At 44.4% G+C, this 144,179-nt stretch overlaps 3 protein-coding genes and 1 pseudogene across 4 annotated transcripts; 2 read left to right on the top strand and 2 right to left on the bottom strand.

Annotated features, from left to right (window-relative positions):
• The first annotated feature begins 19,177 nt into the window (after window positions 1-19,177).
• MYL7 (myosin light chain 7) lies at window positions 19,178-26,315 on the top strand. Of its 2 annotated transcripts, none has more exons than XM_069960602.1 (7): window positions 19,178-19,261; window positions 20,733-20,843; window positions 21,276-21,351; window positions 22,043-22,147; window positions 23,140-23,218; window positions 23,425-23,473; window positions 26,168-26,315. In XM_069960602.1, the coding sequence occupies exons 1-7, from the start codon at window positions 19,259-19,261 to the stop codon at window positions 26,270-26,272; spliced, it is 528 nt and encodes a 175-aa protein (XP_069816703.1). In that variant the 5' UTR covers window positions 19,178-19,258; the 3' UTR covers window positions 26,273-26,315. The 2 variants fall into 2 exon arrangements, with proteins under 2 accessions (XP_069816703.1, XP_069816775.1); XM_069960674.1 differs by lacking the exon at window positions 19,178-19,261 and adding an exon at window positions 19,832-19,908.
• Window positions 26,316-32,696: 6,381 nt separating this feature from the next.
• Window positions 32,697-53,006, top strand: POLD2 (DNA polymerase delta 2, accessory subunit). The gene is made up of 11 exons (XM_069944267.1): window positions 32,697-32,796; window positions 33,543-33,771; window positions 35,805-35,926; window positions 43,642-43,765; window positions 45,200-45,314; window positions 46,371-46,569; window positions 47,949-48,029; window positions 49,126-49,283; window positions 49,522-49,649; window positions 51,989-52,090; window positions 52,260-53,006. Exons 2-11 carry the CDS (start codon window positions 33,552-33,554, stop codon window positions 52,400-52,402), a joined length of 1,392 nt encoding a protein of 463 aa, XP_069800368.1. The 5' UTR covers window positions 32,697-32,796; window positions 33,543-33,551; the 3' UTR covers window positions 52,403-53,006.
• Window positions 53,007-53,376: 370 nt separating this feature from the next.
• On the bottom strand, window positions 53,377-90,137 carry AEBP1 (AE binding protein 1). Its single transcript, XM_069944184.1, has 22 exons — window positions 89,803-90,137; window positions 83,587-83,908; window positions 81,551-82,273; window positions 79,439-79,501; window positions 77,966-78,025; window positions 77,724-77,807; window positions 66,454-66,528; window positions 65,211-65,282; window positions 64,962-65,015; window positions 64,770-64,835; window positions 64,051-64,160; window positions 63,678-63,817; window positions 62,523-62,607; window positions 61,648-61,792; window positions 59,885-59,973; window positions 59,668-59,791; window positions 59,129-59,325; window positions 56,393-56,572; window positions 55,922-56,309; window positions 55,696-55,835; window positions 54,596-54,695; window positions 53,377-54,438 (listed from the first exon to the last, which is right to left on the bottom strand). Exons 2-22 carry the CDS (start codon window positions 83,864-83,866, stop codon window positions 53,894-53,896), a joined length of 3,720 nt encoding a protein of 1,239 aa, XP_069800285.1. The 5' UTR covers window positions 83,867-83,908; window positions 89,803-90,137; the 3' UTR covers window positions 53,377-53,893.
• LOC138781877 (U2 spliceosomal RNA) lies at window positions 72,590-72,769 on the bottom strand (annotated as a pseudogene).
• Window positions 90,138-144,179: the final 54,042 nt, after the last annotated feature.

A 144,179-nucleotide genomic window follows, 5' to 3' on the forward strand; every position in this document is an offset into this window, starting at 1 on the left:
AGGAAAACATATAGCCAGGTTTTCTTGATGAGACAACTCCTTTAACTGAGCATTAACCAATCCGTATGGTCCTACATGGGTTGGACTGTGTTGATCCAAAGGAAGGCAAAAACCCTTATGAGGCAGTTGCCAATTGCCCCATTGCAGGGTGAGAAACTCCTTCCTGACTCCACTATGGCAATCAGTGTCCTATCACATGTAATCTAGTGCCCATAACTTAACTTAAAGGAGAAGTCCAGTGAAAATTTTTATTAAAGTATTGTATTGCCCCCCAAAAGTTATACAAATCATCAATATACACTTATTACAGGAAATAAATATAAAGTGCTTTTTTCCCTGCACTTACTACTGCATCAAGGCTTCACTTCCTGGATAACATGGTGATGTCACTTCCTGGATAACATGGTGATGTCACTTTCTGGATAAAATGGTGATGTCACTTCCTGGATAACATGGTGATGTCACTTCCTGGATAAAATGGTGATGTCACTTCCTGGATAAAATGGTGATGTCACTTCCTGGATAACATGGTGATGTCACCACCCGACTCCCAGAACTGTGCGGGCTGTGGCTGCTGGAGAGGATGATGGCAGGGGGACACTGAGGGACACAGGGCACTAAAGAGACACTGAGCATCCCTCTGCCATCATCCTCTCCAGCAGCCACAGCCCGCAAAGCTCTGGGAGTCGGGTCGTGACATCACCATGTTATCCAGGAAGTGACATCACCATGTTATCCAGGAAGTGAAGCCTTGATGCATTACTAAGTGCAGGGGAAAAAAGCACTTTATAAACATCTCCTGTAATAAGTGTATATTGATGATTTGTAAAACTTTTGGGGGGCAATACAATACTTTAATAAAAAATTTTGCCGGACTTTAACCCCTTAAGGTCAAAGCCTATTTTCGTTTTTGCGCTTTTGCTTATTCCATTTTAAGTTTAAAAGTCCATAGCGCTTGCATTTTTTCACCTAGAGACGTATATGAGCGCTTATTTTTTGCGAAACCAATTGTACTTTGCAATGACAGGCATTATTTTTCCATAACATATGCTGCAAAACCGGAAAAAAATCATTTGCGCTGTCAAATTGAAAAAAAAAACGAATTTGTTTTGATTTCGGGGAGTTTTGCATTTACGCCGTCCGTCCTATGGTAAAACTGACTTGTTATGCATGTTCCTCAAGTCGTTACGATTACTATGATATATAACATGTATAACTTATATTGTATCTGATGGCCTGTAAAAAATTCAAACCATTGTTAACAAATATACGTTCCTTAAAATCGCTCCATTCCCAGGCTTATAGCGCTTTTATCCTTTGGTCTATGGGGCTGTGTGAGGTGTCAGTTTTTTCGCCATGATGTGTTCTTTCTATCGGTACCTTGATTGCGCATATACGACTTTTTGATCGTTTTTTATTAAATTTTTTCTGGATTTGATGCGACCAAAAATGCGCAATTTTGCACTTTGGAATTTTTTTGCGCTGACGCCGTTTACCGTGCGAGATCAGGAATGTGATTAATTAATAGTTCGGGCGATTACGTGTGCGGCGATACTAAATATGTTTATTTATTTATTTATTAATTTATATTTATAAAATGGGAAAAGGGGGGTGATTTGGACTTTTATTAGGGGAGGGGATTTTTTATTAATAAAAACACTTTTTAACTTTTTTTTTTTTACTGTAACTAGAAGCCCCCCTGGGGGACTTGTATATAGACAGCACTGATCTCTCATAGAGATCAATGCTGTGTATATACACAGCAAAGATCGATTAGATCGGTCATAGATTACTATGGCCTGCTGCAGGCCATAGCAATCTATTGCCGAGCCGGGATCAGCGTCATTCCGACGCTGAGGCCCGGCACGGGCAGAAGAACGGATTTCCCCCCCGCGATCGCATCGCGGGGGGGAGATCCGTCCCACTAGACACCAGGGACGTGAGGTCTGAAGCCTCTAAGTGCAGCTGTCAGGTTTGACAGCTGCACTTAGAGGCTTAATTAGTTGGCGCAGCAACGGGATCCTAAGGGGTTAAAGTAATATTAAATTTTTTAAAGAAAAGCATCCAGTCCTCCCTTGAACTTATTTAATGATTTAGCCATGACAACATCATGTGGCAGAGTGTTCTGACAGTCTCACTGCACTTACAGTAAAGAATCCGCGTCTGTGATGATGGTGAAACTTTCTTATTATCTTTTTTCTAAACTAAAAAACCCCAAGCTTAATAACCTGTCTTGGTACTGTAACCCACCCATTCCCCTAATGACTTTGTCTGCCCTCCTCTGCACCCGCTCCAGTTCAGCTGTGTCCTTCTTATATACCAGTGCCTAAAGCTGTACATAGTATTCCATATGAAGTCTGACCAGTGTTTTATAAAGAGACAAAACTATGCATCTTTGCCTCTTTTGATGCATCCCAGGATTTTATTAGCCTTGGCAGCTGCTGCCTGGCACCAATCACTCAAGTTGAGTTTACTGTCCAAAAATACCCCAAGGTCCCTTTCACAAGCAGTGTTACCCAATGTTTTATTATTTAGCACATAACTGTACTTATTATTTCTACAGCCCAAGTGCATAACCTTACTGACCTTATTTATCCACATTAAACTTAATTTGTCATTTCTCCGCCCAAGCCTCCAGCTTCTTCAAATCCCTCCGTAATATTATATTATCCTCCTCTGTGGTGATTACTTTTCTCAGTTTAGTGTCATCTGCAAAAATGGAGATTCTACTCTGTAGCCCCTCTACAAGGTCATTAGAGGACAACTCTGGCGGGACCCCCCCCCCCCCAAAAAAAAAAACACAGACACCATACTCACCATCCCTCCGGTGGCAGTCGCCACTCCATTCGTCCGCTGTCCAGCGATGTCTCTGACTTCCGGGTCCTGGGAAAGGAAAAGGCTGCCAGTGCGCTTGCGCACCGGCAGCCTTTTCATTGGCTGGAGCGCATCACATGGCTTTCAGCAACCTCAGCCAATCAGGGCTGAGCAAGCTGGAAGCCATGTGATGCGCTCCAGCCAATGAAAAGACTGCTGGTGCGCATGTGCACCAGCAGCCTTTTCCGTCCCATTCACTCTCTATGAAGACGCCGAGGAGGAAGAAGACCCGGACCGCCCCCCGACTCTGACGTCGTCGTCACCAGATGCCGCCCGGGAGAAGAGGACCGTGACGATCGTAATAGGTAATGTATACATTCTTTAACTTCCGGGCGGGGGGGTCGGGGGTCTGAAAGTGGGGGAAGGGGGCCAGACCGGGTATTTAACCACATTACAAAGTTATATAACTTTGTAATGTGTGTTAAATAAGCTAAAAAAAAATTTCGTCGGAGTTGTCCTTTAATAAACATTTTTTTAAAAAAGTGGACCCAACACTGACCCCTAGTGCCCCACTAGTGACTGTAACCCAATCTGAGTATGTTCCATCAATAACCACTGTTTCCAATCACTGAGCCAGTTACTTAATAATTTACATATATTTTCCCATAGTCCCAGCATCCTTCTTTTATAGACAAATCTTTTATGCGGCACAGTATCAAATTCCTGTGAAAAGTTAATATAAACAACATCCACAGACTCCCCCAGGTCCAGTCTATAACAGACCTCCTCACAGTAGCTGATCAGACTAGTCTGGCAGGACCGATTACCCATAAACCCATGCTGGTCCTGTGCTAAGATTATTTTCATTAGGATATTCCAGTATAGCATCTCTTGTAAAACTCTGAAATACTTTACCCACTAGAGATGTTAGACTTACAGGCCTATAGTTTCCAGGATCACTTTTTGGCCCCTTCTTGAATATTGGTACCACATTAGCTATGCACCAGTCTTGTGGACCAATCCCTGATAATATATAATCTTTAAATATTAGGAATAAAGGTTTGTCTAACACAGTACTAACGGTAATTCCTGCTAAACTCTGGGATAGATGTTTTCTGGGCCCGGGTGAGTTATGGATTTTAATGTTTTTAAGGTATTGCCCCACTTCTTGTTGTGTTAGGCAGATTTATGGGGGGAGTTACATTATTCCTACTCATGTCATCTGTTAAAGGATTCTCCTTAGTGAATGGACAAGAGAAGAAGGCATTTAGTAGATTGGCCTTTTCCTCACCCCCCTCCACCATTTTACGCAGATTATTTTTGAGGGGACCAACATTTTCAGTTTTAAGTTTTTTACTATTTTCCTGTCCCAAAAAACCCCCAAAAAGACACAATGGCAAAACCAGGTCAGTTTATATATGTGCATATCCATTCTGAATATGACTGTGTACAAAGAATGACTTACCTAGCACAGTGATGGAGTTTGGCCTTACAGGCCAATATATCCATTATATATATATATTTTTTTATTTTTTTTTTAATTCTTTATTTTCAACCAAGCATGGAACAAGGCACAACAGTGTCCAGCCACATATGCCGGAGAAGAAAAACATCAACAGCAAATAAACATCATCATGGGTTTGCATGGAGCCACAATTCGGCTCCTTGACACATTTAACCATACAGTAAACTAAGAAAAAAAAAATCCCAACCATACGCGGGAGGACACCCCGCCTGTCCAGCTCGAACTTTTCACTTTACCCAACATAAACCAACACATTAACACAAGACTAACACAGGACTACAGTATGACAAGAGGTACACGGGGGAACGAGTAAACATAAAAGACCATGTAACAAGAGAAGGAGGGAGGGGGGGAAGAGGGGAGAAGAAAAGATGGGGGCCAGTGTGCACCAGCGGATGTATGAATACTCGGCATCATCGTACCTCAGGCGCGGGCCCCGTCCGGGAGGCATCAGCAGTACGCAGGAGGTCCCCGTAGGCATCAGTCTCCTGGAAAGTAGTTCAAGGAGCCCATGTGGAGTGGAATTTCTTATTAGTGGAATGTATTTCTGCAGTGAGATCTTCCATCCACATCAAGTCATTCAATTTGGTGACCCAGAGCGAAAGAGGGGGGGGGGGGAGCGCTGTTTCCAACAGAGTGGAATACATTTGCATTTGCATTTTTCTGTGTTTTTGTGTGTTTGCAATTTCAGCCATGGCAACGTGCTCCTGCCTAGTGTGAATAGTGTTCTAGGAGAGCTGACCAATTTTTCTTTTCTGAGAGTGGAATACATGCCCTGGCCGCCATTACCAGATAACTCAGCAAAGAATGTTTGTATGCCTCTTGAGAGATTTCGCTGTGATGGAGTAAAAACAGGGTCGGGCCCAACGGGTGGACAGGTCGGTCACCTTCCTGATGGTTTCAATTACGGCTGAACAGAAGCCAAGCAATCGTGGGCAGTCCCAAAACACATGCAGGAATGTCCCCTCAGCTTCCTCGCATCTCCAACAGACAGGGTCAACCTGGGGGATAAGGGAGTGCAGTGTGGACGGTACTCTGTACCAGCGCGAGAGGAGTTTGTAGTTAGCTTCCTGAAATTTGGAGCTGATGGAGGACTTGTGCATCAAGTAGAAAATTTTTGATCTCTGGGCCTCCGTTAGGGTAAGTCCCAGATCGGCTTCCCATTTAAGGAGGAAGGGCGGTGTGGTCTCCTCCGGGGCTGCCTGGAGTAGCTGGTACACAATGGAAAGAGTGTGCCTGAGCGGCTCTTGGGTGTTGCAAAGCCGCTCAAAGTCCGTGAGCGCTCGGGTGAATTGGGTTGCCGGGGGCAGAGATGACAAATAGTGTCGCAGTTGCATTACCCTCCACTGTCCCAGGGCACACGGTTCCCTCAATGCCAGAAGGGCTTCCGCAGAGAACCATTCTTTATTCTGTATATAGAATTTGGCTCTATGGGTTCCGGCTGCTATCCAGTCTCAGAATTCCAGTCTCAGAGGAGCGGAGTCGATTGACCATCTCCGTGGGTAAGGAGATGTTCAAGGCCTCTGATTTAGTTAGGTTTATTTTGAAATTAGAAAGTCTGGCATAAGTGGCGAATTCACTCATTAAATTTGGCAATGCGATGAGGGGGTTGGTAATGAAGAACAACAGATCATCGGCATAGGCCGCTATTTTATACTGTGTCTTCCGTATCGTCGTCCCAGTGATGTTCTGGTTTGCCCTGACATGGCACAAGAATGGCTCCAAGGTTAAAATAAAAAAAGAGGAGACAGGGGGCACCCCTGGCGAGTGCCGTTCCGAATCGGAAAGCTATCCGAGAGGATGCCATTCGCCTTAAGTTGTGCGCTTGGTGAGGCGTATAAGGACATGACCCAAGCCAGGAAAGAGGGGCCCAGACCAATAAATTTCAGTGTTTCCACCATGAAGGACCAATTAACCCTATCAAAAGCCTTCTCTGCGTCTGTCGAGAGCAGCATAACCGGGGAGTTAGACAGATTGGCTTTATGAATTAGGTTAATGGCCTTCATGGTGTTGTCGCGTGCCTCTCTACCAGGCATTAAGCCCGCTTGGTCTGGATGAATGATAAGTTCTAGGAGGGCCACCAGTCGTGAGGCTAGTATCTTGGCAAACAGTTTAAGGTCGACATTTAGTAAAGATATTGGTCTATAATTAGAGCAAAGGGCACTATCCTTCCCTGGCTTGGGTATGACCGCTACATGGGCGCGTGTGGAGCCACTCGGCAAGGAGGCCCCCCGTGAGATGGAATTGTAAGCGGCCAGGAAGTGTGGGGACAGGTCTTCTTGGAACGTCTTATAGTATGCCAGGCCAAACCCGTCCGGACCCGGGGATTTACCGGTTTGTGTAGATTTGATCGCCAGTGCCAGCTCTCCGGCTGAAATTGGTGCTTCCAGTGCCTCCATATCCTCAGCCGACAGCGTGGGCATACCCGATTGTGCAATGTAGCGACGGATTTTGTCACAGAATGTTGCATCTAGCGTCGCAGATTTGTCTTTGTCCACAGCGTATAGGGTGGCATAAAACTGTTTAAAAGCCGCCGCGTTTGCCCCTGGTGTGTTAGCTCGCAAAGTCGGGCCCGTTTGGACGAACGGAATGTAGGACTGTTGTTGCTGTGTCCGGAGCGCCCTAGCCAGTGAGCGTCCGCATTTATTACCGTGTTCGTAGAAGTGGCGCCTACACTTGGCCAGTTTAGACCTTGCGTTCTTAGTATGGTGCGCTCTCAGAAGGTCGCGGGTTTGCAATAAGGTCACCCTTGTATCCTCCGTAGGAGTGCGTTTATGCAAAGTTTCCAGCTCCTTCACCCTTCCCAAGAGCTGCAAGGTCTTAGCGGCATGGTCCTTTTTGAGTCTAGAGCCATGTTTAATTAAAATGCCTCTGGCTACGCATTTGTGAGCCTCCCACAAGATCCCTGGAGAGATGTCATCCGAAGCGTTCGTCTTAAAATATTCGGCTAGGGATTTCTTAAGATCTTCCTGGGCTACGACGTCAGAGAGGAGCGAGGCATTCAGCCTCCACTGCCATTGACGCGGGACGGGTTGGGGGAGGGAAAGTCTTACAGTGGCCATTGCATGGTCAGAAAAGGTGATTGACCCTACTCTCGCTTCTGTAAGGAGGAGCAGGTCCCTATGATGGAGAAAGCAGTAGTCTAGCCGGAAGTACATGTCCCTGACCGGGGAATAAAAGGTGAAGTCTTTGTCACGGGGGTGTAGTATTCTCCATGTGTCTATGTACTGATGGTCACGCAACGACGCATTGACCCTCTTCACCACCGCCGCAGGCAGGTGAGAATGACCCGTGGAAGTGTCTGTCTTCGGATCCAAAGCTACATTAAAGTCGCCCCCCATGACAGTCACCCCCTCTGAGAAGTCCATCACCAGCTCCAGAAAGCGTTTTAAGGTTGCATCCTGGCCTGTATTGGGCAAGTATATTGACACTAAAGTGTATATGGATGAGGCGATTTTACCTTTCACCATCAGGAGCCTGCCCTCTCCATCACAGCGAGAATCAAGGAACTCCCAGGGGAGGGAGCGGGACACCAGAATGCTCACGCCCCGTGGCCAGTTCACTTCCTCTGGCACACTTGCCCCAGGGAAGGGATTGAGCGAGGGGGAGGTGGGGGGAGGAGGAAAAAAGCGAAGGAGGGGGGGAAGAAAAGGTGAAAAGTAGAGAAGACACACAAACAGACAACAAATGGACGAACACCAACACCAATTAACGAAACAATGGACACAGATGCAACAAACACATAAGAAATTAGCACCAAGGTGCACGTGGGTCAGAACGGCCCACCTAATAAAAAAAGAAGGAAGTAGAAAACCATGGAGGAGAGGAGCTCCCCACAGCAGCACCAATCTAAGTCAACGGAGACGACTATGGCCAGAACCCATAATGTAAGGGAGAAGGGGAGGGGAGGGTGAGGGAGGACCCGATGGGGTGTAGGGGGGAAGGGAGGAGGGTGGAGGGATGGGGAGTTGGGGGAGGGGATAGGTGTAGGGGGGGCGTCAAAGACTCTCATAGCATGCATGAAAAGTAAAACTGTCGCAACACTAGGCTCTGAAATGACGAACTCATTAAAGTAAAATGACCATGCTTTCTGTAGCCCCGCGTCTCCAGTCCACCCTCTCTGAATTAATGCAATGCTAACCATAACTAATAACGGAGGATCGCTACAGGAGAGGTTGTGGTATAGGTCCCTGAAGGGGGTAAGCGCTCAACTGAGCTTGCATAGTCTCAGAGGCCTGGATATCCGGGACAGTTCAGCTAACCGGTAGTGTTGGTCATCTTGCTGAGTTCCATTGGGCCTCCATCGGGAAGGGTAGAGACAGGTCCGCTCGTGGCAGGTCAGGCTCACTCAGTGCAACCCCCTCAATTGGAGCTCTGCGGGGGGGGCCTCCTCCTCCGCGACGTTACTGGAGATAGATCCTGGCGTCCCAATGCCAACCAGTCAGGAAGAGTGATCGGCGGGACGTTCAGAAAGATGAAGAGCTCGGGCAGGTCGTCCGGATAACGGAGCAGGAACGTGGAGGAGTCTTTTCTGACAATGACGTGGAAGGGGTGGCCCCATCTGTACGAGGCACCCACCTCCTTAATTTTTGCAAGTAGCGGCTGAAGCAACCTCCGCATATAAAGGGTCCGCGCTGAAACATCAGGGTATAGGCAGGGGTGATTCTAGCCTCTCTGCTGCCCGAGGCGAACTATAGGATGACGCCCCCCCCCATCCCCCCCCCCCCCCGTTGTCCACCCTACACATATAAATAGGCTTTCATGTCAAGACACAGTCATTTTATTTCTTGTGTTATGGCAAGGGTTATTAAATAAAGAAGTTTAAGGGTATAAACCCACACACCGTATATGCAGCGTATTTACTGCTGCGATACGCAGCAAACTCGCAGCAAACTCGCAGCAAAATCGCAGCAGATTAGATCTAAATAACTGAACACAGCATCAAATCTGTACCAACAAATCTGCTGCGTATTTGTTGCATATCTGCTGCATATACGGTGTGTGGGTTTATACCCTAAAGAATAATACTGACTGTACTCTCTCAGGAACAGAGATCTGCGGGGCAAAGACTCTGGGATAGTTCTGAATACTTTCTTGACATCGACAGGCACAATCAAGGTTTCCGGCCAAACTCTCACAACACTGAAACAGACAAAGAAGACACATAAGTAGACTGAGTACACCATGCAGATTCTTTTAGGCACTAACTTCCAATTCCAAAGGGATTCTCTTGTCCTTTTTAGGAGGTTTTATCATTGTAAGCATATTACAAAGTGCCCTTCTTCTTGCATCCCCAACAATCAACTCCTATTCTGACCTCATAGCGGCAGCTACAACTCCTATCCTGACCTCATAGCTGCAGCTACAACTCCTATCCTGACCTCATAGCGGCAGCTACAACTCCCACCCTGACCTCATAGCGGCAGCTACAACTCCCACCCTGACCTCATAGCGGCAGCTACAACTCCTATCCTGACCTCATAGCGGCAGCTACAACTCCCACCCTGACCTCATAGCGGCAGCTACAACTCCTATCCTGACCTCATAGCTGCAGCTACAACTCCTATCCTGACCTCATAGCTGCAGCTACAACTCCTATTCTGACCTCATAGCTGCAGCTACAACTCCTATCCTGACCTCATAGCTGCAGCTACAACTCCTATCCTGACCTCATAGCGGCAGCTACAACTCCCACCCTGACCTCATAGCGGCAGCTACAACTCCTATCCTGACCTCATAGCGGCAGCTACAACTCCTATCCTGACCTCATAGCTGCAGCTACAACTCCCACCCTGACCTCATAGCGGCAGCTACAACTCCTATCCTGACCTCATAGCGGCAGCTACAACTCCCACCCTGACCTCATAGCGGCAGCTACAACTCCTATTCTGACCTCATAGCGGCAGCTACAACTCCTATCCTGACCTCATAGCTGCAGCTACAACTCCTATCCTGACCTCATAGCTGCAGCTACAACTCCTATCCTGACCTCATAGCTGCAGCTACAACTCCCACCCTGACCTCATAGCGGCAGCTACAACTCCCACCCTGACCTCATAGCGGCAGCTACAACTCCTATCCTGACCTCATAGCGGCAGCTACAACTCCTATCCTGACCTCATAGCGGCAGCTACAACTCCTATCCTGACCTCATAGCGGCAGCTACAACTCCTATCCTGACCTCATAGCGGCAGCTACAACTCCCACCCTGACCTCATAGCTGCAGCTACAACTCCCACCCTGACCTCATAGCGGCAGCTACAACTCCTATCCTGACCTCATAGCGGCAGCTACAACTCCTATTCTGACCTCATAGCTGCAGCTACAACTCCTATTCTGACCTCATAGCGGCAGCTACAACTCCTATCCTGACCTCATAGCTGCAGCTACAACTCCTATCCTGACCTCATAGCTGCAGCTACAACTCCTATCCTGACCTCATAGCTGCAGCTACAACTCCTATCCTGACCTCATAGCTGCAGCTACAACTCCCACCCTGACCTCATAGCTGCAGCTACAACTCCCACCCTGACCTCATAGCTGCAGCTACAACTCCCACCCTGACCTCATAGCAGCAGCTACAACTCCTATTCTGACCTCATAGCGGCAGCTACAACTCCTATTCTGACCTCATAGCGGCAGCTACAACTCCTATCCTGACCTCATAGCTGCAGCTACAACTCCTATCCTGACCTCATAGCGGCAGCTACAACTCCTATCCTGACCTCATAGCGGCAGCTACAACTCCTATCCTGACCTCATAGCGGCAGCTACAACTCCTATCCTGACCTCATAGCTGCAGCTAAAACTCCTATCCTGACCTCATAGCGGCAGCTACAACTCCCACCCTGACCTCATAGCGGCAGCTACAACTCCTATCCTGACCTCATAGCGGCAGCTACAACTCCTATCCTGACCTCATAGCGGCAGCTACAACTCCTATCCTGACCTCATAGCGGCAGCTACAACTCCTATCCTGACCTCATAGCGACAGCTACAACTCCTATCCTGACCTCATAGCGGCAGCTACAACTCCTATCCTGACAGCTGGAACTACAACTCCCATCTTTACCTCATGGCTGGAACTAGGGCTGGGCAATATGGGCAAAACATAAAATCTTGATTTCTTTTGATTTTTTTCTCGATACTAGATTTAAATCTTGATTTTAAAAAAAAATTTATTCTTTGCTAATTCTGATGGGTGTAGTAGTAGAGGCATAGTGGCTAAGGGGTGTAGTAACAGTAGAAGCATAGAAGATGAGAGGTATAGTAGTAGATAAGGGGAGTAGCAGTTTTGGGAGTAGTAGTAGTATCAGAAGTGGAGGTAATAGTAGGAATGGTAATGGGAGTAGTATTGGGGTAGTAGTATAGTAGTATTGGGGTAGTAGTATAGTAGTATTGGGGTAGTAGTAGAGTAGTATTGGGGTAGTAGTAGAGCAGTATTGGGGGTAGTAGTAGAGCAGTATAAGAGTAGTATTGGGGGCAGTAGGAAAGCAGCATTGTGGGTAGTAGTGGGGTAGTATTGGGGGTAGTAGTAGAGCAGTATAAGAGTAGTATTGGGGGCAGTAGGAGAGCGGTATTGGGGGCAGTAGTGGGGTAGTATTGGGGGTAGTAGTACAGCAGTATTGGGGGTAGTAGTAAAGCAGTATAAGAGTAGTATTGGGGGCAGTAGGAGAGCAGTATTGGGGGTAGTAGTGGGGTAGTATTGGGGGTAGTAGTAGAGCAGTATTGGGGGTAGTAGTAGAGCAGTATAAGAGTAGTATTGGGGGCAGTAGGAGAGCAGTATTGGGGGTAGTAGTGGGGTAGTATTGGGGGTAGTAGTAGAGCAGTATTGGGGGTAGTAGTAGAGCAGTATAAGAGTAGTATTGGGGGTAGTAGTAGAGCAGTATTGGGGGTAGTAGTGGGGTAGTATTGGGGGTAGTAGTAGAGCAGTATTGGGGGTAGTAGTAGAGCAGTATAAGAGTAGTATTGGGGGTAGTAGTAGAGCAGTATTGGGGGTAGTAGTGGGGTAGTATTGGGGGTAGTAGTAGAGCAGTATTGGGGGTAGTAGTAGAGCAGTATAAGAGTAGTATTGGGGGCAGTAGGAGAGCAGTATTGGGGGTAGTAGTGGGGGCAGTAGGAGAGCAGTATTGGGGGGTATTAGTGGGGTAGTATTGGGGGCAGTAGGAGAGCAGTATTGGGGGGTATTAGTGGGGTAGTATTGGGGGCAGTAGGAGAGCAGTATTAGGGGTAGTATTAGGGGGAGGAGTAGTAGAGCAGTATTGGGGGTATTAGTAGTAGTATTGGGGGTAGTAGTACATCATGGAGACAACCCCCCCCCCCCCATAAATGTTATCCCCTGTAAGGTCCCCACCATTAATAGATCCCCCAACCCCATTAATTCCAGAATTCCAGAAAACTAATTAAAATAAAAAAATGGATCCCCTATATACTCACCTAGTGATCTGGCAGGCTTGTGTACAGCTCCTCTTCTCTCCGCTGCAGACGTGTGACGTCACCAACGCGCGGGTGGCCGGAAACAGCTTGGCGGTGATTGACAAGGCAGACAGCCAATGGGCTGTCTGCTATTAGTACGCCTGGGCTGTCGGCATCTCCCTCCTTCTCCTCCGGCCTGACGCTGCATGCACTGAAGGAGGCTGGGGGCGGGGACAGAGCAAGACATCCTCCTCCCGGCTCCGGCCTGTTACTGGGTGAGTGGCTGGGGGGGACGGAGCAGGGGTGGAGCACAGGCGGACTTTATTCTCCTTCGGGCTCCGGACACAGGGTAGGCGGCCGCTGCAGCCTGCAGCCCTTAACCTTGCGTCCGGAATACCGGCCGGGGGGGGGGATGCGGCGGCGGCGGATGCGGCGGCGGCACAACCAGGATCACTGCAGCGGCTGTGTGTGCCCTGCTGTGTCAGTGTCAGTGTGCCGCCCCCATGATTACAGCTGGTGGCGCCGCCTGAGGCAGACATCTCAAGTCGCCTCATTATTGCGGCGCCCCTGGGTATAGGTGAACCTCTGTCCCCTCGAAGTCAATCTGTGCAGAGTCTCTTACAGCTTGCAAAATTCGTTCTTTATCTGTATAGTAATGGAGACGACACAGGACGTCCCTGGGGGGAGCATTTGCACTCTGGAACAGTCTGGACACCCTATGCACTCTGTCTATCTTAAAGGTGGCCTCCGCCGGTCTGTTTGTAAGCAAATTGAATAGAGCAGTCACTCTCACAGCAAGATTATCAGCAGCAGTCAGCTCGGGCAGTCCCTTTATGCGAATATTGTTTCTCCTGCCCCTGTTCTCCTGGTCATCAAGGTGCAGAGCAACCATTTGCAAATGGCGGCGATTCACAGTAGCTTCCTGTTCTAGAAGTGCCACTCTGGATTCTAGAGCTGAAGTGGCCGTTTCTGTAACAGATGTTCTAGAGGCAAGCTGTTCTACCTCTCCCCTCACAGAGTCTATTGCTTGCTGCTGTACAGCTTCAATGCGGTGCACTATGGTGAGGATATCCTCCTTAGTGGGCAATGCCTGAAGGAGCTCTCTCAGGCCATGTAATTCCCCCTGCACTGAATGTGAGGCTACTGCCCCTTGGGGATCAGTCTGGGCATCATGTGTTGCAGCTATGCAGTGGGCCGGGGTGACCAGGTCCCCTGAGCAAGATGGAGGGGGTGAGGGCGCATGGCGTGTGGTGCCCAAAATGGCGGCCGTACCGGACGGCCGGCTCTGCATGTCTAAGAGTCCCGTCTGTGCCGCCGATGAGACCGTGGCCTCAGAACTCCCAGCCTAGGAAAGCGGCAGCGAGGGGGCAGAGTCCCGGTGCGGGGACACCGGCACATAGCGCTCACCCGTCCGGTCGTCTTGATTAGGTGGGGAGGAGGAGCGCGCGCCTTGTCCCTGCTGTTTTGGCGCCATTACAGATGCCAGGCCGTGCTGTGCCCCGGGACTGGAGGAGCGGCGGAAGTGGATCAGGCTGCTCCTGAGGGTCTGTGAGCGCAGCTTCTTGCCGGGCGGCTTGAGAGGAGGACGCTTGCGGGATTCGGGCATCCCAGGGAGAGGTATGGGGTCAGGAGAGGTGCCGGTTCGTGCCGCTATGGACGGAGCTCCTCAGGAGTGCTTCTTCACGCCGCCATAGCTAAGCCACGCCCCCCATTATATATATTTTTATGTATATGTTGTAGAACAGTTATATATTGTTCGTCTTATGAATAACTAGATTCTCTTGCAGTCTTTAGAGTGTAATTCTCCATTTGTTTTATGTATGCCATGCTTTGCTGTAATTCACCTATTGTTATACAGACCATTAGATGTATTCTGTGTTCTTAATAAAAAAATAAATACGTCATTGTACATATATTTGATCTGTATATGTAATTCAGGTATTCATTTATTGGCTGTACTTGCTAAGGCCTATATAGTGTCATCCGGCATTGTGTTGATCCATGATGCCATCTCTTCCTGTGAAAATACTGTAAAGGATACTGATACGGTGTCATTGACCTGTGCAAGTGCATAGAAGAATAAACTGTGTGGTTACTATCCAGCCTGGTTCTGTGGTTTTTACTGCGACATTGTGTTATTTTATACTGACCAGTGTTGACTGTCATGCCGTTATGGGAGTTGTAGTTTTGCAGCATCTGGAGAGTCACAGGTTGGACAATGCTGGTATAAGGCTTCGTGTTGTTGATACACCCGCTTTAGTGATCAATGTTAGAAATTAGATGTAACATTTCTCGTGGCATAACATGGTCATGGCTGGCAATCTGCCTGACCAATCAGGTTCCCGATGGGTCTCTGCCCTTGACTGTTCCTTTCTAACCTTGCACACAGCCTCCTGGCATTATATGACACATAGGGGGTACAGTATAATTAATTATACTGGGTACAGTATGTATTATAATTAATTACAGCGGGTACAGTTTGTACTATACTTAATTACAAGTGATTCAGTATGTACTATACTTAATTACAAGGGGTACACTATGTATTATACTTAATTACAAGTGATTCAGTATGTACTATACTTAATTACAAGGGGTAAAGTATGTGTTATCATTACAGGGGGTACAGTATGTACTATACTTAATTACAAGGGGTACAGTATGTATTATCATTACAGTGGGTACAGTATGTACTATACTTAATTACAAGGGGTAGAGTATGTATTATAGTTAATTACAGGGGGTACAGTATGTATTATAATTAATTACAAGGGGTACAGTATGTATTATAATTATTTACAGGGGGTACAGTGTGTAATATAATTAATTGCAGGGGTTACTGTATTATGCTTAATTACAAAGGGTACAGTATGTATTATAATTAATTACAGGGGGTACAGTATGTGTTATAATTACAGGGGGTACAGTATGTGTTATAATTACAGGGGGTACAGTATGTATTATACTTAATTACAAGGGGTACAATATGTATTATAATTATTTGCAGGGGGTACTGTATTATGCTTAATTACAAAGGGCACAATATGTACTATAAGTAATTACAGGGGGTACAGTATGTGTTATAATTAGAGGGGTTACAGTGTGTATTATAATTAATTACAGGGGGTACAGTATGTATTATACTTAATTACAAGGGGTACAGTATGTATTATAATTAATTGCAGGGGGTACAGTATGTATTATACCTAATTACAAGGGGTACAGTATGTATTATGCTTAATTACAAGGGGTACAATATGTATTATGCTTAATTACAAGGGGTACAGTATGTATTATAATCAATTTTAGCAAGTACAGTGTGTCATAATGAATTTCAAAGGGGTAGTGGGGGTTTCATTTTGGTGGAGTGCAGTAAGTTTTCTAGTTTTCCCATGTTGAATTTTGACAATTTTTTCCCTCCAAGAACAGTCAAAATGAGGATTCCAATAATGAGCACACACAACATGAAGGCTGCGGAAGGTCTCACAGCTCCTTACCACATCGCACGTCACTCACCATGATTTCTTTCATTTAATGTTTTCCGGTCTGCAAATCCATTGGTACATTCCAGTCTACAAGAAGCAATGTTAATGGTATTTAAATAGAAGAACTAATAATAGCTGACAGTAGTAGTGTGCCAGCCTTATAGCTGAGCCTGTGTGTCTGACAATGGTCTGTACAGCCAGTATAAAATGTACATGATCAGGCTTACTTCTATGTGGAGGGAATGACTGCTACGGCTTATTTCTCAGAGAACAAAGGGTCTGGGCAGTGAAAATCTGTCATGCCCATCATCAGATCATGTTGGTGGAGAGTCAGGAGGTCCCCATACACTTTATTTGGTGGCTTCAGCCAAAGTACAACAGGAGACCCCATTTGAAGGTGACTTTGGAACCAATCACTTGCCCCTAGGGTCTGTTTGTTATGGGATGAATTACAAATAACCTACTAGATATGATGGATGATGTCTCCTGTGGGTACAATGATAACAATAAAGATTATAATGTAATTTAAAGGGGTTATCCAGTGCTACAAAAACATGGCCACTTTTCCCCCTACTGTTGCTCAGGTGCGGTTTGCAATTAAGCTCCATTTACTTCAATAGAACTGAGTTTTAAAACTCCACCCAAACTGGAGACAACAGTAGGGGGAAAGTGGCCATGTTTTTGTAGCGCTGGATAACCCCTTTAAAGCACACATACCCAATGCTGACCATACACACTAGAGTAAAGTTTTTGAAATCCACCCGTTTTGATGGAACCAACCAAGCATCTAATGTGTATGCGGCTTCCCAACTCTACCTTGATGTCAGACATTTGGATTTCAACATATTTTGATTCTTTTGATCTTGGGGGGATATGCCCCCGCCAGAGATGTTTGCTATCCTTTCAACCTTATTCAGAGAACATAAACATGCAGGATCTGTATATGTATAAGGGGGGTGGGGGAGACAGCGATGTAAAATATATAGCCAGCTTTAGTTCAATACTACTACTCATTCTGCACCTCCACCACGTTGTCTCCTCTTACCAAGGGGTACTCCCATTTTCCCCAAATATTTTTTAGTTTCAACTGGTTTCAGAAAGTTGTACAGATTTGTAATTTACTTCTATTTAAAAATCTTAAGTCTTCCAGTACTTATCAGCTATTGTATGTCCTGCAGGAAGCGTTATATTCTTTCCAGTCGGACACAGTTCTCTCTGCTGCCACCTGTGACCATGACAGGAACTTGAGATCTAAAGGTATTAGCATACAGTAATATAATTGGTGCCATGTAGTGTACCTAGTCTTAGCTACATGATAGATTGCATTTCTATAAGGTGTTGGGGATATTAGATATGTAAGGGTTAGGGTCCTATTACACTGAGCGATTTTCAACGGTTAACGACTAACGATAAACGATCGCAAACAAGATTGTTTATCGTTAACCTGAAATTGTTCATTACACTACACAGAATGATGGTCGATAGTTACGATTGTTACTGTGATCGTTTATTCCTTCTGATCCCAGCAAAACAATGAACAATGTGCAATTACACTGAATGATTAGTGAACAAATGCGGAACTTGAGCGAACAAATGTGGAATTACAGCAAACGATTAACGATAATTTTAGGTTCAGATCTAAATCAATGACCAACGGCATACATGTAACGCTGGGAGTCGTGGATCCTCTGTACATCCGTGTACATCCGTGAAAAACACAGATCTCATTGATTTCTATGGGGAATCCTTTCCGTGCATTCGTTCCGAGTAATGACATGTCCTATTTTTTAACGGAACGGATCACTGATCCGTGAAATCACGGAACATCTGAATAGCCCCTTAGAAAGCCATGGGCTGTAAAATTGTCCGTGCGCACGGATCCGTGTGCACGGACAACTTCCTGGAACGTGTGAATGCAGCCTAAGGGGCCGCTGGTTTTCACCAGAGCCCGCCGCAAGGCGGGATGGGCTTGCTGCAGCAGGCGACCCCAAGGTTTGGTTTGCTAGTGACGGCAGGCGTGGTGTAGCAGGAGTAGTAGGCAGGTGACTGTGCAGACAGTGGTCTTAGGCGTAACCGCAGGTGGCAGGGACAATGGACAGGAACCACAGACAAGGGCAACAGACAGGAACAAGGGACAAGGGCAGCGGACAGGAACAACAGGGAGCTGGGCCAAAACGCTATGGGAAGCATATGGAGGCTCCAACACGAGGGACAGGGCATGCTGGGATTTATAGGGAGTGATTATGTACAACTACCAATTAGGGGCGGACTGGCCCTTTAAATCTGTGACAGCCGGCGCGTGCGCCCTAGGAGGCGGGGACGCGCGCCGGCCGGGACAGACGGAGACAGGAGCGGGGCGAGGTAAGGCGCCCCCGGGGGCCGAACTAGCCGCAGCACCGGGTCCCTGCACACGGACACCGGTGGCTGCCTGGCACAGAGGGACGTTGCAGCCCTGACAACACAAACGATTTTTCGATTGTTGCCTGCAATTACACAGAGCGATTATTGTTTAAATTTGAACGATATAGCGATTTTTTTGCACGATAATCGTCCCGTGTAATAGGGCCCTTACTGTATATGCCCAGAGGATACATTATTAGTAATACATTAATATTTGACATTGAAGTGTTAAAGCCCGGGACAGTTGGTCTGAATGCAGATTTATTAGTTATGAGATATGGATATAATATAACCTGAGAGATTCTGAGTGGGATGAAAATATAAGATTAAACATAAAAGAATAATGTTTCTGAAGAGAACTGGTATGAGGGGGAGGAAAAGCAGATTGGCCATAATATCTCAGTATAAGGTATCCAGGGGGTTTCTATGCAGGACAGGCTGATATCAGCCGCAGGGACTGGAATTTGGACACTTAAGCCCTTATCTCTTGCCGCTCGGCAGGGCCATCTTTGGTTCTCTGCCTCTGGCGTAGACCTATTTTAACTGTAGTTCAGATAAAGAGCAGTATAAAAAGTGGGGTCTGTGAGGAGAGGGGCACTGGACAAAGAAGACAGAAGATATGGTAAGTGATATATGGGTTATTATATATATATATATATATATATATATATATATATATATATATTACATACAATAACCCATATATTCTATATTCTTACTATATTATCATTGACACATTATGTACTAACCCCGTTCAGTGATTTCTGCTAAGCTGTCTTCGGTTTACAAAACTTGTCCCTTGAAATTTTGGAGGAAATATTCCTATCATTTGTTACTAAATTTGGTTGTGATGTTCAGAAATGTGTTTGTACATGTTCACACAATTCATTTGGGGGTCTTCTGGAAATCAATACAACTGGATGCAAATGTAAATGAAGAACATGAGACTGTGTCATAAGGTTCCTCCTCATTTGTGTACTTTTACTGTATCTTATATTTTATGCAATCTGGCACGTGCGCAGTCATACTATGAGATTTATCAAACATGGTGTAAAGTAGAATTGGCTCAGTTGCCCCTAGCAACCAATCAGATTCCACCTTTCATTTTCTAAAGAACTAATAAGGAATAAAAGGTGGAATCGGACTGGTTGCTAGCGGCAACTGAGCCAATTCTACTTTACACCATGTTTGATAAATCTCCCCCATGAAGCATGAACAAAGTCTAGAGATGAATTTAACAAATACTAGAAAGTTGACCTATAGCACTGGGTAACTGTACTGCATGGGAAGTCTTAAAGGGGTTATACAGTGATAGAAAAACATGGCCACTTTCTTCCAGAGACAACACTACTCTTACCTCCAGTTAAGGTGCGGTTTGCAGTTAAGCTCCATTCACTTCAATTAAACCGAGTTGCAAAACCCTTGACCCAAACTGGAGACAAGAGTGGTGCTGTCTCCTGAAGAAAGTGGCCATGTTTTTATAACACTGGATAACCCCTTTAAAGGAGATCTGTCCCATATGAGATAGATGTCTCAAAAACACACTTCTAGCAACTCATTCTAAACTTTAAATTAGTGAGTATAAGGAATTATGTTCTGAGTAGTGTTGAGCAAAGTGTCAAAATGTTCCGATTTAGCAACGTTATCGGAACCTGAACGCTTGACGTTTGATTCCCAGTGGCTGCAGAAGTTGGATGCCATCCTAGGGTGCCCTGGAAAACATGTATCCATATTTTCCTGGCAGTCCATGACAGGAACTGTCCAGAGCAGGAGAGGTTTTCTATGGGGATTTGCTACTGCTCTGGACAGACATGGACAGAGGTGGCAGCAGAGAGCATTGTGTCAGACTGGAAAGAAAACACCACTTCCTGCGGGACATACAGCAGCTGATAAGTACTGGTAGACTTGAGATGTTTAAAGAGAAGTAAATTATATAAGTTTCTGGCTCAGGTGTATTTGATTTTTTTTCCAGAGTACCCCTTTAAGTCTGTAGCAACATTGTGCATTTATCTTTTACTTCATTTTATACCTCTTTTCTGTTTAATTTAACCTTTCTTTTCATATTTTTCCTCTTTCCATGTATTATTTTGCAGGCCAGCAGAAAAGCAGTGACACGTGGCAAGGCCGCAGCTAAGCGTGCCCAGAGAGGCTCCTCCAATGTCTTCTCCATGTTTGAGCAGTCACAGATCCAGGAATTTAAGGAGGTGAAAAAAATTCCTAAATCAGACCTAAAGCTTCATGGAATTTCTCTTAACACCTACAGGTTCAAATCAAATTGCTAACAAATCAGGACAATGTCATATGATGTGATGGACTGCATTAGGTTGTTGTGAAACTGTAAATTTCCAGGTGACAGTTTCACTTTAAATAGGCCCAGTTGTTTATGGTACTTCCAAAATCAAGACTAGAATGCACCATCACAGTGAAGGTCCTATTACATGGACAAATTAGAACTCAAACATGCTCATGTCACCCATGTAATATAGATCAGCAGTCCAACAAGCAAACGGTCGATCGCTCAATTCCGATTTGACAGATTAAAGCAAAGGGCCACACCAACAATCTAGGGCCACATTACATTATGCACCATATGAGAATACAACAGGCCACGTTATGTTTTTTTTTTCTATTGCTAGGCCTTTAGCTGTATAGACCAGAACCGTGACGGTATTATCAGCAAGTCTGACCTCAAAGAGACCTACATGCAGCTGGGTGAGTACAGGAATGCCTTGTTCCTATATAGTACACACTAATTGATATCACCCTCACACATCAGATTGTAGATTCACACATTGGTGGCGCAATAATATCCAATCCCCCAATTGCTAAAGTGGAACTTAGTCCTGTCAGGCCTATTCAGCTTCATTGGAGGCCTTTGCATACTAAGTAATCCGGGCGGATAATTCCGTTGCTCGCCTTCCTGCACTCCAACTTGAATTTTTGCCAGCCCCATAGACTCCATTCTATGGTCAGGCAGATTCTGCTGTGCACCCGAAGAATGAACCTGTTCATTCTTTGGGCGGATGGTGGAATCTGCCATTGCATAGAATGGAGTCCATGGCATGGGTGGAGATGTGCGCAGGCGCGAGAAGCGGGATACTCTTATTGTCAGCCTATTGTAGTCAAGCAGTGATCTACAGAAAAACAAGAAGGTGGCAGGAGATGATCTGGCATAGTGTGGCCTTACACCTTCCTCTTCTGTAAAGTTGTATATGGAGGTATATTTGTGTGTTTGAAACTTGGATGAGAACCAATATGGTGGCCATTCCAGCTCCTCTATACATTTGAGTGCAAATGGTTTCCATCTTTTCTTACCATTTGTTGTGTGGACATTCACATATGCGGGAAAAGTAATAAACAAAACTGATCCTCCATATATTGCCGTATATTATATTGACTGTAGGTAAAATGAATGTGAACGATGATGAGCTGGAACAAATGCTGAAGGAAGGAAAAGGGCCCATCAACTTCACCGTCTTCTTGACGCTGTTTGGAGAGAAGCTTAATGGTGAGCCCATTAATAAAGTTCATGACATTCCTAATCTTTACAATTAAGGTGGTCCTACGCATCTAATGTATATGCGGGTGTCCCAACCCTTCCCCCCAGACACCTGTAGTTCGGGAGGGTTGGAGCACCAGCTCACACCACCCATGTAAGGAGCATCGGTGTTGAGCGATCGCTGGATCTTTTGTGCGATTCTTTGGTTCCATCATTTGTTGGCTATATATCTTCTATTACACTGGGAGATGTGGGGCTGAGTAAAAACTTATTTTGTAGCAGGTCAGAACAATGTAATTAGCAGATGAGTAAGCATTTGCTCGTTCATCATCCAAAAGCCCTATTACATAGGATGATGTTAGCATGTTCAACCAATAAATTGCTCCATGTAATAGACCTGTTAGTCTACCACTAGATGCAGCAGTCACATCAAACCAGGTCTACTTATCTCTTCATTTCAACATACCTTTGATAATACACACCAGCTTAAATAGTGAACAGGGGGGGGAGAGAAACCTTGAAGGACAGCTCACACAGGCCAGAAAAAGAAAGGAGAGTTCGTGAAAGTCACTGTGTCTGGGAGAATCCTCTAGGTTGTGTACAAATATAAAGAGAAAAAATACTGCATAAACCATAAGGTGTAGGTCTATACCACCTTGCTGTGGGTGCTGGTGAAGACCAGCGGCCCCTTAGACTCTGCTCCTTGGTGCGCCTTATGTCATCGCTAGTGATGGTATAGCGGATCCACACCTCCAGTCATTACAGTGTCCACAGCCTTTAATGTGGTTTTCCCATTTTAGACACTCACAGAATATAAAAAGTGAATACCATAAATGCTATACATCCAAAATTTAGGACCAAACCAATAAGCAAACCTTTGTTCTGTTCGAAAAGACAGCAGCATTCAGAGAATGGGGAAGTGGATGGGGTCGGCTATTATAACAATTTTTCTTAATTTTCTTCTTCCTTTAAATGACTTTCTCCATCTGTTTTCCTCCCAGGGACGGACCCGGAGGACTCTATACTCGCTGCCTTCAAACTTCTGGATCCTAATGGAACAGGAAATGTCAACAAAGATGAGTATGTGACTCTGCTTGTGTTGGGAATATGAAGGCTTCTGGGTCACACATACCGTGCCAGAGACTTTTTTAGTCGGCTGACCTTTCCCGGCAGCTATTGTGCAGCTATTGGCAGCTTTAGACAAGAGACCTTCTTACATAAAGTATTTCTTCATCTAATGTTTAGTGAACAAATATTCTAACTCAGAATTATTTTCCAATCTTCAGGTTAAAGCATCTACTGATGACACAAGCGGATAAATTCACAGCAGAAGAGGTGAGATCAATATTAACCTTCATACAGTGCCAGTATTTGTAGTATATCGCATATAGTGGTCCATAAATACCCATATTACCCAATAGTCTGATGGCTACTTGTAACAATCTGTATTTGAGGTGTCAGGATGGTATCTTTGCGGAGCGTCATGCGTCCCTCTGCTCATGCTGTGCGGCCGAGAAGGTGCTGATTTTCTTATCCTGTTTCTGTGTTTTGTTTGCAGTGTGTGAACACTGGTTTATATGCTCACCTTTGTTGGGAGACACACCCGACTTCACCTGCTGAATTCTGTCTGACCATGTCATGGTTAATCTGTGTTTGGGTTCTGCTGTGACTGACAGGTCTTCCTGCCAGTGGATCTGTCTTGTTCTCAGGTGTCTGTGCTTGGAGATCAGGGGGATGGTCCAATTACATTCTGGACCAGAATCCTGGCCTCCTATATAACTAACCCAGTCTGTGCTCTCATTGCCGGATATTGAGCTTGTCTCTGCCTGGTTCTGTGTTTCTATTCTTGCTCTGTTGATTCTGACCCTGCTTTGCCTTTCTGACCATTCTTGTTTGCTGCCTGCCCCTGACCATACTGCCTGTATATTGACTTTGCCTTCGGATTGTGATTTTGTACTTTTGCTGCCCGTTTGTTGTGACCCGGACTGTTTACCATTCGTTATTGTGTTTTGTCTGTCTGTCTTGTCCTTGTGTCCCACCTAGCCAGTGCAGGGACTGACGCCCAGTTGCTCGCCGCCATTTTAGGGTGGATTGTGGCAAATAGGTAGAGGACAGTGGGCGGGGCTGAGCTTAGGGCTCACTGTTTGTCTTGTCCTGCTGTCTGGTTCCTAACATGAGGTCTATTTTTTTAAAAATATATTTTTAACCCTTTAAGGACCAGGCACAAAATGACCCAGTGGACCGCGCAAATTTTCATTTTTGTGTTTTCTTTTTTCCCTCCTCCCCTTCTAAGAGTTTTAGCACTTTCAGTTTTCTATCTACAGGGTCATGTAATGGCTTATTTGTTACAGGAGTAGTTGTACTATGTAATGGTGTCTTTCATTTTACCATAACATGTATGATGGAACCCCAAAATTATTATTTATGAAGATATAAATTGGTGAAATCGTAAAAAAGAATGCAATATGGTAACGTTTGGGGGGTTCCTGTGTCTATGTAATGCACTATACGGTAAAAGCAACATAATACTATTATTCTATAGGTCAGTCTGAACACAACCATATGCAGGTTTACACAGATTCTCTAATGTTATATATATATATTTTTTAATGAAAACCTTCTTTTTTGCAATCAATTTTTAATAAAATGGGCCTATTGTGACTCTTATAACGGTTTTAGTTTTTCACCTACGGGGCTGTATGAGATGTAATTTTTTCCGCCATGATCTCTAGTTTTTATTAATACCATATTTGTGAAGATCGGACATTTTGATCACTTTTTTATAAATTTTTTTATATATAATGTAACAAAAAATCGGTAATCCTGGCACTTTTTCCCTCTTTTCATGTACGGCGTTCGCCGTGCGGGATGACGATTGTTATATTTTACACGCTACGGTATATTATATGTTTATTTATTTATTTTTATACGTTTTATTTAAATAATGGGAAAGGGGGGTGATTTAAATTTTTATTGGGGGAGGGGCTTTGGGGTATTTATAAAGATATTTTTACATTTTAAGTCCCCTTGGGGGACTTTTACATACAATTGTTAGATTATGCACACTGATCACTGTTATGCCATAGGCATAGCAATGATCAGTGTGATTGGCGATCTGCTGATTAAGCCTGCCTGTGGCAGACTTTATCAGCAGAGCGCCATCGGACCGTACAGAGGAAGGTAGGAGACCTCCCGCGGTCCGTTAAAACAATCGGGACCCCCGCAGTGTGAGTGGGTCCCAATCGGTAAGTGACAGGGGCAGTCCCGCAGCGTTTAAGGGGTTAATGACACGCTGCAGCCTGTCATTAACGGTGAGGGCCAGACTGCTCACTGCAGCCGACCCACACCTGCTATGAAGCGTGCTCCGCTCCAGAGCGCGCTTCATAGGAAAGGACGTACCAATACGCCCAGGGTCGTCTGGGGACAGACTTCCAGGGCATACCGGTATGTCCTTGGTCATCCAGGGGACCAGGCCAATTTCCATTTTTGCACTTTGGGTTTTTTCTTTCTTGTGCTTAAAAGGCTATAGCTCTTGCATTTTTTACACCTAGAGACACACAGAGGCCCTTATTTTTTGCACCACTAATTGTAATTTGCAATGACAGGCTTAATTTTTGCATAAAGTACACTGCAAAACCAGAAAAAAATTAAAGCGACTCTGTACCCACAATCTGACCCCCCCAAACCGCTTGTACCTTCGGATAGCTGCTTTTAATCCAAGATCTGTCCTGGGGTCCATTCGGCAGGTGATGCAGTTATTGTTATAAGTCAACTTTTAAACTTGCAGCCCTGTGTCAAACTGGTGTGGCCTAGAGTGTGTGTGCCCAAGCCTTGCACCGCCTCTCTGTCCCTCCTCCCCACCCTCCTCATTAGGAATTCCCTGGGCTGGATTTTTCCTATTCATCACCTGTGTGAACATTGCACATGTGTTGGACCTGAAATCCAATTTACATTTGGATTATTTGCTTTCTCCTGTATAGGATATATATGGCTTACATAAATGTCTCTGTATTTCTTGCTGTTTTCCAGGTGGAACAAATGTTTGCTGTGACCCCAATCGATGTGGCTGGGAACATTGACTACAAGTCTCTGTGTTACATCATCACACATGGAGACGAGAAGGAAGAGTCCTGAGCCTATAATGTTTTCATATGTGAATTAAATGCTCTATTTTCTATGGTAGACTTCTTATTTATTGGCTTAGCTTGTTGGTTTCTGTGCTATATTACAATACGTGAAGCATCAGATCTGTCTCTGAAATAATGCGCCCCCTGTCAATCATAGATGCCGACCAGCATCCGCACTTATTTTTTGCATTGCGATGACACACACACATACATATAAATAGCTGGAATCTGGATATATGTAGTGGTCCAAGATTAAAGATTTCACAATGTGATCTTCTTGGATGTATCTATGACCTATCTAAAGATCTAGACTGGATTCACCTTAATGGTGTGTTCACACCTACAGGATCTGCAGCTGATTTTCTGCAGCAGATTTAATTTAAATAACTGAACACAGCATCAAATCTGCTGCAGATCTGCTGCAGATCCTGTAGGTGTGAACGCACCCTTAGGGTAAATTCACATGGGCGGATCCACCGGGAGTCTCACGTGTGGATCCGGATTGTGTATTGCGGATTAGCTGCGGATTTCGTGCGTTAGACTCCCGGCGGATCCGCCCGTGTGAATTTACCCTAAAAGGGAACTATTAGCAGGTTAGACAAATCTAGCTTCCTAGTGGGCACAGGGCACTGAAGATGAAGGTATGTCTGTTACCTTCATCCTCAGCTGTTTCCATGCTGAAAGTTGTGCACGGTAAGCTGTTAGGAGCACTGGCGCTGTGGCTACCATCCCTTCAAGCACTAATCCGGTGTAACAGGCCAGAGTATACCCCCAGCACAGACTATCCCCGGGGTTAAAATGGCCTAGGCTAGATTATACCCAGGATATATTTTGGCCTAGGCTGTTTTATACCCCGGGGTATATTTGGGCCAATTTATACCCCCTCAGGCCATTTTATACCCCCATGAAATCAACAGCAGTGAGTCATAGACACAAGAATTACTTAATTTTTCAACATTTTATTGGGGATTCAGCTTTATCTGCTGAATTAAGTGAGAAGCTACTGATGGAAATCTTAAAAATCTAAACACATAGGAGAAGATTTATCAAACATGGTGTAAAGTGAAACTGGCTCAGTTGCCCCTAGCAACCAATCAGATTCCACTTTTCATTTTTCACAGACTCTTTGGAAATTGAAAGGTGGAATCTGACCAGTTTCACTTTTCCATATGTTTTTTTTTGGCTAATAAGGAGATTTTGTGCACTTCATAAGTATCTGTCCAAGACTTATTAAGGGTTTAGCGCTATTTTACATCAGTTTTCAATGCCTGCACCTTTTTTCAGTGTATGCAAGGGGGAGGGGGGGGGGGGTTGTTCTATTAACTAGTTTTCATTAGATTTGTGAAGTGCACATTTTAATTTTTATGCACATAATCCTACCCTAGCATAGCTTTTGCAGCCAAGCTGTTTTAGACTGGGTCCACACTGTGTTATTGCAGACCATTTTTTTTCACATTAGTTTTTTGCAAAATGGATGAGAAAAAAGGAAGCGTTTGTGTGCCTCCATTTTGATCAGTTTTTCCATTCCATAATAAAAAAAATGGATAAAAATGCATCCATTTTTTTAGCGTACACAAATACTGTGGTTGACTGCATTTTTGTGTACACTAAAAAAAGATGCGTTTTGATCAGTTTTTCAATCCATTTTTTTTTTTTTTGCAAAAATGGATGGAAAAAAAAAACGGACTGCAAAAAACACATAAATTGTCAAGGCACTTGCGTCTAATCATGATTTTTGCGCAATAACCGTAAAATTTTGCACAGCCCATAAAAACCTCCACCTACTTAAAGGGGTTGTCCGGCGCTGCAGAGGGCGGCCGGCACTTGGGAAGATCCGCCGGCCGCCCGAAGAAGACGTCACTGCTGAGGATCGGAGACCGTGGTCGGCACGTGACAGGTGAGTATAGCGCACCACACTTCCGGGTACACGGGTGGGGGTGGTGGGACACGGGGAAGGGGGCCATTCACAGACATAACATACATTACAAAGTTGTTCAACTTTGTAATGTGTGTTATTCTGTGAATAATTTTTTAGCGCCGGACAACCCCTTTAAATAGTGCATATGATGCAGTGATGGGACAGCGCCACCTACTGTCAGTTCAATGTAAGCTCTGTACTGTATTTTTCAACAAGAGGAAGCAGCTGTGTCCGAGTATGATAAAAAAAAAAAAAAAAAAAGATCTGTGCACTTTTTAACAAATTAGAGATAAAGTGAGAAAACCAGTGAAGTAACAACATTATGGCCGGGAGGGATATAGTCTGGCCTAGGCTATTTTACGCTCCCTGGTATAGAATATATCCCCTGGGGTATACTGTAGCCTGGGTCAGAACTGAGAAAACCAGTGTTATGATAACTTGGAGGGATATAGTCTGGCCTAGTTTTATACCCCCAAATATAGAGTATATCCCTGTGGTATATTGTGGCCTGGGCTAGACTGTCCCCAGGTTTATAGTATGGCCTAGGCTATATTACACCCCTGGGTATGAAAATATATCGCCTGGGGTGTACTGTGGCCTGGGCCAGGGGTGAGAAAACCAGTGAAGTAATAACATTATGGCCCAGAGAGATATAGCGTGGCCTAGGCTGTTTTACATCCCCAGGTGTAGGGTTTATCCCCCGGGGTGTACTGTGGCCTGGTTCGACATTAGATGGATATATTCTGGCCTGAATGGGTATACTCTGGTCTAGGCTATGTTACACCCCGGGGTATAGTTTGGTCTAGGCTATTTTACACACCGAGTATAGTTTGGCCTAGGCTATTTTATACCTCGGGGTATACTCTGGGCCTAGGCTATTTTATACCCCGGGGTATACTCTGGCCTAGGCCATTTTATACCCTGGGGTATATTCTGGCCTGGAGGGGCATAGTTTGGCCTAGGCTATTTTACACCCGGGGTATATTCTGGCCAAGGCTATTTTATACCCAGGGGTATACTCTGGCCTAGGCTATTTTATACCCAGGGGTATACTCTGGCCCAGGCCATTTTATACCCGGGTATAATCTGGACGGGGGTTAATATGGCCTGTTACACCGGCACGCCCCCTCCAGTTATAATTATTAGAGGGGCGGGCTTGCCGGGGGCCATAGTCCCACCCTCCGTGTGGCCCACCCCCCTCATGAATATCAATGGAGGGTCTGGCTTGGGGGGAGCAGGCGGGGCTACACCTGCTGATAGTTCCCCTTTAAAACACTTGTAAGAGATCAAGCTTTTACTTTGGGTCTTGTTCACATCCCTATTAAGATTTCTGTTGTTCATAGGAAAAGAACAATGGAAATGGACAGCGTTGAAAGATCCCATGAATGGACATTGCCCAAAAGCATAGACTATATTAGGGTGGCATAGATCTTACAAGACAAAGTACAGCTGTTTGGTCTAAGATTTTTTCCAAAATAGGACAGAGGCTCCTAATGGTATCTCTGATGCAGATGTGAACAAGGACAAACTACAAAATGACTGTACTCAGAATGAGCCAAAACATAAAAAAGCCAACCACATCCAAGCTAAATGAAGTCCACATCTTTATTAGCATCCCAGTACAAAGCATATGCAATGTGTCAACTTTCAGCTGCGGAATCCTGCCTGTCTCAGTGTCCCATAACCCGTCTATGGGAGAGCGCACGCTCCTCCACAGCCTCCACTCGCCGCTCAAAGAACTGACATGTCACTTCTTTGAGCGGAGAGCGGTGGCTGCGGAGGAGTGCGCGCCCTCTCATTCACTCACAGCGGGACACTGAGATCCGCCGCGGAATTCCGCCGTATTTGATGAGTGTGAACATACCCTTAGTGAGGCTTACATAAGTCTTGGTGGAGAGAAGACTCAAGATAAGACGTTCCCTGCTGTACTTCAGCTGGCCCCTGGTCCCCATTTTAGTCGGTGTCCAGTGTAGTTTAGTCTGGAGTGTGGTAGGGGACAGACGCACATCAGAGACGCAGACACCAGTTTCTTGAAAGCAGCACTTCTACTCACTATCCAATGTTAAGTCACTCAGGAGAGGACAAGTCAGAGATCACCCCAACCCACGCCGTGAACATTTCTGAAAGAGCAGGACAGTATCCTGATAACAAGAGGAGGTGATCCAGATAGAGCAAAGTTTCTAGAAGCCTACGTACTCTATCTGGCAGCGCGGGTGTAACCAGGAAATCCTGACCACTCTGCTCAACTCAGGTAACAAGGTCTAGGGCTTGTTTCACCCTGATAGCACGGGTCACCCAACACTGTAGGGCAACAGGTGGTATAACGACAGCTAAGGTCGAAACAGAGGCACAAGTATACTTCTACTTTCAAGTCTTCAGTATTCTTCTTCTAAAATTCCAGCAGAGCGCACTTCTACATTAGGTTGGGACTCTTAGCACAATCTCCTCTTCACTGTTCTGAAATCTCAGTACAAATTCCTCTCCACTGTTCTGAACCTACAGTACAAACTCCTCTGTACAACTCTAGAGGCTCTCAGCACAGATTCTGTTCTGTCACGTCTACAGTCTGCTATCAGCTATTGTACAAAGTATCCTCACAGTAAAGGAAATTTATTTATGGTAACAGGTCGCTAGCACCTACACAGTCACTACTCCATCCTTAGGTCCTCTCCCCTGTCTATGGGTTGCGGTACCGATAGTCCGGGTGGGTCACAACTCCACTCCGGACCATCTGTGATTTTTAAGCACCGTAGATTTAATTCCGCTATCTAGCTCTGCGATTCGTGAAAAAACATCCGTGATTGCATCTGTTTTGCAATCCATGGTTTTATTGGATATTTTTTATACTGTTTTGTCTCTAGGGCTAAACCCAAAGACAACTTCTGTGGGTTTAGCCCTAGAGACATTGGCTGAAATCAGAGGGATCACCCAATTACATTCCTATGTCTGTGGTTAGTTTTATGGTATTCTTACCAAAGAACTGTCCCATCCAGAGCTGCTAGTGCAATACATGTTGCTCTCTTCTGACCATAAAGTTAAAAATTCTGATATTTTCGTATTAAATGTTAGTTGTACTTAAAGCGACTCTGTAACCACAATTAGAGCCCTCCAAACCACTTGTACCTTCAGATAGTTGCTTTTAATCCCAGATCTGTCCTGGGGTCCGTTTGGCAGGTGATGCAGTTATTGTCCTAAAAAATAACTTTTACACTTACAGCCCCGTGCCCTACAGGCGTGGCTTAGAATATCTGTGCCCTAACTTTGCACCACCCCTCCGTCACTCCTCCCCACCCTCTTCATCATTAGGAATGCCACTGGAACATTTTCTCCATGCTGAACATTGCACAGGTGCCTTAACAATCCAGCCCATGTGCCGTGCTCACACAGGTGGGGAATAGGAGGCAATCTGCCTGGAGCATTCCTAATGATGAAGAGGATGGGGAGGAGAGACGGAGGGGTGGTGCAAAGTTAGGGCACAGATACTCCCGTTTGGCACGGGCTGCAAGTTTAAAAGTTGTTTTTCAGGACAATAACTGCATCACCTGCTGAACATACCACAGGACAGATCTTGGATTAAAAGCAGATATCCGAAGGTACAAGTGTTTTTATTGTTTTGTTTTGTTTTGTTTTTTTTGGGGGGGGGGGGGGGTCAGATTGTGGGTACAGAGTAGTTTTAAAGTATCACCTTCAATTCTAAAAAATTCCATTGGGGTCTAGGTGCTTATCCCCATTTTGGGAGCACAACAGTGGACGATCCCATAGACTTACTATAGTAGACAGACAGAGCTAACACTTGCTTTAGTGATCAGTGCCGGTGTTTGTACACCCAGACCTTGGCCGATTAAAACCTTTGACGTTTTTACGACATGTGTAAAGTTCCCATTTAACACTGAACACACATCTATACTCTATATAAGAGAGGATCCCGAAAAAAGACGCCTGCTCTGGTGAATCGTGTTCATTTGTAAAGTGCGCGTACGTCACTTAACCTGGGAAGAGATGGCACCAAGGTGCATTATGGGTAAGGGGACAAACTGGCAATTCTGATGGCAATGGGGGGCCTACACAATATTAGGCAGGTGGTTGTCATGTTATGGATGATAACATCTATAAAAAGAAATTACGGCTCTGGTTAAGGCTCCGTGTGGCAAAAATATGATTACAGGAATATATGGAGTGATATTATGGAGGTGTGAGCTTCGGTCCACAATATGGCGCCCAATATAGCCCTGTATTCTCTACTGTATTGTATCAGGTTTGTTTCATTAGATAGACATGCTATAAGTTTTCATAAAGCCTGCATACTGGCCATGTATGACCTAATAAGATGCACTTCTACCATACCCCAGCAGTTTGACTCCCCATTATAAGGCGCACACTCATAGTACAGTAGCTTCATAGGTAGATATACCTCACTGTAGTAACGCAGGTGCATTACATCGTTTTACCACTAGAGGTCGCAAAAGCGCCTCGGTTTCCCTCCTCTTTTCAAAGCTATTTACGACCTTCCCAACATGGCCGACTGCACACGACGTCGCCCGGTGATTACGTAAGCGTCAGCACGCGGCGGGGACAGCTGAAAGAAGAGCTGCAGTGGCGGGAGCTGCAGGAGGGTGAGGATTGTGGGCTATGGTTACAAGCTGAGGGGGACTTCAAGTGCCAGCATGATAATATACAGGGCTATCAGTGGCTTGTGGCTGTTGTAGAAGCAGAAGTCCCACCGTGCATTGTACTGGTTAGTTTGGCATGCTGGGACTTGTAGTGTCACATGTCATACAGTACTGTGATCAGTGCCTCTAGTACAGTGGTCTCCATTTTGTAACTGTGGGGTACTACAACTCCCAGCATGCACTGGTTACACTGATTGGATGCACTAGATGCAGTGTATTATATCCTGCTGCATGACTTCTCACTGTCTAATGCAGGGATGGGGAACCTTGGCCCTCCAGCTGGTGCAAAACTACAATTCCCATCATGCCTGGACAGCCAAAGCGACGCTTACTGCAGGACATACAGCAGCTGATAAGTACTGGAAGATTAGAGATTTTTAAATGGAAGCAAATTACAAATCTTTATAACTTTCTGACACTAGTTGATTTAAAAGAAAAGAACTACCCCTTTAAAGAGTTAGCGGGTAGCAGTAATATACAGCTGTGTGTTAGTGACGCCACAAAAGATTCAGTTAGTAGTAGCCCTATAACTATAATACGGCACAGATCTCAGGTTACCTAAGCCCCTGTAGTACAGGACTGGGTCCTTAGGGGGCGCTCACACCGCTCTCATGCAATGGTATAGTCATAGCATGATGTGTATAACAAACCAATAAAGTATTCTGATAAAGAATTCTCTTACGTCACAGGTTGGCATCATGTTCTCGGATCTAGCCGTCAGTCAGGGGCCTGGACTGCTGTCACCTCCATCTGAAGCACCTGCCACCTTTACCAGAGTGTCCAACACCCAGTACACCAATCGCTCTGAGAGCTACCGACTGGGAGAGCGCACCTTCACCCGCCAGTATGCCCACATCTATGCCACCCGACTACTGAAGATGAGGCCACTACTTATAGAGTGCGCCAAGAAGAAATGGGGTATGTGCGTATGACTGCAGGGGGGTCTATAGCAGTGCTTCTCAAACTTTTTCTACTGGAGCCTCACCCAACAGACCAAGGCAATGCCTGGGCCTCACCCGACTGACCAAGAGGGTGCCTGGGCCTCACCATCTGTGGTGAAAGTCCATTTAAAAGCTGAAAATAATGCTAGGGCTCCTTTCACTCATCTCCCAAGCTCTATATGCTAATAAAGCAAGTACAAAATATATTAATAATGTTGCTAAAATGGAGATTTCTGCAAACAGCAAAAGGACTGTGCAGATCATAGTTACTTTGTGAAAACTGGCTCCCCAGCTGGGCTTCACCAACAACTAGGGGGCGCCTCACAGTTTGAGAAGCACTGATCTATAGTGTCCTATGTTTTCTGTCATTTAAAAAAAACTTGTCCTAGGACAGGTCAAAACTTTTCACATGTCTCTAGGATATGTACAAATAGTTTTTTTAGGGTATATTCACACGAACATTCTCGCTGCGAGACCGGCAGGTCCTGGCAGTTCCCACAAACTATATACTCGCTGCGGTCTGAACGACCGCAGCGAGTATGTAATTCTGCCGCCCTTAACCCCTTCTGCTCCCGCCTGGCTCCCCCGCTGTAACATACATTACCTGTCCTCGCTGCACGGGTCCGGCGTCCTGCTCTCCCGTCCGGCCAATCAGTATGTTGCCCAGCCGCAGCCACTGATTGGCCGGACGGGAGAGCAGGACACCGGACCCGTGCAGCGAGGACAGGTAATGTATACAGAGCAGGAGCGGAGCGGGAGCAGAAGGGGTTAAGGGCGGCAGAATTACATACTCGCTGCGGTCGTTCAGACCGCAGCGAGTATAGTTTGTGGGAACTGCCAGGACCTGCCGGGCTCGCAGCGAGAATCTCGCTGCAAGACCGTTCGTGTGAATATACCCTTAAAGGGACTATTTAGTGCCTATTTAAATAGTTATCCGAGTGTTACTGTAGCTGCATGATGTTTCCATTCAATTGACTGAGACTAGATGGGCAAGATTACTTCACAGATTCTAGTAAAGGTGAAGGAGCGTGTACATACATCACACTGCAACCAGCTGGTCTGAGGGGGAGAGAATGTGTATATGTTGCAGTGAAATGAAAGAATCCAGGGATTTGATCAAATCCTGGGAAATAATGGAATGACCGCACCGTTCCATCGTTTCCCTAGGGAATTGATCAAATCACTGACCCCTTTCAGGGAAATGACGGAATGAACGATCGAGGAGTCGCCCGGCTCTATGTTTGGCGTGGGAGGAGGACGGGGGAGCAGAGCGGCACGCCTCCCTGACAGGCATATGGCGGCGGGGCGGACGGGAACTCCTGGCAGGCGCGGAGGTGGACGGGGGATCAGAGCAGCACACTTCCCCGGCAGGCATATGGCGGCAGTGCGGACGGGGGAGCAGAGTGGTCCACCTCCCCAGCAGGCATATGGCGGCAGGGCGGACGGGGAGCAGAACAGCACACCTCCCGGCAGGCATACAGCACTGGGGCTGGCGGGGAGCAGAGCGGACAGGCCAGGGGAGCAGGAGGTATGTCGCAGGGCGGGGTGGACAGGACCGGAGGCGGACAGGGAGCAGAGCAGCACACCTCCCTGCAGACTTATGGCGTCGGGGGCCAGAGCGGACAGGCCGGGGGAGCATGAGGCGTGTAGCAGGGAAAACGAGCAAACGGGTAACAGAGGCAGCGGAGGTGCACAGGGAGCAGAGCGAACAGGCCGGGGGAGCAGAGAGGCGATCTGGTTAGCAAATTCTATGTCGCAGGGGGAAATTCTATTGTTCATTCCATAATTTTTCTGAAAGGGGTCAGTGATTTGATCAATTCCCTAGAGAAGTGATGGAACGGCGCGGTCATTCCATCATTTCCTGGGATTTGATTAAATCCCTGATTCTATCATTTCACTGCAACATATATAGGAACATCATTGTATTTGGTGCTGGAGCATTGATAAGTGCAAGCACTGTGTATTTGAATCACCGATCTCACTTAACCTGCCCCATATGTTTACCTACAGGTGAGGATATAGCCATACGGAAGTTATGTGAGCTCCAGGCGGCTGAGAGGTGCTGTGTGGTAGGAACGCTGTTTAAGTCCATGGAGCTGCAGCCGTCCATCCTGCGGGAGATCAGTGAAGAGGTATAGGCACTTTCCGTGTCTGCCTTCACTTTTTCATATTTCATACAGTCTTTATTTTCCTTCTTTTATCCGTATAGTTGTCCAGTTTTAGGAAAACATGGCTGCTTTCAACTTCAAACTGCATGATACCTCTGTGTCTGTTCAGTCGGACACCTGTCTGTCTGTCTGTTCAGTCTGACACCTGTCTGTCTGTTCAGTCTGAATTCTGGCTCTGGACATAGATCCTGGTCCCAGAGGTGGCACCCGCTTTTACCAGAGGAACTTCAGAGAAAAAAAGTGTTTTCATATCACCTGATGCCAGAAAGTTATACAGATTTCTAAATGTATTGAAAAATCTCCAGCCATCCAGTACTTATCAGCTGCTGTATGTCCTGCAGAAAGTGGTGTATTCTTTCCAGTCTGACACACTGCTCTCTTCTGCCACCTCTGTCCATGTCAGGAACTGTCCGGAGCAGCAGCAAATCCCCATAGAAAACCTCTCTTGCTCTGCACAGTTCCTGACATGGACAGAGGTGGCAGCAGAGAGCACTGTGTCAGACTGGAAAGAATACGCCACTTGCTGCAGGACATACAGCAGCTGATAAGTAGTGGAAGCCTGGAGATTGTTTAAATAAAAGTAAGTTACCTACCTGTATAACTTTTTGACACCAGTTGATTACATCAATATTTCTAGCATATGCTGTCACTTTGCGATGACTGGTGTTTCCCCACTTCCACAATATGACTGACATAACATTTACAGATTGGTACAATGCAAACCTAAAGCCATAAGGTGCAATGAGATGTCTCCATACAGTTCTATATGCAATTTGTCCTAGCTGTGCTCTGATGTCACAGGGACGCATCCAAATGTAGTAGTATTAAAGGAGAAGTCTGGCGAAAATTTTTATAAAAGTATTGTATTGCCCCCCCCCAAAGTTTTACAAATCCCCAATATACACTTATTACAAGAAATGCTTATAAAGTGCTTTTTTCCCTGCACTTACCACTGCATCAAGGCTTCACTTCCTGGATAACATGGTGATGTCACGACCTGACTCCCAGAGCTGTGCGGGCTGTGGCTGCTGGAGAGGATGATGGCAGGGGGACACTGAGGGACACAGGGCACTGGAGGGACACTGAGCATCCACCTGCCATCATCCTCTCCAGCAGCCACAGCCCGCACAGCTCTGGGAGTCAGGTCGTGACATCACCATGTTATCCAGGAAGTGACATCACCATGTTATCCAGGAAGTGACATCACCATGTTATCCAGGAAGTGACATCACCATGTTATCCAGGAAGTGAAGCCTTGATGCAGTAGTAAGTGCAGGAAAAAAAGCTATTTATAAGCATTTCCCATAATAAGTGTATATTGGGGATTTGTATAACTTTTGGGGGGCAATACAATACTTTAATATAAATTTTCGCCGGACCTCTCCTTTAATGGGGATGGGTGACCTGTGACCTCCACTAATAGTTAGAATAAAGTGGCCCCTGGTGCTGTACACCTTGCACAAAGCCATTCACTTGGTAGTCACGAGATTACCACATGTGCACATTTTGTTGAAGGCGACGCCATTAAGTTTATCAGAACATAGATTACTTTCAACACGTCTTGGAATGGAGTCATTGAGTTCAATGGAGCAGCCAACAACATAGTTCTCAGATGTGGCAATCCTTTGTCGTGCTTTCTGACACTCATCCAGAGCACATTGTTATCATAGGAGGGAGGCGCTGCCCTAACTAAACACCCAGCCCCCCTGACTGACGGCTTGGCTTTGTTTTCACTGATTCATACTTTAAGGCATTTACTGTAATTGAATCAAGATTTATAAAAAATCTCTGTATAAACATTGCAAAGTCTAATTCACAAACAAGATTATATATATTCAGGGGTAGCTGCCTTTCAGAGCCACGCTGCTTCTATATAGAGCAGGGATTGGGCAACCTTCGTCCCTCCAGTGGTTGCAAAACTACAACTCCCATCATGCCTGGACAGCTAAAGCTTAGTGTCACTGTCGATTACATTTTTTGCAGAAATCACTGTCGTTTACATTTTTTGCAGAAATCAACAGTACAGGCGAGTTTAACCCCTTAACGACATCGGGCGTACACTTACGCCCCCGTTGCCTGGGCTTTAACGCAACAGGGCGTAAATGTACGCCCGCGGTTTCCCCGATCGCTGACGATCGCCGCTATTGGCTGATCGATTCAGATCAGCCAATAGCGGCGATCGGCACCTTTCCGGGTCATCGATGACCCGAAAAAAAATGGCGGTCGGTGCTGTCCGAGGACGGCACCGACCGCCATTACTGTAAAAAGTAATGGTGGTCACGGTGCCACCGGCCCGATCGCCGTGAACGGCTAAAGGCCGGTGGCATGGCGATCAAAGTCCCCAAATGTAATAAATACCTGCTCTGGACCCCTTAGCTAGGTAGCTGAGGGGTCCAGAGCAGGTATTTGTACATTACTCACCTGTCCCGGGGTCCCGATCGGCGTCTTCCGGGTTCGCGGCGTCCTCGTCTTCTCGTCGGGTCTTCGGCTTCTTCCGTGGGGCCCCGTTCGGCTTTTTTCGGCTCCAGCGTCGTCTTTTTCCGGATTTTGCGCTCTGCTGCCCTCTAGTGGCTGATAAGTGTAATACACTTATCAGCAGCTATAGGGATGTTCAGAATGTAGTAAAAGTTTTTTTTTTTTTCTTCTATTTTCCGCACCCTATCGCCGCTGAGTGTTGATCAGCATCGCACGAAAGTGCGCTGGTAATCTGCAACTCCTCCTTTTTGGCGTAGGGTGTTTTTTTTTTCTATATCCTACTGCCACGGTCTGCTGATAAATGCCGCACTTATGTGCGCCACTTATCGGCAACACCATTTTTGGCGTAGGTTTTTTTTTTTATATATACTTACTGTAAAAAAACACGTAAAAAAAAACATTACACTACACTACATTGAATAAAGTTTGACACTACAACACTACATACCCCATATACCAATCTCCATGTAAAAGTGGCCCCCTGGCGTGTTTTCGGTATCAGACGCATACGTTATTATTGCCTCCGACACCGAAACAGCCAGTGAGGATGAATGGGGGGATCCTTTTTTCCCCCATTCACCCTCATCCTGATCATCCAGTGACGTGTCTGGGGGTAGCGTAGCGTACGCTGCCCCCCAAACACGTCTTTTCCGCCAGTACCGTCCCAATAAGAGATGACGGTATGGCGTGAAATTCTCCAAACTCTGTGAGAGTACCTCAGGGTACACTTACAGATTTAGGGTACGTGCACACTGCGGAATGGCGAAGGATAACCCTTTATGCATTCCGCAGCTGGCACCCGCCGGCGGACTAATGCAGGCGTGTGTCTCCACCCGTGTCATAGACTCCATCCTATGCACAGGCGGATTCCATCGTCCATCCAAAGAATGAACACATTGGACGGAAAGCGTAATCCGCCCGTGCATAGAATGGAGTCTGACACGTGTGGAGACGCCCGAATCCAGCCCACAGATGCCCCCCCCCCATCCTCGGAGTTAGTGGGGAGATCATTCGGGAACTGATCTTCCCACTGCTGGATAAAGGTCACTACCTGTACGGGGATAACTTTTATACCAGCACCCCCTCTTCCGGTCCCTCGCTGCCCGAGCTACTGTAGCTTGCGGCAAGATCCGAAAATATCAGAAGCAGTAATAGAGCCCTAATATTTAGCAGCCATGGAGCGGACCCAGCGCTTCTGGATATGAAGGACCCCGTATCGCACCATTTTCCTGTGTGACGCCTGTCCTGATCACCCCGGCCTCTGCATACTGGATCGCTCCAAGGCGCACCACACGTCATTGGAGTTCTACATTATCTAAATTCTGTCCCAGTCGGGAAGGAATTTTTCCCCTGTGATGAGGCTACTGTCGTCTGCCTCATGAGGGTTTTTTGCCTTCCTCTGGATCAACACAGGTTGAGTTTGATGGACACCTGTCATTTTCAACCTTATAAACTAATAATTGGCCTAATACCCCCAAATAAATTAGAATTGTCCCTTTTCCCCAGCTAAATAGGTATGGCCGCCATTCCCATTAGAGGATGCCATGATGCAATTACAAAGCCTCTGTGCCGCCAGGACAGTAGAAACCTCCCCCCCCCCCCCCCCCCAAGTGACCCCATTCTGGAAACTACACCCCATAAGGAATCTAACAAGGGGGGCAGCGGGGATATGGCCCCCTGGTGACGGCCACATTTGGGACGTGAAAATGAAAAAAATGGTATTTTTTATTTTCACACCACATATTCTACATATGTGCCCGTCACCAGTGGGGTCCATATCCTTACTGCACCCCTTGTTAGATTCCATATGGGGTGTAGTTTCCATAATGGGGTCACTTGTGGGGGTTTTCTACTGTCCTGGCCGCACAGGAGCTTTGTAATTGCGACATGGCCTCCATCCTCCATTCCAGCCTCTAAATGGCGCTCTGTCCCTTTGGTGGCTTGCCCTGTGCCCATATGGCGTATTATGTCCATATGTGGGGTATTTTCGTACTCAGGGGAAATTACCCTACAAGTTTTGCATTTATTTTCTTTTTTAACCCCTTGTGGAAATGGAAAAAATCAAGGCTAGACCAACATTTAGTGTAATTTTTTTAAAATTTTTTACTCTAAATCATTGATCTTGTCATGATTTTTTCATTTTCACAAGGGGCTAAAAGATAAAAAAAAATTTACCCTGAGTACGGAAATACCCCACCTGTGGACATAAAGCGCCATGCGGGTGCAGGGTAAGCCTCCGAAGGGAAGGAGCGCCATTTGGCTTTTGGAGGCTGGAATGGATTTCGAGGGGCCATGTTGCATTCAAAAGGCCCCTGTGTTGCCAAGACAGTTGAAACCCCCCACAAGTGACCCCATTATGGAAACTACACCCCTCAAGGAATGTAACAAGGGGTGTAGTCAGCATATGGACCCCACTGGTGACGGGCACAAATGTGGAACAATGTGGCGTGAAAATGAAATATTACATTTTTTACACTATAATGTTGGTCTAGCCTTGAATTTATCATTTTCACAAGGGGTTAAAAGAGAAAAAAAAACCAAAATATGTAGAGCAATTCCGTAAATATGTAGAGAGTCCGTAAATACCCCACATGTGGACATAAAGTGCCATGTGGGCGCAGGGCAAGCCTCTCAAGGTAAGGAGCGCCATTTGGATTTTGGAGGTTGGATTTGGCTAGAATGGATGATGAACGCCATGTCGCATTTACAGAGCCCTCGTGCTGCCAAAACACTGTAAACCCCCCACAAGTGACCCCATTCTGGAAACTACACCCCTCAGGGAATCTAACAAGGGGTGCAGTGAGGATATGGACCCCTTGATGACGGGCACATTTGTGCCATGACAGTGAAAAAAATTAAAATTTTCACTTTCACGTCACATTATTCAACATTTGTGCCCGTCACCAGTGGGGTCCATATGCTCACTGCCCCCCTTGTTAGATTCCTTGAGGGGTGTAGTTTCCAGAATGGGGTCACTTGTGGGGGGTTTCCAGTGTCTTGGCAGCACGAGGGCTCTGTAAATGCGACATGGCCCTTGAAATCCATTACAGTAAAATCCAGCTTCCAAAAGCCAGTTGGCGCTCCTTCCCTTTGGAGGCTCGTCCTGCGCCCGCTTCGCACTTTATGTCAACATGTGGGGTATTTCCGTACTTGGGAGAAACTGCGCTACACGTTTTGTGTTTTTTTTTTTTTTTCCTTTTATCCCTTTGGGAAAATGAAAAATTGAAGGCTAGAACAACGTTTTAGTGTAAAAAAATATTTTTTTCTTTTTTCACGCCATATTCGGAAAATCTGTGAAGCACCTGTGGGGTCCAGATGCTCACCGCACCCCTTGTTACATTCCTTGAGGGGTGCAGTTTTCTAAATGGTGTCCCTTTAGGGGTGTTTTTTAGGTTTTGCCACCCCAGAGCCTCTGCCAACCTGAAGTGGTACGGTCAAAAATGACCAAATATAACGGAGGCGTTGAAATTCACTAGGCGCTCCTTTGTATCTGAGGCTTGTGGTTGCGTCAAATAGCGCAATAGGGCCACATATGGGGTATTTCTATAAACTGCAGAAACGGAGCAATCAATATTGGGGTGCATTTCTCTGGTAATAGGTTTATAATTATGAAAAATATTGGATTACAACAAAATCTCTGCAGAGAAAATTAAAATTTTCAAATTTCTTACACACTTAGCTTTAATTTCTGTGACTCCCCTAAAGGGTTAAAACACTTTCTGGATATGCTTTTGCAGAGTGTTCGGGGTGCAGTTTCTGAAATGGGGTGCTTTGTGGGGCTTTCTAACATACAGGACCCTCAAATACACTTTAAAGGGAACCTGTCACCCCCCGTGCCGGGGTGACAGGCTCCCGACCCCCCGTTAGAGCCCCTTATACTTACCTAATCCCGCCGGGTCCCGCTTCTGGAGGTGGTCGGGTGACGGAGATCTCAGCCGCTGCAGCCCGGCGCGCGCGCTGAGAGATGAGTCCAACGCTCATAGAGAATGACGGAGCGCTGGACTCTCCTGTCATTCTCTATGGGTGTTGGACTCATCTCTCAGCGCGCGCCGGGCTGCAGCGGCTGAGATCTTCATCACCCGACCGGATCCAGAAGCGGGACCCGGCGGGATTAGGTGAGTATAGGGGGCTCTAACGGGGGGTCGGGAGCCTGTCACCCCGGCACGGGGGGTGACAGGTTCCCTTTAAACCTGAACAGGTCCCTAAAAATATCTGATTTTGAAATTTTACAGAAAATTTGGAAATTTGCTGCTTATGTTTTAAGCTTTCTATTGTCTAAAAAAAATGAAAGATAGTTTAATAAATGCCGCCAACATAAAGTAGACATGTTGCTAATGCTATTTAATATATAATTTATGTGGCATAACCATTTTCTGTATAGGCAAAAAAGTTTCAAAGTTGGAAAAATGCTTTTTTTCACAATTTTTCACGTTATTTTGGGTTTTTTCATAAAGATTTGTTATAAGTATCGACTCCAATTTACCAGAAATGTGAAGTACAATATGTCACGAGAAAACAATCTCAGAATCAGCCAGATAGGTAAAAGCATCCCGAAGTTATTAATGAATAAAGTGACACTGGTCAAATTCATAAAATTTGTCTCTGTCCTTAAGACCATTTCAGGCACTGTCCTTAAGGGGTTAAGAAACTTTGGAATTGGGTTTATTAGCCGAAAAATGCATTTTTATCATGAAAAAGCAGAGATGAGGCACCAAAACAGGACAACAAAGAGTTAATTTACAGCGACATCACCGGGCTATCTTCTCTTACCTCTGAATACCGGCTTTCACACAGCTCCCTCTGTGTAATCCTTTGTTCTCTGCTGGTGACTAATCTCCCTCCTCCCCCCTTCCCTCTCCATAGGTTACACAGGGCCCAACTGATGTAAAAAGAGTCGAGATTTCCTGATAATGAGCCGTCAATGAGAGAGAGGAGGGGGGGAGGGGGGACCTGGGGAAAGTCTGTTTGAATGCAGATAATGGCATATTTGCCATTTGTACTATTGATTTCTGCAAAAAAAAAAAAAAAAAGACAGTGACACTTTAAAGAGGATATACCATCAGCTACATCCTCCTTAATCTGACCCAGGGATAGAACGTGGCGCGGTTCCCGTGTACGGCACCGTTCCTTCAACGGGTCTCGGGCCGGAGCTGAAGCACAGGAGGCGGGCTGGTTTCATTGTCATCCTGTTTCATTGTCTCTAGCACAATCTCCTGCCTCAACCTGCAAGGCTGAAATATATCAGTGATTCAGATGAACTGATACTGGAAGACGAGCTCCAGAGGATTCGGCTGGAGGGGGCCACCGACGTGCAGATGTTTGTGACCGGTGAGTGTCTCCAGCCTGCAACAACATGCTACATCGGCGCTGCGTGATGCTTACCAGTTATGATAATACGTGTAGTTGTCACAATGTGCATGGATTCTGTTATATCTGGTAGTACGTTATTGTAAATTAAAGGGATTATCCAGGATTATGAATAGCACAGCTACTTTTTAGGAAAAACCACCCCACCACCCCTGTCCTCAGGCTGTGTGTAGTATTACAATGCAGCTCCAAGCACTTCAATAGAACTGAGCAGCAATAACCACACCTAAACTGAGGACAGGAGAGGCGCTGTTTTGTGTTTTTCTAAGCCTTTAAAGGCCATCTCTTCCTTAGACAATCTCTACTTGTCCCTTATTAATATGACCATTAAGTAGATGCTTTGACAATAAGATGATAGCAAACTGTTCCCTTGCTTGGTGCCCCCAGTGATCAGCTGTTATTTGTTGACAAACCTGTCAGTAAGTGTTTGATTTCCCATCAGCGCCACCACTGGGAGAACTATGAATTACACAAGGCAGTCTGTGTAATGCATTACAGGTCATGGCCAGGAAACAATGCTCTTTGGAACTGCTCTTCTCTCTAGCCAAGACATGAGGGTCTTCAACATGGCGTCAATCATCCTTAAAAGGGAACTATCAGTAGGTTAGACAAATCTAACCTGCTCAGAGCTCCCTTGTGAGCATGGGGCCCGGAGGATGAAGGTATGGCTCTTACCTTCATCCACGGTGCCGTTCCTGTGCAGTTTATTTTAATTCTTCTGCCCGGTAAGCCATTAGGAGCACTGGGGACGGGGATTATCAATGGCGCCCTATTAATAATCATGGAGGGGTGGGAGGCAGTGCAGATTGGTGCTCGGGGGGCTGTAGCCCCATCCCCAGTGCTCCTAACCGCTTAGTGGGCAAAGGATTTCAGAATGAACAGTATGGGAACTGCGCAGAGGATGAAGGTAAGAAACTAATAGAGTGTATGAAAGTGATTTCTCTAAAGTAGACCACTCCTTTCATCTTTGTAAAGTATTTACGGTTATAGGCAGAACCATTAAACATTGGAAATTATCCAATTGGAGTAAAGTAGAATTTGTATCTATGAAATGAGTGAACCTGGTCGTGCTGCATTTGATTACTGGTGGCTGAAGAAGTTGGATGCAGCCCTATGGCTGCCTGGAGAGTCCATAGGCTGTATCCATGTTTCCCAGGACTCTCTAGGACGTCATCCAACTCTAGCCACCAGTAATCAAATACCCCTCGCTCGGGTGTGCTTGAGGTTTGCTCATCTCTAGTATCTATGTATTTGTATACCATTTCCCTTCCCTCTTCCCTCTCGCAGCATGCAATCTCACATGTCAGACTGATGGTCAGATGCTGCAGCTGCATCCCCCTCCTCCTCCTGCTCTTTATCAGCTTAATAACACCTATCATCTTTGTGCTCTCCCAGGTGCTGTGATAGCAGTCATCGGTGCAGAAGATGATGCTGGAAAATTCACAGTAGAAGATTTCTGCTTGGCTTCCCTTCCCTTACAGTCTCCTCTTCCAGATTTAGAAGAAGACAGGTGGGTTCCCCCTTTTCTAGGTAGCATCCAGAAGTCCACTCTCCCTTCTCTATATGTACTCTGATGACAGATTATTATTTTTTTTAAGTTATTTTTCATAAAAGCAAACTATGCAAAACCACAATTATTCTGCCGCCAACCTCGGGCACTTGGAATGTGTTGTAGAAACACGCCGAGCAATTTCTTCTGGCCGTCTCCATGGTTTTCTGTCTGTGTAATATTCATATCGGGCAAGGTAGAAAGAAAAGTCAACACTAAATCCTAAAAACACATATAACTTAAAGCTACAGAATAAGAATCCGGAGCTCGGTAAAGACAATGGCTGTGGAGTAGGTAAACAGTCATTTAGTCATCCCGGGGATGAACACCAGACTCTGATGTGTCTTGAAAGGTTTGGCTCGGTGCCTGATTTTGTGGACCAGTGAACTTATAATCATAAGACTTCAGTTTTGGGAAAGTACAAAGAAAAGCTTTCTCATGAGGGATTTGCAAATAAGAAGCCAAGTAATTGAACACACATGCACTCTGCTCTCTGATCCAGTTTTTTAATGCATTCAAGAGATCACGAGCCACTGGGGGCCGCGTATGCATCTAAAGTACATAGAGGAAAATTACTGGGGTTGGCCACAGGAATCAGTCAGACATGTCTACCCTCATCTCTCCTCTAACCGGAATCTGCTTGGTTGTAATCAACATCACATTTTATAAGTGCACAGTGATATAGGCCCCATAGAGTGCAGAGCTGTATATAAGATCAGTCCAAATGAGCTCTACTGTCAATGCAAGAATAGTCTTTTAGAAAGTCTGGCTGAAGCTGCAAGGATGCTAGTGCCAGTAGGAGGCGCCAGAGCAACACTTATTATATATATATATTTTTCCACCAGTGCATTGCATGGCCTATAAGACTCCACACACCATCTTCTCTTATAGAGAAACTTTGCACCCTTTAAAATCGTGAACCATAGTATTTCAGTTTAACACCACCACTTTGGTCTTGCTGACCATTCCCCCCTCTGTGTTGTAGTCTTCTCTTACCGATTTGCTTGGCTCTTCTAGGTATGTGTTGCTGACATCAGGTTTGGGCCTCGGAGGTGGCAGTGGGGAAAGCCTCCTGGGGTTGCAGTTGCTTCTTGACATGGTGACCGGACAGGCAGGGGCAGAAGAGGAGCAGGGCTGCGCTGCTCGGATATCTCGTGTCATCCTTGCTGGAAACCTGCTCAGTCAGAACACTCAGGGCAAGGACTCTCTCAATAAGGTAAAAGGTATCAGGCCTAGTAGCTGAGGTTTTTGATAACCAATTTATATATATAAGGTATTCCTAATGCTATAATGATAGTGACAGACTACAGGGGTTATTGCAACGTAATCTCTTTAAAGGATAAGCAATAACTAGCTGAACAGTGGGGTCTGATAGCTGGACAAGAATGGAAACCCTGTTTCCCAAAGTTAAAAGGTATCTGTCACTGTTTATGTATATACTAGTGACAGAAATTCTGAACAGATCGGTGTATCACTTAAATCATTCTGTTCAACCGTTCTCCTAATATGCAGGAGAATAGGATTCTTGCCACACCCCTTCCCCGCCCTCCAGCTGCTGATTGACAGTTGACTGCCTATACACAGCATGGATAGATAATTGGCAGCCGGTGGATGAAGTATTCTGCTTCTCATGAATATCTAGGACTACTGGGCTCATGCACATAATGGAGAGGACTACTTACTGTCCATGTTATTCAGGAGGATATCTCTGGATCAGCTGCACAGAACAATGTAAGTGATACATCATTCTGTTCAGCTTCTCTGACACTGGTTTATGCTACTTTTAGATAGGAAAGCATATATCTACTGACAGAGTCTCTTTAAAGTAGCAGCAATATGCCAGCTCGGCTACCACTTTAAACAAATTCATTTTCTGTGGAACTTTAAAACATTGGTCAACACTGTAAGGGTCCCCCGTTCTTATGATCGGCGGGGGTCACGGTGGTCACACTTCAACTGACCAGCTAGTTGTTCCCTTTCCTGTACATAGGAGATAACTTTTAATATTGGGATAATCCTTTTTAATAATAATCTGTGTAAAATGCTGAGGCTTCCAACCAAAATCCTACAAGGATAATTATTATTTTCCCCAGAGATGGCGCCTCCCCTGTCCATAGGCTGTGACAGGTATTGCAAGTTTAACCTCATTCACTTAAAGTAAAACTATGGTTTTTAGATGTCGCAAAAAAGTTATGAAGTTTACATTGGTCGGCAGCCCAGCGCATACATGACCCTCAGCAATGTCAAGACCGCAAAGAAAACTTTTAATTGAAAACTATGGAAGTTGTCCAGGGGACAGAAACAGTCCAGTCTGAGACATCATTGGCGGTCACGCTATTTCTTTATTGCTGACAGGTTGTGAGATTTGGCTTCCTAAGCAGGAAGTGACCGGGGCAACAGATCTGTTCCTAGAGGCAGTCTCCATGCCTTGTGAAGAGCTGTCAATTGACACTGACATTAAGAAGCTGAAATGCCTTTTTTAGGTCACAACACCTTTTGATTCAGTTCCTCCTCAGGGGATCATAAAGATGCTTTTATATATTGTCATTCAAGAGAAGGCGTTATCTATACCTGTATTGTTTCTATATTCTTCAGGCTAAGTATCTGAGTAAGAAGACCCAGGCAGCGAGTGTGGAGGCTGTGAAGATGCTTGATGAAATCCTGCTCCAGCTCAGTGTAAGTGTCGGCGCACGCAGTTTTCTCTACTATAACTGCTTTGCCAACCATCCAACGTGATTACGGTATGTGTGCAGACGATGTGCCATGGACCGGCGTCATAGAATCAGTTTCAATCTTGACACTACTGTACAGACTCATCACTGTATTGAAACCGTACAGTAGCGCAAAGATTTTAACTGATTTAGAGCTCCTGTCATAATAAATCACGATGCGTTCCGTTCCGCAGCACATTGTCCATGCACGTAAGTGCCCCCTATGTATGCAAAAACATTTCTACAGCTGAAGAGATGAGCTGGAGAGATGAGCCCCCTGTCCAGTTATGTTGTTACCAGATCAGCCTTTCTTAATGCGAAATCCATTGAGAGCTACATATAGCGTTCAGTGGTCTTGGGGTTGTTGCAGACCTTGATAAGCTCTGCAGTCTTTGACAGCAGGCTGTATCCTAATATATTTTAGCCCTTGTTATAGGAGGAATAAAAATGAATGTAATATTAAAGGGGAACTCCAGGTAGAGGTTAAAAAAAATGAAACTTCTGTAGAAGCATATAGCATTACTTACCTGTCTATCCCAGTTTTGAAACTACCAAAAATCCATTTGTTTTGGGGGGTTTGCTCTGTTTTGTGTTTCTCTCCTTCCTGGTTTGGCATTTCCCAGAATGCAATGCTTTCCCTCATGTGATCATCACAGCCCCCCCTGCCCAATCACAATCAGTAAAATTAGTGCAGCAGCTGTTTCTGGCCAGACAGAGATGATGAGTCACTCAGGGGATTGGTTTATCCAGCCAAGCCTCCTGTGACATCACGCCCTGCCCCCTGTCTGCATCATCAGCAAACACACACAATGTGAGACAGAGGCATGGAAGATTTGTTTCCTAAGGTGGGAGAGCAGAAGGAGCAGGAGACATTGTGGATTGGCACAGGGGCCATTTTTCTTCACTTCCTGGATTTCTATCAGCTACCAGTGTGGCAGAACCGCACAGATACGGTAATACATTGTATAGGCACATCTATATAACTTTTAATGTACTTTTAATAGAAAACAAGTTTTTCTTATCCGGAGTTCCCCTTTAAACGGTCTCTTCTCTGTCCGCAGACCTCTGTCTTTGTGGATGTCATGCCCGGCGCCTTTGATCCTACAAACTACATCCTTCCTCAGCAGCCCCTGCACCGCTGTATGTTTCCTCAGTCCGCACCATTTTCCACTCTTCAGCTGGTAACAAACCCCTATGAAGCAGAAATTGATGGTGTCAGGTACTTATTGGAGCACTACAGGATGTTATCATTGGTGTCTATATCATCTGTAGCACTGGTGTCAAACTCCTGGCTCTCCAACTGTTGCAAAACTACAATTCCCATCATGCCTGGACAGCCAAAGCTTTCTCTGTGGCAGATCAGGCATGATGGGAATTGTAGTTTTGTAATAGCTGAAAGGCCTCTAGTTTGACACCCCTGATCTATAGCGTAGTGTGACAGTCTGATATTTCGGCAGGTTTCTGGGCTCGGCTGGTCAAAACATCAGTGATATATACAAGTACTCCAGCATGCAGGATTATCTGGAGATCCTGGAATGGACACTGCAAGTGGGGCACATGTGTCCTACTGCTCCGGATACTTTAGGTAAGGTGGAATAGATGGATTATATAACACAACAAAGTATATAGCAACATTAGTACGAGCCTCAGCATTCAGTTATTTTTTTTTTATTGCTTTGAAACACAAGCAATTATAACTTTACTTGCCCCATAAAATATGCAGGTCATGTGTGGAGATATGCATTACATTGCTTATAGGTATATAGCCATACTTTCCCATAGGGCTGGGCGATTAATCGAATTAATTCGATTAATCGCCCAGACAGTTAGAATCGATTTGATTTTTTGTGAAAATCGTAAATTCGATTTTCACAAAAAATCATTGCGGGCGGCGCGGTAAAGTGTGGGGTCCGGAGAGAGTTGCAGGACGGCGCGGTGAGGTGCAGGGCCGGCGGTCAGGAGAGATGTGGTATCGGCGGCTCCAGCCTCTTCACAGAGCCGCGGCTGACCTCTCCCGCCCCTTACACGTTAGTGCCGCGCTGAGCTGCGTCCCGCTCTCTTCCTGTCACACGTGCAGGTCCCGTTCTGTGGAGGAGGCGGCAGGGATCGCAGCAGAAGGAGAGAACGTCGCTGCCCGCTGTACAGCTCCAGGACCCGCAGCGACGTTCTCTCCTTCTGCTGCGATCCCTGCCGCCTCCTCCACAGAACAGGACCTGCACGTGTGACAGGAAGAGAGCGGGACGCAGCTCAGCGCGGCACTAACGTGTAAGGGGCGGGAGAGGTCAGCCGCGGCTCTGTGAAGAGGCTGGAGCCGCCGGTACCACATCTCTCCTGACTGCCGGCCCTGCACCTCACCGCGCAGTCCTGACACTTTACCACGCCTGCCTAGTCCCCCTCAGCTGCCCCATACCCCCTCAGTGTCCCCTCAGCTGCCCCATACCCTCTCAGTGTCCCCTCAGCTGCCCCATACCCCCTCAGTGTCCCCTCAGCTGCCCCATACCCCCTCAGCTGCCCCATACCCCCTCAGTGTCCCCTCAGCTGCCCCATACCCCTGAGTGACCCCCAGCCGGCTTCATATCCCTCAGTGACCCCCAGCCTGCCCCATACCCCTCAGTGACCCCCAGCCTGCCCCATACCCCTCAGTGACCCCCAGCCTGCCTCATACCCCTCAGTGACCCTTAGCCTGCCCCATACCCCTCAGTGACCCTTAGCCTGCTTCATACCCCTCAGTGACCCCCAGCCTGCCTCATACCCCTCAGTGACCCCCAGCCTGCCCCATACCCACTCAGTGACCCCCAGTCCACCCCATACCCCCTCAGTAGTACTACTACACCCATCATCTATACCTGTACTACTACCACACTCCTCATCTTTACCTGTACTATTACACCCCTTATCCACTATACCCTCACTACTACTCCCTACCTAGATGAAGGCACAAAGAAGATCGCCTATACTATATGGGGGCACAGAGTACATAGGGCACATATTTGGGAAAACTACTTATATGGGGCACACAATGTGTTTGTCTACTACATGGGGGCACAGGAGGAGCACTGTTACACTGGGAAACAATATAGTTGTCTCAAACGTCAATAAAATCGTATCTGATGCTGCAGGGAGAAAAATGTCCTATTTATTTAGCAAAAACAAAAAAATCGAGATTTAAATCGAGAATCGTCCAAAATTTTTTAAAAATCGAGATTTTATTTTTTGGCCATATCGCCCAGCCCTACTTTCCCATGACTGATTTATATACAGGTGAAACACGGGGGAATTGGGTAGTAAGTGTTTGTAACACTAAGGGTACTATTACACAAAGCAATTTTTTAAACAATCTCAAACGACCGCTATTGCGAACGGCCTGAAATCGTTCGCCCAATTACAAGGAACGACGATTGTTACTCATGATCGGTCGTCTTGTCGCTGCTACTGTGAAAGACCGAATGATGTCTTATTCCATGCAAATGATCAACAATAAATATAGGTCCAAATTCTATCAAACGACTAACAATTTCTTGTTGGTTCTTTAATCGTTGTCTGCTATTACACGAAACGATTATCATTCAAATCCGAACGATCTAACGATTTTTCAAACGATAATCGTTCTGTGTAATAAGGCCCTTAGGCAAGCTCTTTTCATATGCTTTATTATTGCATATCATAGGTGGGTATCCACTGATAAGGACCCCCTGTTTCCATGAGCCAGAGGAGAGACCTTGACTGTCCATGTATTACACAAACCTTACACTTTCATTTGCGATCAGCCAAGTGGATGTTGGACCGATAACTATTCCTTCATACTCAGCAGATCATTCATAAGTTTCCATAAGTTGATGGTCTTCCATTGTTCCCTTGCAGCAGTTTTGATACATTTCCCTCCATGTTTTCCTATAAATAGATCTGTTTGTATCCTCTTTGCAGGTTGCTATCCGTTCTACAAGTCAGACCCGTTCATTCTGCACTCTTGTCCCCATGTGTATTTTTGTGGAAGCGCCCCGAAGTTTAGCTGCAAAGAGGTCACAGGTATGTACTAATAATTGACTGTCACATCAAGCTTCTTATCTCTCCCATGGATAGTTAATCTTGTTATAAACCCTTTAAGAAATTGTGTGTGCAACATTATACATCAATGCCTGTGATCATGTGATTCTGTATTCACTAACATAGTATATGATGTATGTTCACCCCCCAGGATCTGAGGGTCAAAGGGTTCTTCTCCTTACTGTGCCAGACTTCAGTAGCACACAGACAGCCTGCCTGGTAAACCTCCGTACACTGCAATGTCAACCAATATGCTTCTCCGGATTCAGTGCGGATGATGAGTCATGTGACTGACTTGAAATATTTTCATCTCCAAAAGACTGCGTTTTCTCCATCTCTGAGCCTCAGCAACTTAGACGATGATACTGATATATTAGAAAGTAGAAAAATCACCATCCTATAGATTTCAACTGATTACTGTTACAGCAGCATTGCTATCCGTACACGGCAGCCCTGCTGTCCATGCACGGCAGCCCTGCTATCCATGCACATCACTTTTGCTGATTTTGCTGATTGTTCTTGTTTCATAAACCTGGGTGGGAGATCATGTTAGGAGTCTCAGACTTGTCATCATCAGAAGGATACGTGGGTGATTGTGGAGTAAGAAAAGGACAGAGCTATGACCACCATGAGAGCAGTGTCCGGGATCTTCAAGTCCCTATTCTGTGCAGGTTGCATGCGATATGTCACTGTGCTGACACTTGTATCAAACATATAAGCGCTTAAATCAGATCTATCTGGCAACAAGATTTCCTTACAGAATTCAAAACAAGAATTGAATTTCCCATGTTAGCTGCTCCATAACTGTAAATGTATATGTCAGGTTTATATGTTTAGTTTACTTTTGTGTGTATTGTATTTTTATACTTATGACATTGAGTGAGAAAATAAAACATTCTCTCTCTTAAAGATTGGCTATACATTGCCTCTCCTCCCCTCTTCTCCTCACAACTCCTCCCTCCCTGCTCCTGACCACTTTTCTCCACTCCTGACTACTGTCTCCCCCCCCCTCTTCTCCCGACAACTCTTCTCCCCCCTTCTCCTTCCCTCTTGTGACGACTGTTCCCTCCCCTCTTCTCCTGACGACTGTTTCCCCCCCACTCCTTCTCCTGACGACCGTTTTCCCCCCCACCCCTTCTCCTGACGACCGTCTCCCCCCCCCCTTCTCCTGACGACCGTCTCCCCCCCTTCCTTCTCCTGACGTTTTTCTCCCTCTCTCCCCTGCAACCATCTTGAGATCATATGAATTACCCAGTATTTAATAATCGTTAGGGAAAGGTGTAAAAACTTTATTGGAAATCTAAGAAACAATATATTAGAGTGGTTAGTTGCCAGAATGGCCTGCAGGTTCATGTAATCTAGAGTTAGCAGGCATGCACACTTACCTATATGACTTTTTTTTTTTTTTTTTTCTAAAGGGATTGTCTAGTTTTAGAACAATAGAGTCTGAGAGTGCCATGCTAGTCCATTGGCTGTGGCCGGTATTGTATCTCATCTCCATTGAAGTGAACAGGATGAGATTCTAATCCTGGACAACCCCTTGAACACCTCTACCAACAAGTTCATAATATGTTCTGATGAATCCAATTTTTCAGCTAAAAACTGACGTGTAAATGTAGAAACAGGTCCCTGTTACTTTATTACGGCTTTACTGTACTGTGGACCTGGTTTTCAGATGATCAGAGCTATATATACATGTAGAGTTGACCCCTCTGGGGCAGAAACTTTAACCCTTTATGACGCTCAAACATCAATTTGTATCCCTTCTCCGTTGAGGTGGCCCTCTCAGAAGTCCCCAAAGTTTACGGTGTAAGTCTCCGCTGTGGTGAATGGTGCGACAGGCGTAGTGCCTTCCTCTTCCCATGTTTCTGTCTCCACCTCTGTGTATATTTCTGTGTAGGTCTCAGTTTCTGTGTCCCACAGAGACTCCGTAGGAGTGGGGGGCTCCAGCCTGCGGGGAGGCATGGTTGTGGGCGTCTCTGTGGGAGGTAAAGTGGTGGTGGGAACATAAGGCGTAGTTGTGGGCGGAAGAGAGGTGGTGAGATTACGCTGCCGGTTCAGCCACATCCGCCGTCTCTGCATACGCTGCTTTGCCAATGGGGAAAGACGACGGCCTCCAGGTGGAGCCAGGCGGAGAGGCCCCTTCCCTTTCATTGCTATTATTTCCTTGATCCTTTGCCAGTTGGAACGTGCCAGAACAAAGTTGCAGTGAGTTGCCCCAACTTCATAGCCAACGATACATGTCTTGGTGCTCTGTGTAAAACCTTCAGCCCGAACAGTCACTCGATACTCCCCTGGGTTGAGAATACGCCAGTAGTCGCCACCAGTATCTGTGAGAAGGAGAACAGGGGGTTATAGGAGGCATAAGCAAATGCAGCTTGTGAAATGGGTAAACTGAACAGCATTTTCCCTTTGAATTCAATGTAACACATATGTGACATAAAATACGTCTTGTACACACATCCTAATATTAGAAAAAGAAATTACCTGTTTTGACGTCATGTTGAATTTCTGCTATAGAAATCGATGCATTAGCTATTGGTTCCCCGTGCCGATCAGTCACAATGCCTTTAATACCACGATGAACCTGTCAAAATGTATGAAGTAGAGACATTAAGTAGTAGATGGGAAAACATGTGGCCAAGTTACCCATTATAGACAGGTTAAGGTAGGGAAGTTACAAGTGCAGTATTACTTAGGGTCCTATTACACAGAGCGATTTTTTAACAATAAACGATGATCGCAAACGAGATTGTTTATCGTTAACCTGAAATCGTTCACCATATTACACAGAACGATAGTCGTTAGTTATGATTGTTATTGCGATCTTTACTATGATCGTTTATTCCTTCTGATCCCAGCAAAACAAGGAACAATGTGCAATTACACTGAACGATTAGTTAAAAAATGCGGAACTTGAGCGTACAAATGTTGAATTACAGCGAACGATTAACGATAATTTTAGGTTCAGATCTAAATCAACGATACATGAACGATTTTTTGATTGTTGCCTGCAATTACACAGAGCCATTATCGTTTAAATTCGAACGATATAACGATTTTTCGTATGATAATCGCCCCGTGTAATAGGGCCCTTAGAAATCTATGGCATAGAGCAGGGGTAGGGAACCTTGGCTTTCCAGCTGTTGCAAAACTACAATTCCCATCATGCCTGGACAGCCAAAGCTTTAGCTTAAGGCCCTATTACACGAAACGATTACGGCCCATAATTATCTTGTGTAATAGAAGGCAACGATCAGCTAACATGAACAGTGTCTGCTGTTGAAAGACAAACAACCAGGATAGCAACGATCTGCTGCCGTTGCTTTGTTAAATAGGAGTGGCGGCAGCAGACCTCTGCTATGGGCTGCCCGGATGATTCAGTGATCAACTGGGTAGCCCCCCAAAAGCTCCCCGTGCCCCTCCCCCTGGCTCTCACCCGCTCGCTGCCCATATGTGTAATAGTGCCGGAAGTGAGCGAGGGCTGACTTGTTTGCTCCACTCCGTCGCCCCCTTCCTAATAGGACCTAAATGTGTCCAGACTAAAGCCCCTATGTCCATCTAAAAATGGGGGAATTTTCACCTACCTGCTCCATGAAGGTAAGCAGAGATTCTTTGTTAGTCTCCCATTCCTCGGCCAATTCACTTTCATGTGGGAACTTGTCACAGCCCAGGTATATGGAGAGCTCCATACAGTTACTGTGTAGGTAGCTGAAGTCATTCATACCTGTTAGAGGGAGAGTAAGCCACGTGATTCCACAGCTAGTAATATACAGTTTGTAGTCACCATCCCTATTGGTAGGAATTACTTACTGCCAGAGACAGGCCTCCATTTGGCTCCATTAGCAATGCCCATACCCTTGGTGAAGTCATCGGCATGGCAGCTGCCACGAATGGTTTCTCCCATGGTTAGATGGGCTGAGGCATAGGAAATGGCGAGCCACCTGAAAATAGCATTGTCAGGAGTCTTGGACACTCCTTCTTCATCCTCTCCTGGGGCTTCAGCAAAGGACTCCTCCTCCTCTTCCTCCTCCTCTTGGAGATACTGATGACGATACCGGGGTTGTGGTTCTTCTTCCTTTACCGCTCTTGCCAGGTCGTATGGGTAGGAAACCAGCTTTTCACCACCTTGTAGGTTAGCTCCCAGAACAAAAGGGATTTTATCCATCCAAGCGATGATTGCTCTGGTCTCCACTGCCACCTAGACAAGAAATCCATGAAAGTCTTCTCCACACTATTTATTCATTTCTTTTATCAATCTCTTATTTGCCATACAAGACTTACTGTGGCATCTTCTGCCAAAAAGCTTTCTGGAATAGGGATGTTACTGTTAGGAAACCGGTAAGGGACCATCTTCCTGTCCTCCGCTGCCCACAGTGCTGTGTTAAGGTCTGGAAAGTTGGTGAAAATATCATAGCCTTCTTCTGTCCAGTGGCCCAAGGCCCAATTGCCAAGTTCTGAGCCCTGAGATAGATACATATGAGGTCAAGAGCAGTGTCTCGTATTGGGAACCTGCTAATGGTAATGTATTAAATCCTAATACCAGATGGGCGGGAAAGATCCTGAATCTGGGAGGAAAGCAGACACTTTTTTTAATCTTATAAAACTTGTTTAACCTTTCAAGCCGCCACCCACCCCAAACTGCCGTTACTGTTCTGTGGTCTTTGCCATGCCTTGTCTAGTCCAGGGACCAGCCTTCCTCCTGGGGTCTGTATTATGGTTAAAAACATAACAAAACAGGGATCAATGGGGTGGGGTCTAGAGCTAGGGTACACCATTGGCTCCCTGCCGCGCCGCTGAAATAAAACTTGCTTTCAACCATAATACCATCCCCATGAAAAAGATCAACCTTGGGACCGGGCAATGCATGGTGACAATTAGAGATGCTCGAACATCGGGAAATCTTAGGTTCGATCGAACTCAAACCTTCTCGACCCTTCTGCATTTGATTCTCGATGCCTTCCCATTCCGTGGGGGAAGGAGGAGACAGCCTGAGTACCGCCAGTATTTCAGGCGGTACCCGGGCAGTCTCCTCCTTCCCCACGGAACGGGAAGGTATCGAGAATCAAATGCCGAAGGTTCGAGTTCGATCTAACCTAAGATTTCCCAATGTTCGATCATCCCTAGTGAAAACTACAGAATGTTAGCGGCGGTTGGGGTGGGTGGTGGCCAGTACAGATTCACTTTAAAGTGAATGTCGGATTTAAATCACATTTTAAAATACTGACACTATTAAAACTATTAAAATGCTTTTATTCTCTGGTGCCAAGTGTCATTGGACACATTGTAAATATACAGTTGCAAGAAATAGTAAGTGAACCCTTTAAAATTACCTGGAATTGTAAATTGAATACTGATTGTAAATTGTATTCTGATTGTTATTCAAGTAAAAATTACAGGCAAACACAATCTAAGTAAACTATAAGACACAATCACTTGTATTGTCTCTGTCTTATTGAGCACAAAGTGCAAACATCCACAATGCAGGGAGAAAAAGGACGTAAACCCTTAAAGAGGTTATACAGCGTTAGCAAAACATGGCCACTTTCTTCCAGACACAGCACCACTTTTGTCTACAGTTTGGGTGTTGGTTTTGCAACAAGGCCCCATTGACGGGAATGGAGCTTAATTGCAAACCACATCTGAACTGGAGACAAGAGTCAGGTTGTCTCTGGAAGAAAGTGGCCATTTTTTTTTCTTAGACTGGACAACCCCATTAGGCTATGTTTAACACTATATAAACAATGGCCGCTGTTTGACAGTTTCATCGAGCTGATTGGCTGCATGAACATGATTTTCTTTTATTTGGATTGCTGGCACATTTGGATGTGCCTGCAATCCAAATTGCCATTAAATTTCAGTGTAATGTACGGCTGTGAGAATGTGACCAGGCTGTGAACAGTGGCCGTTGTTCAGTCTGCAGGTCGGAAATAATTGACTAGTCAATTATTTCCACGGCCGTAGGGCAATACATTTGTGTGCACAGCGGATGCTGTTCCCCATAGGATTCCACACAGTGCATTCTTTTTTTTTTTTTGTCCAGAACAGCCATTGTTTAAATTGCCAACAAAGGCTGTTCTTGCAAAAAAACAAAACAAAAAACATTGTATTCACTTCAACGAACCGAGTTGCAAAACCCGACCCAAACTGGAGACGAGCGATGCTGTGTCTGGAAGAAAGTGGCTATGTTTTTCTAATGCTGGATAACTCCTTCAATACTGTCCCCTCCTCTTTACGCTCGCTTCATTTAATCAATTAACAATGTCACCTAGACAGGACTTCACAGCAGTTGGGTCCCATCTCCCAGCTGGGGAGAGGGCTAAACTGCCATGAAGCCCCAATTTCAATTGGGTCACCAACTTTCTTCCTACCCTGTGGATGTTTACTCAATCTGCTCTATAAAAGGCATGCACAGTCCAAATGTTTGTGTGTTACTAGTTAAGTTACATTGTGTTTGTCTAATTATGACAAATTTCTAATAATCTAATTATCTAATAATAATTCCAAAGGCCTCACTTACTTTTATGCCTAGCTAATTTATTGCAGAAACGGAAAAAAGAAAAAGTTGCCAAACACTTTTTATTTCTTTCACCTTAAATCTGTGGTCCCATGACTTAATGAAGACAGCGCTGGTGTTTCCAAGGAGTTTGGCAACTTTTTCTTTTTTCCGTTTCTGCAATTTTACACGGTAGCACGCGGGATGCTCCCTGAGTGGGGGCCCGTGTAAAATTGCAGAAACGGAAAAAAAAAAAGTTGCCAAACTCCTACTAGCTTGCAGTCTTCAGCACCAGGACCATTCAGTCTCTACATCGGTTCTCCATTTCAGGGATGATTCGCATTAAGCCCAAGGGGCAACAAGGTGAGCCTCCTACTAACCTTACCTTCCTTTTCCTTAATGTACGGTATCAAACGAGGCAACGCCTTTCGCCTGTTTCTTTTTTTCTCTACTATTTAGCTAATTTATTAGCAGAGCTGGACTCTCATGCCTTTTACATGTGGCTTCTACAAACATTTACCTACCATTGGACTTGCAATCTCATATCCATCAGGGTTCAGAGAGGGCACCAGGTGAATCCTTGTCTCGTGGACTAGAGTTATTATGCGTGGGTTGCCATCTCGATATTCCTTGCACATAAACTGCATAAGAAGAAGAAGCAACTCCCGACCGAGAACTTCATTACCATGTAGTCCAGCTGTGTAGCGAAACTCTGGTTCCCCTGTTAAGCAATGTGCAATACAGTTTAGGATTAAAGGCAGATACCATAGTTGATAATTAGAGATGAGCGAACCGGGTTCGAGTCGATGCGAACCTGAACGTTCGGTATTTGATTAGCTGGGGCTGCAGAACTTGGATAAAGCTCTAAGGTTGTCTGGAATACATGGATACAGCCAATGACTATATCCATGTTTTCCACATAGCCTTAGGGCTTTATCCAACTTCAGCAGCCCCCGCTAATCAAATGCCGAAAGTTCGGGTTCGGATTGACTCGAGCATGCTCCAGGTTCACTCATCTCTATTGATAATCTCTGGATTTTTATTGATTTGTTGACTTTCTTACCTACTTCATGTTCCCCCGGATTGTCTGAAATCTCCATTGCGTAAATTTTCAATCCTTTAGCCGATTTCCCAATGTTATATATGCGAGTGATGGTTGGACATTCGTCATTGACAACTTTCATGAGCTGGATGTGGAATGATATATTGGAGAAAGAGAGAGATGTTATAAAGGGTTAAAAGCTTCGTGGTGGTGGTGACAATAGAGACGATGTACTCACCTGCCTCATATCCTTGTAGTTGTGATGCTTAAAATCCAGGTTATCGGCCGATGTTATCACCTCATTCTGGCTGTAGTAACTCACCACATCTAGGAAGAATAGGAAGCAAATGTTATAAAAGGGAAATAATAATTATAACACCCTCACCTCCCAGTCCCAACCCCTCCTTTACTGGCACACTGTGCATGATATACAGGGCTCTGAACAGTATGTTTCTATATAATATGACAGGGTATAGGGGAGAAGGCTCCGGGTGCATGGGGTCCTGGTGTGCGCCATAAACAAGCAATAGGGTGGCAGCCAATCCATTTCGAGGTGAGACTCGAATCCCTGTGCTCAAGATTACAGGGATCCAAGTAGTCAGACCTTTAAAGGAGAAGTCTTGTGAAAGTAAAAAAAAAAAGGGGCGCCCCCATATCGCCACTCCCAGATCCAGCTGGCAGCCACCGGCCACCGCCTTTCCAGCTGCAACATCACTGACTGGCTGAATGGCCAATCTCTCAACCAGGCCGCAACGTTGCAGCTGGAAGAGCCAGGTACGTGATGTTCTGTTACCAGCCAAGAATGGCAGCCGACACACGTCAGCAAGATCCAGGAGCAGCGCTATAGAGTCACAGGGACTGGTAAATATACATTGTTTATGTTCCCGCACCCCCTTCCATTCTGCTTTTTTTTGTTTGTTTTTTACTTACACAGGACTTCTCCTTTAATCATACACTTATCCTCTATCCTGTGAAATACATCTGTAAAGAACCTAAAGACATTAACGCATTCCTGCCGTTTCAAATAACTTTTAACATGTCAAACGTTATTGATCACAATGAGTCTCACTGCTGGGAACCACTGCAATCCAGAGATACAGCCAGGGAGAGAGCGTGCACTATACCCTTTGGCTTGCCAAGAATCTGACTCATTTACTTCATAGACTGCAAGGGTATGTGCACACTGAGCAATTCTCGAGGAATTGAAGCAGAAAGTTTTCAGGCAGAATATAAGCAGAATTTAAGCCCCCCCCCATTGACTTCTATAGGATTCCTCTAGCAGATCTACAGCAGAAAATTCTGCTCGGAAATTCTGCGGTGTGATTAACAGAGCAGAAAACCCATTGAACACAATGGGACTTTGCTCTGTACATATTTGATGGGAGGAATTTCAAGCTGAAATTCCTCTTCAATTCCTCACCTTTTTCCTCGCCTTTTCCTCAGTGTGCACATACCCTAAGGGTGGGTTCATACTACGGAATTCTCGCGGACAATGTCCGCGGAATTCTGTCGTGTGTCCGCGCGCACGGGCGTGCACCTTTCCGCCGTCTCCATAGACACCATTCTATGGGCCTGCGTATTCCGCTATCCGCCGAAAGAAGTGACGTCACTTCTTTCGGCGGATAGCAGAATACGCCGGCCCATAGAATGGTGTCTATGGAGCCGGCGGAAAGGCGCGGACATACTGCGGAATTCCGCAGAGTTTATCTGCAAGAATTCCTCAGTATGAACCTACCCTAATAAAGTAAAATAGTCGCATTTGATTGACATCCGGCTAGCCTATTACACGGCACAATGATCATGCAGCCAGGCAATGATCATGCGGCCATTTTGCTTGTCCCACATCGCCTATTACACAGGGAGATGTAGCTAACATAATTTTTTTGACTGGTCAGAATTGATCGATCAGCCAACAAGTGAGCGCTTGCTTGTTGGTTGGCTAATCTCCGGCCCAATTACACAAGGTGAAATCTGCCTGAGCATATAGCTGTAGGTTCTTACTGGAAACTGGACATCCTAAGACCTCTATGCGCATGCACAGGCTGCCGTTCCATGTCTGTGGGTATATACGGATAAATCTTGCTACCACCGGTTCTGGAAAATCTGTCTGCACTGGTGTGTCCTTGTCCACGTTCCCATAGAACATCTATAAAGAGACACAATAAAACCTGATATATCATGTCCAATGCAGAAATTTCGTGTGTTTACTACAGCAACCAATCACAGCAAAGCTTTCATTATTCCAAAGCCATTTGAGAAATGAAAGATGAGTTTTGATTGGTTGCTACAGGTAACACCATTTCTTTGATAGTTTTGATACAAATATATGAAGAGTTGTTTGTCTTGCAACCAGTCAAAAAGCAGCTTTCATTTCATATTCTGCCTTCAAAAATGAAAGCTGGGATGTGACTGGTTGTTACAGGACATAGGTTTTTGGTAACTAAAGTAAAGGTAGTGTACAATGGGGCTTCTAATCCTGAAACAGTAGATATAACTCTTATGTCAATCCATCGTTCCAGCGCTGAGCTTTAGAAGTTTTATGCAATTTAGGACATAAAGCCCCAAGGGTTTTTTCCTGGGCTGCAAAAGCTCAGCAATTTTGGGTCTGTCAATCTAAATAGAATTGGTGCTTACTTGCAGGCATAGGGGCATTAGAAAAGAAGAGTCATTGCTGGGCTTTTGCAGTCGATGGGATGTATCTCCTAATTTGCATAAAATGTCCAAAGCTTATTTTAGCGCTGGAGTGTTGGATTGAAGTACGAGTTACAGTATATCAGTGTACCCCATTGTACACAGTAAAAAGCTGAAGACTGTTCCACTTTAAGGTCCTATAGGTGTCAATCTATCATAAAATACAAAGATAACCACATACTCACCATCTCCTCAAACCCATTGCTGTACATGGTCCATTTTTGACTGTCGTTACTGAAGCCCACATAGAACGCGGTGACAAAATCATCACTATTAGAGAAAAAAAAAGTGAATTACTTCGCCTGTAGGAATAAAGTTATAAGGCTACGTAACCATATATTTTGCGGTCTGAGCTAACATATTGCTTTGGGATTCTTCCTCCTTATTCCTTCTTCAGCCTCTTTCATTCATGTGACATCACATTATGCCTCCATGTTCCCCAAGTACGTCAATGAAAACCAGTGACATGGGACAAATGGTTATGACTTTTCTAATCTTAGCAGGTCCTCAAATTCTAAGTCAATCCCTTTCCCGTTCACAAGTTCACTAAAAAGATTGAATTCTACATTCTGGGCTGATTGTTATTGGGGTATTGTTTGTGGTACCATATGGGCAATGGCTGTACCAATCAACATAACACCAAGCGGTTAGTGTATCTGTAATAAAGACTTTGGCTACCGTACATTATGCAACCCCATACGTGACGTTTCCCTGTAAAGACCTACACACGACATGACCCACATGGTCTCCAGACCAAATCATTGCATCCAAGACAATCATTGCATCCATTCCTACCTCCACTAGAAATGATCGAACATCTGGAATTTTCAGGTTTATTCGAACTCGAACCTTCATCATTTGATTCCTATTACCTAGGCTGTATCCCTGTTTCCCAGGCGGTACTCGGGCTGTCTTCACCTTCCCCTCGGTACAGGAAGGGGTCGCGAATCAAATGACTAAGGTTCAAGTTTGAATGAACCTGAAAATTCGATCATCTCTAACCTCCACTGCTACCTCACTCTGCACTGTTACCGTATGGCTTGTCCTTCCTGGTGTTGCAATATCAATGTTAAGGAGACAACATCACACCACTCCTACTCCTATTCCCGGGATAAAGGTGTCCGTTGGCATAATGTACGATTGTGGCCCAAACATGCTACCATGGCCTGCAGCATTTCCAGACTTGTCTACCATTGGGCACATCTGGGACATTATTGGTGGGTAATTACAGAGGGCGCCAGCAGCGGATCTGGATGATTCGTGGGCATTTAGCATGGCAGACCACTCCTCAGAGCGTATATAATTTTGGGACAGGTTTACTATCTACAGAAAATACTTACTGAATGACAGAGTCCCGTCCTTGGGTTATGACGCCAGTGAATAATGTGCTTCTTCTGGTGTCCACCTCCAACCACTGTGATCGGCCATCATCCTCAGCACACCAGGCACCGTCAAAGAAGTCATCTTCATTTGCACCTGCCTAAAGAGGGGGCACACTGTAAGAGATGTACTACAAATACTAATGGTCCCTTCAACTCAATAATTGATCTCTTTTTATTACAACAGACACTGATATATGTTATTACTACATGCCTTAGGCCAGGGCGACACTATGACCTAAAGATTATTTCTGTCTTGCTATGAAAGTGGAAAGACAAAATCAAAGCAGCAGACACTTGTTGGAGGACGAAATTCCACCTATCTGGTACATACTTGCATGTTAAGACGACCTCTTTGGGCGTGCAGCCCATGGCGCAACATAGAGGAAGCAAGCATCTGATCATCATCTATCCGATGGGATTCAACACCAATGGGAGGGCACTCTGAGTTAAGAGTAAAAAAAGGAAATTATTATCTGATAAAGCTTATTAAAGGGGTTGTCCAGGGAGCAAAAGGCTTTAGCCTTCTTTTGCTCTCCGGACAACAGCTAGAGGTTTTTCGATAAAAAAACAACTTTTCCCTGATCCACAGGATAGGAGAAAAGTAAGAGATCGCTGGAGGTCTGACCTCTGTACCCTCCACCAATCTCTGTATTGGCTCCTGGCTTCTTCTGTGTTATGAATAGAGCCACAGGTACGGCACGTGACCCGCGGCTCTATTCATTCCAAAGGAGGTGCCGGAAAGAGCCGAGTAAGCTGGAAGAGCGCTGCACTCTGCTCTCTCCGGCGGTTCCATAGGATTGAATAGAGATGCCAGAAAGAGCCGTGTAAGCCAGAAGAGTGCTTACTTGGCTCTTTCCGGTACCTCCATAGAAATAAATAGAGCCGCAAGCATCTGGGCAAAAATGTAGATCGACAGGGTGTTCGTTTGGAGGTCAGACCCCCTGCAATATCTTACTTGTTCCCTATCCTGTGGATAGGGGACAAGTTACTTTTCTTTAAATGCCTCTAAGTTTTACAAGTTTTAGCTCTAAACAAAAGACTTGTACATACTTCTCCTCTCCTTTGGAGGTTCTTCCACCTCTTCTGAATCCCACGTTTCTTGGGTCTTCTTCTTGTCTATAGAAATAGATGATATTAATTTACACATCCCTATCTGAAATACAGCTTGCTTATAAAAGTTACCTAAAAAACAGACCCGTCTGCCTTAATGCTTAATGTCTCAGATATCGATGTACCCCTCACCTTTTCGATTCCTCTCCTCCTCCTCTCTCTCGCGTTCCTCTTTGCTAGTTGTCTCTGTAGACATAAAACATGATCAGACTGTAAGATTTGACAGAAAGAAGCCCCCATATAGAATTAAAAAAGGTGCACACACTTGGATGGGTGACATATTGCACATCTCTGAGCTGTAGCCCTAACCCTGTATCACTATTAGTCAGGGTGCCCCTATATCTATACATAACTGCAGACACATGAACATATAAAAATTACTTGTCGGGTATTTGTCTTCATCTGTCCACTCGTCCTCATTGTCTGGTGGCTTCAGAAACACTGTATAATCATCTGCATAGATAAAAGAAGTGACATTGATTTTGCAGGTGTTGACAAGTCATAGGACTCATTTAGTGAGGATACTGCCGTCTGATCCTTTCTCATCGTTGTGAAACACCTTCTGTAGCCTTTAATCAAGTCACCGATGGGAACCCCATGATTATTGTCACCCTCTGTACCTGCTGTTTATGATGTGTCTCGTGGGCAAATAGTTTAACCTATATAAGTAGGGTACTTATTATCAGAGTACTTCTGTTTTATCCTTCAGACATGGGCTGCCACCATAGTCATAAAACAGATCAGAGAAAACCAAAGGGAAATAAAGGATGAGAACACAGGAGATGGGCCATAGTGCATTGAACATGACTGGAGAATATTTCAGTAACTGAATTAGGGATTCTTGATCCTTAGGCACCAAACACACAATTCCTATATATTCATATGATTCTAGAATTGGATGTATCTCTCTATAGCATGTAGAGGGAGCACAGGCGACTATAACCTATCCTCTCGAATTAGGGATATGAACAGGGATAGCCTACTCCTCTGGCCGGGATATTGTTTGTTTGACCTTTGTTAGCTTTATTAGTTTAGGCGCCTCTATAATAGTGTCAGTCTTTGGTCCAAATACATTTCGCAAATAAGGTCCACAACATGTTTCTTCAATTTCCAGCTGAAACTGGTGGCTAGTAGTAGTCATCTCTAAATCTAATCTGTAACAACATTTACAATCTCTGTAGACTAGAGATGAGCGAACTGGGTTCGAGTCGATCCGAGCCCGAACGATCGGTATTTGATTAGCGGGGGCTGCTGAAGTTGGATAAAGCGGTAAGGTTGTCTGGAATACATGGATACAGCCAATGACTATATCCATGATTTCCACATAGCCTTAGGGCTTTATCCAACTTCAGCAGCCACCGCTAATCAAATGCCGAAAGTTCGGGTTTGGATCGACTCGAGCATGCTCCAGGTTCGCTCATCTCTACTGTAGACTAAAAAACATGTGGCTATCTCTAACACAGAGTGGCTACTTAGTTGGACATTTTTGATGAAGAATATTTACAAATTTGCACAGTTGTTTAAATCGGTTAAAACTAATGGTAACATAATAATTAAAAACAATGAAAAAATGAGTACAAAGAATGTATAATATATTGTAGAAGAAACTTTAGATTGTACTCACAGTCATCGTAATTATTTCCTGGTTTTGGGTCTGGGTATTCAGGAATTGGTGGAGGAGTGACAACCACTGGCTTCTCTAGGGAGACAAAATCACAGATCAAAAAAACTTAGCTTTAGTGTTTAGTATATACAAAAAAATTAAAGGGGTACCCTGGCGAATTTTTTATGGAAGTACTGTAAGAGATTTTTAAATGGAAATAAATTACAAATCAATATAACTTTGTGAAACCAGTTCATTTGAATTTTTGCTAGAGTTCCCCTTTAATTTCTTTAACAAACTATGGTCAGGTATCCAGAAAAAATAACCCTTACATGTTTCGGTTGAAGTAATAAACAGTAATGGAACAAGATGGGGGCAAATCCTAACGGATCACAATTTGATGATTACTTTTTTTGTTAGAAGGCTTCCCTGATCAACTGCACACAAGGAAATCCCTCTGCGGAGATCCTGAGCAGTCATCTTTAAAGGAGAAGTCCGGCTATTTTTAAAATCTGTCAGCCGGCAGGGGCAGGGGGGAATTTGATCAGGAATATGAACTTACCTGTCCCTGTGCCTGCTGTGAGTGGCGGGATCAGCCTTGTGACCAGGACAGGCCTTTTCCCCCGAGTCGTGACGTCATCACAACTCGGGGGAAAATGGCTTCCGGCTGGGGTCCCAAAGCTGATCCCCCTGCTCAACGTGGGCATGGGGAGAGGTTCATACTTTTGATCAAATTCCCTGCAAGCTGCCAGATTTTAAAAACCACAGTCCTTCTCCTCTAAAATTTACTTGTGACTTCCAAAGAGTCATTTCAAATCTTTTCATTATGGGGGTATGGGCATTCAGACCCTGACTGATCACTAGAACTAGCAGTGGAACTCACTTATCGAAACCTCTACTATGTCTCTATGACATGCCATGAGCTTTTTTGCTTCTTTTTTTTTTAAGAAATAGTGCCCATTTAATCTATGTGGGAAACCAGCGGGTGGTGTTCAAAATCCCTGCAGCACCCCCAGAGGAGAAATAAAGCAAAATGATCAATGGTCCTCTAAAGCATGAGATGATTTTTGTACCTGCTCTCTGCTTTGGCTTATAGATGAGGGTCCTGAACAAAAGGTCCCTTTAAAAAAAAATCTAATAGAATAATTTTCTTTTTCTTTTTAGAATACTGCTAATAGGAAGTGAGCGAGGGGTTAACATAACGATAACGCAAATAAATTCAATAATATATCTGTTCCATATTATATAAAAGTCGCAGTGATTTTCATGAATTTAGGCCAAGCCTGGCTTTCGTCGCTTACTTATAATGCAGATGTCAAGCAAATGCCCCAAAATAACAACTCATAAGCCCAAAATAACATCCATGGAATTTGCTTTGGACAAGGATCAGGAATGCTGTTATCTGTATGGTATTTTATAGTGAAGTTCTGGCTCCACTCACATCCTCAGCTGTCCGTCAAATATACGATCACACAATCCCAGTGAACTCTGGCCAATGAGAAACCAGTGCAAGTTCCAGATAAGGTAATCTGTAATATCTGTAATACGTTACGTCATAGCGGGTGACATACACATTACACAACCCACAAGGTCAACCAAAAAATTATTGCTTAAGATAAAAGGGTTAAAGGGATTCTAGAATTAAAAACATTTTTTTTTTTCAGAAAAAGCGCCACTGTTGTCCCTGGGCTGTGTCTGGTATTGCAACTCTGCCCCATTTACTTGAATGGCAATGAGATGTAATGGGGCTACAGGTGATTCTGTATGAGTTTAGCTAACAGGTCTGATTGGTTTAGATTAGATTTTTCTGTTTATGTTGGCTTAACATGGTGCCACCGACCTCCCTTGTTTAACATGGTCAATAGCATGGTAACAGCATCTCACTGAGGCGGAAAATACGGAAAAAAGAGAACTTTATTCCAGCATGGCAAACATAGCGACGTTTCAACCTTATAGGTCTTTTTCAAGCATACAAAGTTAGGAACAACATGTAGTATATAAGGGATCATCAGCCAATGGGAAAGGAACATATAATTAACACACATTAACCCTTGACAACCCGTATTAAACAACAGTTACAAATAATCTTTATTTAAACAGAACCAAGTGCTACACTTATCACTATGAGGTTAAAATTACTCACAAAACGTTAGTCTCCCACAGGTGTATCCACTATCTGAGCATAGAAGGAGCGCGACAAGCACAGGCGCCGGCGTCTCACGGCGCTTACTGCGCTTGCGCTAAACAGAAACCAGTCGTAGCGAGGTGGGCGTCAACAGCCGCGATCATGTGATCGCAACCATAGCAACCCACCACGCTCACCCTGACGGGGGTCAGCCGGCCACTGCTGATGGCAGAAACTTAACTCCTACCAGCCAATAGTGCAATGTAAGGAAAGTCTCATGTGAAAGTCCTGTAATCCAGCTGATCTTCAGCCACATCCAAAGCAGGCCACATACGGAACGTTCAGAAATAAAACCGCACCATAACTTCTCCAGAGGCATATTCGGCATAGACAGCTCCTCTTCATGCAGATAAGTTAATAGTTGCGGATCACTGTCATTGGTGTAAATCTCCACTCACCACTTCTGGTCATAAGCTGCAACGCATCACATATTGCTATGCACTGTGGTTCCACCGGTATCATGTGCTGCGGTCCCTCCATCCATAAGCGCAAAAGCACACACTAAATCCGCGTGTGTCCGCTTCTCAGTGGTACAATCGGACCATGTAGCAATACATGCAGCAAACAGACCCGGGCATGGGAACTTACTATCCAGTGGCAGACTGGAAACTCCGGACATCATTTTTCATAACATCACTTCATGATGACAGTTCATATGAGACGGCCTCCAGTATAAGTTCCATAGAATATCATAGGGGGCAGCTGGAACAAAATATGGCAGAAGGCTCGGCTGACACCACATCAGGATGAAAAGAATAATAAACTCCTCTGTAGTATAAGCGCTCATCATTTAGTGGACCCATGGGGGACAAACGGATGCATCTAAAACAAAAAGTGAAAAGCAACAAATTAAAAGATTATAAAACCATCACTTAAAACAAAAGAGGTTGAATCCTAACATATATTATTTGCCAAATACGGACTAGATGCACTACATATTCGGCAACACCTTATACTCCAAATTTAAGCCCCTGGGGCTCATTGTATTAAGTAAAAAAATCCATTTTAATTCCAATTTTTTAAGCCTCAATGCTCTATCACCTCCTCTGACCAACGGAGGGACACCGTCAATAACCCTAAAGCGCAACTGGCTAAGTGTATGTCTTGCTTCTAGAAAATGTTGTGGGACTGGCAATTCAACTTTTCCTGTACGGATAGTACTTTTGTGTTTTTGTATCCTCACTCTTATTTCATTTGTTGTTTCACCCACATAACAAAGACCGCAAGGGCAAGAGATTAAATACACCACAAAACTCGATCTACAGTTGTATCTCTGTTTAATTTTAAATTCACGACCAGTATGCGGGTGATGGAAAGTGTCTCCCTTGACTAAATTCCCACAACAGGAGCAACTTAGACAAGGGAAACATCCTGTTTTACAGGTGGATAACAGTGTTTGTACCGGGCCCTTGGTTACTCCTATGTCAGATTTTACAACTACTGCTAATGTCCTGAGAAAAAATTGGGGTATACTTGCTAAAGGTTGCCCGAAGGTAGAAGAATTTAGACTCCCTCCCCTAATGTCTTACAAACGGACACGTAACATTCGGGATGTAGTTGTAAAATCTGACATAGGAGTAACCAAGGGCCCGGTACAAACACTGTTATCCACCTGTAAAACAGGATGTTTCCCTTGTCTAAGTTGCTCCTGTTGTGGGAATTTAGTCAAGGGAGACACTTTCCATCACCCGCATACTGGTCGTGAATTTAAAATTAAACAGAGATACAACTGTAGATCGAGTTTTGTGGTGTATTTAATCTCTTGCCCTTGCGGTCTTTGTTATGTGGGTGAAACAACAAATGAAATAAGAGTGAGGATACAAAAACACAAAAGTACTATCCGTACAGGAAAAGTTGAATTGCCAGTCCCACAACATTTTCTAGAAGCAAGACATACACTTAGCCAGTTGCGCTTTAGGGTTATTGACGGTGTCCCTCCGTTGGTCAGAGGAGGTGATAGAGCATTGAGGCTTAAAAAATTGGAATTAAAATGGATTTTTTTACTTAATACAATGAGCCCCAGGGGCTTAAATTTGGAGTATAAGGTGTTGCCGAATATGTAGTGCATCTAGTCCGTATTTGGCAAATAATATATGTTAGGATTCAACCTCTTTTGTTTTAAGTGATGGTTTTATAATCTTTTAATTTGTTGCTTTTCACTTTTTGTTTTAGATGCATCCGTTTGTCCCCCATGGGTCCACTAAATGATGAGCGCTTATACTACAGAGGAGTTTATTATTCTTTTCATCCTGATGTGGTGTCAGCCGAGCCTTCTGCCATATTTTGTTCCAGCTGCCCCCTATGATATTCTATGGAACTTATACTGGAGGCCGTCTCATATGAACTGTCATCATGAAGTGATGTTATGAAAAATGATGTCCGGAGTTTCCAGTCTGCCACTGGATAGTAAGTTCCCATGCCCGGGTCTGTTTGCTGCATGTATTGCTACATGGTCCGATTGTACCACTGAGAAGCGGACACACGCGGATTTAGTGTGTGCTTTTGCGCTTATGGATGGAGGGACCGCAGCACATGATACCGGTGGAACCACAGTGCATAGCAATATGTGATGCGTTGCAGCTTATGATCAGAAGTGGTGAGTGGAGATTTACACCAATGACAGTGATCCGCAACTATTAACTTATCTGCATGAAGAGGAGCTGTCTATGCCGAATATGCCTCTGGAGAAGTTATGGTGCGGTTTTATTTCTGAACGTTCCGTATGTGGCCTGCTTTGGATGTGGCTGAAGATCAGCTGGATTACAGGACTTTCACATGAGACTTTCCTTACATTGCACTATTGGCTGGTAGGAGTTAAGTTTCTGCCATCAGCAGTGGCCGGCTGACCCCCGTCAGGGTGAGCGTGGTGGGTTGCTATGGTTGCGATCACATGATCGCGGCTGTTGACGCCCACCTCGCTACGACTGGTTTCTGTTTAGCGCAAGCGCAGTAAGCGCCGTGAGACGCCGGCGCCTATGCTTGTCGCGCTCCTTCTATGCTCAGATAGTGGATACACCTGTGGGAGACTAACGTTTTGTGAGTAATTTTAACCTCATAGTGATAAGTGTAGCACTTGGTTCTGTTTAAATAAAGATTATTTGTAACTGTTGTTTAATACGGGTTGTCAAGGGTTAATGTGTGTTAATTATATGTTCCTTTCCCATTGGCTGATGATCCCTTATATACTACATGTTGTTCCTAACTTTGTATGCTTGAAAAAGACCTATAAGGTTGAAACGTCGCTATGTTTGCCATGCTGGAATAAAGTTCTCTTTTTTCCGTATTTTCCGCCTCAGTGAGATGCTGTTACCATGCTATTGGACTTGAACTGTTTTGTCCCTATAGGACACAGGGACAGGTAACTTTTGCATCTGTATATATTATTTTGTGTTTTATATTACACTTAGACCGGAGGGTCTGTGTGGGGAAGTGCTATAGTGTACAACTTTTTTACATTGTTTAACATGGTGTCACAGACCTCTCTTGCTTAACATGGTGCCATGGACCTCCTTTGTTAACATGGTGCCATGGACCTCCCTTGCTTAACATAGTGCCATGGACCTCCCTTACTTAACATGGTACCATGGACCTCCCTTGCTTAACATGGTACCATGGACCTCCCTTGCTTAACATGGTGCCATGGACCTCCCTTACTTAACATGGTGCCATGGACTTCCCTTACTTAACATGGTGCCATGGACCTCCCTCTATAACAGCAGCCTATCTATGTTGTCTAGACTACCCCTGGTCTCATCTGAATTGTTAGCTTTCTAGTGACATTCAGCTCTATCTAAATGGTCTGGAAAACATGACTGTACCCAACACAACCGAGATGTTATAATGTCATCCTTATTCTATGTCAAGACCTGGATTTATATAGCACCCACATATTCTGCATCGCTTAAAGGGAATCTGTCAGCATGGTGCTTTCTTGGTAATTTTCCGTGCAGCGGATTATGTACAATCTTTTTTTTTTTTTGCACTGAACCTGAAAGCACTGCAACACCAGGTCAATGTCCGGAGAGGGCAGGGCAAGCTCCCCCTCCATCTCCCCGTTCTAAAAATCCATTCAATATATGGTCCCCAGATAGGGGACGCATCAGATATCAAACTGATAAGAACAGACACTACACTTGATCTTGCGATGATTATGTCTCCTACTGTAAAAATAGTCACAGAGCTGTTGTTTGTGCCACACTTGTCATGCATCCTTTACCTCTTCATGAATAATCAATGCTGCCCGGCCTCCTGCTCGCTCAGCTGTCAGATTGCAGATCAGTCCTCTGTAGGCAGTTTATGTCTGAAAGAAACACTCAGGTATAATTGAATCTCTTCTCACCAATGTGTTGGAGCTGTGGTCTAGGGGTAACTCACCTGTCTAGAGACCTGCCAGCAGTTCATTCTCTGGTTTGAATGCCCTGATGGAAATTAAGTAGATGTCTTTTTTTTTTTATTATTATTGTATAATTATTAAGGCTATGTTCACACACAGTATTTTTGCTCAGTGTTTTGCAACCAAAACCAGAAGTGGATTGAAAACACAGAAAGGCTATGTTCTCACACTGTTGAAATTGAGTGGATGGCTTCCATTTAATAGCAAATAATTACTGTTAGGCTATGTTCACACTGCGTTTTTGCAATTCGTTTTTGCAATCTGTTTTTTTTTTTTTGCAAAAAACTGATGCATTTGTGTGCATCCGTTTTGATCTGTTTTTCCATTGACTTCCATTGAAAAAAAAAAAAGGATCAAAACGGATCTGTTTTTTTTTTTACGAACACAAAAACGTAGCTGACACTACTTTTGTGTCCGTTAAAAAAAATGGATCCGTTTTGATCCGCTTTTTTTTTTACAGTGGAAGTTTTTTTCCATCTGTTTTTTGCAAAAAAAAAACTCAGATTGCAAAAATGCAGTGAGAACCTAGCCTTATTTTAAAACAATGTCCAATATTTGCCATTAAATGATGGCCATCCGTTCAATTTCAACAGTGTGAGAAAGTAGCCTGTGTTCTCAATCCACTCCTGGTTTTGGTTGCAAAATACTGACCAAAATACTGAGCAAAAATACTGTGTGTGAACATAGTGTTAAAATGATACAATAATGAGAAAAAAAGACATTTAATTTCCATCAGGGAATTCGAACCAGAGAATGAACTGCTGGCAGGTCTCTAGACAGGGGAGTTACCCCTAGACCACAGCTCCAACACATTAGGGAGAAGAGGTTCAATTATACCTGAGCGTTTCTTTCAGACATAACCTGTCTACAGAGGACTGATCAGCAATCTGACAGCTGAGCGAGCAGGAGGCCAGGCAACATTGATTATTCATGAAGAGGTAGGAGGATGCATGACAAGTGTGGCACGAACAACTACTCTGTGACAGTAGGAGACATAAGATTGTACATAATCCGCTGCACGAAAAATTACCAAAAAGGCACCATGCTCACTTGGGGCTGCCAGCTACAGCACACTGTCAGCACCACAGGTAGGGCCCAGGAGCTGACAGATTCCCTTTAACAATTGGGAAAATAACAAACACAAATAAACAGTAAGACTATGGTGCTAATTAGGCCATGGAAGACAATGGGGAATATCAAGCTGTGTTCACATCTAATATGACCCTATGTTCATGGCATATGTCAGTAAATCAGCATGTCCTACAGGAAGTGGTGTATTCTTTCCAGTCTGACACAGTGCTCTCTGCTGCCACCTCTGTCCATGTCAGGAACTGCCCAGAGCAGAAGAGGTTTTCTATGGGGATTTACTACAGCTATGGACAGTTCCTAGCATGGACAGAGGTGGCAGCAGAGAGTACTGTGTCAGACTGGAAATAATCCACTACTTCCTGCAGGACATACAGCAGCCAATAAGCACTGAAAGACAAGATTTTTTAAATAAAATTAATTTATAAATCTGTATAACTTTCTGACATCAGTTGAGTTGAAAAAAAAAAAATTCTGTAGAGTACCCTTTTAACTCAGCCTGTCTTTGCCCTAGTGTATGGCAGTATACTGAACTGCAGGTTTGTGAATAGTATACATAAAATGTAGAGTCATTTTTAGTAGAATGAGGCAACAAGAGCGAATTAAGGGCAAGATGGAGAGGCAATACCTGTGACCAGGTCGGGCTGTGTGCGGGCCTGGGATATGTGATATGGTTATGAAGAAATGGAAATAGAACTGATAGAAGCAAATCTAATGGATTGGAGCAGAGAGGAAATAATAAAGGAGGATGAGCACTAACTGGGTGAAGGGAGCCTTTAAAGTGATAGAGATGATAGCCTAAAATGTCTCCACTCCAATACAGGTGTAACGGGCGCAGGTCCAAAAATAATATAAAAGTGTTGTAAAAAAAATAATAATAAATTTATTAGACACAACACGTTTCAAAGCCGAACTGACTTCTTTCTCAAGTGTCATATTACACGTCTAAGGACCTGCGGCCCGAAACATGTTGGTCATGGACTATTGAGTGTTCGTGTTATAAACAATAAAGGACGATTTGCATTGGAACTTCTGCTCTGGTGCTGGATATTCGCTTTTATTCACTGAAAGCTGGGCAACCTCAACATATAGATGAGGCTGGAAGCAAGCAAAAGCCACCTCTGCATGCAACGTCAAGCAGCCATAACCAAACGAAATATTGGTAGGTCTACCAACGGGGTGCTGCGGGAAGGCCGAGGTTGAGAGCTGGAAGGAGAGAAATAAGACATCCCCTGAAGATAAGACATAGGGGAAGATTTATCAAACTTATGTAAAGTAGAGTTGTCTTAGTTGCCCCTAGCAACCAATCAGATTCCACGTTTCATTCCTCAGAGTCTTTGAAAAATGAAAGGTGGAATCTAATTGGTTGCTAGGGGCGACTAAGACAACTCTACTTTACATAAGTTTGATAAATCTCCCCCATAGTTGGAGAGCTAACATGCGCATCTTATTTGCCACACTACCGCTGTATATATATATATATATATATATATATATATATATATATATATATATAATATATAAAAACACACACAACGGTGCCGTGCCAGACCCACCCACATGCCCACTACAAGGCATGTGAAAATGCAGTTTATTGCCGCTTTGTATGTATTTCTGTGCATTGGAAATCATTTTGCTCATTACAAGCTGGAGGATTTCTTCCTGGCAATCGGGGTGGAATATTCAGGTCATAAGTGAAATTCTCCCTCATTACAGAGATTAGATTCCCATTAGTCTGGATACTGGCATAGCTGCAGATACTTAGCTGGTTCTCCGCTGTTTGCTAAACATTTCACAACGTCCTTCATATAACTTATCTATATCTGTACTAGGAAGCCATATTTTACATTATTTTTAACTTGGCATCCTCAAATTCTTATAAACATATGGAGAGTGGAAAATTCCTGGAGCTGTGCTAAAGAATGTATATTGCTTAGATTTCATTCTTGTTGATTTAAGAAAAGGGGAAACTTTTGATGTAGCAACAGCGCCACTCTGGCCCATAGTTTGTGCCTGGTATTACATCACTTTCCAAAAGGTAGGCAGGGCTTAAAGTGAGGAGTGTGGCCCCTGTGTAGATTTCAGCACATGGCATACAGAATGTCAGAGGGTGGTCTGCACCTCGTAATACATTTGGGGTATCTTTTATATTAAGACATGAAAAGAAGTCTTATTCAGTTCTCTCTCTTTAGGTTTAATACTATATTCCCCTTATTACTGCATTTGACAATGCCTATTAGTTACAGGGATTTTTTGCCAAAAGGCAGATCACAAGGTGTCCCACTGCTGATACACCTAGCATTGACTGCTGGGTACAATTTCCCCTGCAATTTCCTAATTTTGTAGATGGGTAGTAGGTCTCTTCTTCCTCTAGGGTGAGAAGTTTATTAGGATAAGATCAGCCATAATAAGTGTTCTGATAACTGAAATATTTCTAATCTCTTTCATACAAGGTAAGAAAAAGTGGGATGTGTCTCAATGACATTGACAAAATGGAGTTTGAAAGAGGAGATTGGCCCTTAAAGAGAATGTATCACCTAAATTTGTTGTACTGATTAGATCCAGAAACGGGAACATGTTCTTTCTTTCTAATCTGTTTCTATTTTCTGATTGTAACATTCTTATTTTTATTTTAAGTACCTTATTATGGGGGCTGCCATCTTGTCTGAACTGTTTTCAACAGCATTTAGTGACATGCTTTATGGCAAGTCTCATGGGCATAGACAGAATGAACATTTCCAGACCCTATTCTTTCTATGGGACACATTTGGAACCATGCTCAGTAACTTCTGTGACCTGTGGAAAGATCATTCCACGGGGAGTGGAAGGGAAGGCTGAGCTGCTATTGTATTTGCTATCTACTGGTGTAATCTTTTACTGTAATGCTGTACAGATCAGTTTTCAGAAGCCCCCCTCTTATTGTCACATACTGAACAGGAAGGGAAAGATTTATCAAAGGGTGTAAAATTTAAACTGGTGCAAACTGCCCACAGCAACCAATCACAGCTCAGCTTCCAGCTCTGGTTAAAGGAAAGAGGAGCTGTGATTGGTTGCTGTGGCCAGTTTGCACCAGTCTAAATATTAAACCTTTTGATAAATATCCCCCAAAGTGTTTTCGTTTTAGGCCTAGTACCAGTATCAGTCAAATTCTGCTAAAACATTTCATTTAAAGGGACTGCACCTAGTTTTTTCATTATTATTTTTATGGGGGCAACCATCTTGTCTGAGCTGTTTTAACAGCATTTGGAGATTTGCTTTACAGCAAGTTCTATGGACCTAGGCAACAACAGACAGAAGATGTCACCCTGACATGTCTGAAAGCGTTACCCGACATACTCTGTGACCTTTAAATAGGCCATTCCACAGGAGAGGGAGGCTGAGCTGTGATTTTCATGTATTGTCTGTTCTATCTGCTAATGTGATCTTTCATTGTAATGCTGTACAGATAATTTTACAGTAGTCTCCTTATCAACACAGACAGAACAGATAATCTAAGCTTAGTTTTAGACTCAAAATTTTTTTTAAATAATTAGATTGTAAAATATTTCTATAAACCTTCAATGGCAAGTTATCTTACATATGTATGGAGCAAGTAACAGCACTGTACATGAATGAGAGGGTTCTTACTGGGTGTAGGCTTCTCATATACTACAGGGGGCTCTGGACGCTTAGGAACCTTCTCAGGCTTCTTATTACGTCTGTTGGACCCATCTATGTGGAGGAAGAAAATATTTAGTTGTAAAGGAGGCAAAAAGTTGACAAAAAGAGAAGAGGTATGGAAATAGATTCTAATCATGCATGTAATAATGGATGAGGATGAGCTATAAACAGAATAAAGAACAAAGCACAAAGGGATAAAGTGACCATACAGTCATCATAGTCCTCCAGGCGTTCATTGTAATCTTCAGTTGGAGGCTCCTCTTCCACACCTAGTCAAAAAATAAGAAACCATATGATTGTGTTACTATATAGAATTATCAGGTTTAGTTAACTACCTGGCACCTGTAGATAAAATAGATTTATTTAATTCCATAGTAGAGATATAGTTATTTTCTCATACAGAATTTAAAATCCCCTTCATAGACAGATTGAAAGGATAACATTCTGGTCTCTAATAGCCACCACTAGGGGGAGCTTTGGAGCTTACTGCATACTAGTTATACATTATAATCAATAACAGAACTGGATGCAGTGAGGTTCTAAACTCACCTAGGAGTGGTATTAAGGTTCCAAGGGGTTTGTCATTTAACTTTTATGTCTATGCAGGGGATTTTGGAGTCTAGACTGCTATAAATAATACATTTATAAAATAATTAGCACAGACTGATATACCTTAATATCGCAAGATATTATAGGTGGATTTAAACTCTGGACAGTAGGGGCCACAGATCACAGACTAACCGAGGTCTTATCTATATGGAATTTTAATATTTTCCCTATGTCTTTGTAAGCTCACTTGAATAACTTCATTTTCTTTCCACAAATCAACTGAAACCAGAAAGTGCCAGAGATTTGTAATTTATTCTATGTAAAAATCTCCAGTCTTCTAGTACTTACCAGCTGCTGTATATCCTGCAGAAAGTGTGTATTCTTGACAGTCTGGAGAGCAGGAGAGGCTTTCTATGGGGATTTTCTCCTGCTCTGGACAGTTCCTGACATGGACAGAGGTGGCAGCAGAGAGCACTGTGTCAGACTGGAAAGAATACACCACTTCCTTCAGGACATACAGCAGCTGATAGGTACTTGAAGACTAGAGATTGTTTAATAGAAGTAAATTACAAATCTATTTAACTTTCTGACACCAGTTGATTTGAAAGAAAAAAAATATAACTGGAATACTCCTTTAACCCTTTCATGTCTGTCATTTGTAGTTATTTCGGCAGACAGGAACAATTAATATCTATAGCTGTGGTTGCTATTGACTGTGACAGATGATTTCTAAAGGGGAAGTACACCAAAAAAAAATCTTTCAAATCAACTGGTGTCAGAAAGTTATACAGATTTGTAATTTACTTCTATTATAAAAAAAATCTCAAGTCTTCCAGTACTTACCAGCTACTGTATGTCCCACAGGAAGTGGTGTATTCTTTCCAGTGGGACACAGTGCTCACAGCTGCCACCTCTGTCCATGTCAGGAACTGTCCAGGGCAGTAGCAGATCCCCATAGAAAACATCTCCTGCCCTCCACTTCCTGCAGGACATACAGCAGCTGATAAGTACTGGAAGACTTACGATTTTTTTTTTTATAGAAATAAATTACACATATCAAAAATATTGTGTTAAATTTTATTTAGCATATCAAGTACATAGTAAAGGTTAAAAAAAAAGAATATGTTGCTCACCAGGCCTTGGTCTTCTAATGTCAGGTTCCTCAGGTTCAGGTTCAAGTGGCTCTAAGTACTCTCCTGGAATATAACAGGATTCCTTAGTATTATGAGCCATGTTCCCTGTCATGCCTACAGTATGTATATACTGTATATAGTAAATAGTCTGTTCATGTTTTTCCTGATATTAATCGGATCTAATGCTATATTCTCCATTCTATATTCTTTACAGGTGCTAGCAGTAAATCATCTATAAAAGTAATACAACTTTTGGCTACACGAGGCCTATAGTCTTCAAGGTTGATTTCAGCTGAGAAATGAGACATTTCCTGCCTGTTCTCCAACACTTAATCCGGGTCTCTGTAGTTCTGTTTCTAGCCAGACGTCTTTTGGAGCCACCCTAATCCTTTCATTTTTAGCTATAATATAGTTGGACAGAACTCCATGAGCGGGTTGTTGATGGTCGTCCTGATGAATAATTCACATATGTGAAGCTGAGGTATAGAAGGTGCAGAGGTAGCAGTCGCAACCAGGCCCAGAAACCTGAGGGGGCCCAAAGATCCCCTGCCACATAAGGTAATTCACATATGTGAAGCTGAGGTATAGAAAGTGCAGAGGTAGCAGTCGCAACCAGGCCAGGCCCAGAAATCTGAGGGGGCCCAAAGATCCCCTGCTACATAAGGTAATTCACATATGTGAAGCTGAGGTATAGAAGGTGCAGAGGTAGCAGTCGCAACCAGGCCAGGCCCAGAAACCTGAGGGGGCCCAAAGATCCCCTGCCACATAAGGTAATTCACATATGTGAAGCTGAGGTATAGAAGTTGCAGAGGTGGCAGTCGCAACCAGGCCCAGAATCCTGAAGGGGCCCAAAGGTCCCCTGCCACATAAGGGGTTTATGTGATATCAATGGCACCTAGTTTGGGGGTATGTTATAAATTTTGGACACCAGAAGTTTCAGGGTATATCGCTGTCTGCTACATCCCATGTTAGGTTGTTTTTTTTAAATTATTATTATTATTATTATTATTATTATTATTATTATTATTATAATTTTATTTAATTATAAAGATCACAAGAACACAATGTAGTAAAATGGAGAAGGATAGTGGAAAGAGTTACAGGCTGACAAAATACATGATAAAAGTTCCTATAAAGATCCTTACAACCTCATTGATATCTAATATTATTTGTAGTTGCTGTCATGTCATGTACTTGAAATGATTCAAGTTTTAGCCTCACACCTAAACTTATAGGGGTCCATCATGGTAAAAATGCAGTCCAATCTGCGGACACCAAGGTTTATGCTGGGTTTACACGGAGCAATAATTCGCCCGATCGTACGATTAACAATTTTGAAGTAACAAATTTTTTTAATAACGACCAGCGTTTAGACGGAACGATATATCGTACGGAAAAATCGTTTTGCGATCGCTTAAGCCTATCTCGCACATAGGTTAAATTGGTGAACGACTGTTTACACGGAACGATCTGCGAATTTTTTGCGAACGACCAACGACGATTTGAGAACATGTTCAAAGATCGAAATGAACGATTTCTCGCTCGTCGCTTGATCTTTCGCTGCGTTTACACGTACGATTATCGTTCGAATTCGATCGTTATCGTGCAAGTTCGCACGATAATCGTTCCGTGTAAACGCAGCATTAGAGCCAAATGAGCTGAGCGGATTGATATATAATTATGTCGAGAAAGATTCAGTCACTTGAAATGTATCCATTTAAACCTCTGTTCATTCTGGGCATAGGAGTCCAGTGGGCGGTCTATCTCTGTAGTCACCGCCCACTGGACTCCATTTGAATGAATCAAACATGGTTGCTTTCCTCTAGAAAAAGTTCCACATCTGATCACAGGTTTTGAGTGGTTTTACAGCTCGGCTCCACTGAAGTGAATCTGAAAGATTCCTCACACAACCCCTAAAACCGATGTGGTAGAGCCAGAATTTTGTAACCCTTGAAGACCCCTTTAGTGAATAGGAAGTCACATACGAACATGTTCTCTGTGTGTCTGCACTCCTCAATCTGTTGGTCAAGAAACGTGTGATGACAAAGTGAAAAACATCTGTATATGAAGCCTTAATATAGTTTATCATTATGACATTTTTGACAAACCCACCTTCTGACCATACGTCTTCTCCAGTCTCTGGTTTTCTGTCAGTCACTGGTGGTCTTCTGTACCTTTCTTCTTCCTCAGGAGGCTTTCTATATCTGTCCTGGTCAGTAACATCAGGTGTTCTATAAGGATATTCTACTTCCCTTGTCACTTGAGGGGGTTTGTACCTTCCCCCATCTGGTTCCTTGTACTGTTCCTCATCATAGTCCTCTGGGACTTCAGGTCTGTACCTATCTTCCTCTATAATGTAGGGTCTTCTGTATCTTTCCTCATTGTAATCTTCACTGACTTGAGGTCGCTTATATCTGTCCTCCTCTTCTTCTCCTCGTTCTGTTACTTGAGGTCTTCTATAGCCAACTCTATCTTTTTCAGGGGTCTGTGGTTGTCTAGATCGTTCATCCTCCTCTGTAATTGGTGTTCTGTAAATGTCCTCTTCTTCTTCAGGGATTTGGGGTCTTCTGTATCTCTCTTCCTCTTTGACCTTCTTCTTCATGTCCTCTTCCTCCTCTACCTCTGGACGTCGGTCTTGTTTCTTAGCCGGCGTCTTCTTTGTGGGTTTGGGTGGCTTGGGTTTTTTGGTTGGTTTTGGCTTCTTTTCTTTAGGCTCTTTAGGTTTCTTAGTTGGTTTAGGTGGCTTTTCCTTTTTAGGTGGTTTCTCTTTAGGCTTTTTGGTGGGTTTTGGGGCTTTTTCTTTCTTTGCTTTTTCTTTAGGCTTCCCCGCTGGATCTATAGTGTTAAAGTGGATAATGAAAGTCAGAAGATGCTATAGAGAGTGGTCCCAAGGTTCATAGTCTATATATATATATATGTATATTTATTATACAATATAATGGGATCAATGCAATACAAAGAATAGAGAGTGGCAATGCCCTTAGAACTTATTGGATATTAAATTAAAATTAAAGTCAGGTGTTGCGAATAACGAAAAAAGTAACATCATGCAAGAAGTCAAGATGAACTCCCGAAGTGGCATCACATCAAAGAAGTCATCTTCATACCCCGAGCCTAACAATAATAGGAAACACCTTTCAGAGGATTGCCACTTCCTCCATTAGGGTTTAGGGACAGAGCAAAGCCATGTGCACATACAGATGCCATACAGCAACCTAAGACCATATGTACAGAAATATTCCCCTTTACAAGCAATGCTTCTCTGCAGAATACCTCTGTAAATACAGAATCCAATAGAGCATGACACAATTTTAACAGAATTGTACAGAATCCAATAGAAAGAAATCTCCGTATGTCTCTATGTTTTCACAGCTGCAGTACAGTCAAATGAGAGCAACACTGAACACAATAATATTAAAGAGGTACCGGTGTCAGAAATTGCTTCTATTTAAAAATCTTGTTAAAGGGGTAGTTCACAAAAAAAAATCTTTCAAATCAGAAAGTTATACAGATTTGTAATTTACTTTTATTCTAAAATAAAATCTCAAGTCAGCTGCTGTACGTCCTGCAGGTAGTTGTGTATTCTTCCTAGTCTGACACAGTGCTCTCTGCTGCCACTTCTGTCCATGTCTGGAACTGTCCAGGGCAGTAAAATTTTCTATGGGGATTTGCTACTGCTATGGACAGTTCCTATCTTGGACAGAGATGGCAGCAGAGAGCACTGTGTAAGTTCTGGAAAGATTACGCCAATTCCTGCAGAGCATACAGCAGCTGATAAGTATGGGAAGATGGGAGATTTTTAAATAAAAGTGATTTATAAATGTGTATAACTTTCTGACATCACTTGATTAAGAAACCTATTTCTGAAACTGCTCTAGACCTGTCAATTTTATTATGAATGTGAATAATACTAAACTAGTAGGCCCCATGTCATAGGTTTTATGATTCCAGCTGTAGAATCTGTCATACATAAGAGAACTTACCAGGACTGTTGTCCTGATTTCAGTTCATCCTTATCTCTTGTTCATTATTTAAGCCTTGGTCATACAGAGATGTCTACACAGTAAAGGTGGGGGTCTAATATAGCTAGCGAGCTAAACATTTCATGGGTCAATGTATAAAAAGATTTCATTAACCCTGGCCCTCACCTCCACCTGCTTTAGGTGCTTTTGGCTTTTTTCCTATTTGAGTCTCTTCTTCTTCTTCCTCGTAGCCTCCACCTCTAGTGATTCCAAATCCCCCCTCATCTTCCTCCCTTCTGGGTTCTGCTTTATCATCATCATCCTCTTCAGGGACTAACTCCTTGAGGAACCCTTCCAGGAAATCTTCAATCTCATCATCAGTAAGCACTGTCTGTGCCCGGCCTGAAGAGGGCAGTAGTGGCAGGAGCAGGGTCAGAAAGACCAAGGATGGTCCACTTTTCCACATTGTTCACTTCCAAGAGGTGTCAGGGCCAAAACAGGAGGAAGCCTATAAAGAAAAAATATATTAGCCTTGAGTAGTGATAAGGCCTATCGGTAATAATTGACAAACATGGAGTCATCTTAGAGCACCCAGACCCCCACTATAGTCTCTTGTCTGTTGTGTTGGTGAAATATTAAATACCTGGAGGACCTGACCACTCTGTGCATTACATGGTCAGCCAGTAATTTTGATAATGCATCATTCCTTACCAGCAACTAAATTATAAATCCACCACCGACATCAATAACATATCTTTAGGATATTGCGTCATGTGTGTCTGACCTCAGGCATCTCCATCAAATCAAAAATTTGCTATAGGGCCCAGCCATTTCTAGTTACACCTCTGGGAATGGGAATAGAAAACCAATTGGCTTTTGACTGTCATATATTATTGGCCTTTAGGCCCTATTACACAAAACAAGAATTGGCCTTACTTGGCCGATTACCGACCATTCAGGCTGATAATAATTTTGTGTAATAGGACGTGTTAAAAAGATATGATCAGCCGACAGGCACAATGTCAGCTCATTGTGATCCTTCATCATGCTGATCATTGTGTTATAGGAGCGGCAGCAGAAGACCGCCGTTGACTCTAGTGGGCAGCCCAAATGATCTAAGGATCATTTGGGCAGCCCCTCCCGCTTCTCTCTGCTCGCTGTCTGTGCAGGCAGTGAGTGGGGAATGAGGAGGGAGCGACCACTGACCTGACAGGTCGGCACTTGCTTCACCTGAAAAATAGTGCCATATAATAATTCTGTAGCTGCAGTTTGGTTACTATAGGCTTTTACTTTGCACCAGTCTTAATAACTCTCCACCAATGCACTTATAGGCTATGTTTACACAACGTAAGTTCCGTGGGAATCACGGCCGTTGTAACAACCCACTGAACTCATGTTGTGTTGCCTCCTGAAGGAAACCCAGCTGGAGTGTATACACATGGTATACACTCTGTCCGGGATCCCTCGTGGCGCTGTAGAAAACTGACATGTCAGTTTTCTACGGCCGCTATTCAGTAAATAGTGGCCACAGAAAACCCTGTCAGTGCACACTATGGAGCAAGCGGCCAGAGCCGCTCGCTCCATAGTGTGCTGTGGGGAGTTCTGATGTGGACACACGGCCATGCGGCCATAAAGATCATTCGCCAGTACTGCAGTACTGGCCAGGATGATCTTTTCAGAGACCGGCCATTCCGTGACCCGGCCGGTCTCTTACTATGTGTGAACATAGCCATATACTGTATACAATAACAGCTGTGATTGTTCACATCAGCACCTATTGTTTAATTATGGAGTTCTGCTCCTGAGGCTACAATACTTTACAAAGTGTACAACCCTCTGGTAAAATTATGGAATCCCCACACTTAGCAGATGGTCACTCAGATTTTTTTTTTTAACTACATCCCTTAAAACCTAAATGATCTGAATTAATGACATATTTTTTAGGCAATCAAGGAGAGGAAAAAAATATGTCAGTCAATCAATGTTGAGAAAAAAGTAATAGAATTTGCACTTCTCAAACAAAGTTTAAAGAAAAAAAAAAGTTAGGTTAAAAAGAAAAAGTGTTTACGGACCTAATCGAGCTGTTGGATTTGGGTAATTGAAGGAAAGTATGACCCCAACAAGAAAGTTGTCAAGTAGGTCAATGGAAAGGATTATAAATCCAGTACAGATTGTAGCAGATGATGTTGGTTGTTCTCAGTCAGTTGTGCAGCAAATTTAGTGGAAGTATAAACAAAATAGGAAAACATACAGAATTGTCAGAATGTAATAGGATTTATAAATGGAAAAGCCAAAGAAAAACCAGCACCCACATCTAAACAGAAGAAAACAGGGTTACAGGGCTGAAGAGAAGCGATCATGGAGTGTGGAAGATGGGATGAAAGTGATAGTCAGAGATTAATCTTTAATCTGCATCGGACAAGGAGAGGAGATAATGCTTGAACCTTTCGCTTCGGTCTATTAAAAGATGATGCCTAAAGAAAATGAGAACATTTTTCACACTTTATAGGAAGGACATTGAGATTTCGGAGACTTTTCTCATTCCTGCAATAGAAAATAGGTTTGGTGGATAATGAAGTCATTATTTCAGGATATTATTAGATCTTGTAACAGAGCGAAGAGCGTTGAAGCCCTTCTTCAGGGCAGACCTATCAACTTAATGACATGGTGGCAAACAATCCGGATCTCAATATAATTGAAAATTGATGGTCCATGACACTCTGTAAAACTCATTTGCCACTGATCATCGAGAAAGTTGGAACCAGCTTGATGTAGACTATTAGTCATCATTAGTGACGTCCAGGCCTCAAAGAATCAAGTTTGGGGATTCCATAATTTTTGCCAGGGGTTGTGAGTACATAGCATGGCTGTATTTGTTACTCATGGAGGACCCATGGGACTCACTATGGTTTGAATCACAGAAGAAACCAAAGAGGAGAAAAAACATAGGATAATATAAATAACCCAGATGATTCCTAACAGCATAATGTAAAGTCATTACTACAACATATGCAGAGGTCGGCAGATCCCGATACATGATAGAATTTCCAATGCGCTCAGAGAGGCCTGTTGGCAGGATCGTAAGGGGATTTCCATCTTTACCCACATTATGATGTGTCACATGGGTCTGATGGGGAGGTGTGGAAGCTGAAGCCCATAGCACAAAGGGGCCATAGAGCTTAGTGACGTCGAGAAGACCATCAGCAGTGGTCATAAAATAGTCTCTAGCATACTACTTATTGTATATGGGTCCTACTACTTATTGTATATGGGTCATACTACCTATTATATATGGGTCCTACTACTTACTGTATATGGGTCATACTATTTATTATATGTGGATCATACTACTTATTGTATATGGGGCATACTACTTATTGTATATGGGGCATACTACTTATTATATATGGGACCTACTACTTACTGTATATGGGTCATACTACTTATTGTATATGGGTCATACTACTTATTATATGTGGATCATACTACTTATTGTATATGGGGCATACTACTTATTATTTGTGGATTATACTACTTATTATATATGGGTCCTACTACTTATTGTATATGGGTCCTACTACTTATTGTATATGGGTCATACTACTTATTATATGACGATCATACCACTTACTGTATATGGAACCTACTACTTATTATATGTGGATCATACCAGGTATTGTATACAGGTTATACTACTTATTATATGTGGGTCTTACTACTTATTATATGTGGATCATACCACTTATTATATGTGGATCATACTACTTATTATATGTGGATCATACCACTTATTATATGTGGATCATACCACTTATATTAAGTAGTAGGACCCATATACAATAAGTGGTATGATCCACATATAATAAGTGGTATGATCCACATATAATAAGTGGTATGATCCACATATAATAAGTAGTATGATCCACATATAATAAGTAGTATGACCCACATATAATAAGTAGTATAACCTGTATACAATACCTGGTATGATCCACATATAATAAGTAGTAGGTTCCATATACAGTAAGTGGTATGATTGTGATATAATAAGTAGTATGACCCATATACAATAAGTAGTAGGACCCATATACAATAAGTACAAGGACCCATATATAATAAGTAGTATAATCCACAAATAATAAGTAGTAGGACCCATATATAATAAGTAGTAGGACCCATATGTAATAAGTAGTATGATCCACATATAATAAGTACTAGGACCCATATACAATAAGTGGTATGATCCACATATAATAAGTAGTATAATCCAAATATAATAAGTAGCACGATCCACATATATTAAGTAGTAGGACCCATATACAATATGTGGATCGTGCTACTTATTATATTTGGATCATACTACTTATTATATGTGGATCATACCACTTATTGTATATGGGTCCTAGTACTTATTATATGTGGATCATACTACTTATTACATATGGGTCCTACTACTTATTGTATAAAGGTCCTTTCAGGAAAAATGTGCCAAATCACTACAGCCAACATAATAGTATAATACCCTACTGCATAAAATGACTATATATCTGCAGACTGCAGGGTATTGTGTGTTGTCTGTGTTCACACTCCCAATACCCCTGTCCCTCACATATGATGGCAGGGCTTAAGAACAATATACAGCACCGGATTGACTGTAGGCTATGAAGCCTGCCATATCATGCCATTTTTGGTCTTCATAGCCTGCCCTATCTAGATGCCACTCACAGGGATGCATATTGAAGGCGAGACGGCTCTGCACCTCCATGAGTCCTTGGGGCACTGGCTTTCATGGGCCACAGTCTCCCATAGACACAAATGGGCAAGATGTTAAAGGAAAAAAGTGGCCCTAGGCCCAGTGGGGCAGTGACAGTTCCAGTCCACATCCACTCTTTCATATAGCTCAGGAGGAGGAAGAATGTTTTAGTAGCTTGACCCCATGTTTCACCAACCTATACACATTTCCCAGGAATGAAGTCTCCTCCGTTTGATGGACAAAACCAAGAAGCCTCAACAGTTCCCCTAAGATATGTCTCCTTGTCCATTCATTTTAGCTGAGGATTAGTTAGTCCAGCAGGTTTTACGCTCTGCACGCATGGTCAGAGGCGCACTGCCCACACTTCCCGCTACCTCCTCCTCATAACCTAACCTCCTCCTAACGCCTCATGACAGTCAACACCACAACAATGTTCCTTGGCATCAGGTTCTGTCTGGGCCCACACCGATGCCAGCTACTCCTTGTCACTGGAAGCTAGACAACTCCATTTCCTGGCAACCGGGAATCCTGTAAATGTTCAGTGACCAAATTCACAGTGTAAACTAAAGAAAAGAGGTAAAAGCAAACACATAGGGATATAAAAAAGTCTACCATGTAATGTGTCTGCCCTCTCGCAAAGGACAAGAGCTCGGAAAGAATGTCATAGTCTAAGTAGACATGGTTCAGCTCTTAATGTGTGAATAGATCTCAAAGAGGAAAGGAGAAAAAAATAATGGTTTATCTTTTTCCCATTTTGGTTCCCACTAGAGATGAGCGCAACTTGAGCATTTGGCATTGGAATACCGGTGGCTAAAGAAGTTAGATGCAGCCCTATGGAGGTGGGAAAACATGGATACAGCCATTGACCATAGATTGTATCCATGTTTTCCCAGACTCCCAAGGACTGCATCCAACTTCTTCAGCCACTAGTATTCAAATGTCGATTGATTGGACTTGGGTTTGGTCAACTTGCACTCATCTCTACTTCCCACCTTTCATTAAAGAAGTAACAAAAAAAAAATTCACACATGGTGAGATCCTATCCTCAAAAGTGGTTTTTAACTTTGGCCAATCACTATTTTTGTTAGTAGCTGACCACAGTGATCATCTGCGATCTATGTGGAATCTTAACAGCAAGTGTTAACTTTTCCAGCAGTGCCACCACAGGAGAAATGAGGTATTACACAGCTACAATTAAAATCAATGGGCTGTCTATGTAATACATGGATGTGCTGGGTCCTCCCGAACTTTTTGCAATTTTAACTTTAGCTAATAGATTATAGTCCTCTATTGCCTAAGGTTCCCTAATAGGGTTCTTCAAAGTGGGTTTTATAAAGCAGGCATCCACTTTAAGGTTCATTATAAAGGAAACTATATTTTCATTCAGGTCCCTACTGTTGAGTTATTCAACACATGACACATTACAATGGAAACCTACAAGAATAAAAGATCACTATATAATGAGCCAATATACAGATGTATTGATCGATTCTAGAACGGAGACGTTGACAGACAAAAAAAATAGGGACTGTCCATTTAAAAAAGTGACACTTGGACGTATTATAAGTTGTAAGTTTCAATGACAGTAACAGATCCACCAGTTTCAATCGGACTCACTTGTAAGGTTACCCATTGAATGCTTCACCTACCTCTATTAAGGATACGGTGATCCCTTAGGATGTGAAATAGGATATGGTCTCCGGCAAGAAGTCCCGGGCTGGGTACCACCACAGTTAGGAGAATTATACTGCCCCTGTCCTGTAAGTCCTGTAGGTCCTATGATCACTAGAGTCTAATGGTGAAGGATGCAATGACTGTGCTGGCACACCGGAGTTCAGGGATGACAAGACATTGTAGCATCTGTGGGTCGCTTTATAAAACACGATTCCAAGGATTGTTCTTTTATTCAAATTCTTTGTGCCATTATCCCAACTCCTCTGACCCTCTCCGTCTGTACCTGACATCTGCTGGAAGGAAATTGAATCCAGCCCCTCTCCACCCTGCCTCCCCTCTAAAATCCTTAACCCTCCCAGCACCACAAATCAATGCTCCTACAAGACAGGGGTGGAAAAGAAGAAAAATGAAAAGTGGACTGGGACAGGAAGAAGCTGCTGAGAAAGTCAGAAGAGAGCAGGAGATTAGATTTGCTAGTATATGGAATAGTATTCCCTTCTAGCAGGAATTCTCTTACTCTATATACATAGACTGCCTGCATTCCATCATAAAAGCTTAAATTCTAACATTGTCCCAATTTCCAGTAGAAGAGATCAGAAAAGTTATTCAGAGCATCAGATTGGAGAAATAAGGAGAATGGTGAATGAGAGAGCAGCAGGCTGATTTCCCATAGATTATAATGACACCATCGATTCACCTTATAATTCTCTTACAGAACCAGTGCCGGACTGGCCCACTGGAGAACCGGAGGATCCTCCGGTGGGCCCCCAGCTCAAAACCTGCAGTAATACAACATGATGAAAACATGAAACCTGAAATAAAATGCATTAGTATGCATTTCTTTATTATTTTATCTATTGTCTACCTATTGTAGGATAAGTAGAGAAGAACGCCACTCGAACATGCTTAAGTCTATCCACACCGTTCCGTTTTTTCATGGATCCGCAATTTGTTCCGTAAAAAAATAGGATATGTCGTAACTCAGATGAGAGATCCGAGTTTTTCACGTCGATCTGACATCCGTGTACATCCGTGCAATCTATGAATAAACGAATGTGATGTAATCAGTATAATTTAAAGAGCTTTAAACAGATCCTTGAAAAACGCGGATGCAATACGGACACAAAACAGATGCAACACTGATGTGTTTTCACGGATCACAGAGGTAGATAGCGGACCGTGAAAATCACTGAATGTGTGAATGCAGCCTTATGGTCCGTTTAGACGGAGGGATTATCGGTCAAATCTGCGCAATATCGATTGCAATTGAGTGATTATCTGCTTGTGTAGATAAAGATATCAAGCAAGCGACCAGCGGGAAATCGTTCATCGTGATCTTTCCCAAATTGTTGCTGGTCGCTCGCTGTTAATTCGCAGATCACTGTGTCTAAACAGTCATACGAACCCGAACCTCGGCAGGTTCGGACCATCCCTAGTGCTGTCTTTGGAAGAAAGTGGCCATGTTTTTGTAGCACTGGATAACCCCTTTTACGTGTCATATTTCCATTTATACTATTGAATGTAGTTGATCTGATGAAGCACGCATGCGCGCAAAATGTCCGTCATGTCTATGTTGTATACGTGAAGTGTTTTGGCGTCTGCTGAACAGTGACATGTGTCACCAAAGGTTTTACTATATGTTGAAATAAAGAATCATCACAATATCCCGGTGAGTGCCCTGTTGTTTACACAATACGACTATTTGTGAGGTGCACCTCCGTTGCGGTTATTTGCAGTCCCAAGTGTATAAAAGGCCCAATAAGCATATAGCATAACAACCTTGTGGATAATAAGAGTAGTGCCGGTGATATTCTAAGACTTTGTGTTTTCTTGAATGTAATTGAGATACTTCCTCTCTCGTCCTATGAATACCTTATAAGAGCCAAAAGATGTCGTAGATAGGGGGGGGGGGCCTCCATCTTGGACTACCTCTATGAGCCAGAGGGGAGCTACTGCAAAGTGCAAATCCAGCTTCACTGGTCTCACTACCATCATGGTAACCCCTTCATTTTATTGGGTTCTGTCTAATACAATTACCATGAAAGTGGGCATTGCAGTTTTTGATCCTTGGCATACCAGACCTGGTGTCTCACGATGCAGACGAACTTTTGGCAGGTTCCCTGATCTCTACTTGATTTTTACTATGGCTCCTTGTCTGTTACCCAAGCATTGACTTGCTCTCATCTATGCTATGCCTTCACCTGCAGCTTTCTCCAGATCTTGGCTACATCTAGCATGACCTGTGTGTAGTCTAGCTGCTTCCTAGCTGCAGGTTCTTGTTCCACAGTAGTGCATGAGTAATTGATGAGGACTGCAGGACGTGTTCCGATCTTTGGATTTGCAGCACAAAATGAAAAAAACATGGCCACTTTTGCCCCACTCTTGTCTCCAGTTTGGGTGGGGTTTTGAAACTCAGTTCCAAGGAAGTAAATGGAGACAAGATTAGGGGGGAAAGTGGCTATGTTTTTGTAGCGCTGAATAACCCCTTCATTATCTAGGGCTACAAAAACATGGCCACTTTCTTTCAGAGACAACACGACTCTTGTCTCCAGTTCAGGTGCAGTTTGCAATTAAGCGCCATTCACTTCAATGGAACTAAGCAGCAAAAGCCTGCCTAAACTGGAGACAAGATAGGCGCTGTCTTTGGAAGAAAGTGGCTATGTTTTTGTAGCGCTGGATAACCCCTTTAAAACTGAACTTGTTAAAAAATGTACAATTTCATAGGGATAACTCAACCTCTTAAAAGTAGGATTACATCTCTGACCAATTTGGCAGTAGTCATCACTAGAGATGAGCGAGCCTGGAGCATGCTCGAGTCAATCCGAACCTGAACTTTCGCCATTTGATTAGCGGTGGCTGCTGAATTTGGATAAAGCCCTAAGGCTATGTGGAAAACATGGATATAGTCATTGGCTGTATCCATGTTTTCCAGACAACCTTAGAGCTTTATCCACGTTCAGCAGCCCCCGCTAATCAAATACCGAACGTTCGGGTTCGGATCGACTCAAACCCGAACTCGGTTCGCTCATCTCTAGTCATCACTAATCCCTATCAGTTTGTCACAACACAACAAATCATGAACATGAAAATCAAGGGACATGAACAGTACCCCTAAGAAGTCATAAAAAGTTCCCCAAATGAAACACAAGCGGCAATTACAACCTGGATGAGAGAATTGGTATGTCCCTGCGTGTTTCCCTCACCTATTGTAAGATCATCAGGGGACCAGTAGACTGAATAGATGTGTAATTCTACTGTTAAAAGTTCATTTTACCCCTTTAAAGTGTCTAATTTTTATCATTTGCACTAAAAGTTCATTTTACCCCTTTAAAGTGTCTACTTTTTATCATTTGCACTAAAAGTTCATTTTAAAGCAACACGATTCTGTGCTATAAATCTCTGTTTTTTGTTATACAATAAATCATATTTCCTTTAATTGTATAGCATCTGATTCCACAGCATTGACCTCTCACATCCGTCCCTGTCTAAATTCCATAATGACCTATCAGTAAGTTTTGGAGGGAGAAAACCTACACAAACATGGGGAGAACATACAAACTCCTTGAAGATGTTGCCCTTGGTGGAACTTGAACCCGGGGCTTCAGAGCTGCAATCATATGGTGTATTTAGATACTGTGCATACTGTGGTGTCTTGGATCTGGAGTCGATATTACATGGAATTATATCACCAGCCATTGACCAGGCAATAGAGATTGTTAAAACTTTGAGTAAGTTCTTAAATATAAGCAAAAATATATGCAAAATATTTCAAAAACATTAATCATGAGGCTTAAAATCAGCATAAAGTGAAAATGTATCCCCAGCAATCTTACAGGATACAATTCTGGTTGCTACCACTAAGGGGCGCTTAAGAGCTTACTACATATAGATTTATTACTGAGTGTAATGGGAATAAATATTTATGTAGTAAGATTCCTTGTGGTTACTGGTAACCAAAATTCTATCATTTAAAGGGATTGTTCCATCATGAACATCCCCTTTAATATGAGTGCTGATTCCTGCAAGATCCCCGGAAAACAGCTGATTGTAGAGTGGTTTCACATTCTGCAACTCACATGTAATACATGGACCCAAGTCGCTCGTAAGCAGCTTTCCATCCTTGCTTCATGTTTGGAATTGAGCTGCAATACCACAGACAAACTAATAACAAGAGTGGCGCTGTGTTTAGAAGAAAACAACTATGTTTTTTTTACTAATTCTGGATGACCCCTTTATTTGATATCTGTGCTTGCATAGCAGAGCTCTGACAACTATTGTATATGTACTGTGCCCCTTTACTATCGTGTCCCTTGAAACCAAGAAATGAAGGTTTCTATTGAATGAAGCTTAAAGGGGTAGTTCATAAAAACATTTGTTTTAACTGAATTGGTGTCATAAAGTTATATAGTTTTGTAATTTACTTGTATTTAAAAAAAAAAATCACAAGTCTTCCAGTACTTCTCAGCTGCTGTATGTCCTGCAGGAAGTGGTATTCTTTCCAGTCTGACACAGTGCTCTCTGCTGCCACCTCTGTCCGTGTCAGGAACTGTCCAGAGCAGGAGATTTGCTCCTGGCCTCCACAGTTCCTGACATGGACAGAGGTGGCAGCAGAGAGCAATGTGTCAGACTGGAAAGAATACCACTTCCTGCAGGACATACAGCAACTGATAAGTACTGAAAGTTTTTCTTTTATAGAAGTAATTTACAAATCTGTATAACTGTTGATCTTTTTTATCCCTGCAAAAGTCCTAATGCAAAATCTATAACAGGGCAATCTCCTACCATGTACCCTCTATAATAATGGTATCTTTGGACCCCGTCAGCCACCATATTGCAGTGGTGATGCCTATCTATTCAGCCCATAGCTATACCCCCAATGGTGCCCTTCTCTCCAAGAGATTGAAAGGGGGTAATAACCACCTGACCATACTGTTCCTTGATAGGGAAGATTGGCCCCTTGCTGACTTTTGCTATAGGGCTTATTCTACCATGCGCTACCGTTTAACATCTGAACAGACACCCGTTGAGTGGAAAGCCATTTTATATATATAAAGTGAAATGTAGACATTACTGTCCATATGTAAGCGATTACATCTGTGCTGGTGCATGACTGTACGATGGATGTTCCATTGTCATTCAATACTATATATAGCTGCACTTGCTTTATACAGCACAGGGGGCCCCGACTCTGCCGTAAGTGATAAGCAGGAGCCACAAGCTGACTCTCCACATCTTTGAAGTTCACCCCCCGGCAGGCAGTACGCTGTGTGATCTTCCATATGTCAGATGAGTGTGTATTATAATAACTGTGTGTTTTCAGAAGGAGTGGGAGGCTTCCATTCCACATTGGAGGGGGGGCAGTGGGTCAGGAGACAGGAAGCGGGGTGTTGGGGGGGCATTATTCTGCTGGCACTTGATATAAGCTCTTCTTATAATTAGGTTCAGGCTTGTAAACAGCAAACACAAGGACTCTTCAGAGTCCGGAGTGAGCAGGGAGCAGTCCATGGAGAGCCTCAACAGGATAATAAAAAGAAAGTATAACTCAAGCCCTAGGTCACTTGTATGCTAGAGTACTCGCCTGCACCTGGTAATGCTTTGTTACTATGCAATAGCGTACTGCGGTCCAATCAATGTTACATTAACCCCCCATGGCTTGTAGAGTATTGCCGCTGCAGTCACATATGAAGAGCTCTGTAATTTCTCATCAGCCATTATAGTAAATGACTACACCATTGTTTCCCAATTGCTCATTCCTTGCAGAGCGTCCTACCATTAACCCCTAGCTCCAGCTCTGCTGCGTATATTCCCAATGTCATACATCATTCCTTCAGCATAAGGTATAAAGACAGTATATCAGACTTGTGCCCCTTTAGAGGGGGGTTTCTCACCAAAAAGAACTGCGTTTGCATGGGAGCCGCTACAGAGATCAGCTGGCTTGGCCAGGGGAAGCCATGCAGGTCTACTTTAACCATAAGGAATTGAAGAGGAAAGTTTCTCACCTATTCAGCTCTGGCAGAATTTGAGCAGAATTTGAGAGGAATTTGGGCGGAATTCAAGCAGAATTCAAGCCCCATTGACTTCTATAGGATTCCTTTGGGGAAATCTGCTCAAAGAATTGACATGTCAGTTCTTTGGGTGGAAAGCGGATCTGCAGCGGAATATTCACCATGTGAACAGCAGAGCAGAAAAACCATTGACCTCAATGGAAAATTGCTCTGCACCAATTTTTTGTGCAGTTATAAGCGCAGATTCAGCAAGGAATTTCCGTGCCTTTTGCTCAGTGTGAACTAGCCCTAAGACAAATAGTATTCCTCCACTGGGCGCCATGGCAATACATCCCCCTATCATTGGCACCATTTTTAATTGTACAGTTGAAAACTATTGCAGAGCGGAGATCCATTGGGCAGTGGGGCCTAAAAGGGACACTGTTACCGGGTCAGGCCTAAAGGGGGCACTTTTACTCTGTAGGACACAATTACTTTCTGGGCCACTATTACTGTTAGGTCACTGTTGTGGCATTTGATCAGCTGTGGTGAAAGAAGTTGGATGCAGTCCTAAGGCTGCCTGGAAAACACGGATACAGCCATAGGCCATAGATAGTACCCATATTTTCCAGTACTCCCTAGGGCCGCATCCAACTTCTTCAGCCACTGGTAATCGAAAAAGACACACGCTCAGGTTCACACATCTCTAATGAGGAGCCTTCAGCCGTCCAGCTTTTTCAGAACTACAATTCCCATAATGCTTAGGCAGCCAATGTGTATGGTGATGGACAACAGGACAGATAAATCCAGTCTTTTGAATTTCAATTGGATGATTGTTTTCAGGTTAATAAACCACCCCAAAGGAGCCCTTAGTTGGCGGGAAAGCAGCAGCAGCACCGCCATTTGGACATTGTGTATCTGGACTTTTCAAAGGCATTTGATACTGTGCCGCATGAAAGGTTGGTCTATAAAATGAGGATGCTGGGACTCGGGGAAAAATATGCAAATGGATAAGTAACTGGTTGAGTGATAGAAAACAGAGGGTGGTCATTGATGGAACATATTCAGATTGGGTTTTAGTTACTAGTGGGGTACCACAGGGGTTAGTGTTGGGTCCACTTCTTTTAAAATATATTTGTTAATGACCTTGTAGAGGGGAACTTTAGCGATTGGTACCAGGCAGCGGCTTCTAATGTGGTGTCCCACCACGGGTGTTTCTTATCTGGCACCTGTCGCAAAAGCCTTATACTCCAAAGGTGGTGATGAAAAGTTTCGCTACCAGATGTCAGTGTTCTATGTCTAAACTTGTATTCATTTATCGCACAGCTGTAGTCACTGAAGGGTTACTGTTTCTTTGTATTATGTATTCTGTGGACCAGTGGAGATACTTCTTTCTTCTCTAGGTATCTCTAAGCTTCTTTCTCTGCACACTCTCTTCTTCACCACTCACAGGGGCTCTGTCATACCCTGTAGAAAGTAGTCATTAGGGGAGAGGAAGTGTAGTGTCAGTTTCCCTCTGATTCTCTGAGGAGTAGGACACATACAGAATAGGCATCCCTGCTGAACTTAGCCAGGGCCTGGCTCTGCCAGGTTCCCTGTCCATGACAGACGAGTTGAGTTGTGTTAGTGGTCAGAGACACCGGTGTATGGAGAACTCAGAGACTTTTCTTTTTAAGACTATGACTACAGCCACTATGCAGTGTTAAGCCCCAAAAGGAGCACTAGTCCGAGATCACCCCAGCCCACTCCGCGAACCTTTCTGAAAAGTGCAGGGCAGTCTCCTAACTACAGAGGAACTGACCTAAATAGAGCAGAGCAAGCATATGAAGGTCTACATACTTTATCTCACAGTGCAGGACCCTTAGCTTCGCCCAGGTAATCTAGTCTGGGGCTTGTGTTACCCTAGTAGGACGGGTTCTCCAACACTGTAGGGCAGAAGGGGGTTTAGTGAAACACGGGCACAAGTGTTCTTCTCACAAGTATTCTTCTCTTCTCTCAAGTATCTCTCTCTCCAGTTCCAGCAAAGCACACTACTACCCTGGGTTTGGGCTCTCATGACAAACTCCTCTACTCTTCATCGTTCAACACTAAGCTATGCAAGCACTGCTATCCTACCTCAGCACTTAAAGTATCTCCAGGCACAGATCCAGTGAACACAAGTCTGTATACAAGAAGTTGTTTATTACCAGACTATCCTGTATCAGTAAAGCCATTTTATTTATTCTACTGGGACTCATTGCACCAGCACCTACACATACCAGCTACACACTCCTTGGGTTACTCTCCCCTTTCTGTGGGTCATGGTACCGACGGTCCGGGTGGGTCATCTCTTCACTCTGGACCACTGTGACAAGAGCCCAAGGGACCCCTCACAACCCAGCAGGTCACCGACCATTGGGGAACAGTACAGCCAGCCACAATTAAAAGCAGGTGCAACACCCAACTTGTGTGCTGAACTAGCACTGGCGTCACAACAGTACCATCACCGGCTGAGCTGTACTATACCACCAATCAACCACCACAGAAGTGTGGTCACAAGGGACAACCTAGTAAGTGACCGGTCGAGCATACCACACTAAGGATAATAAAATAATGGGAGGCAACAAAAGAGGCCGAGATGCTAAGGATGAGAACATAGTTTTGTCTTTTTATAAATCACTGGTCAGACCACACATGGACATGGCTGAACTGGAGAGGAGGGCGGCCAAGGTCATTAGGTCATTAGGGGAATGGGTGGATTACAGGTCCAAGGCAGGTTATCAAGCTTGGGGTTATTTAGTTTAGAAAAAAGACGTCTTGGGGCGATCTGATTACAATGTACAAATATATGAATGGACAGTACAGAGATCTTTGTAGTGATCTTTTTACACCTGACCTGTAACCATGACAAGAGGGCATCCTCTACGTCTAGAAGAAGATTTCACCATCAGCATCAACACGGGTTCTTTACTGTAAGAGCAGTGAGACTGCGGAACTCTCTGCCACATGATGTTGTCATGGCTGAGTCATTAAATAAGTACAAGGGAGGCCTGGATGCTTTTCTTGAAAGATATAATATTACAAGTAATAGGCACTGGATTTCATGTGATAGGACGTTCATCCAGGGATTATTCTGATCGCCATTGGAGTCGGGAAGGAATTTTCTCCCTGTGATGGGCCAATTTTCATCTGCCTCATAGGGGTTTTTCCTTCCTCTGGATCAACACAGTAGGATTTCTGTAGGTTGAACTTAACAGACTCTTGTCTTCTTTCAACCTTTATAACTATATTACTAAGTTTAGTAGTGACATATTCCTCCTCTCCCCAAGTGTACATATGTATGGGGGTTGGGAAAGTCGTCTAAAACTCAATAACCTTTCAGCCAACAGCTATACTATGGCCAACTATATGGTGTATGGCCCAAGCATACACTCTTTTGTCCAACAGCTGTCTCTTCTGACTCCCCCACTATGTACATCCAGTTTCGCTTCTCCTCCATATTGTTTTAATGGGTAGCGGGGAATGAGGTGTCCTAAGACTCACCTGACAGCGGTTTATCACCCGCAGGAACAGAGGAACGGACAAGTTGTTGACAAGTTCTCCCAACATGTGCAGTCAGGACTCCATCCACATTAGATTAGGGGCCAAACCTACTAAGTTAAGTGAGTTCAGATGACATTGACCCGATGTGTATGGCCAGCTTTTCTCTGCAGAGCATCTCACATTTAACTGTCTTCCAGCTCTGAAGACTACCCCACATTGTATTGCCTCTTTTAGCCTTCTTTCCATCTATACAGTGATTTACAATGTCTTTTAGTCTTTTAGGGCACTTTGATATTATAATGTCCCACAGTTCTGCAGAGTATCTCGCCATGAATCCTTCCTACCAACCCTTTAAGGTATCTTTCAGAACACGTCTTCATTAACCCCCATCTCATAACAGATTATTCATCACCAATCTTTCCTTTCAACTTTCCAGAATAGCCTCCCTCACCCTTCACGCCACCAGCCCTATTACCGCCCTCCTTCCAGGTCTGCACTGTATCTTGCTATTAACCCTTTCATCTCGGAAACAGGAATCCTACATCTGCTTTCATCAGATTGGAAGGTGACAGGGTTAATGGTGGACGTCTTGAAGGTTTTGTCATACCCATCTGGTCACCACTTCAAACCGTTTTCCTGAAACCCATCAGCCACAATATGGAGAACATGAGGAGATTTTCCTTGGCTGAGCACAAAATGATAAACACATTGGAACGGGATGAGACCTCGTGATGGGACAAGGAAGGCCAAAGGCTCGGGCAGAAGGACAAGCATTTCTCATACACTACTATCTTCCTGCTGAATTGCACAACACTTGCTAACAAAAGTACAAAAGGTGAAATTAGACTGTAAACTGCTCAAGACATAGAGTTTCCACCTATAAAAAATCTATTTAAAGAGATATGTAAAAAAAAAATGTTTTCAAACCAACTGGATCCAGATAATTATACAGATTTGTAATTTTTTTCTTTTTAAAAATCTCAGGTCTTCCAGTACTTATCAGCTGCTGTATGTGTTGCAGGAAGTTGTGCATTTTTTCAGTCTGACACAGTGCTCTCTGCTGCCACCTCTGTCCATGTCAGGAACTGTCCCGAGCAGGAGCTCCTTATTGAAAAGCTCTGGACACAGGTGGCAGCAGAGAGCACTGTGTGAGACTGGAAAGGATAAACAACCTCCTGCAGGGCATACAGCGGCTGATAAGTACTGGAAGACTTTTTTTTCCAAATAGAAGTAGTTCACTTTTTTTTTTTTATAACTTTTTGTAGGGTGGCTACAAAAAATGTCATCACTCATGCAACATTGTACAGACAACACACTGACTTTAGTGGAAATTGTGTAAAGCCTCATTTCCCCTGTGGGGGTGCTGCTGAAAATTTTAACACTTGGGGGGATTTACGAAGACCGCCCTCTCTTTTCCCTGGCAGGATTCGCTAAAAGGCACATGCCTCTTAGTGAATCCGGGCGTCCGGGCACCCGAATCAGCGCCCAGCGTAACAAATCTACACCTGCCTCCAGCAGGTGTAGATTTGCGTCATGATTTGCACCTGCGAGCAGGCGTAAATCATGATAAATTAGGCGCGAGAAAGGCTACGCCTCCTCCCGCCTTATCACCCCCCCCCCCCCCTAAGCTCTGCCAGCCCACCCATCGGGTGAGCCGGGCATACAGGAGGCGTACACCAGGGAGAAGGGGCGAATCTGCACCTTCTCCCTGGTGTACCTTTCCTAAATCTCCCCCTTACTGTTTAGTTTTCCTACTTTTCAGGCTAATGGACGGGGGGCACAAACTAATAAACAAGAAGACTCCATTTAAAGCATTGATTTTTTTACTATTTAATTCAAGTATTCAGTGGTTGCCGTGACAAGCAACCAGTTAAAAACAGACTGAAATTGAGTTTGAAATTTACATATTTTTTTTATTTAATTTTTTAATTTAAAATCTAAACTCCCAATCACTGTTGCCAGTGGTCGATCTCTTTTAAAGAAACAGATGACCCTACAGGCATCTAAAGAAATAAGGTACCCGGGTTATGTAATGGTTAGTCCAACAAGTCAACTTCAGGCCAAGAAGGGTAAGGGTGCTTGCACACTACAGAATCTGGGTGAATAACCCACCGCAGATTCCGCTGCTTGTCCCCACTCGTGCCCACACGCATCTCCGCCTGTGCAATAGACTCCATCCTATACACAGACGGATTCCGCCATCCGCCAAAAGAATGAACCTGTTCATTCTTTGGGTGGACAGCGGAATCTGCCTGTGCATAGAATGAAGTCTATGGCACAGGCGGACATACACATGGGTGCAAGCAGCGGAATCCGCGGCGGGTTATCTGCTTGTTTCCATATAAATGCTATTACTATATAGTAATAATAACGTCAGGTATGAAAGCCTAGACAACTTTTAGATTTAGATTCCGTTGTTCCACACCAGCTAAATGACCCAAATGACTATAGAGCAGGGGTCTCAAACCCGCGGCCCGCGGGCCAACTGCGGCCCTCGGGACACTAGTTTGCGGCCCCCACCTCACCCAGTGTCCCGCATTATATGTGGCCCGACCCAGTGACGTCGCTAGGCATTAAGATTCGGGGCCAGTTCTCCGGACAGGAAAGTCACTGCCCCAAATCTTTTGCCTACCGACCTCAAACTACAGGAGGCAGTGCCGGCGCCCGACAGCGATCTTCCCCAGAACATCCCCCCCGCCCCGGCACTCACTGCATCAGCACTGCCCTCTCTCCCCCTCTCTCCCCTGAGGCCGGATCCCACGGACGTACAGCACGCTGAGGACGCGCTGCTCAGTGACGTCATCCGGCCCCTCATTCATTGGATGTACGGCCGTGCGGCTCCACGCTCCTGCGGCGCCTCTCTCCCGCCTCTAGTCTACACGGGCTGGAATGACGTCACCCGGCAGTTGTGGCCCACGACCGGCGATAGCGGATCCAAGCTGGTGAGTATTCTATTGTAACCCAGGGGGTGGCGGCTGGGGGGTGGGAAGGCTGGGGGGGTGGCAGTGTGTGTGTGTGGGGTTGGTGGCCAGGTGGGGTAGTGTGTGTAGGGGGGAGTAAGATGAGATAGTGTGTGTAGGGGGGTCACGTGGGGTAGTGTGTGTGTGTGTGTGGGGGGGTCAGGTGGGATAGTGTGAGCACTATATGGAGGCATTGAATACTATGTGGGCACTATATGGGGGCATTGGCTACTATGTGGGCACTATATGGGGGCATTGGATACTATATGGGCACTATATGGGGGCATTGGCTACTATGTGGGCACTATATGAGGGCATTGGCTACTATGTGGGCACTATATGGGGGCATTGGATACTATGTGGGCACTATATGGGGGCATTGGATACTATGTGGGCACTATATGGGGGCATTGGATACTATGTGGGCACTATATGGGTGCATTGGATACTATGTGAGGCATATATGGGCGCATTGGCTACTATGTGGGCACTATATGTGGGCATTGGATACTATGTGGGCACTATATGGGGGCATTGGATACTATGTGGGACATATATGGGCGCATTGGCTACTATGTGGGCACTATATGGGGGCATTGGATACTATGTGGGCACTATATGGAGGCATTGGATACTATATAGGGCACTGTATGGGGGATTGGCTACTATGTGGGGCACTATATGGGGGGATTGGCTACTATGTGGGGCACTATATGGGGGATTGGCTACTATGTGGGGCACTATATGGGGCATTGGCTACTATGTGGGGCACTATATGGGGGGATTGGATACTATGTGGGGCACTATATGGGGGGATTGGATACTATGTGGGCACTATATGGAGGCATTGGATACTATATAGGGCACTATAATTGGGATTGGATACTATATGGGGTACTATTCAGTCAGCAGCATGTGGTGACTGTAGGGGAGTGGCTATGGAGGGTTGCTATCTTGTTTTTCTTGTGGAAACCCTGATGCGGCCCAGCCTCACCCAGACTCTACCTCCAGCGGCCCCCGGGTAAATTGAGTTTGAGACCCCTGCTATAGAGGGTGTAGAGGCTGTACACCAAAAACCTAGTGCTTGAGGAGACCCAATGGCCAAAGAAGTTTAAACCATACAGTAGAGAACGACCATGCAGCTACTAAGAGGGTGATAGTTTTACCCCCTCACCAGAGGAACAAAAACCAACCCTCTTGACTGGGCAGGTCAACCCATGACCGTCAAAATGCGTTTGTCACATCCATATTGCATCAATGGTGAGTTCATTGTACAAGCGACACCTTATATCTCTAAGCATATAGGCATCATAAAGATTTATAGCATATAATACATTACACTGACAGGCTGCACAGACCAGACCGGTTCACTGGCAGCCATGTCATGAGACATTCCCATCTCTCTGCAAAGATCTTCAGGAAACCCTGAGTGTGCAGGATATAAACACAATTCCAGGTGACTTCAATGGAAAAATAGGTTACACATGTTTAACTAAAGCCATGTGGTATTTCCATGACACATCGAGGCCAGGCCGTGTAATAAATCATCATCCTATGGCTCTCGAATATCACTGTTCCTGCAGACCGTACCATGTGCAGTTGCCTGTAGAATGTGTATGTGCAGGTTACCCTGTATCTACCCTCTGTGACTGGACTCTAGTCGCCCAAGTACAATTCACTAAGGGGGGGTTGTCTTCATACTGTAGAGCTGGCGGTGCCTTTCTTTTCTGGTTAATTCACTGTGGATACAGCCAGCTTTAGCATTAAAGGGGTACACTGGAAAGTAATGTTTGTTTTTTGTTAATACATTGCTTTAATAAAGTTATATTACTTTGTAATATAGCTTCATTAAAATAAATGTAGAGTTTTTTTCTTTATATAAACTTCTGTTGAGTGGCAGTAATAAGGGACGAAAGGGGCCCCTCTGCTGCCACCAACATTCATGTTGGGAACTGCAGGGCTGTCAAAGCCTTGCTGTAATCAAGTGGCGTCACTACAGAGCAGGGTCCCTCACACCCCATGTACTGTGTATATTTAGAATAATGTGGTCTAATGCTGCGTTTACACAGAGCGATAATTCGCCCGATCGTACGATTAACGGTTTTGAAGTAACAATTTTTTTTTATAACGATCAGCGTTTAGACGAAACGATATATCGTACGGAAAAATCGCTTTGCCATCGCTTAAGCCTATCTCGCACATAGGTTAAATCGGTGAACGACTGTTTACACGGAATGGTCTGCAAATTTTTTGTGAACGACCAACGACGATTTGAGAACATGTTCAAAGATGAAAATGAACGATTTCTCGCTCGTCGTTTGATCGTTCGCAGCGTTTACACGTACGATTATTGTTCAAATTCGATCGTTATGCACGATAATCATTCCGTGTAAACGCAGCATAACACCAGACAATAGGGGTTGTCTTAACACTCTTATATAGATACAGGTGTGTGCTTGGACCCACCAGGAGAGACAGCAACGTCCATGAACATAGGGGACCAGAAAACGGTTCAGCAACAGAAAATCTTGTAAAATCCAGATATTTTTCATTCTTCCATAAATAAAGGCAGCTTGAAACAACACAGGCGCTATCAGGTTTTGGTAATCAAACCTTGATCATAGAACCTGGCTCATAAGCACTATAAGTTTGCATTGATAAATATATCTTATCAGACAAAGATTCTTCCTCCTATTGTACACACAGAACTGCTTACCCTGAAAACTGACATGAAATGCACATGTACACGTCAAAGGGATTTTCAAATTTAAAATACCTTTTCCTCCTTTTCCCATTTTATAAATATAAATAAATAAACGTATTTGGTATCACCGCCTGCGTAATCAAAAATAATCACATTCCTGATCTCGCACGGTAAACAGCGGAAGCGTGAAAAAATTCCAAACTGCAAAATTGCACATTTTTGGTCGCATCAAATGCAGAAAAATTGTAATAAAAATTGATCAAAAGTCGCATATATGCAATCAAGGTACCGATATAAAGTACACATCATGGCGCAAAAAATGACACCTCACACAGCCCCATAGGCCAAAGGATAAAAGCGATATAAGCCTGGGAATAGAGCGATTTTAAGAAACATTTTTTAAAAAAAGGTTTTAATTTTTTAAAAGCCATCAAATAAAGTAAAAAGTTACACAAGTTACATATCGTTGTAATCGTATCAACTTGAGGAACATGTAAAACAAGTCAGTTTTACCCTAGGGCAAATAGTTTAACACTATTAAATTTTTATTTTTTTTAAATGCATTTTATTTTCAATTTCACCACACATATAATTTTTTTCAGATTTTGCAGCATACTTTATGCAAAAATTAAGCCTGTCATTGCAAAGAACAATAATTGGCGCAAAAAAGTAAGGGCTCATCTGGGTCGCTAGGTGAAAAAACGCTAACGCTATGGCCTTTTAAGCACAAGGAGGAAAAAATTAAAGCGCAAAAATGAAAATATGCTGTTTAAAAGGGTTAAAATCACTGGGCCATATTAATCCTGCTGGGACATTATTCTAGACATTTCTAAAACCCCTCTAACATCAGGAAGACGCTGATGGTAACTACAGATACACAGGCTTCTTACTATGTCCTGAGCGCACAATCTATCCCACCCCCTCCTCAACATCCAGCACATGTACAGCTTCATCGTGTACCTGACATCATTACGTCTGCAAGATTTCATCTAGATTATATGAAAACATCAATCTTAGTAAATTGTGTGTATTTAGCCACATAGGCCGCGCTTTACATCTCAATGTCTCTTATTACATGTTCAGCGGGGACATCTATGAGGAATTACCAGGCAATGTGGACCATATGTTGGAATCGCTGAGTAAAATGTTTTAAACAGGACATAGAGTTAGAAAACATTCAGGTATATACAGTGGGGAAAATAAATGTTTGATAAACTGACGGATTTCCTTCTTACAAATGTTACACATTCTTACATATGTCTCTCACAGGGGAAGTGTACCTACAATACAAATTACACCACTCCATTCTTTGTAGGAGGTGAAAACAAAATTGGCTGTGTATCTAATATCCCCACTGTATGTGTGATATCCCACCACGGGTGTTGCTAGTCTGTACACCCCTCACAAAAGCCTGTACTCAAGGTCGAGTGGTAATGAAGTTATGCCTAAGTTGTGCCACTAGATGTCGCTAGTATACATCTCTGTACTTGTATATTGCATGGCTGTAGTAAACAAGGGGTTATTGTTTATCTGTGATCTGTGCAGCGATGAGAGCTGTTCTTCCTCTCTACCTATCTCTAATCTCTTTTTTATTTGCACTCTCTTCTCCACCACTCACAGGAGTCATTACACACCCTGTAGGAGGTTGTCATATGGGGAGAGGAAGTGTACACTCACACTTCTCTGGTTCTTGTGGAAACAACACACATGTAGTATAGTCTGGAGCGTGGTAGTGGACGGACGTGGGAGACATAGAGATTCTTTCCTTTAGAGTAACACTTCTTCTAACTATGCAGTGCTAGACCACTCAAGAGAGGACAAGTCAGGGATCATCCCAACCCACGCCGAGAATGTCTCTAAAGGTGCAGGACAGCATCCTAAAGCTAGAGGAATTGATCTGGATAGAGCAAAGTTGCTACAAGCCTACGTACTCTATCTTGTAGTGCAGGTGTAACCTGGTAATCTTGGCCACCTTGCTCAACTGAGGTAACAAGGACTGGTTCTTTTGTCACCTTGTTATGACAGGTCTCCCGACACTGCAGGGCAATAGGTGGTATCACGACAGAGGTCGAAACACGGGCACAAGTATTCTTCTACTCTCAAGTATTCTACTTCTTCTTCTTCTAAAGTTCCGGCAAAGCACAGTACTAAATTAGGTTGGGGCTCTCAAGACAAACTCCTCTCCACTGCTCTGAACTCTCACAACCTACTTCTCTCCTCCGCTCTGAACTTACTGTACTCCTCAGCACGTAACCAAATCAGCGCTGCTGTTCTTCCTATAAAGCTCTCGGATTTTGTCTAGTCGGGTCAGAAGTCTATTATCAGCTGGTGTACTAAGTATTCTTCAGTAAAGAAGATTTTATTTATTATAACGGGACTCAGTGGTTTTTGCTCAAGCACCCCCACAGTAGCTACACCATCCTTGGGTCATTTCCCCTTTCTGTGGGTGGCGGTACCGACAGTTCGGGTGGGTCATACCTCCACTCCGGACCACCATGATAAGCGCCCAAGGGACCCATCATAGCCCCGCAGGTCACCGACCACAGGGCAAAGAGTATAGCCAGCCATCCTAAACTGTGCCTCCATTCCTGGCGTCATGACAAACTACCATCTGGCTGGGTTATATCCCACTGACCAACCACCACAGTAGTGGCGTCACACTGTACCATCTCACAAGTGACCGCTTGCAGCGCAGCAGCGCACACCACATATGGGTGTTCTGCAATTCTACATAGCATCCCATATATTTATTTAACATATATATTTTTAATTGGGCACGGGTGGTAGGAGCTTTAGGTAAAGTTTTTTAGTTATATATTTTTCCCGGAAAAGCTGGGTAATAACAGAGAGGTAACTAGACTTCTTGGTCTCTACTACATAATGACAAGAAACGGGAACAACAGCATGGTAGCAATAATTACAAGAGCGTCACACATTCTGGAGGACCTGCCTTGTCCTGCATCACACAGACAACCCAATGATATGCAATAATGTGTGATACTTAGTTTCCCCTGTGGTGGCGCTGCAGGGACACTTAAGACCTAGCATTAGGTTTTAATCATTGAGGAAACCATGCAAAAAACACTCTTTATGTCCAGGTAGGGGTTCGACCAAAGTGGAGACCCCATATAACTAGGCAGTAATTTAGTTGAATATTAAAGGTGATTTTTGGCCGGGGATGGAGAGAATGAAAGAAGTAACATGCTCTCACCGCTCTTCATGCTCTTCCCCGCTCCAGCGCTGTTGTCAGTATCCTGCAGCTTCTGTCCCCCGGTCCCGGACACTTCCAGGTAAGAGAAGGGACCTGGGACATGACGTGTCAGGCCCATTAAGCCAGTCAGCAGAACAGGCCTAGCACGTCACGTCCCAGGTCCTCTCTCTTACCAGGAAGTGGTCGGGACCATGGGACTGGAGCTACAGGATACCGAGTGCTGGAGCGGAGAGGTGAGAGCATGTTACTTCTTTCATCCTCCCCGGCACTCTGCGAAAAAATCACCCCAGCCTGGAATTCTACTTTAACTTGATTTAAAGCTCCTTATTGCAAAACATTTATCTATTGCTCAATAGTTTTCCTTTATTGTTATGCGTGGTTCCAAATTTCTGAGTAGTGTCATGCACTTTAATGACAAAAAATTGGCAGTATACTTCAATAATAAGCAAAGAATTAGAGGGCTAAACTCTGTTCCCTATGCAGTAAAGGAGACGCTGTGACTATGAATATGACTATGAATGTGATGGGAAGAAATAAAAAACAATTTCGCTTTAAGGTGACACTGTCAGGCAATCTATAAAGAGTTAAAATATTGTGGCACAGTTACTCCTGTATGAACTCAGAATCTGGGGTTCTTATCTACCCCACGTTGCTTCCCCCCAAGTAACATCAGACTGGTGCTGAATGCTACCAACAATGATAGATCCAAGACAAACTGCATAAGGGGGTTATCCCAAGTCTTCCCTGTACACAGTGTGGTGCCCCACTGCGGGTGTTGCTCTCCTTTACACCCCTCGTAAAAGTCTGTTCTTGTTTGTGGTCTTATCACAGCTATAGTGTTACTAAAGATGACCAATAGATGTCGCTGTATTGTATAACTAAGGTCTAGAAGCTTCACAGCTGAAGTGTCTAAAGGGTTATTGTTTGTGTAAGTCCCAGATTCTGTTCACCAGTAGAATTGCTCCTTTCTTCTATCCTATCACCTCTTTTCTTTCCCTTTCTCTATTGCACTCTTACCACTGAACCACAGCGCATCTTACACGCTGGTTAGGAAGTTAGTCCCTTGGGTGAAGGAGGAGTCTTAGTTGAGCTTTGGTGGAGAAAGGACGCAACTCAGATAGCTCTCCACCGTGGTTCTACCTGGGCCCTTGCCCTCTGCCAGGTCCTCTCTATAGTCGTAGTTCTAGCCAGTACCCTGCATGGGTAGGAGGCAGAACAGTCAGTCCTTACAGACCTCTTTCTTGAAACACCACACACACTGTGTGATGCACTGTTAAGCCCTTCAAGAGAGGATTAGCCAACAGACAATCTCAACCCACACCGAGGAATAGGAGTAAGTACAGTGCAGGACAGTATGCGCAAAAGAGCCAAAGAGCTAGGAACTGATCCGATGGGAGCAAAGTTACGTAAAGTCTATGAACTCCATCTCGCAATGCGGGTGTACGTAGGAAATCCTAACCATTCCACTTATCCTAGGTAACAGGGTCTGGGGCCTGTGTCACCCATTAGTACGGTTCTGCCAAAGTTAGTGGGCATCAGGTGGTGTGAAGACTAAAGGAAAAGCCAAAACACAGGCACAGGTTGTTTCTTCTACTTCTTCTTTTACCAATATTCTTCTATGCACTCCAACCTCCCGTCAGAGCACATTACTACTTAAGACTCTCACGGAACTCTCATCTCTACTATCTAAGTACAACCTTATCAACTCTACTACATCCTACTCAGCACTTATCACATAGATCTGGTGGTTCTATGTTTGTGTATTTATTGGAACTGTAACAAGTGTATTTCAAGACGAGTCTGTGATTATTCATCACCACCTGCACTGCAACCTTGGGACATTTCCCCTTTCTGTGGGTGGTGGGTCCTACTACTATTCGGGAGGGTTACTACACCGCTCTGGCCATCTGTGACTATAACACTTGTGACTACATTATCCCAAGGGACCCTGCAGCAACCCGACAGGACAACGACCACAGGGGAGAAGGGTACAACCTGCCTTACACTACAAAAACAGGCATGCCATCACACCTGTGTGCCCACCAGGCACTGGAGTCATGTGACAAATCCCTAAGGTGCGGCTGTATCTCAGCCACCCACCACAAGTAGTGGCATCACACTTCCATCTAGCAAGTGACTGGCCGCCCCACCGCTACAACATCATCCGGGGGCATACCACAGAAATATAGGAGATAGTTAATTGGCCAGTGGGGTCCAATCCGGGGGACCCCCAATGATCACAACAATTGATGTCAATTGTCCTCTGAGAGAATGGAGTGGCAGTGCACATGCTCAGCCACCATTCCAAGGGCTAATCCACCTAAGAGCTAAAAAATGAAATGCTTCCAAACCTAGCTGGTTAGTCACCAAGTCTCCCTGAATATTTTGAGCCATATCCTGTCTTTCTAGCTGCTGCCATTCCTGAATTACAAGTTTTTCTAAAAGCCAATCTATATCCAAGATGGCGCCGACCAGATAATACATTTCCCATCATGCATCTCCCTGATTGGTCTGTGTGCATACTCGCCCCCTTAGCTTTCTTTCCTGCCCACTGCTGTCATTACTATTGCACAGTAAACTGTTTTTTCACCTACCTGTTATACCTCTGGACCACCACTACTACGGACGGCACATAAGGTCTGAGGGATTTTTGCATTGGGTTCCCAAGCTGTTACGCTTTAGTTATAGTTTTTAGTTATATTTATACATGCAAAATAGTTTTCACTGAAAAAATGAGACTTTGGAATGCTGAAGGGAACGGGGACTCTGGTAAACACACATTAAAGGGGTTGTCCGGCGAAAAAAAATTATTCACAGAATAACACACATTACAAAGTTATACAACTTTGTAATGTATGTTATGTCTGTGAATGGCCCCCTTCCCCGTGTTTCCCCCCACCCACGCTAGACCCGGAAGTGTGGTGCATTATACTCACCGCATGTCGTGTCGTCCACGGTCTCCGATCGTCAGCAGTGACGTCTTCTTCGGGAGCTTGGCGGATCTTCCCGAGTGCCGGCCACCCTCTGCAGCGTCATCCGAAGCTCAGCCGCGATTGGCTGAGCATAACTGTGCTCAGCCAATCGCGGCTGAGCGGCTGATGACGCGGCCACGTCATCAGCTGCTCAGCCGCGATTGGCTGAGCACAGTTATGCTCAGCCAATCGCGGCTGAGCTTCGGATGACGCTGCAGAGGGCGGCCGGCACTCGGGAAGATCCGCCAAGCTCCCGAAGAAGACGTCACTGCTGACGATCGGAGACCGTGGTCGGCACGCGACAGGTAATGTATAGCGCACCACACTTCCGGGTACACGGGTGGGGGTGGTGGGACACGGGGAAGGGGGCCATTCACAGACATAACATACATTACAAAGTTGTATAACTTTGTAATGTGTGTTATTCTGTGAATAATTTTTTTTCGCCGGACAACCCCTTTAATCACAATAGTGTCTGCTTCACGCTAATCTGACATCAGACTATAAAACGCCCCATGACATCACTCTCCTCTTGGTTGTTGATCCAGCACAGTCATGCAAGCCTCATAAACACATGCTGAGTTTTTGGACAATATGTGGCTCTAAAAGTATTTTTACTTGGGATCAAAAATATCTCTGTGGTAGACTATATGGATAAAAGTATTTGGACACCCTTCTGATTATTGAGTTTGGGTGTTTTAGCCACACTCATTGCAAACGAGTGCATGTAGTCATGCAGCCATGTAATCTCCATAGACATTGGCAATGGCATGGGTTGTACTGAAGTGCTCTGTACATACTGTGAATTTTGGTGGGGGAGGAATCATGGTATGGGGGAGTTTTTCAGGGTTTGGCTCCTTATTTCTAACTGTAGTGTCCCAGCACAGGTGTGCCACTAAGTCTCTTATGCACCTGGGCAAAATACCTCACTCAGGTTCACACAGTGGGATGAAGGAGAAGTGTATTATGTGTTTTTCTCCACTAGGTGTCACTACTGTATTTCTGGTATATCTTTTCTTATGCACAGCTGAAGGAAGCTTTGAGTTTACTGTTATGTCACATGTTTGTTCTCATCCTATCACAGTGCAGGTCTGTTTCCCTCTTTTTTCTGCCCTATCACTTCTTCTCTTTCCCTCACTCACTCGGCCCCAACAATCTTACACTAGCTAACGGAACCCTATAAAAAGGAACTAGTTCCTGGTGGCAGGGTCTCCAGTCAGTCTTTTCTTAGGGTCCTATTACACAGACCGACTAGATCTGCGCTCATTTACTCGACTTAAGGGCTGCATAAACATGAACAAAGCTTCAGTTAACGCCTACGTATCCTACTGTAACGCACAGGTATTCTGGGAAACCCTGGAAAGTCTGCTCAACCCAGCGCAGGGACCTTGTACTACCCTAACAGGATGTGTCACCCCACACTATAGGGCATAAGGTGGTCAGATCACAGATATTTAACCCCTTGCCTCCGCAGCCTGTTTTGTCCTTAATGACCAGGCTCATTTTTCTAAATCTGACCTGTCTCACTTTATGCGCTTATAGCTCAGTGATGCTTTAATGTATGCTAGCGATTCTGAGATTATTTTTTCGTCACATATGGCACTTTATATTAGTGGCAAAATTTGGTCACTACTTTGTGTGTTTTTTGTGAAAAACATCAAAATATCATGAAAAATTAGGAAATTTAGCATTTTATGAACTTCTGAAATTCTCTGCTTCTAAAAAAGGAAGTCATAGCACATAAATTAGTTACTAAATCACATTACCAATATGTCTTCTTTATTCTGGCATAATTTGGGAAACATATTTTACTTTTTTAGGGTGTTATGGGACTTAGAAATTTATTAGCAAATTATCACATTTTGTGAAAGTTTCCAGAACTGATTTTTTTAGGGACCAGTTCTTTTTTTAAATGGATTTAGAAGTTTGGTATCCTGAAAACCTCCATAAGTGACCCCATTTTGGAAACTAGACACCTTAAAGAATTAATCTAGGGGTATAATGAGCATTTTAACCCTACAGGGGCTGGAGGAAAGTATTCACAATTAGGCCATAAAAAAAATCGAAAATGAAAATTTTCAAATAATATATACGTTTAGATTAAAGTTTCTCATTTTCAAAAGGAACATGAGATAAAAAGCATGCCAAAATCTGTAACGCAGGTTCTCCTGAATACAACGGTACCCCATATGTGGGCGTAAACCACTGTATGGGCACACAGCCGGACTCAGAAGGGAAGGAGCCCCAATTAGCTTTTTTAATGCAGATTTTGCTGAAGAAGTTTCTGAGCGCCAGGTGCGTTTGCAGAGCCCCTGTAGTGTCCGCAGAACAGAATCCCCCCAAAAGTCACCTCATATTCGAAAGTGCACCCCTCAAAGAATTCATCTTTGGGTAGGATGAGCATTTTGACGCCACAGGTATTAGAGTAAGTATTCAAAATTAGACAGTAAAAATGAAAAACACGAATTTTTCCAACAATTATTCGTTTAGTTTAAAATTTCTCAATTTCACGAAGAACAAGAGAAAAAAAGTACTGCAAAATTTTTAACGCAGGTTCTCCTGAATACAACGGTACCCCATATGTGGGCATAAACCACTGTATGGGCACACAGCAGGGCTCAGAAGAAAGGGAGCGCCAATTAGCATTTTTAATGCAGATTTTGCTGAAGAAGTTTCTGAGCGCCAGGTGCGTTTGCAGCGCCCCTGTAGTGTTCGCAGAAGAGAACCCCCCCCAAAAGTCACCCCATTTTGGAAAGTGCTCCCCTCAAAGAATTCATCTTGGGGTGTGGTGACCATTTTGACCCCACAGGTATTAGAGGAAAGTATTCAAAATAAGACAGTAAAAATGAAAAACTCAAATTTTTCCAATAATATGTTCGTTTAGTTTGAAATTTCTCAATTTCACAAGGAACATGAGAGAATCCGCACCCCAAAATTTGTAACGCAGGTTCTCCTGAGTACAACGGTACCCCATATGTGGGCATAAACCACTGTATGGGCACACAGCCGGGCTCAGAAGGAAGGGAGCGCTAATTAGCATTTTCAGTTCAGATTTTGCTGAAGTAGTTTCTGAGAGCCAGGTGCATTTGCAAAGCCCCTGTAGTGTCCGCAGAATAGAACCCCCCTAAAGTCACCCCATTTTGGAAAGTACACCCCTCAAAGAATTCATCTTGGAGTGTGGTGACCATTTTGACCCCACAGGTATTAGAGGAAAGGATTCAAAATAAGATAGTAAAATTGAAAAACTCGAATTTTTCAGATAATATGTTCGTTTAGTTGGAAATTTCTCAATTTCACTAGGAACAGGGGAGAAGCTGCATAACAAAATCTGTAACGCAGGTTCTCCTGAGTAGAACGGTACCCCATATGTGGGCATAAACCACTGTATGGGCACACAGCGGGGCTCAGAAGGGAAGGAGCGCCAATTAGCATTTTCAGTGCAGATTTTTCCGAAGAAGTTTCTGAGTGCCAGGTGCGTTTGCAGCGCCCCTGTAGTGTCAGCAGAATAGAACCCCCCAAAAGTCACCCCATTTTGGAAAGTACACCCCTCAAAGAACTCATCTTGGGGTGCAGTGAGCGGTTTGACCCCACAGGTATTAGAGGAAAGTATTCAAAATAAGACAGTAAAAATGAAAAACTCGAATTTTTCCAATAATATGTTAGTTTAGTTTCAAATTTCTCAATTTCACAAGGAATGGGAGAAAAAACGTACCCCAAAATCTGTAACGCAGCTTCTTCTGAGTAAAACGGTACCCCATACGTGGGCATAAACCACTGTATGGGCAAACAGCAGGGCTCAGAAGGAAGGGAGCGCCAATTTGCTGGAGCAAAACCGCAGCTAGTAATAGTTATTAGAATAGCGGAGTTACTAAAATACAATAAAAAAAATGAGATTACAGGTAATGTGGGGTGGTTACGGGCAACCTGGGGTGGTCACAGGCAACCTGGGGGGGTTACGGGCAACCTGGGGTGGTTACGGGCAACCTGGGGTGGTTACAGACCATCTGGGGTGGTTACGGGCAACGTGGGGTGGTAACGGGCCACGTGGGGTGGTTACGGATAAACTGAAGTGCTTATAGGTAATCTGGGATGGGTACCTGTAATCTGGGGTGGTTACAGGCAATCTGGCATGGTTACGGGCAATCTGGAGAGGGTCACTGGCAATTTGGGGTGGTCGGAGGCAACGTGCGGTGGTCGGGGGCAATCTGGGGGGAATTACGTGTGATTAGGGGCAACCTGTGGGGGTTACAGACAATCTGCGGTGGTTACGGGCAACATGGGGTGGTTACAGACAATCTGTGGTGGTTACGGGCAACATGGGGTGGTTACAGACAATCTGGGGTGGTTACGGATAAACTGAATCAGGGGTGGGTACATGTAATTTTGGGTGGTAACGGCAATCTGGTGTGGTTACGGGCGGAGGGGGTCACTGGCAACGTGTGTGAGTTAGAGGCAACGTGCGGTGGTTAGAGGCAACGTGCGGTGGTTAGAGGCAACGTGCGGTGGTCAGAGGCAACGTGCGGTGGTCAGAGGCAACGTGCGGTGGTCAAATGCAATCTGGGGGGTTACGGGCAATCGGGGCTGATTACAGACCATCTGGAGGGGGTCACTGGCAATTCGGGGTGGTTACGGTCAACATGTGGTTACAGGCAACGTGCGGTGGTTACGGGCAACTTGCGGTGGTTATGGGCAACTTGCGGTGGTTATGGGCAACGTGCGGTGGTTATGGGCAACTTGCGGTGGTTATGGGCAACGTGCGGTGGTTATGGGCAACGTGCTGTGGTTATGGGCAATGTGCGGTGGTTATGGGCAGCGTGCAGCGGTTATGGGCAACGTGCGGCGATTACATGCGATCTGGCGTGATTACGGGCAACCTGCAGCGGATACGGGCAACCTGCGGTGGTTACGGGCAACCTGGGGGGGTTAGGGGTAATCTGGGAGTAAACTGCAATTATTACTATAATAAAAAGTGTGTGTTTTATTTTTTTGTTTTTCACTTTTTGTACTTTTTACATTCATTTTCACTATATTACTATGATTACTGTGATATTTTCTATCACAGTAATCATAGTTCAGTGACAGAGACCAAATTGGTCTCTGTCACTTTAAATTTTCCGAGATAACTGATTCTGGAGCGCATGCTCACTTCAGAATCAGCCTGGATGCCGAGGAGGACGGAGCTTCAGGATCAGGTAACGTATATGGGGAAGGGGGGGTGACTGGGGGACGGGGGTGACACTGTATCACTTTTTATCCCCTGTCACCAATGATTTATGGTGACGGGATAAAAAGTGCTTTTTTGCACTGGGAACAGGCGATCAGCGGTATATAGTATATACCGCTGATCGCCTGCTCCGGGACCACACGGGGAGGTCCCCGATCACTGCCCCATGCTCTCCGCTACCTCCGGTGGCGGAGAGCATGGGGCTTTGATCATTTATTCATTTCTATCCCTGCGAACAAACATCGTTTGTTCGCAGGGATGGGGGCGGCCATCTTGGATGTGATGGCCGCACGGGGAGGGATAGTGATCGGCAACTAGGGGGGCTGATCTGGCGTCTGGGGGATACATTTTCATCTACCCCCACCGTGGAGATGTAAGGCGGCGCCGGCTCCGGGAATGCCCGGTACCGGCGGATCGCCGCTATAACGGTAATAGCGGCGATCCGCCGGTATCGGAGGACGAGGGGACCCCCCCACCGCCACTAACAGTGTGTCCCCCAGCCCCCCCGGGGGACACACTGTTAGTGGCGGTGGGGGGAGGCAACGTTCTGCAGCCTCCCCCCGCCGCCCGATCGGCGGGAGGACACGGAATCTCCCCATAGACGCTGCGGTCACATTGACCGTGGCGTTTATGGGGTTAACTGCCCGGGGGGAGCGCGGCTCCCCTCCGGGCAGAGGCAGCAGGAGGAGGCTGTGTCACACAGCCTCCTCTTGCTGCTCGATCTTAGATAGGGTCAGCGGGGGGAGGCAGGGAAGCCATGACGTCCAGGGACGTCATGATGCGTTCTGCCACTGCTTTTCATGACGTCCCTGGACGTCATATTGGGGGAAGGGGTTAAACATGAGTATGAGTATCCTCTCTTCTCTACTTCGCTATCTCGGCAGAGTACATAGCTACATTGGACTGGGCCCTCAAGACGCTCCTCTACTCCACTCTACTCTTACTTACAAAGTCTACTACTACTACCTCTTGCCTGCATCTGCAGTTACTAAAGCATTATTAGTGCATTGCACTAAAGACTTTAAATAAACGGACGTTATGCTATTTTATTTATGAGACTCTAGTCTCTATTTTTCCTGCACCCACACCTATACTCCAGGTTACACTTGGGTTATCCTTACCTTGACCGCAGTGCCCGTTTGTCCGATGGTGGGTTCCAACACCACTCCAGGCTACCGTGACAAGTGCCCAAGTGACCCTACACCCACAGAGCTGCCACAACACCGCACAAACTCCACGGCATACGGGATAATGTTAATGCTACGAATATTTGTTGGGGAAGACACTTTTTAGTTCTGGCATTATTGTGCCCCCTGTGCACCATAAAGGCATGGTTGGGTGAGTTAACTGTAGAGGAACTCAAGTGGCTGAACAGAATCCTGACCTAAACCCCATCCAACAATTTTAGGATTACACCAGTTGTGAGCCAGCGCCTCTAATTCAATATTAGATCTCTTTTAGAAGGCATCAGGAAGACATTATGGGAACAAATTAACATACACTACCGTTCAAAAGTTTGGGGTCACCCAAACAATTTTGTGTTTTCCATTAGAAAGTCACACTTATTCACCACCATATGTTGTGAAATGAATAGAAAATAGAGACAAGACATTGACAAGGTTAGAAATAATGATTTGTATTTGAAATAACATTGTTTTTACATCACACTTTGCTTTCGTCAAAGAATCCTCCTTTTGCAGCAATTCCAGCATTGCATACCTTTGGCATTCTAGCTATTAATCTGTTGAGGTAAGCTGGAGAAATTGCACCCCACGCTTCTAGAAGCAGCTCCCACAAGTTGGATTGGTTGGATGGGCACTTCTGGCGTACCATACGGTCAAGCTGCTCCCACAACAGCTCAATAGGGTTCAGATCTGGTGACTGCGCTGGCCACTCCATTACCTATGATAGAATACCAGCTGCTGCTTCTGCTGTAAATAGTTCTTGCACAATTTGGAGGTGTGTTTAGGGTCATTGTCCTGTTGTAGGATGAAATTGGCTCCAATCAAGCGCTGTCCACTGGGTATGGCATGGCGTTGCAAAATTGAGTGATAGCCTTCCTTATTCAGAATCCCTTTTACCCTGTACAAATCTCCCACCTTACCAGCACCAAAGCAACCCCAGACCATCACATTACCTCCACCATGCTTAACAGATGGCGTCAGGCATTCTTCCAGCATCTTTTCATTTGTTCTGCATCTCACAAACGTTCTTCTTTGTGATCCAAACCCCTCAAACTTGGATTCATCCGTCCACAACACTTTTTTCCAGTCTTCCTCTGTCCAATGTCTGTGTTCTTTTGCCCATCTTAATCTCTTTCTTTTATTGGCCAGTCTCAGATATGGCTTTTTCTTTGCCACTCTGCCCTGAAGCCCAAAATCCCGCAGCCGCCTCTTCACTGTAGATGTTGACACTGGTGTTTTGCGGGTACTATTTAATGAAGATGCCAGTTGGGGACCTGTGAGGCGTCTGTTTCTCAAACTAGAGACTCTAATGTGCTTATCTTTTTGCTTAGTTGTGCAACACGGCCTCCTACTTCTTTTTCTACTATGTTTAGAGCCTGTTTGTGCTGTCCTCTGAAGGGAGTAGTACACACCGTTGTAGGAAATCTTCAATTTCTTAGCAATTTCTCGCATTGAATAGCCTTCAGTTCTAAGAACAAGAATAGACTGTTGAGTTTCAGATGAAAGTTCTCTTTTTCTGGCCACTTTGAGCGTTTAATTGACCCCACAAATGTAATGCTCCAGAAACACAATCTGCTCAAAGGAAGGTCAGTTTTGTAGCTTCTGTAACGAGCTAGACTGTTTTCAGATGTGTGAACATGATTGCACAATCATCAATTAGCCTTCTGAGCCAATGAGCAAACACATTGTACCATTAGAACACTGGAGTGATAGTTGCTGGAAATGGGTCTATACACCTATGTAGATATTGCACCAAAAACCAGACATTTGCAGCTAGAATAGTCATTTACCACATTAGCAATGTATAGAGTGTACTTGTTTAAAGTTACGACTAGTTTAAAGTTATCTTCATTGAAAAGTACAGTGCTTTTCCTTAAAAAATAAGGACATTTCAATGTGACCCCAAACTTTTGAACGGTAGTGTAGACATTCTTTAAAATATTACAAAACGTTTTCGCTGAAAAGTGTAGGTTGTTATAACCACAAAAGATAATTCTGAGTTGTGAATTTAGAATGGGATGTACAACAGTCAGGTGTGTATGTGGCAGCCCAGCGGGAGGGCAGATAGAGGAGTGCTGTGGATTGGCTGAGAATTGTATTTCTAATGGTGGTCATGGTCTGTGTCTTACTGGTCACTATGGCTCAAAGGCTTCTATGTGGACTCCTTATGCTGGCAGAGTCAGGAGGACAGCACTAGGGATGATGTTATTTGTAGAGATGAGTGAACCTGGAGCATGCTCAAGTCCATCTGAACCCGAACTTTCGGCATTTGATTAGGAGTGGCTGCTGAAGTTGGATAAAGCCCTAAGGCTATGTGGAAAACATGGATATAGTCATTGGCTGTATCCATGTTTTCCAGACAACCTTAGAGCTTTATCCAAGTTTAGCAGCCACCGCTAATCAAATGCCGAACGATCGGGTTCGGATCGACTCGAACCCAAACACGGTTCGCTCATCTCTAGTTATTTGTAATTCCCACAGGGGGCACCCTGAGTAAAGGTGCTGGCTCATGGTATTTTGGGGTGACCTTGATGGCTAGATGCACTGATGGAGCCAGATGTGGTAACTTTTATCAGGGTTGTCTTTACTGAAGAGTTCAGTCATCTCATTAACAAAGGGACAGTGTTGAATACTAAAATGGACAGGCTTTTGGTTAGAGTAGGGTCAATGATAATATAAGTGTCTCTAGGGTCCTTGGAGCTGGTCCTCCTCACTCTAGCCCCTTTTATCGCTAGTCTTTTTGTCTTTCTCCCTGGAGCAGGCGGTAACTGGTACAGCTCACAGGTGGGTCACCACTAGAGATGAGTGAACTTTTCAAAAGTTCGTTCCGACTAGAGATGAGCGAACCTTGAGCATGCTCGAGTCCATACGAACCCGAACTTTCGGCATTTGATTAGCGGTGGCTGCTGAACTTGGATAAAGCCCTAAGGCTATGTGGAAAACATGGATATAGTCATTGGCTGTATCCATGTTTTCCAGACAACCTTAGAGCTTTATCCAAGTTCAGCAGCCACCGCTAATCAAATGCTGAACGTTGGGGTTCGGATGGACTCGAACCCGAACCTGGTTTGCTCATCTCTAGTTCCGACCGGACTTACGGATTTTTTTTAAAAAGTTCGGTTCGACCGAATTTTGGATTTCTTCGGATTTCATAGTTTAAAGCATCTATATGATACGGGGGCAGTGCATTTGGTTGAATTTAGGGCTCTACATGTCAGTAACATCATTATCTTTTCAATATCTCAAAGTCATTTTTTTTTTTTTAGACTTCAATATTCATCATTACAGGGTCTATGCAGGAAATTCACCATTAAAGGGTCTATGCAGGAAACTCACCATTACAGGGTCTATGCAGGAAACTCACCATTACAGGGTCTATGCAGGAAACTCACCATTACAGGGTCTATGCGGGAAACTCACCATTACAGGGTCTATGCAGGAAACTCACCATTACAGGGTCTATGCAGGAAACTCACCATTACAGGGTCTATGCAGGAAACTCACCATTACAGGGTCTATGCAGGAAACTCACCATTACAGGGTCTATGCAGGAAATTCACCATTAAAGGGTCTATGCAGGAAACTCACCATTACAGGGTCTATGCAGGAAAAAGGTCACAAATGCAGTGAAGGAGCAGTCTCTCCACTACACTCTCGCAAGGGTACAACTATAGTACTTGTATATCTGTATAGCACTTTTTTTAGAGTTTTATTCTACACGCATGCACAAAGTATATATTTGTGCCTCAGGAAAACATCTATGTCATATACACTCTCGCAAGGGTGACAGTATAGTACTTGGATATCTGTATAGCATGTTTTTGTCTATCTACCTATCTATCTTTCGCCCTCTCTATTTTTCTCTCTCAATCACTATATGTTTCTCCTCTCCGCTTTCCTAATAATCTTTTTGTCTTTGCTTTTGTACAATATCACCTCAGTGCAGCAGCAGCAGCGTTTTGTCACTGACGAGCTCTGTGCACTGCTAACAGTCTCCTTCCTCTCTCTGTGCAGACTGCCTCATGCGGTCATGTGACCACTTCTCTTAAAGCAATACCGACGTCACACAGGGGGTGGGCTAGTACAACATCCCTGCTGATTGGATGTGTTCCGGGCATCATGGGAAAGCGCTTTTCCCGCCCAGAACACTTCCTGCTTTCTAAAATGGCGGCTGCCATTTTAGAAAGCAAAAAAAAAAAATTCGGAGCGGACTTCCAAAAATCCGAATCCGATCGGACTTTTGGAAAAATCCGAACCGGATCCCATACCGGCCGAACCAGTTCGCTCATCTCTAGTCACCACATCTGGACTCTCCCTTTTTTCTGTAGAGAGGCTGCTGTCTGGCTAAGCAGATATGTCAGCTAGAGCTTCTTACTCCATGCTGTCTTGCACTAAACTGAACTTTGTGCTGAAAAGAGACAGCGCTAGCTAAGCTCCACCCCTTCTAGTAAGATCAGGCAGTGTTGTGTGTGTGTATGTGTGTTGACCCTTTGATACTCGCAGTAACGACAGTGTAAAATTAAAAAACTGTACAAAGCAATGTAAAGCATCACATGTATCTAAACACATATAAAATATTTCATCTCATCCCTGCACTGACTTTCTATTTTCCCTTACATTTAAAAAAAATTCAAATTTACAGATTCCCTTTAAGCTTTAATCACTCTGTCCTTTAAAGTCCTTATGTCTTATGTAGTAAGAGGCATAAATGTAATAATCACAGGGGTACATGCTATACATGCCGGGTGCCAGAGGGGCCACCAATAAGCCATTCTGCCTTGGCCTAAGATTTTGGACACTGGACCAGAGCAGCAAACTGCCCCTTTGGCCTAAGTGAAGGAAAGCCTGATAAATATCCTTAGTGTTTGCAGGAAGACAGTCATTTGTGGTATTAGTGGCGTGCTAGGACAGCGTGTACAGCTCACCCTATATAAACCTGTAAATTGAGAAATCATCCTTCAAACTTGGAGTTCAATTTCACTCTCACTCCTGATTCAGCAGCCTCTCTTCCTTGTGATTTTGTGATCTATGTCTCCCCCTGTATGGGTCTCTCCATCACCCGCTCCGTCTCTCCTCCCTCGCTTCCCCTTTGTTGCTTTCTCCCTCTCTCCGTCTCCTCCGCTCATTTCCTGATGGGGTGCTGGTGCCAAGCCTGAGTCAGCGGCTCTACTCTCAGCTAGAGAGGAGGGGGGTGATTACTACACACAGGGTCCCGGGGCAGCGTCTGAGCCCCAGACTCACCCGGAGAGCCTAATGGACTGTAAACAGCACTGCCACCAGGACAGGCACTAAGGCTTCATCATAGGCAATTGTTCCGGAGCCAGATGGAACAGCAAGACAGTCGTGCCCCTCCGAGATAGCAAAGTCAAAACAGCCCTGGAGTAAAACCTTCATGGACTGACAAGATTGTGTAACTTTTAACAACTGGGTAGAAGATGTTGAGAATTACACCGGATCACTATGCAAGTACTAGGGATACTGTTTGGAACATTGTATCCCAACATCAGGAAGGAATGGCTTTAGGGGGTGGAAAACTGGATAACTGCCCAGGCCCTTAGTTTCTGACCCAGGGGGCAAGACTTCAGGTGCAAACTGAGGGTGGAGCACAAAAACATTCCGGTCCGCTCTCATTTCCAGGCGGTTGTGGCTGACAACAGAGAGAAAGGTACAACTTTTACATGATGGCCACACAGTCTGTATGATTAGCCCAGGACAGGATGGAAAAGATGAACATGATCACACTACAAGAAAATATATCAGACCTACTACTTCACCTAGGGGTGTTTATGAACCTAGAAGCCCCCTTCAAAAATATGCTTTCTGCTGCCACTAGGGGAGCTTACTGTATACAGATTTATTATTGATTTCACTGGGTGCTGCACAATTCCCTAAGCCATGAGCTCCCCCTAGTGTTGGTTGAAGACAAAAATAATTTAGTCATGTATCTTTTACAGTATAGCTGATTAAATATTAAGCTCTATATCCTATAAAGAAATTTGGATCTATTGTATATCAATTATTATTGTTAAATTATGTGTATATTACCACCACCCTAACTCATCCCCTGGGAGTACCAATGCATTAGAAACCCTCCTCTTTGGACTTCATATGTTGATTGGTTTATGGCTCATGTGCCTTCCTACTGAAAAAAGCCAATATAAGTAGCCCTTTGTCTTGTTGTTCACATCACCTACCTGAACCTGTGTTTCAGCCTTCACTCTATCTTTGACCCTCCATCTCTAAAAGTGCAGGACAGTATCCTAAACAGAGCAACTGATCTGGATAGAGCAAAGCTACTGCAAAAGTCTATGTACTCAGACAGGATCTTGTGTCACCCTTGTAGGATGGGTAACTCGACACACGTGGCAAAAGGTGGTATAGCGACAAAGGTCGAAGCACAGGCACAAGTATTCTTCTCTCAAGTATTCTTCTTCTACTAAAGATCCAGCAGAGCACAGTACTAAATTGGGTTGTGATTCTCACACCAAACTCCTCTTTACTTTTCTGAACTCTCTACTCTTCTCAGTATCAATCCTGTATTATTCACCTGTATTACCAGAGACTTACCAGCAAAGAACAGTTTTATTAATTCTACTGGGACTCAGTGATCATTGCACCAGCACCCACACGCAAGCTACACCGTCCTTGGGTCATTTCCCCTTTCTGTTGGTGGCGGTACCAACAGTCCGGGTCGGTCATATCTCCACTCCGGACCACCGTGATAAGCGTCCAAGGGACCCATCACAGCTCAGCAGGTCACCGACCATTAGGAAGCAATATAGCCACACACTAAAAGCAGGTATACCTGAGTTAGCACTGGCGTCACAACAACCTCCTAACCGGCTGAGCTATATTCCACTGACCATCCACCATAGAAGTGACCGGTTGAGTAGGCACCACAGTATCCCTCTGTTAGCCCTCCTGGAAATGTAAACATAAGGAAGAATCCACCCGAGGCTGTTAAAACCCCACAGGGTCTGGGATCTATGTAGAATACTTCAGAGCTGTATTCACAGCAGAGCTGTATTCAGAGCAGCCAATTAAGGGTGCGCACTGGCAAAGAAGAGAAGCAGGAGTATTGGGAACGGGTAATAGAACCCATGGAGGGGACGAACTCTGAGCCGTCCCATGCCCCAACATCAGGGGCGCGACATCCTTTGCAGCAGAGGAGAAAAGAAGAGAGGAGGCGGCCATGCCCTGAGCTATGAATAGGCAATAGGAGTCTTCTGCCAATTGTTGAAGTGTGGTGTCCCACTATTAAGCACCTTAGGCACCTGTGGCATAGTTCTAACTCCAGGTTGAGTGGTGATGAAGGTAGTATTCTCTAGTTTCACCACTAGATGTCAGTATTCTTTGGGTCCCTCTGTTCTTGGTTGCACAGCTGAAGTAAGGAATAGGTTAATGTTGTTGTTGTACCATGTGTTGACCTATGGGAGGTCCTCTCTCTTCTTCTGCCTATCCTTGCTCTGCACACACACAACCCAGTGGGAGGAGTTAGTTAGCTCTGTGGTAAAAGTACAGTTCAGTGCAATCTAGTCAAGACACGAGTGTGTACAGATGGAGTTAGAGACAACCAGTTCTTTCAGTATTCTTACTAGTTACTAGTGTAGTGCTAAACTCTACAAAGGGAGAGGAGTCTAGGAACATCCTAGCCCTTGCCGTGAACCAGTCTAAAAAGTGCAGGGCAGTATCCTGAGACACAAGAGGAACTAGCCTGGAAAGGACAAAGCTACCAAGGAAGGTCTACGTATCCTATCTCGCAGTGCAGGTAACCGGAAAGGCTCGGGAGCTTAGCTTCACCCAGACAACCAAGGCTGGGCTTGTATGACCTTAGGAGGATGAGACACTGGACACTGTAGGGCACAAGGTGGTCAGTCCAAAGTTTATACACAGGTACAAGTAACTTCTCACTCTACAGGTATTTTCTCCAAAGTTCCGTCAGAGTACAGTGCTACATTGGGGTGGGACTCCCTTGACAAACTCATCTCCTCTACTCTCAACTCTTCAAGCACCGCTACAACTACCTCTCTTCTACTCCACTTCTCCAGCACCTCCACAAGCACAAACAATTTCAAGCACTAAAGTGGAAAGATTTTTCTATGTGTATTGTATTACCAAGAGGTTGTACAGTAAACCTGTTAAATTTTTATATCACTGAGTCATCCTTTCCTACACACCAGCACCCACACACACTAGCCGCACACCTTGGGTTAATTTTTCCCCTTTCTGTGGGTGGCGGTACCGATAGTCCGGGTGGGTTAGTTGCCACTTAGGACTATTGTGACAAGAGCCCAAGGGACCCATCCCAAACCGGCAGGTCACCGACTATTTTGGGGAACACAGCCAGCCACAACACAAAGCAGGTACCACCATCATACCCGTGTGCTGGAGTAGCATTGGCGTCACGACAATAACATCTCTGGCTGAGCTGTATAGCTAAACCAACACACCACCAGCCCACCACAGAAGCAGCCGGTGCCAATTTGAAGGGCTTTGTGGGACTCATAGCAACCCTGGCCCCCAACGTTGTGGCTTAGCAAAGACGTTACAATGTTTAGGCACTCCGTCAGTATGTGGAAAAGCCTGTGTTGTTACCTTTGTAAGTTGCAGAAGTAAAGGAGAAATTGTTCCAGTTAAAGGGGTAGTTCAGCAAAAAAAAAAAAATTCTTTCAAATCAACTAGCATCACAAAGTGTCAGAGATTTGTAGTTTACTTCTGGAAAAAGAAATCTCAAGTCTTCCAGTTCCCCATAGAAAATCTCTTCTGCTCTCCAGACTGGAAATAATACTCCACTTCCTACAGGACATACAGCAGCTGACAAGTACTGGAAGACTAGAGATTTTTTTTTTATAGCAGTACATCACAAATTTTTGGCACTTTCTGATACCAGTTGATTTTAAAGATTTTTTTTAAATTGAACTATTCCATTCACACTGGGTTGTCTACTTTTAACCTGCCATCATCATCTCAGTCCAACATGGCTGCCAGTATGCTGCAGCTTTGGCCTCAGGCTAGACTGTAGTCAAGGCATCTCTCAGATCAAGTCTACACTCCACTATACCTTTATACTATTGCCTACGATGCAACTTTGAAGTTGTAAATTGGTGGATTTTGGAACTATCTACTAACCCCATTGTCAGACCCACTTATCATACTTGATGTTCGTCATTTCATATCCAAAGGGTTCTTGGAAATGACATTCCTATGTTGTTCACAAAGGCCAGTTGCTGATAATAGGATTAAGCTGTGCACTGGGACGATGAATATGTCCTGATTGTAAAGTATTGCCAGTAGGCCTGGGTATGCTACTGTACACACTGACTTCTCCCGCTGTTCAGGAATTTAATAAAAGTGACTATTTATACTATTTATACTAGCCCTGCAGCGTCGTACATACAAGTGATGTGAGATCTTACTAACACCCCCCCCCCATCCCTCCCCCCAGTGTTCACATAGTTTAAGAAAAGACACAGGTTTATCAAGCTTTAAGTGTACCTTTCGTTTTAACTTTCAAAATCAACAGTAGATGTGATATGAAGACATTTTGCAATTTACATTCATTATTATTTTTTGTTGTTATCATGCTGTAAAACAAGGCTGAACTTACCAGAAATCCAGGTCCAGTCTCCTGAAGCTTTTTTTTAGTCTTGTTCTGATTGGAAAAAAAAAAGAGACTAAACACATGAAGTTTCAGACCTTTAGGGTATAAACCCACTTGCCGGATCTGCAGCGAGTCTCCTTGCTGCGTTTTTGCAGCGAGACTCGCTGCAGATCCTGGCCCTATACTTTCAATAGCAGAGAAACTCGCAGCAGGGATGTACAACCCTGCTGCGATTTTGTCTGCAGCCCGCCCCATTAACCCCCCGGCCGCCGGACATTATACATTACCGGGTCCCCGTTCCTGCTTGCTTCGGGGCTCCCGGTGTCTTCACGGCCCGCCCGGCCAATCAGTGCGCTGCGGCGGGGCAGCGCACTGATTGGCCGGGCGAAACGTGCCGGGAGCCGCCGAAGCAAGCAGGAGCGGGGACCTGGTAATGTATATCCTGCCCGCAGCCCCGGCCGCCCCCCCCGCAGCCCCGGCCACCCGATCGCAGCCCCGCAGCCCCGGCCGCCCGATCGTCCCCCCGCAGCCCCGGCCGCCCGATCGTCCCCCCGCAGCCCCGGCCGCCCGATCGTCCCCCCGCAGCCCCGGCCGCCCGATCGCCGGGGCTGCAGGGGGGCGTGTAAGCGATCAGTGCTGCGGGGGGACGGGCGATTGGGCGGCCGGGGCTGCGGGGGGACGATCGGGCGGCCGGGGCTGCGGGGGGACGATCGGGCGGCCGGGGCTGCGGGGGGACGATCGGGCGGCCGGGGCTGCGGGGGGACGATCGGGCGGCCGGGGCTGCGGGGGGACGATCGGGCGGCCGGGGCTGCGGGGGGGCGATCGGGCGGCCGGGGCTGCGGGGGGGGCGGCCGGGGCTGCGGGCAGGATATACATTACCAGGTCCCCGCTCCTGCTTGCTTCGGCGGCTCCCGGCACGTTCTGCCCGGCCAATCAGTGCGCTGCCCTGCCGCAGCGCACTGATTGGCCGGGCGGGCCGTGAAGACACCGGGAGCCCCGAAGCAAGCAGGAACGGGGACCCGGTAATGTATAATGTCCGGCGGCCGGGGGGTTAATGGGGCGGGCTGCAGACAAAATCGCAGCAGGGATGTACATCCCTGCTGCGAGTTTCTCTGCTATTGAAAGTATAGGGCCAGGATCTGCAGCGAGTCTCGCTGCAAAAACGCAGCAAGGAGACTCGCTGCAGATCCGGCAAGTGGGTTTGTACCCTTACAGAGAGTCGGCTCAATGTGTCCGTCAGTCACATGACTGCCTTCTCTGTGAGTGCTCACATAACCTAGGAAACATGGCACTTCCTGTGTTTAGACTCTTTGGGGGGAAAAAAAGAGGAAGGGAAAAAAAAACAGGAAGTGGCGTGTTTTTCATGATAACTAAAAAAAAATAATGAATGTAAATTGCAAACTTGCTTTGTATCACATCTACTGTTGATTTAGGTTTTGAAAGTTATAAAGACAGTGACACTTTAAAGGAGAAGTCCGGCCATTTAAAAAATTCCAAAGCTGGCAGGAGGAAACATAACAAACAATCATTACTAAGGGCCCTATTCCACCGGCCGATTATCGTTTGCATAATCGTTAACAATTAACGATCTCAAACGACCGCTATTGCGAAAGACCTGAAAACATTCACTCATTTCCATGGAACGATAATCGTTACTTATGATCGTAATTGCGATCGTTTTTTTCTTCGCTATTTATTCGCTATTGCGTTCGTATCTATTGCGAACGACCGAACGATGTCTTATTCAATGCGAACGATTTGCGAACGAGCAACAATAAAAATAGGTCCAGGTCTTATAAAGCGATCAACGATTTCTCGTTCGGTCGTTAATCGTTAGCTGCATTTCAACCGAACGATTATCGTTTAGATTCGAACGATTTAACGATAATCTGAACGATAATCGTTCGGTGGAATAGGGCCCTTAACTTTCCCCCTGCCCATGAAGTACCAGTTTACAGACTCTGGGACCCCTGCCAGAAGGCATTTTTCTGAGTTCTCATGACTAGGAAATGCCCGTCCCAGCTAATGGATTGCACGCTCAGACTATCAGTGACTGCAGCGGTGTCCCACCCCAGTCACTGACTGGCTAAGCAGGCTGTCCATCAACATAATCAATTAGGTTATCTAAATGTGTGAACACAGCCTCAAAAAGATCAATAAACGGGTTATACGAGATAAGAAATACCTGTTAACTTGGACAATAACCCTGGATTGTCAAAGAGATCTGGCTGTGGTAGTCTTCCCCCTTCCCTGCCATTCTTGCTCTCTCTATTATGCATTACTTTCTACATCTCTCTCCCATAGGGCCGCTATTACTACCAGTGGGAACATACCAGGAAAGATGAAGCAATCTCCTGCAAACAAATAGCCTGCCATTTTTGGACACCTTACCTACAGTTTCTGTTAGACTTGTTCCTCCAAGGGCGCAGCCACCATACTTGACTTTTATGTCATTGTCTCACTATGAGAAATAACCATAATTCACAGTTCTGGAACACTAACCTGACACTTAGACAACATACCCTTCCCTTACCCATCATATCTGCATTTACCTGCTTTAGAGGTACCTACTGTACCCCCCAAACTGATAAATGTAAGTGGGTTGTAACAATTCATGTTGAATGTTGAAGGTCCGTCAAAACTATTTGATCAGGTCTGTACCCCTAAAATTAAAGGTATTTATCAGAACCCGGGCCCTACCAGAAGGTGCTGATAGTTTGCAGTAGCTGTGTGCATGGTACCTTTTCTTACATTGTCCCTTCAGTGGATTATGCTCAGGTCTCCTACTGTAATGAAGAGTCAAAGAAGAGTTGTAGCTCAGCGTCTCCAACACACTCTGGCACACCTAACTCCCCCTTTCTCTTCTTCTTGAATAATCAATACTGCCCATCCTCCTGCTCGCTCAGCTGTTAGCCAGTATCCCTGATTGCAGATCAGCCCTCTGTAAGCAGTTTATGTCTAAAAGAAACACTCAGATATAGTTGAATCTCTGAGTCCAGATGTGTTGGAGCTGTGGTCTAGGGGTAAATCCCTTTTCTAAAGACGATCATCAGTTCTTTTTTTTGTTCAGATCCCCCAATGGAAATGAAATATAATTTTTTTTTCTCATTATTGTATCATTTTTAACAGTGCAAAGAATTGCTAATCAGGTCCAAATTATTTTTAAAATTTGTTGTTTTTTTATACAATGATGCAAAAAATAAAAAATAATTACATTTAATTTCCATCAGGGGATTTGTACCAAAGAATGTACTGGTGGTGGTCTATAAACAGGTGATTTACCCCTAGACTAAAATTCCAACACATTTGGATATGGAGATTCAAGTATATCTGTTTCTTTCAGACATAAACTGCCTACAGAGGACTGAGCTGCAATCAGAGACACTGGCTGACAGCTGAACGAGCTGGAGACCGGGAGGCATTGATTATTCATGAAGAAGAGGGAAGAGGAAGGAGTGGAAAGGTGTGCTAGAGTGTGGCACAAATGCTGAGCTACAACTCCTCTTTGACTCTTCATTACAGTAGGAGACCTGAGATGTGCATAATCCACTACACGGACAAACTACCAAAAGGCACCATGCTCACAAGAGGTCTGCCAGCTACAGCACACTGTCAGCACCTCAGGTAAGGATTGGGTGCTGACAGATTCCCTTTAAGTATTAGCTCTTTTTATTTTAAATTCAGCTAATTCTATGACTACTTTGGTTGTTACTTATGGCGTACTAGTTGGGTGGGGCCCTGATGGTGTCTTAAATGGCCAATAGGCACTATCAAAGCGTTTTGCTTAGTTTTTGTTTTTTTTTATACTGATGCTGTGATGTCTTCCTTGGTGTTCATGTATGGTTTCCTATTGTGACCTTCCCATTATACTTATACTTATATGTTACACACAGATGACTGGGTTTTTCGATCTGCAGACAAACCATAATGATCAGTGACTAATCCCTCGCTCTTTGGCCTGCACTGGCTGATAATAGCTGAAAAATCAAATGGATATAATAGAACCCCTATGGAGAAGACATACAGCCCTATGTGTACATTCATGACAAACTCTTCGTTGCTACATCCATCTGTGACTCATTGTACATAGACACAATAATCCACATAGACACATAGACACTTCATCTCCAGCTTTGTCTGATTCCTGCTGGTTGGACAAGCTGAGACAGGTATAGAGAACAATTCACTATCTGTGGGTCGCCAACCCTGGTTGTCAATCATTGCAATATAGGATTTGTCCATAATGCATAAGTCAGCGGGATCCATCATATTCCTTCTGACAGGGTTAACATTCCTAAACAGTGTGTCTGAGTCTGGAGAGATGGAAAACCGAGCCACAAATGTGCAAAGCCTCCAGCAGATGTTCCTTGCTAGACTCAGTACTCCACCTCGAAGAAGAAAGAAAGACGTAGTGCGGCGGTGTCATCTGCTTATGCTTCAATCTGGCGCAGACAATAAAGACTATGCAAGTGCATGCAGAAAGTCAGCTCCCCGGCTTTTTATAGTGGACCAGGAAACATAAAGCATAGGAAATACTTACTTTTATAGATATCTGTACACGCATCTTTTACCACTGCAAAGCAAAGACAGTGATTCTGCTTGAACACGGCAGAGCCAGCCATGTGCCGGAGGCGGTATGGTGCCCATGGTGTCCCCTGCCACTCTATAGAGTCCATGTGTTAAATATTCTCCCCATAAAACATTGCCTCTAGCTAACACTACCTACAATATACAGCAACAAGTGAAAAAACAAAAAAAATCTCGGTATGGTTCTATACGGCTCGCTAGGGGTGCAAAGCCGCAATACAGTCATGTTCATAAGGCCTGAAGCTGTTGTGAACAGTTCCTCTTAGTCAGCACTTAATGGTAAATCCTAAGAATACATCTGTATGGACTACATGGGGCAGATCTTTGGTTCAGTTATAGAATGCTAAAACCCAATACACATGTTGTGGGAGATCTGAGCAGATTAGCAGGAATTCTGCATATATCAGCTACTATGGCATTTTAAACAAGTGCAGGAAAAAACGAACGCAAAAACGAAAATTGGCTTGGTCTTTAAGGGGCTATACTTATATTTTGTTTACCTGGCATCTGAGTATCCCTTTAAGACTCAGGTCTGGAGTCTGTATTAAGGAGAGGTGTGGTACCCGACTGGTGAAGTGCTATGGTGTTACTGGTGACGCCACTTCTGTGGTGGTTGGACGGTGGTGTCGTACAGATTAGCCAGGGATATAAGTGTTGTGACGCCAGTGCTAGTCCAGCACACAGGTGTGATGTTGGTACCTGCTTTGTATAGAGGTTGACTGTATCGTTCCCCAAAATGGTTGGTTACCTGCCGGGCTGTAGTGGGTCCCTTGGGCTCTTGTCATGGTAGTCCTGAGTGGCAATTGATCCACCCGGACTATCGGTATCACCATCCACAGAAAGGGGAAAAATAACCCAAGATGTGTAACTGGTGTGTATAGATACTGGTGCGGAGGAAAGGATGACTCCCAGTGATGAAAAAAATAGAACAGCATTACTGAGCAGTCTCTTAATAGTACAAAACACTTTGGCAGCAGATAGATAAATCTTTGTACAGGCTTTGGTGCTTGAACTCAGTTGTACTGAGGAGATACTTGAAAACGTAGAGTAGAGATAGTTGTAGCAGTGCTTGAAGGGTTGCAAGTGGAGTAGAGCAGCGTAGAGGAGAGGAGTTTCTAACTGTATCTGCACACACGTGTGTCTCTGACCAACTCATTAACTAGACCACACTGAACTGGACTGTCCCTAACAAGGGTCCTGGCAGAGCCAGGCCCTGGCTTGGCTACAGCAGGGACGTCTGCTCTGTGTGTCCTTCTCCCATGAAAATCTGGATCAGAACTGACGCTACACCTCCTCCCACCAAGTAACCTCCTACAGGGACTATGTAAGGGACCCTGTGAGTTGGGAAAGGAATGTGTGCAAGAAAAAGAAGAAGAGTGATAGGTCAGGAAAGAACATCTCTTATAGGCTGACAAAAGCACATGGCATACATAAAACAATAACCCTTTGGTATCTTCAGCTGTGCAATACATAAGAGCATACATACAAAGTACTGACATCTAGTGGTGAAACTCTAGAATACTTTCATCACCACTTAACCTGGAGTAAAGAGCTTTTGCGATAGGTGCAAATGAAAAAGAACTCCTGTGGTAGGACACCACAGAGGTTGTTCTGGGTTGTGTATTTATTTGGTCTGTATTTGATGAGGTGGTCCGGTCTGGGGTCTGTACTCGTTTACGGGGGTCTCTATCCATTTCAGGGTGAAGAAATGGGTTTTATGTACCATGGGTGCATGTCCTATACTGTTGGGTGGAGCATTAGGCCAAAAATTTCAAAAGTAGGATAGTAATCAGTAACCAAATGAAACAACCTACATAATCCAAGGGTCTATTGGGTAATCAAGCCACGTAACCCTCTTACATCAAGGTCTTCACCCTATGGCTCTCCAGCTGTTGCAGAACTACAATTGGCAGCATGCCCTGACAGTCCCTGCTCTAGTCTGTATGTAGCCTAGGCCAGTGCTGGCATTACTAGGTAAAACAGACTACGTGTCCAATCTCATCCTGTATCACTTAATAACTAGACTATGTAATAAAGCTGACATTAGTTCTTTTTTCTTAGTTTTATGATGGCTCTTTCATATCCAATAAAATAACAATAACATTGTACAAGACTCAGCGTCTTCACAATCTGATTCTCATTAGGCTACATAGTATATCGGAGTTCCAAGACGTGAACTGGCTTCCATGGCCCAATGTAACATCTTATCCTGGATAGCAGAAGAGAAAACTGCGGATATGAGGAATAGTACACATTGGAGACTTCCAGACATAGTTGGCCGGCACTTTGTGTCACGCATTCACTAGTTTCTCTTATTCAATAAATTTTCTTTCAAAGTATGTTTTTTTCTCATTTCAGGACAATGTCATCTATAAGGCTCTGTTCCTATCATCCCACCAAAAAGAAAGGTTGCTGACATATACCACGGCATACTAACAGCAGGCTCATTGGATTTAATAGGACAAATAAAGTCAGCTAGTTACTATAGCGGTTTATTTTTAAATGCTTTTGGTTATTTTGCAGAATCCAAACCACACGTTTTAGTCCTGCAAAATGGACTAGACGTAGTCACTAGTTGACCCTCTTGGTCCATTAAACTTAATAAACTATGACCTCCGCAGGGTGGCTCAGTGGTTAGCACTGGAGTCTTGGGTTCAAATCCAGCCAAGGGCAACATCTGCAAAGAGTTTGTATGTTCTCTCCATGTTTGCGTGGGTTTCCTCCCACACCCAAAAACATACAGATAGGTGAAGTGCTGCAGAATCTGTGAGCGCTATACAAATAAACAATGATATAGTAAAAAGTCCGGTAAGCAGGAGTCCCACTTTGTTATCCATTTAGACATCAAACTGCGAAACCCATATGAGGTCTCCATCTTACTAATATATGTAGATGACCTGATCTGATTACAGATAGAGGTGAAATCTTGTACCAGTCTAAAAATTTAGCATCTGGAGAGATGGCCTACAGAGTATGGAGCATGAAAACGGTAGGAAGAATGTAATCTTGGATTATTATGGAGGAAAATCTAGTAGAAGTTGTAAAGGAATTTAATTTTTTTAGGATCACTATCTCATCTTATCCAATGTGATTCCAATTTCACTGTATGCTTCAAATAAGAAGGCCCAGCAAAAAAACAAAAAAGACAAAAGTTTCCCAAAGGTCTTTATTAAAAAGTTTGCTTATTTTTTCTTTTGCAGCCGTCTCATTTGCTCTTCACAGTGAAATCCATATAACAAACCTGTGTTGTATGGATGTGTAATATGGGATACAGTCAAGCAAGAACCATTGAGGGCTTGAGAACAGGCTTTGGCTTGGTCCACGTTGCACTGACGGAGCAGAAAAGACTACTACACCAACAGAAACAAAGAGAGCCCGACAGGCCCCTTTGACTTTAATGGGGTCCAGCAGGTTGTCCATTCATGTCTGTCATTTTAACAGAGGGGGAAAAAAAGACAGTAATTTCAAACGGACTCTGTGATGAAGGCTCCAGATGGAACATGTGAGGTAGTGTGGACACAGCCTTAGACAAATGCACACATAAAGGAATAGAGTTATTGTCTATATTCTCTCTTCCTTGGTTAAACTAGATGGAGTTGTTTCCACCGAACTCTATGACTATGTGACCATAGATTCCATGCTGAATATTCATGTGCGTGGGTGTATGAAAGATTTTGAAAAAGATGGAAGAGGGAGTGTTTCTGGCCATTAATATATACATATATACTTGTCTAGTAGATGATTGCTTACTATAGATGAGCATAACATGAGCAACTCCAATGGGTCAGCACTTGTGTACCGGTGGCTGAAAAACTTGGATGGAGCGCTAAGGAAAACATGGATACATTCTATGACCTATGGCTGTATCCATGTTTTCCAGGACTCCCTTCTTCCCATTTCTTCAGCCAGCCGTATTCAAGTGCTGAACTATTGTACTTGAGAGTTGCGCTCATCTCTAATGCTTACTTACTTGGAGTTCTGCCCTTACTCAAAAGGACATAGGGATACCTTAAAAGACTGCTGCCCATTCCTGACTTTCCTCTTTATTTGGGTCAGGTTCGTGTCAACAGCCAGATGTCTTGGTGCAGACTCCTTTACCAAGAGTTTTTTTTGGTCTGGAGCAGGAGAGGTTTTCTATGGCGATTTGCTACTGCTCTGGACAGTTCCTGACTCGGCCAGAGATGTCAGCAGAGAGCACTGTTTCTGAATGTAAATAAACAACACTTCCTGCAGGACATACAGCAGCTTATAAGTATGGGAAGACTTGAGATTTTTAAAAAGAAGTAAATTACAAATCTATATAACTTTCTGACGCTAGTTGATTTGAAAGAACTTTTTTGTCACTGGACAACCCCTTTAATTGTCCGTCCAATGCTTGTCTTCAAATCTCATCCATGTCCTTTCACAGGGTCTGTCTGATCCAGCTGCACTTGTGCTCACGAATCCCCAATCTTGTTGGTCTCTGCCTGCACTGCTGGTGCAGTTTGGCATTCTAAGCCAAACTGGCAGCCGCCACGTTCAGACGATGTAGCACAAGCAATGGTTGATGAAGACTTGCATTTTTTCATCTGTTATGTATCTCATCTTGTACTGGCAATGTATAACTGATTTTGTACTGTGAGACTATGGCATCTATCCTCTCCTGAATCCAGTTAAGAAAAACATGGCTGCCTTTTTCCAGAAACAACACCACTCTTGTCCTTAGTTTGGGTGTAGTTTTGCTGCTCAGTTCCATTGAAATAAATGGAGCTCTTTTGTAATTCCACACACAACCTGAAAATGGGGTGGGGCTGTTTTTAAAACATGTAAAAACAAGGAACAACCCAATGAGGTATACAGGCTCAAAGGTATAAGATATACATCGATCATGGTTAACAGCAACTTGGCATATACAGTAACAATATACAAAGTACATAACACAGACGTATAGTGAGCAAACTAATAGGCCTATGTATGTTGACGTATTGGGTTGAGGGTGGGGAGTTTAGGGGTAGAGGGGAGCAATAAGGAAGGGATAGGGGTGTGAGGGGCAATATAGGGAGAGGGGTGTCCAGGATAGAAGAGGAGAACCAACATAACATCAAACTGTTCATCAGAACAGCACAGTACCAGTGTAGTGACCAATCCAACTTGTGAAGGGTACCTGATTATGCCAGGTACGTTCCAGGGTAAGGGAACTAGTAACTTGGCAGCTATCAACAAATGGGTCAATAGGTCTCCACGCCTAGGAAGAAAACCTGTAGATGGTAGTCAAAGGAGGATTTGCCAAAAATTATTCTACCAGTACCTGGAGCTCAACTTGTGCCACCTGGCTACACTCTTCTGCCCAGTCCTGACTTCTCTGCCTGGCTGTCAAAGGACTACCCATACACACACCAGGCTCACCTCTGCCTGTGTCCTTGATGCTTGGCACTGGGGTTGTCCGTCCCACTTAGCTAGCTGCTACCCACACCAAGACCACTCATGGGCTCGCAACCCGATGTCCTCTATAAGCCAAAACACAGTTTAATAACCCGCTTGCTGATGCTTTCCAGGGGCCATTGCAGTTTTCGACACCGTACAGAGTCACATTTAACTAAACATTAAGTGAAAACAGCAAAAAAGACAATGAAGATCTGTTATAGATAGAGATTAAAAATAGCTGATATCTTAGTCTTCAATGATTCTGCCTGGAATAGGATGTTAGTCATAGAGCCAGTTTTCGTAAGGGAACTGCAATGAACTCTGTGCGGCTTAACAAGAATCAGATCTGAAGAGTCTGACATGTGCACAATGTTATTTTCAAAGAGCAATTAAACTAAAAGTCAAAGAACTAAAGAACGCAAGAGAGAGATGCTTCATAGCAAAGCACCCCCAAGTGGCTTCTTCATAGAACCGCAGCATGAGAAGATCTTAGACATTGGTCTTCTACAGCAATGCAGTCAGCAAGGAGGTGGTATATAAAAATGATAATTTTTATTTATATAGCGCCAACAGATTCCACATATGAGAAATAAGCCTGAGTTTGACACAGAAATACACTTTATGGGGAGATTAATCAAACATGGTGTAAAGTGAAACTGGCTCAGTTGCCCCTAGCAACCAATCAGATTCCACCTTTCATTTTCCAAAGAGTCTGTGAGGAATGAAAGGTGGAATCTGATTGGTTGCTTGGGGCAACTGAGCCAGTTTCACTTTACACAAAGTTTGATAAATTCCCCCATATATCTAAAAAAAAACACCACTCAATAAAGTGTTTTTGCCATTGAAGTAATCGAGAAAAGCAAGTCGCGCGTAGTTTAATCTTACTGTAATAATTTTTCCAGATAAGTTATTGTACCTGTCGTTTGTCACAGTGGTGATAGCTATTTCTCATTCTCTCCAGGGAGCAGGACCAGAGCTGGGATGGTTGCCAGTAGTACCCACACAGTTATTTCCTCCTCTAGTTGTCTGTCCAGTATTTTAATTTTAAAGGAAATTTGAAAATGAGGTGGTCCTTGGCCCCTCAGTGCACCGTATTCACATATGCATAAGTTGTGACGTCTCTCTGTTTTCACCAAATCTCACACAGCAGTCCGGTGCTGTACATGGGGCTGTTAAGGCCCATGCACCAGATCTGGTGAGAACAGGGAGATGTCAGTGGAAGCCAGCAGAACTGGAGCCCACCCAGGACCGGAAGATCACAAAGTGGGAGTGGCAGGGGGTATATATGGCTCGTTTGTTTTTCAAATGGGTTGTTCGGGAAAGATTTATACCTACCCATGCTGCCGGGGTTGTGGGGGACATGTCAGTAATGTATACTTACCTGTCCCGCACCCCTGCAACTGCCAGTTCTGAGCTGATATTAGTGCTTTGAAAACATCTGAGTGCTTCTTCCTTTCAGAAATGGACGCTCAGCATAGAGTCTATGCTGACCAGCCATTTCCTATGAGCACAGGACATCATCGGATATTACGAAAACGGACAGCGGCGCAGAGCGGGCAGCCTGAAAACTGGCAGTTGCGGGGGAGCGGGACAAGTAAGTATACATTACTGACATGTCCCCCATAGCCCCGGCAGCATGGCTAAGTATGTCAGTGGTGCTACAGCAGAAAAAAATCTTTTAAATCAACTGGTGTCATAAAGTTATATAGATTTATAATTTACTTCTATTTAAAAATCTCGAGTCTTCCAATACTTATCAACTGCTGTATGTCCTGCAGAAAGTGGTGTACTCTTTCCAGTCTGACACAGTGCTCTCTGCTGCCACCTCTATCCATGTCAGGAACTGTCCAGAGCAGGAGAGGTTTTCTATGGGGATTTGCTGCTGCTCTGGACAGTCCCTGACATGGACAGAGGTGGCAGCAGAGAGCATTGTGTCAGACTGCAGAGAATACACCACTTCCTGCAGGACATACAGCAGCTGATAAACACTGAAAGACTTGAGATTTTTAAAGTAAATAACAAATTTATATAACTTTATGCCACCAGCTTATTTGAAAGATTTGTTTTCCACTTTCAGACCACCCATTCGACCGACTCAATCTGTGGCTTCTTATGAATGTACTACAGGTAGAGTTGAGAACCCAGACTATAGACAAACCTGATCCTGTTCAATATATACAGTATATAATTCTCATTAAAATCGGCTGTCTCTCCAGGACACGTGGCTGTCACTGACAGGCATGGCTGCACCATTCTTTACCTCAGGACAGGCTCGGACTGGGCCACCGGGGGGCCGGGGAAACCCCCGGTGGGCCCCGAGCTGGAGTGGGCCCCCCCGCTCCTAGGGGGGCCGGGGGCCGCGCCTCCCTTTTTAACTGGAAGCGATCGCAACAATCGCTTCCAGTTAAATGTTAGGAAGTGTTCTGATTGACAAAGCGGGAAGCCCTAGGCTTCCCGCCCTGTCAATCACTCTTGTGACCGCAAGCAGAGATTTGCTTGCGATCACAAGAGTGTCGCAAGCTCCGTTGCGAAGTCCCGGCAGCATCATCACTGACCTCAGTGTGCGCCGCGGCGGCTAGGACTTCCGGTTCATGGAGCGAATACCGGAAGTCCCAGCCACCGCGGCGCACACTGAGGTCAGTGATGGCGCTGGCGGCACTTCGCAACGGAGCTGCTCACCTGTCAGGAGAAGAGAGAAGAGGAGGCCGGCGTCCGACGGGGGATCGTGTGGTTAGGTGAGTAGTCTTGTGTTTTGTTTTTTTTATCAGAGGGGGTAAGATAAGGGGGGGGCTGTATACAGGGGGAGGACAACATAGGGGGGTATATACAGGGGGAGGACAACATAAGGGGGGCTGTATACAGGTTGGAGGACAACATTAGGGGGGCTGTATACAGGGGGGACAACATAAGGGGCTATATACAGGGGGGAGGACAACATAAGGGGCTATATACAGGGGAGGACAACAGAAGGGGGGCTATATACAGGGGAGGACAACATAAGGGGGGCTGTATACAGGGGAGGACAACATAAGGGGGACTTTATACAGGGGGGGGGACAACAGAAGGGGGGCTATATACAGGGGAGGACAACATAAGGGGGGTTATATACAGGGGGAGGACAACATAGGGGGGCTATATACAGGGGAGGACAACATAAGGGGGGCTTTATACAGGGGAGGACAACATAAGGGGGGCTATATACAGGGGAGGACAACATAAGGGGGGCTTTATACAGGGGGGGACAACATAAGGGGGGCTATATACAGGGGATGACAACATAAGGGGGGCTTTATACAGGGGGGGACAACATAAGGGGGGCTGTATACAGGGGGAGGACAACATAAGGGGGGCTATATACAGGGGGAGGACAACATAACAGGGGCTGTATACAGGGGGAGGATAACATAAGGGGGCTGTATACAGGGGGAGAACAACATAAGGGGGGCTGTATACAGGGGAGGACAACATAAGGGGGGCTGTATACAGGGGAGGACAACATAAGGGGGGCTGTATACAGGGGAGGACAACATAAGGGGGGCTGTATACAGGGGAGGAGAACATAAGGGGGGCTGTATACAGGGTGGAGGACAACATAAGGGGGGCTGTATACAGGGGAGGACAACATAAGGGGGGCTGTATACAGGGTGGAGGACAACATAAGGGGGGCTGTATACAGGGGAGGACAACATAAGGGGGGCTGTATACAGGGTGGAGGACAACATAAGGGGGCTGTATACAGGTTGGAGGACAACATTAGGGGGGCTGTATACAGGGGGGACAACATAAGGGGCTATATACAGCGGGGAGGACAGCATAAGGGGCTATATACAGGGGGAGGACAACAGAAGGGGCTATATACAGGGGAGGACAACAGAAGGGGGGCTATATACAGGGGAGGACAACAGAAGGGGGCTGTATACAGGGGAGGACAACATAAGGGGGACTTTATACATGGGGGGGACAACAGAAGGGGGGCTATATACAGGGGAGGACAACATAAGGGGGGCTTTATACAGGGGAAGACAACATAAGGGGGGCTATATACAGGGGAGGACAACATAAGGGGGCTATATACAGGAAAGGACAATATAAGGGGGGCTGTATACAGGAAAGGACAACATAAGGGGGGCTATATACAGGGGAAGGACAACATAAGGGGCTATATGGGGCAAGGACAACCTAAGGGGGCTATACGGGGGAATAGACAACATAAGGAGCTATATGGGGGGTAGGGATGGCCAACATAAGGGGGCTATCTATATGGGGGGATGGATAACACAAGCGGGCCAGTTATAAGGGGGATAACACAGGGAGCCATCTATAAGGGACACTGGTTGGGGGCAATTTATAAGGAGGACAACACTGAGGAGGCATCTATAAAGGGCACTACACAGAGGGGGACAACAATGTATAAGGGTAACTATACTGGGTGCGGTGTGTATACAATAGGGCATGCACAGAGAGGGGCATCTACTTTAGTGGACTACACAGAGGGGTCATCTATAAGGGGACTACACAGAGGGGGCCATATACTATAGGGCAGGAATAGGGAACCTTGGCTCTCCAGCTGTTGCAAAACTACAGCTTTAGCTGTGGCTGTCCAGGCATGATGGGAGTTGTAGTTTTGCAACAGCTGGAGAAGTTCCCTACCCCTGATATAGGGAATGCACAGAGGTTGTCATCTACTGTAAGGGGATTACACAGAGGGGGATCTCTACTATAGTAGAGGCACACAGGGCCATCTATATGGAGAACTGAACAAGGGGCCATCTAGAAGGTGTGTACACTATATATATATAATATATATATATATATATATATATATATATACACACACACACATACACACACGCTACGAATAGTCAGGGCTAATCACTGAGAGAAGGTGTAAAGGGGACAGTACAGATGTGCAGTTTGTAGAGAGATGAGGATGGTGACAGAGTGAGGAGCCTAATATATTTCTCTGGCAGATTCTGTGGATTCGTGGCTCGGAGAAGTTCTCATAAGGGCCCAGGGCAGATGGAGAAGAAGATGAAAAGGGAAAAACTCCGATCAGAGAAGACGTCCCCTGTGAGTCACTAAATCTATGTGCACTGTAAAGTATATGGTGTAGAGCTGGGGCTACCTCTATATGACTGTATGAGGGGATATTGATCTTTTGTTCAGAGGATTTTATTCAGTAGCAGCGGTGGTGTTAGTCAGTATTTGGTGGTGTTAGTCAGTATGTGGTGGTGTTAGTCAGTATGTGGGGGTATTATTTGTTACTTGTAATCTGGTGCGGTGTTCATTGGTCTTAGTATACCAGATTTGGTCAGTAACAATATGGTGGTGATGGTTGTGGTGTGGCGGTAATATTTCCCTCCTTGTGTACTGGTATTATTGGTCTCAGTATACAGGATTTGGTCAGTAACAGTATAGCGGTAATATGTATGGTGATACTATTTCCCTCCTGTATACTGGTTTATTGGTAATATCGGTCTTGATAGACAGGATTTGGTCAGTTACTATATAGCGGTAATATGTGTGGGGATATTTGCTCTTTATATACTGGTGTTATTGGTAGCATACAGTAGTATCATACAAAAAAATTGTCTTATAGCGCGATTACACCGGCCAATAATCGGTGCTCCTAGGAAGTCTATTCAGCCGATGATCGGCCCATGTAAAAGTGCCAGAGATCTGCTGACATGCAAGCAAATGTCCCATAGTCGACTGATTTGATCTTTTGTGCGGCTAAGATCATTGCTGTCGGCTGCACATCACCTGCCCTGCTGATTAGCAATCATTTGCAGCCCTATGCTGCCCCATATCACGCCGTGTTAATGGACCCTTATTAATGTTACCATAGATAAGTGCGGTGGCAGAAGGGTGGGCCCCAAGAATGATTTCCCCTGGTGGGCCAAGGCACTCCAGTCCGACACTGCCTCAGGATATTACAGCTGTCATATAGAGACACGTAGCGGGGTGCTATAGAGGTTCGCTGCACTCCTGCTATTAATAATCCATTTCACATGAATTAATCCTAAATCTCACACAGAGAAGTCCTGGCCCTGCTTCACCTTTACCTCATATATATGTGTGTGAGCTCTAGCGCTATACAACACATGTCATTCCCATTACCCCGGCTGAACACTGGAGGCCTTTGTATGTCTGGCAGTGAAACGTAGTAAAATGAAATTCCACATGTTCAGCAGAGATGTGTAAGGCGGGACGCTCCCCGGAGGAGACACCCATCACGGGATAAACGCTATAATATTTTATTTGACCGAACACGTGGGGTAAACTATTTCCATAAAAGGAACCCGCAGCTACAACTGGAGTTAAAGGATACGTCCATCTTTACTGACTTTTTTCTATGCAGACCTTTGTATCTTCATGACTACTATCTCTAGTCATACCTTCTGTTTTTAAAGGGGTACTCCAACTATTTTTTTTTTTCAACTGGTGTGAGAAAGTTATACAGATTTGTAAAGGACTTCTATTTAGAAATTTCAAGTCTTTCATTACTTACCAGCTGATGTATGTCCTGCAGGAAGTGGTGTATTATTTCCTGCCTCTCTGCTGCCACCTCTTTCTCGGACAGGAACTGACACCATTTAATTTAAAAGAATTTTTTTCCCATTGAAGTACTCCTTTAAGTTGTGCTATGGGTATGTTCACACATTGGACTTAAAGAAATCAGTCAAGAGCTTAATTGGGTTATAGAGAGATACCACCTGTCTACTAGCTTATGGTTGTGAAGTTATAAAATCATGTTTTACTTCCAAGCTCAGGTGTCATAGAGGCTGGGCTAAGCAGTGGCATGCACACCTCCCTATCACTGCTCTATATGATTGATGCACAGGGCTCAAAGCGGTTATCAGTTTTTATGAGCTAACTGCCCTTGTCTGCAGTTCTGAACATGATATAGAGCTGACCGATTGAAAATTAAGGCCTACAAATGGAAAACTGATAAAAAAAAAGTCCCTATCCAAGTAACAGAGTGGCCAGAAATAGATCT

Source organism: Dendropsophus ebraccatus, chromosome 1 (genome assembly GCF_027789765.1).
Source record: "Dendropsophus ebraccatus isolate aDenEbr1 chromosome 1, aDenEbr1.pat, whole genome shotgun sequence".
Classification (NCBI taxonomy): Eukaryota; Metazoa; Chordata; class Amphibia; order Anura; family Hylidae; genus Dendropsophus; species Dendropsophus ebraccatus.

What these genes read in the sequence shown, in the direction of transcription:
- POLD2 (XM_069944267.1), top strand. Translation starts at nt 33,552, where the DNA reads ATGTTCTCGGATCTAGCCGTCAGTCAGGGGCCTGGACTGCTGTCACCT. An exon ending in GCAGAAATTGATGGTGTCAG is followed by an intron (nt 49,284 to 49,521) that starts GTACTTATTGGA and finishes ATATTTCGGCAG; the next exon opens with GTTTCTGGGCTCGGCTGGTC. An exon ending in TAGCTGCAAAGAGGTCACAG is followed by an intron (nt 52,091 to 52,259) that starts GTATGTACTAAT and finishes TTCACCCCCCAG; the next exon opens with GATCTGAGGGTCAAAGGGTT.
- AEBP1 (XM_069944184.1), bottom strand. Translation starts at nt 83,866, where the DNA reads ATGTGGAAAAGTGGACCATCCTTGGTCTTTCTGACCCTGCTCCTGCCA. An exon ending in AGGAAATAATTACGATGACT is followed by an intron (nt 65,283 to 66,453) that starts GTGAGTACAATC and finishes TTATCTATGCAG; the next exon opens with ATGATTATACAGTGTTTCTG. An exon ending in GGACGGGACTCTGTCATTCA is followed by an intron (nt 62,608 to 63,677) that starts GTAAGTATTTTC and finishes TTTCTCTAATAG; the next exon opens with TGATGATTTTGTCACCGCGT.
- MYL7 (XM_069960602.1), top strand. An exon ending in AGAGACCTACATGCAGCTGG is followed by an intron (nt 21,352 to 22,042) that starts GTGAGTACAGGA and finishes TATTGACTGTAG; the next exon opens with GTAAAATGAATGTGAACGAT. An exon ending in GTTTGGAGAGAAGCTTAATG is followed by an intron (nt 22,148 to 23,139) that starts GTGAGCCCATTA and finishes TTTTCCTCCCAG; the next exon opens with GGACGGACCCGGAGGACTCT.